Raw genomic sequence first — 143,417 nt, 5'->3', positions numbered from 1 at the left:
AGCGTTTTGTTAAGGATGTTTGTATCTAAATTTATGAAGGATATTTGGTCTGTAATTTTTTTGTTTCTTTTCTTAATTGTCCTTTCTTTATCTTGTTTTGATATCAGTATAACACTAACTTCATAAAAGTGAATTTGGGAAGTGTTCCTCCTATTTTCTGGAAGAGACTGTATAAAATTAATGTTAGTTCTTCTTTAAACATTTGGTAGTATTTTTCAGTAAAACCATCTGGGCCTGGAGATTTCTTTTTTTTTTTTTTTTTTAGGAATTTTAAAATAATGAATTCGATTTTCTTAACAGTTGTAGGGCTATTCAAATGATCTCTTTCATATTGAGTGATTTGTGATTAGTATGTGTTTTCAGAGAAGATGGCCCATTTCATCTAATGTGCCAAATTTATGTGTGTACAGTTGCTCATAGATTTCCCTTATTAACCCTTAAAAGCAGGATCTGGAGTGATAGTCTCTATTATATTCCAGATGTTGGCAATTTGTATATTCTTTCTGTAATTTGTCAGTCTTGCTGGGGTTGTCGGTTTTATCTTCTCAAAGAACCAGCTCTTTGTTTTGTAGATTTTCTCCACTTCTATTTTTTTTTCTTCTTTCTTCTGTCTTCTGATTTCTGCTTTTTATTATTTTCTTACTTCTGTTTTCTTTGGGTTTATTTTTAACTTCCTCTTATAGAATCTTGAGGTGGAATCCTAAATTATTGATTGGAGGATTTTCCTCTTTGCTAACGTATGCATTTAGTGCTATAAATTTCCCTCTCAGCACTGCTTTAGCTGTGTCCCACACATTTTGATATGTTGTATTTTTATTTTAATTCAGCTCAATGTATTTTTTTTACTCTCCTTGAGACATCCTCTTTGACCCATGGAATATTTAGAAGCATGTTGTTTCCTTTCCAAGTGTCAGGAGATTTTCCTGTTAGCTTTTTGTCATTGATTTCTAGTTGGCTTCCATTGTGATTAGAGAACACACCGTATGGTTTTGGTTCTTTTCATTTTTTTGAGATCTGTGTTATGACCCAGAATATGGTCTGTCTTAGTGTATGTTTCCTGGCAGTTAAAAGAATATGTGTCCTGCTATTTGTTGGGTAGGGTGTTCTATAAATGTTATTTAGATCCCGATGGTCAATGGTGTTGTTGAGTTCTGTATCTTTGTTCATATTCTTTTTTTTTTTTAAGATTTTATTTATTTATTTGACAGAGAGAGACAGCTAGAGAGGGAACACAAGCAGGGGGAGGGGGAGAGGGAGAAGCAGGCTTCCTGCTGAGCAGAGAGCCCAATGCGGGGGATCCCAGCCTGATCCTGGGATCATGACCTGAGCCAAAGGCAGACGCCTAATGACTGAGCCGCTGAGGTGCCCCGTCTTTGTTGATATTCTGTCTGGATGTTCTATCAATCATCAAGAGAGGCAGGTTGAAGTCCCCAAGTATAAATGTAGATTTATCTATTTCTTCTCTCAATCCTACCCATTTTTCTTTCACATATTTTACAGCTCTGTTATTTGATGCACATTCAGAACTGCTGTGCCTTGTTGGTGAATCTATCCTTTTATCATCATATAATCTCTCTCTATCTCCAGTAATTTGCTTTGCTCTGAAATCGACTTCATCTGATACAGCCACCTGCTCTCCTTTGATCAATATTTATATGATCTTTCTTTACCCTTTTGATTCTAACCTGCCTATGTCAGTGTAAGTGAGTTTCTTGTGGATAGTATATAGTTGGGTCATTTAAAAAATCCACTCTACTGGGGCACCTGGATGGCTCACTCGGTTGGGCTTCTGACTCTTGGTTTCAGCTGGGGTCGTGGTCTTGGGGTGGTGAGATTGAGCCCTGCATCCAGCCCCGCTTTGGGCTCTATGCTTAGCATGGAGTCTGCTTGGGATTCTTTCCCCCTCCGTGTCCTTCCCCCTCTGTTCCTCCCCCCACTTTCTCTCTCTTTCTTTTCCTCAAATAAATAAATAAAATCTTTTTAAAAATCCACTATGCTAACTCCTGTCTTTTAATTACTAATTTCTGTCTGTTAATTGTCTTCACATGGGAAATGACCATTTACATTTAATTTAATGATTTACATGTTAGGGCTTAAGTCTCCCTTTTGTTTTTTGTTTTTTATTTGTTTTATTTATTTTTTTTATTTCTCTGTGTTTTCCCCCTGTCATCCTGTGAGTTACTTGAATATTTTTTTAGAGTTACATTTTCATTTGTCTATCATGTTTTTAAATATATTGTTTTGTATAACTGTTTTAGTAGTTGTTTTAAGTATTGCATTATATATACAAAGCTTACGACAGCCTATTGGTGTCATTTCACCAATCAGAGTGAAGTGTAGAAATCGTACCTCCCTTCAGATTCCTTTACTCTCCCCCATTTATAGTTGCCCAAAATATTTCCTCTACATATATTTGGAACCACAACAACCAGTTTTTGTGTTAATGTCAAACATAATTTAGAAAACTCGAGAGAAGAAAAACTCATTGTATTTTCCCATCCTATCGCTTGCATTTCTGATGTACCAAGGTTTCCTCATTTTTTTTGTTTCCTTTCTGTTTAGAAAGCTTCCTTTAGCAATTATTTTAGGACAGGCCGACTGACAAAAATTCCTTAATTTTCCTTCATCTGATAATGTCTTGGTTTCCTTTTCATTTCAAGGATTACTTTCCCTGTGTATAGAATTCTGAATTTTTCCTTTTGGCCCTTGTTAAATATGGTACCACATTCTTCTGGCCTTTGTGATTTCTGACGAGGAGTCTGCTGTGATTGGAATGGTTTCCCCTACAGGTAGAGTGTCCTTTTCCTCCTGCTGCTTTCAATAATTTTTTCTTTGTCTTTGGTTTCCAGAATTTTGACTATGATGTGTCTTGGTGTGCATTTCTTTAAATTTATCATGTCTGGAATTTGCTCACCTTCTTGAATCCATAGTTTATGTTTCTTGCCAAATTTGGGAAGTTTTCAGTTATTATTTCAGGCCCACCCCCTTTCTCTCCCCATTCTAGGACTCTGATGTAACAATATTTGATCCTTCGCTATAATCCCATGGGTCACTGGGGCTCTGTTCACTCCCCCCCAACAAAAGTCTCTTCTCCCTCAGTTGTTCAAATCAGATGATTTCTATTCTGTCTTCCAGTTCACAGATTCTTTCCTTTGTCTAACTCCTATTTCTTTGCTGAGACTTTCTATTTTTTCTTTTGCTTTGAGCATATTCATAATTGTTTGCTGAAGTATTTTTATCATGGGTGCTTTGCAGTCTTCACCATCTTTGCCATCACCTTTGCCATCTCGGGGTTGGTATCTATTCATTGTCTTTTTTCACTCTCTTTGGGACCTTTCTAGCTCTTGGTATGATGAGTGATTTTCAACTGAAACCTGGACATTCTCATATTACATGTGCAATTCTGAATCTTATTTAAACCTTCTGTCTCAGGTGGCTTTCTCACACCATTCTGGCAGGGGAAGTGGGGGCCCTGCCTCATTATTGCCAGGTGGAGACAGAAGTCCTGGTTTTCCACTCAGCCTTCACTGACACCCAAGGTGGATGCTTTCCATTCCCTCTGGGGGGGGGGGGAGTAGGTAGGAGGTCCGGCTCCCCACTGAGCCTCCACTGCAATCTCCCTGACGGGGAGGGATAGAGATGTTTTGTTCCCTTTTTCCACCCGGAGCCCCGGGTTGGAGGGGGGAGGAGGGTTGCCACTGGGCCATGGTGAAGGTCCTGACTCTACTTGGCCTCCTGTGACAGAACCCCCGTGGGGAAGAGGGGAAATGCCTTTGCCACTGCCGAGTTGGGGGCAAGTCAGGACTCCCCATGTGTGTCCATGCTGACACCCCAGGAGAGGGGCCTCATTACCAGCTGGCAAGGATGAAAGTCCTGGCCCCCCACTCAGGCATCTCTGACACCAGCCTAGCTGGGGTGTTTACATTACAGCCTGGTGTGGGCGTGTGAGCAAGGCCATGTTTTCTTCTGTGTGTTTAGCTAAAGTAGGGCAGTTTTTGTCTAAAAGTTTTCTGTCTTGCTGGGCTGCCCTTTCTTGGTCCTTTGGCTAGAGAGAACAGGCTTTTGTTGGGCTTCTGGTTGTCTGTGCCTGCTGGCTTTTCCGGAGGGCAGCTGTGTCGGCTCCAAGTCCAGGATATGTATGGCAAAAGAGAACCCCGGGAACTCACCACCGTGTTGTTTCTTGGGTCTTGAGGGCCCTTGTTGGCCTTCCTGCTTCTCTCCATCTTTCAGAATCTTCTTGTACTTATAGAAATTGTTCAGTTTTTAGTGGTACTTAGTGGGGGGAATGAGGAAAAGTGCATCTACACCATCCTCCCAGAAGCAGAAAAGTCTCCATGCTCTTTTTGCGATTTCTTGTGAATTTATGATTATTTCAAAACAAAAGGTTAAAAAGAAATTTTAACATAGGCGTCTCACCAATTTTTTCAAGTATCAGAATCTAAGAAAGCTTTTTTATTCTAAAAGAAGAAAACTATCCATCGATTGAAGTCAGTGTGTGATAAATTCCAAAGGACAGCAGCTCAGAGGCAGGAGCAAACGTGGGGCTGACTTTGGCAGGAGTGGTTTTACCAAGGCAACGGGACCGTGGGCACTCCCAGCAGTGCCCAGGGAGATGGGACTGGGCAGGCAGCTCAGGACAGACCTGTGGGGTGGTGTCTCTGAAGATTATGAAACACTTTTCAGGGCGCCTGGGTGGCTCAGTCGGTTGGGCATCTGCCTTCGGCTCAGGTCACGATCCCAGGCTCCTGGGATTAAGCCCCGCATCAGGTTCCCTGCTCAGCGAGGAGTCTGCTTCTCCCTCCCCCTGCTCTTGTGCTCTCATTCTCTCTCTCTCCCTCTCAAATAAATAATAAAACAAAAATCTTTAAAAAAAAAACCAAAGATTATGAAGCACTTTTCAAATAAAAGGCATCTCTACTGCTAACCCTGTGGGTGTCCTTGAATGCCTGACTTTGGTTCTGTGGTAGGCACCAGCCCAGGAGGCACACAACTGTAGAATGAGAGCTGGAAGGGCCCATGGGTGCCACCTGCCTGACCTTCCTTTATAGCGGGAAGTGAGGTCACAGCCACTGGAAGCTGGGCCCAGGGGAGGAGGTCTGGCTGCCCAGGAGAGGGGACCAAAGGAGAGGCCCACAGCGGGGGCCCATCTGGCCAGCCCGACTCCAGGCTGGAGGAGATGGGAGCATCTGGAAAACATCATTCGCTTTGACCAATCAGTGTTTAAAAAGCCAAACAAAGCCACAGCGAGCACAGCCGGGGTTTTTTTCCCCCTTCCAAGGAGAACAGCACATCTGGGTGTTTCATTTGACTTCACAGTTGTTTGCTGGCACGGATTCCCTGGGGACAGCATGAGCCTCTTGCCATCAAAGGACATATTTACACATCTTTAACTCCCAGAAAGTGGCCCGATTTCCCGAAAACAAATTCACACCTGCTTAAGGAAAACCGGAAATGGTATATTTCCATGTTTCCATCGTTATCCCATTCCTGCAGCAATCCCCGGGGTGAGTGCTGGGAACGTGGATAAAAGCAAAACCGAGCCCCGGCCCCAAGCTGTCCGCCATCTTGTGTAAGACATGGAAGGGCATGAGTGCGCGTAGGACAAAAAGCACGCACCTCCACACCGAGGCCCTTTGGCCCTTCCGCGTGGCGACCACGCCCTCTTCCTAGAGGCAGCTCCTTCCTGGGGGTCCCTTCTGTGGCTCCACCCTCCCCTGGGTCTTCTCCTGTCCCACCGGCCACAGCTCCCACCTGCTCTTTCCATGTCGGGTCCTGGATCTCCTCTCTTCTCTCCCCACTCTCTCTCTCCTGAGCCCATTCTTCCTCTCTTGCAGATCCTGTTACCATCTCTTTATCACTCACTCACAAATTCACAGCTCCCGCCAAGCCTTCCCTCTGAAGCTAAACACACACATCCAACACCACTTCTGGGATGCCTCCGGGATCTCAGGACCCGCCACTGACTGCAGGGGGTGGACGGTGAACATGGAGAAGCTGCCAAATGTCCCCTGACAGCTGTGTGTGGCTGGAGCAGCAGGGCCCAGAGGAAGCAAGGAGGGAGCTCTTCTTGGAAAGAGATCAAAACCACTGCTGCTCACAGAGGTATTGAAAGATGAAGAAGAGTGAGGAAGGGGTATTTGCCAGGCAGAGCAGGTGGGGAGGGGCAGTCTGGGGCACAGACAGCCTGTGCAAAGGTCCAGAAGTATGACGGGGTTTCCTGAGTGCCACTGGAGCAGAGTGGGTGTGGGGGCCCTGGGAGCCTTGGCTGGGCTGATGCCCAGAAGGGTGGAGCAGAGCGATGGGATCAGATTTGCGTTTTTATTTTTTTTTTTTTTGAGTGTTTTCATTTTCTTTTTTTTTTTATTAATTTTTTTATTGTTATGTTAATCACCATATATTACATCATTAGTTTTTGGTGCAGTGTTCCATGATTCATTGTTTGTTCATAACACCCAGTGCTCCATGCAGAACGTGCCCTCCTCAATACCCATCACCAGGCTAACCCATCCCCCTACCAGATTTGCGTTTTTAATAGAAGCTTGGCTCCATGGTCCCTGTACTCTCAAACGACAGCCTCAGTGTCCCCATCTGTTAAATGGGGAAAATAATAGACCCTACCTCATAGGGTGATGGTACAGATTAAACAAGATAATGTGCCTGGCACATTTTAAGTGCAGAACAATACGGCCTATTTCCTTGTGTCTCTGCTGTTGTCACTTGTCAAGCCCTGAAGCTAAAGGGCGGGTTCTGGAAAATGTGGTTGAGCTCTTGTGATTGATAGCCTCCTTGCTGAGGGAAGTCAGTGCTGCACAGTGCCAAGCTTCTTACTCCACACAGATGCCAGGCCAAGGGGTGCATGTGGCCCAGATGCCACCCACTGCAAGCTGGCAAGAGACTCCGCCCGTCCAGGAAGGAGGAGCTTTTCCCCAACTTACCAAGCTCTGCGCTGGGAGAGGGACCTGGGGGCTTCTTCTAATTCAGACCTGCGGTCCCAGGGCCCCTGGGAACAGTGAAGGGGACTTCATTGTTCCTTCCATTTGGGGTGAGGGCTGGAAGCCAGGCAGACTTCTCACTGTGGTGTTGGTGGGGTGCAGGAGCTTTGGGAGAGAGGTCCGCCCCCTTGAGCCCCAGGTCAGGGCCCCTTCCCTGGAGGACACTTCCAGGAGTGGTTGGATGGCCCATGGAATTCCACGTTAAAATAAAGTCCACAGAATTTAGGAAGTGTCTACCTCTTGTAGCTCTACGTGAGCGTGTGTTCAACACAGAACCTAGAGTCAAATCAACCTGGATTCAGATCTCAGTGTCTCCACACCCCTGTAGCTGTGGCTTGACCCCCTGGGGATGACAGCTCCCACAACACACAGCAGAGGAGAGCCCCAGGCGACCAAAAGTGCAGATGAGAACTAGCACAGTGCCTGGCACACAGCAGACGCCCCAGAAACTCGAGCGACACCTCTCCACCCCAGGTGGGGAAAACATGCACCAATTCTTTCCACTGACACCATTAGAAGGATGTGATTTGGCCAGAGGTTTATTTTAATTAGCGAACAGCAGGAAAAGTTGATGCAGGAATGTGAGCCCTTGATGATTTCCCCAGGTGGTAGGAGAAAATATCAAATGACAAAAACAAACTGACAAACATTCTTGAGGGGAAAAAAGAGAGAGTCCTGTTAATGGCATTGCCTAAATATAGCAAAGTGTATTTTTGTAGAAGGCAAAAATGGTGCCCAAGCCGTGGAAGAAAGTACTGCTCCTTCCCAAATTTTCCAACCAGCTTCTTTCTTGAATGGAGGTGGCAGCCACTTCTGGAAGCATCCAGCTGAGCAGCGTCAGCCCCACGAACCTGGGTGCTAGGTGCCAGCCGGCAGAGGGACAGGGCTCGGCGAGTTGCCGTCCCTTCTCGTAAAATCCAGCATAGCAGCCCGACTGCAAGATCCGTGCCTTCTCACCTCCACGGAGCTTTTCTCAGTCTGCATTTTAAAAAAAGGAACCAGTGAACCCAGCTCCACCAAGGGCCTCAGAGGCAGAATTTGGTCAAAGAGCTGCACAAACAACCGGGAGGCCCTGATCCCCCCGCCCCATCCCTGCCCCACTGCCCCCCCCAGCCCCTAATTGGGAACAGGTGAGTGGAGGCGTCCACAGGGAGTCAGCCATGCCGTCTCTGACAGCAGCATTCCCACCGAATTCCTTCGTTCTGATTTCGACATACGCCCTAACAACCCCATGCAGAACCAATTACGCCGGGCTCCGCAGAGGAGGCCACGGCTCCAGTCGAGGTGGCTGGAAGTGGGCGCCTTAGGAGGCCACCCCCCTGTCAGCTCTGTGATCCGCCTGTGGCCAGAACCCACACCCGCCTTGCCGAAGGAAAACCACACATCGTTGATCATGAGTTTGCTGAAACGGGGGAACGTTTCCGTGGATGTTCAACAAATTGCTGACCACAGAGCTGACCGCTCCTGGGAGCTGCCGTGGTGTCAGCCCTTGGGAAAGGGTGGGTGGGTCTGTGAGAGTCAATGAACGGAGAGTGAAGATTTCCCCTCTCAGATAGCGGTTTACAGCCGTCCCAGGGCCTTTAGGACCAAATTCAAAAAAAGGTGCTAGGTGGAGAGGGCAGGCTTTGGGGCAGTGGGAGCAGTAGATGGAGGAGGCTGTTTGGTGTGGGATCAAAGGATGCGTCCATACGCTCTTTTCGGCAAACCCCCCTTGAGTGTCAACACTGACTCGACTTTGTTCCAGGCTCTGCACACACGGCCCCCTCAGTGCCTGAGCTATGCATGCTCATAGGCGCAGTGGGGGCGGCCAGCCCAGGACTTTGCCAAGGCAGGGAGAGGGGAAAGAGAGAGGGAGAGAAGTTTCCATGCACTGTGCTATGCTAGACCATCCTTGCGTTCTTCATGGCGCTCTGCGGGGTGACACCACCTGGCTGCAGGTCCTGACTCCACCGCTGAGAGCTAAGAGTGCACCTTGGGCCAGTGACTTAGCCCACCGGAGCCTCAGTTTCTCCTCCGCAAATGGGCACGGTCATAGTATATAGCGCCCAGGTTGTCAGGATTACATGGAATGATCCAGGCCTAGGATGAAGTAGGGACTCCACAAGCATTAACTATTACTACGATCCTGCCGGAGATACTGCCAACTTGACAAACTCCGCACTGAATTCTTATCGGTTTTGCCTTTTGGGTATCTCGGGGCAGATTGGTAGGGGAGCTATTTTAGGGAAATGGGGGTCTATGCATTCACCCAGCAAATATCTGTTCCCTGGCTGCCTTCTAGGAACAAAGCAAAACAAAGCAAATTATACAAATCTGTTAATTCATCAGAGCTCCTTGATGGTGCAACAAGCAGGCGTCGCGGCACCGTGGACATGCTGGCCCAGGCCCAAGCAGCCAATCCCAGGTGAGAGGTAATGGGGCCCAGGGTGGTCTCTGTACCCCCTTGTGATCTGCAAACACAAGTCCAAGGGAAAGGTCACTGATGTTTGGAAAGGGGGCGTGGGGGAGCTTGTGGTTTGCCTTATCTGTCTACCGCCCAGCTCTGTCCATCCACTGTCTGGCTAATGTTCTGCCAGCTTCCCCAGGTCACAGGCATTGGTCCAATCTTTTGACCTTCTCAAGGCTCAAGGTTCTTCTCAAGCTGGCTCTGCCTGTCTCTGGCCTCTCCTTCTAGAAACTTCCCTTTCAGTCATTCCTAACTACGCATCCTTCAAGCCCCACCCAGCAGAGACTGCGTCTGAGTCACCTCCATGTCCTGGGTCCTGCTCGGCGCAGGTGCCAGAATCCCGCCACCAGACCATCAGTTCCATTATGTAGGACATAGTGAACAGGAAGAAGGGCATAGTCTCACCCGGGGTGTCCTGGTCTCAGGACTGTTCCTGGAAGCTCCCTCCTTATACTAAATCCTACGTAAGAGTTTATGTTGTTATTTACATTTTTCTCAGAAGGTGGAATTCAAGTGGAGACACCAAAGGATTCAGATTCCAATTCAGTCTCAAAAAGAGCCACAGCCAAGTGGGATCTGGATTTTTCAAAAGCTTACTTTGGCTGGAGGGGTGGGGAGCAGGCTGCCAGTTAGAGGTGGGCAAGAGGAGGCTGCTGCAAAGGTCCAGACTCTGGAGGAGGACCCCAAACCAGGGCAGGAACCAGGGGGATGGGGAAGAGGGCACCCGCACTTGATTGACATGGGTGTGGCATGGGTGGTGGAGCGGCGGTCCCAGATTTCCTGCCAGGGACCAGGACCAGTGGTGCTTTTTGTTCCTGTGGGATTTGCCGATAGAAGAGCAGCTCTGGGGGAAAGGATGAATCCAGTTTGGACACGTTGGGTCGGAGATGCCCATGGGACAGGCAGGTGGAGATTTCTAGTAGCAGAAAAGGAAGCTCAGAGAAGAGGTGGGGGCTAGAGGTTTCACTTGCCCTCTGGGACATTTCCTACCAGCTGGGGGACACCTTCACCCAAGACACTTCACCCCAGCCTTCCTGATGGCCGGAGACAGGAGGAGGCAGGAGACCCGGGTGTTGCAACATCCCGAGGTGATTTATAGGGGAAACGTCTTGTGTGTTTGTTTCTCAGCACTGCCTTCCAAGAGGGAATCTAAAACCCCACATTCTGATCCTCAGTGTAATTTCCAGTCATTCCCACCGACAACATTTGGTTCTTATTACCAAAAGACACTCGCACAAATGTAGCATTAGAATCTTGGCTCTGATGGGTAAAGAAAACAAGATAATCGAGAGTATTGCAGCAACCCTCAGACATTTACGATTCCAAGAAATGGCTGTTGGATCACGCCTCCAGAATGGCCATTTTCCGTGAGGTTCTCTGTGGAAGACAGCCAACCACTCGGTAAATTTCAGCCAGTCCGTCTGAACTTGCACCCGGGGGCCCCTAGATAGTGAGCCCCTTAGGGACAAAGGCCCGGGCATTGTCTCTTGGTGTCCCCAGCCCGGCACATGGACAGTGCTCCTTAAGGGTTTGTTGACCGAAAAATGGAACAGCTGAATACCACAAGTCTGGACAAGCTAGTTTTTCTCACTTGACATTTCCTTCCAAAGGTTTCAAGGGCTTATTACAGGGAGAGGTGGCTTCTCTGAGACGGTAACTGAAAAGGATTTATAAAGAACTAATGTTTTGAAATTGGATGGAGAACTTTATTGTCGCCTCTGTCAAAGTCTATAGTCATGGTTTGGGTCTTTTCAGTGACTTTACTGGTATAGTGCTCACTTACGAACCGTGGGTATCCCCAAGCGTCTGTATAAAGACTTATTTATTTTTCTTTGAGAGAGAGAGCAAGAGAGAGCGCCCGAGCTGGGGGAGGGGCAGCAGGAGAGAATCTTCAGGCAGACTCCCTCCTAAGCGCAGAGCCCGATGCGGGGCTGGATCTCAAGACCCTGAGATCATAACCTGAGCCAGAACCAAGAGTCTGATGCTTAACCGACTGAGCCACCCAGGCGCCACCCCCACTTCTTTTAAAGATTTATTTATTTTTATTTGAGAGAGAGATCACGCCTGCTTGAGTCAAGTGTATTTTTACATAATAATAGCTAATAACATTTGTGACATTTATTCTATACGCCAAGCACTTTAGTGAGCCATTTCCTTTAATCCCCATAATTCTGGGATGATGAGATGCTTATTACCTCTATTTTGTAGATGTGGGAACGGGCCTTGGAAGGTCTTTTCTCCAAGGGCACACGACCTGTGAGAGGCAAAGCTGTTATTTTAGCCTAGGGAATGTGACTCCACGGCCCACCTACCCACCGTTTCCGACTGCTTCTGAGCGCCAACGGGAGGCCATGGTGGCAGGATGCCTTTATGTACTTTCATCTACTTACTCTTCTGGGTAACGCTGAGAGATACATCAGTGCTATGATCCCATTTTACAGCTGGGGAAACTGAACCTCACAGAGGGAAAGCTCCTTTGTCTTCTCACAGGCTCCAGGACTCCACTCTTCCCTCTGAGCCACTGGACCCCATCACTGCATGGGAACTACTTGGGTCCCATCAGACAACAGGTCTCCATCCGGCTCCCCCAGGGCATGCAGGCTGAAAGGGGAGGGCCTCAGCCCTGGGAACCCTCAGGACCCTCTGGGGTCTCAGTGCAATTGTGGATGAGCCAGGCATGGCTCGGGGAACCCTGGGGAGGAAGCAAAAGAAAACAGACTATGTGCAGCTAATTCTGCACAGAGAAAGCCCATATCCAAACACCGACACCTTCCTGCAGAGACCTCCCCACCCCCCATCTTGTGCACACCGCCATATGGAAGGAATCAGGAGACGGGTGGAATTCTGTCCCTCTTCTGGGGCTTGCTTGCCTGGCGGGTTTGAGTCAAGGTCAGGAAAGCCTCTCTCTTCCTCCCTGCGTGGTGTTTTGGTGACCAGACAGCACCCCGCCCCACCCGCCAGGACCTACTATTCAGCTTTGCCACCTTGCAGCCCAGGAGAGAGAACTGGGCCCCCCCCAACAGCCTTGAGTCATCCAGGATGCTTCTTCCAGCTGTGAGGCGAGCCCCCAGGGTCCATTCTTGTCTGGTGCTCCGTGGATCCAGGAGTGGCACGTTATGGAGACCTGGACCAGGCCTCTGCACATATTGTGTGCTGTCTTCCCGTCGGCCCAGCCAAGCAAGCAGGCTTAGCTCCAATTCAGGATGGAGAACAGACCCAAAGTGGGCTTTGGGGCCACACGGCACGGGTCCCCACCGGGCTCGGGGCTGTGTGGTTTTGAGCAAACCCCTTTACCTCTCTGAGCTTCAGCTTATGCATCCCAATAGCAAAATGGGCACTATACGGGGCTTCTTCACCTGGGCCTGTTGAATCCTGAGAGATCCATGGAGAAGATTGAGGGAGTCATGAAATAGGTTGGGGAAAAATTGCCTCCTTATTTCAAACAACATAACTGAAATGCAGCATTTCCTTCATTCTGAAGGTACAGAGCATTCCAGGGGAGTATCAGTTAATGGCCCTCACTACCTCAAAGTTACAATAGTTATTATAGCTGTTGCCCGGCCTCGCCACTCAGTGTATTAATTTCTCAGTGCCCTTCCTACAGGTTTCCCAGAAGAGGAGAGGAGACTCAGCTGGATGGTGGGGTCTGTCTGAACTCCTCAACTGTGTGAGGCCCTCTGTGTGTACAGCTCCCTCACCGCACTGGTTAAACCACCTGTCGCTCGGCATCTCCCACTCGGAGGAGGGGAACCAACCGGAGGGTTTGGAGAAAGGCTGACTCTCTCTCTCTCTCTCTCTTTCTGTCTTTTTTTTTTTTTTAAGAGAGGGAGAGGTGGGGGGGCAGAGAGAGAGAGAGAGAGTCTTAAGCAGGCGCCACACCCAACGCTGAGCCTGACGCAGGGCTCGATCTCACGACCCTGAGATCATGACCTGAACTGAAATCAAGAGTCAGACGCTTAACCGACTGAGCCACCCAGGCGCCCCCTGGAGAAAGGCTGACTCTTGAATGCCCAGGGCAGGCCCCATGTGGCAGGCTCAGCCCAATACATCATTCTGGGAGAAGGCATCGATTTTTGTAACAAAAATTCCTTTCAAACGGTTGCTCGATCTCCAGACCTTCACATGGCACACCCCTCTTGTCAGCATGCCTGTTTGCTCCGTCTTAATATTTATCTGCTTCCGCAGCTTCATCTGGCTCTGAGCCACCATCCCCCCTACCTGGATAACTCCTGTGGGCTCCCCTCCGGTCCCCTGCTTCATCTCTGTTTCCTTCCCACACACCAGTCTTACCACAGCAGCCAAAGTAGGTATCTCCGCATGCAAGTCAAATTGCCCCTTGCTCAAAACCCTCCAAAGGCACCAAGGGAACATTAAAATCCTTGCAGAGGCCAGTATGGTCCTCTCTGCTCCCCTTCCTCCACGCCCACCCTCAGCTCCAGCCACACCGGCCTCCTTGAACACCCACGCATTGTCCCTTCCCAGGGCCTTTGCCCTTGCTGTTCCCTCTGTCTGGAAAGGCTTTTGCCCTGAAGCCTTCAGGTTCTTATTTCCACATCTCCTCCTTGCTGACGCTTTCCCTGGTGTGGTGGACACTGGGACACGTGGCCCAGATTCCTCTTTGGGAATGGAAGACCTGCTCCCCAGCTGCTCTTGCCTTCTTTGAGAATTGCCCCAGCTGAGGAAGGTCGCACCTCCTTCCAGGGGCAGGCTCATCCAACGGCCGATCGACACAACGTGTAGAGGCCTTAGATGTTTCTGAAGGCTCATCCACCTCCAGAGCTCCACGTGGGGCTGGCTGATGTCTTTGTCGGGCCTTGTCACAGCTCAGCTTCTCCCTCTGCCCGGTCCTGCCTTTTCTCCCTCCCCACACATGCTGATCCCAGCTGCCCTCCCTAATAAACGCCCTGTGCACTAATCTCCTAACCAGTCGGCTTCCCAGGGAACTCAGTGACATCAGGAACCCTACTTAAAAGTGCGGAACGTCTGCTCAAATGCATGCTCACTAACCCCTTTTTTGCTCATTAGCGCCCCCCCATCTTCACTCACACATTTACTTGCTTATCTTGTTCATTGTCCTCCTGCCGGAATGTGAGCCCCGTACGGACAGGAGTATGTTTTGTTTTGTCTTAACTTCATTGTCCGGAACAATATCTAGCACTCTCATCACCCAAAGTTTGTTGAATGAACGAGTGACAGAACGGGCATGCTGTCCTTGACTTGTGGTCCAAATCCTTTTTAGATGCTCTGTGCACTCTGACATCGTGAGTTAGTGTAATTGGTTTGGGGAACCTGATTCCAGATCTTGACGACTTGCCACCAATAAATCCCATTTTGCTGTGCTCCAGGTTGTGTGGGTCCTAATTCTGGCCCTACTCACCTGACCACCTGAGGAATTTTTTTAGAACTTCATCCACATCACCATTAAAAATGTTGGATAGAACAAAGTGGCTCTCATAGTCATTTTCTTGGTGGTGGTCAAGTTCACTTGAGTTGATCTTGTCCATGTATCTGTTTCCCTGTGTACTTCTGCCACTCTTAGCCTGCGTGTCTTGTTAATTGCTGCAGCCCAGGGTCTACCACTGTGCCTGGCACATTGTGGGCCTCTCATGGTTGATCTCATCACCCCTAGCAGGTGGGTGTCATGTGTCCCCCACCAAGGCTAGCTGGTCGTGCTGACGCCTTGCAACACTTCTCCGGTACCACTCAGGGTCATGCTGCCTGGTGTTCCCCACGCCCACAGGAACACTGGTCCTTGGACTCCTGGCACCCTCCCCTGTATCTCTCACAGGACTCCCATGGAGCTGAGCCATAACTCTCTGTTGTTAGCCAAGCCCTTATAATTAGGACACACTGTGTGCCAGGATTGTGCTCTCCCCCTGGGTGAGTGTTCCCCTGGAAGCTCCTCGATCATCAGACATGTGGGTCCCCAGGGGATTCATCCCACTTGCTCTCGGAGCACGCCCTGAGCATGCCTGAATGCTGAGTGGACCAGCTCAGGCTGTGAAACTCACACCGCATAGTTCATTAATCCATGCAACAAATAAAGTCACGTAGTTTCAAGGCTCTGGGCGTAGCAGTGATGAAAGCAGAGTCTCATGGAACTTACCTTCTAGGGGCAGGTGAGGGCCAATGATAAGCATACCTAACAGGTGATGGATGCCACGGAGAAAAATAGAGCAGGGTGGAAAGAGTGCTCTGGAGGAGGGGTGTTGTCATTGTACGCAGAAGCCGGGAAAGAGCCTCACCGAGAAGGTAACTTTTGAGCTGAGTCTGTAAGGAGAGGATAGAGGTGGCCACACGGATATCCAGCGAAAGAGCATTTTAAGCTGGGAAAACAGCCAGCGCCAAGCACCTGCGGCAGGAATGAGGTTGGCATGCTCGGTGACTAGCAAGGGAGCAAGTATGGTTGGAGCAGAGTGAGCAAGGAGGAGGCAGTGGGAGAGGAGGTCAGAGAGACGCACAGCCGGAAATGAGGTCACGCGGCCTTGAAGGCAGCCGGCTCTGCTCTGAGTTGGGAGCCATTGCAGGGTTTGAGCAAAAAGACCGCCTGACTTGCATTTTAACTTCGTCTCTGTGGCTTCTTTGTTGAGAAAGAATGTGTGTGGACAAAGGGAGAAGCAGGGACAGCAGTGAGGAGACTAATGCGGTCCGCCAGCCAGGAGAGAATAGGTTGGACGAAGAGCCGAGAAGGCAGTAAGAAGGGGTCAGATTTTTTAAATATTTTGCAGTCTAGTCAACAGAATTTGCTGATGGAGTGGATGTGGGATGTGAGAGAGAGAGAAGACCCAGGAATGAATCCAAACTTTTTGGGATTGCCATTGACGGAGATGGTGAAGGCTTGGAGAAACGGGTTTGGGGCAGAGTTCTGTTTGGAAGCATTGACGCTGACTGGTAGACGTCCAAGTGGCTATCAAGTGGGCGTTTGATGCTGAGCCTGGAATCCAGGGCAAAGGTCAAGCTAGAGACACACACACACTGGAGGGCTGTCACCCAACCTCATGACCTGGGGCTCTGCCAACCATTCCTTCTGGGCTCTCTGGGAGTCGGAGTCCGACTCCATCTTGGAAAAGTTAATTCTATTCTTTAAATCTCTGTTCCTCATCTGGGAAATAAAACTGGCCATAACGCAGTACAGATTCATGAAGGCTCGAGTCACATCATGTGTCTGTGCTATGTCAGTGTTGTGCCAGGGCAATGAGCGTCAGCTACAGATATGATTCGGTTTTGCTGGGAGCCTTAATGTTGTTGCAAGCCCACCACCACCCCTTTGGCCTCTGCTTACGCTCTGAGGCACATCATCCCCCTGGCCACAGAGATGGGAGCGGGGATGGAACCTTAACCTCTGGACCGCCCGTTTTAGAGGATGGCCAGGTCTCATCAGGCTCCCCAGTCATGAGTTTGAGTTGGGAACGAGGGGACTGGCCCATCTGTGGTGGCCCTGGAGCTGAAAGGCCAATCTGGGCTTTCACTTACCACATGAGCGAGCCAAGGACAGAGTGACCCTGAGGAGAGGCTTAATGGAGGCCGGCTGGCTCCAGTGCTCATCCCGGGGAGGTGTCGGTCCTGTCCTCAGGCTGTCTGAGCTCCCACTGGACATCCAGTCAACAAAGGCACACTTGCTGAGCCCAAGAGCCCCAATGGGGACCTTATGGGGTGATGAGTTCACAGCTCAGCCTGGTGTGGGGGAAATGGCCTGAGCCTCGTCTTTCTCCCATGGATTTTGGAATGCTCCATCCCCACCAATTGTAGACAATAGGGTTGAAATCTCTTCTGGCACTGTCAAAACAAGCGTGTTTGGAAAGCTTTCTAGAACATCTGGTAAGAAGAAAAGACCCACTAAATCACAGGCACCCCAGCTGCCCACATTCCCACCCATGTCCACACTGGGGCCGTAACCAGCACTAGCTAGGGATTGGCCCTTGGGGCTCTGGATCCATCACTCATTTGGCAAAAGAAAAGAAGGAAGGCGGACTTACCAGATACGGTGTGGGCAAAACCGACTTTGCCAGGGCTTGGCAGATGGGTGGCTGGGTTCCTAGATGGGGCAGCATGAACTTGGGGGTGTTTGGGCAAGGATGTAGGGTGACACCTGGGCCTTCGCTGATTAGGAGGAAAGCACAGAGGAAGGCCATGTAGGTCCACCTTCCTCATGGTCTTGCCCTCACTTGGCTTCCTCCAACTTCTCTTCATCATTGTTTTAGCATCATGTGGACACATCATAGGCCAAGAAGATGTCTCTTTTGGAAAATGTACTCAGAAGGCCCTCTCACCAGACTCCACCTGCCATGCTCTGGCCTGTGACCAGGCAAGAGGCGTGGGGACCAGTCGCCCCGGCAGCCCCACTCCAAGGTGGCTGTCACAGTGGGTTATACCCACAGCCTCCCCACCAGCCTCGTCTATCTGCCTAGAGAGTCCAGAGGCATGCATGGAAACAAGATGGCCCTGCAAAGGGCGGATGCATGCAAGACACAATGCCACCTGCTGGTGGACATAGGCATGACAGTCAGCTACCAAGCTCATTCCACAGGAATCTGGTAACAGGTGTGTTAAGGCCCCCGCTTTGCTTACTTGATGGGGGTGGGGGACAGAGTCTTGTTTCCTTCTTTTTTTTCCCCCCCGTACATTTCCTTCACTCCAAAAAAGCTGCCTCGTGTGCTTTTACGGTCATCTCCATCGCCCTGTCCCAGGCGAACACCGATAGAATAATTTTGCTGATTCTAGAACTTCACATATATAGAATTGGATTTATGTGCTCTTTTGGGTCTGGTACAATGTTCCTGGTTATGGTTTCTGATTCAACTATTTTTGGGGTATGCTAGTAGTTTGTTCTTTTAATTGGTGAGTGGTACAGGTAGAATATTTGTTTACCAGATCACTTTTTGATAGGCATCCCGGTGGTTGATTCTGGTTTGGGACTACTATGAATAAAGATGTTATGAACACTTCTGTAAAAGTCTTTTTGTGGATATATGCTTTCTTTTCTCTAGGAATAACTAGGTTACAGGGTAAATGCGTGGTCAATTTTGTTTAATGTTAAGTGCATGGTTAAATGTATAGCAAGTATACGGTTAGCTTCATAAAAAAAAAAAAAATGCTTGTTTCCCACCAATGATGGATGAAGGTTCCAGTTGCTCTGCATCTCGGTTATTACTGGGTATGGTCGGTCTTTTTAATATGAGCCATTCTAGTGGCCATGTTGTGTGGTATCTTGTGGGCTTTTGAAAAATTGAGATATAATTCATATACTATAATATTCACTCTTAAAGCATATAGTGGTTTTTATTATATTCACAGAGCTGTGCAACCATCACTACTATATAATTTCAGAAAATTTCCATCACCCCAGAAAGAAACCCTGAATCTTTTAGTCCCTGGAAAAAAACTAATCTACTTTTTGTTTCTGTGGATTTGCCTATTCTGGACATTTCATATAAATGGAATCATGATATGTGACCTTTTATATCTGGCTTTTTTCACTTAGCATAATTCTTTCAAGGTTCATCCGTGTTGTAGCATTTATCAGTACTTCATTCCTTTTTATGGACAAATACTAGTCCATTGTGGGTATATACATACACATTTTGGTTATCTGTTTATCCATTGATGGACATTTGTGTAATTTGCACCTTTTGCCCCTTGTGAATAGTGCTGCTCTGAACATTCATGTACAAAGTTTTGTGTGGACATACGTTTTTAATTCTCTCGGGCATATAACCAGGAATTGAATTGCCGGGTCACATGGGAAGTCTGCTCCAGAGATTCCTGCTACCTCAGCTTCTCTGACTCTGAGCTCTTCCTCAGCTCAGTGAGATTAGTGGACTCTGCTTGGGGGTCCCCCTTCCTGCAATATAGTGATGTCTTCAGGAAGAAGTGCTGGGCTATTGTACAGCTCACCTCGTTCCCCTTCTCTCAGAGATCACAGTCCTGCACCATCTGTCGTCCAATGTCTGAAACCAGTCATTTTATTTTGTCCAGTTTTCTGTTGTTTATAGCAGGATAGCCCAGTACTAGTTACTCCATCAAGGCTAGATGCAGAAGACCAACACACTTTTTTAAAAAACCTATATTCCATAGCTTCGTTATCTAAAGTTCTAGGGAGATCCAAATCTGAATGGTGGTTTCTACTGATGGTTACTCATGGTACCTTGTTTGCTTGCATGTTTTGTATGTTTGTGTGAGCTTGTCTTTGGTCGAATTTAATCTGGGAGGATCCTGAGGAGTCTAAATTGGGACTGCTTTTGTCCAGAGATTATTTATGTTAGGCTCTAGTAGGTTCTGTGGAGCCAAAATTAATCTGAGAACACTGAGATTTAATTTTCCTGCTGGGGATTTCTCTGCCCTCTTTGAAAAACATGGAAACTCTGGGGCTATATAAAAGTGAGCATCTCCGTGTGAATTGTCAACGACCACCATCATCAGCACCACCACCATCAGCAGCAGCAGCATCACCATCATCAGCATCCCCACCATCATCAGCATCACCACCATCCATCTCCACCACCATCACCATCATCATCACCACCAACATCACCATCACCACCACCACCATGATCATCACCAACATCACCATCATCACCATGATAATCACCAACATCACCATCATCAGCATCACCACCATCACCACCATCATCATCATCATCACCATCATCATCACCACCATCATCATCACCACCATCATCACCACCAAAATCACCATCATCATCACCATCATCATCACCACCATCATCACCATCCCCATCATCATCATCATCACCATCATCATCACTATCATCATCACCACCATCATCATCATCACCACCATCACCACCATCATCATCACCATCAGCATTATCACCATCATCATCATCACCATCATCACCATCATCATCACCACTGTCCCCACCATCACCACCATCACCATCATCATCACCACCACCATCATCATCACCACCAAAATCACCATCATCACCATCACCACCATCATCATCACCACCACCATCATCATCACCACCAAAATCACCATCATCACCATCACCACCATCATCACCACCATCATCATCATCACCACCATCACCACCATCATCATCACCATCAGCATTATCACCATCATCATCACCATCATCACCATCATCATCACCACTGTCCCCACCATCACCACCATCACCATCATCATCACCACCACCATCATCATCACCACCAAAATCACCATCATCACCAACACCACCATCATCATCACCACCACCATCATCATCACCACCAAAATCACCATCATCACCACCATCAACATCATCATCATCACCATCATCACCACCACCAACACCACCATCACCATCATCACTATTCCACAGCCACAGTGAAGACTCATTGCTTTCCAGCAGTCTCTGCCCATCCCTCCCTTTCTCTAAGGGTATAGTCACCTTCCAAGGTCCCAGATATATGCAGAGGTCTCAATTTTTGATACCGTCCCTTTATGAGGGCCTCTTATTTTTCTCCTAATTATTAATCCCCCAAATTCTGGATTCCTATTATCAACCTTGGCCACCAGGACAGCCCCAGTCTCTTTCTCATTAATGTTCACTGTTTTAGTTTCAGTTCACTGTTCTCTTTATGTGTGTGTAACTTCCATGATTTCATTTACTCCCTTGTGAGCTCAGCAATGCATATAAATTGCTTGTTGTAATTAATCTGGGATCTGGTCGAGTGGTAGTGGACAAACATTTTAGGATATTCATTCTGCCCTATAGATCATTCCCTTGGAAATAGAAATCCTCCACCTCAGTGACTTCATCTGTGGAAAATGGGGACAATAATCCTGGTTTATGAGGATTCTTGCAAAGAGCTGAGATGTGTGGAAAGAATGCACTTAGCATAGTGCTTGGCACAGGTAGAGCATGCGTGCAGCCTCCTTAATGACAAAGGAGGTGAGGCAAAAGCACTAACTGGAACACAATGCACTGTTTACTCTGACAAACATATATTGCTCATTTAGGCCTTTATTGCCCATTGTATGGGTTTGGACAAATATATGACGACCCGTATCCAGCATTAGAATATGATACCAAGTAGTTTCACTGCCCTAAAAATCCTCTGTGTTCCCCTTGTTCATTCCTCTCTCCCCCCAACACCCTGGCAACCACTAATCGTTTTATTGTCTCCATAGTTTTGTCTTTTCCAGGAAGTCATAGAGTTAGAATCACTCATTATGTAGGCTTTTTCGATTGGCTTCTTTCATCTAGTAATATGCACTTAAGGTTCCCTCATGTTTTTTTGAGGCTGATAATTCATTTCTGTTTATGACTGATAATATCCCATTGTGCGGATTCCATTGTCTGGACATCTTGGCTATGTGCAAGATTTTGCAAGTATGAAGCAAGCTGCTATAAACATTGGTGGACAGGTTTTTGTGTGAACATCACTTTTCACTTATTTGGGTAAGTTCAAATAACTTTGGAATCCTATGATTTTTAACTTTTCTAGCCTATTTTGTGTTAATGTGTCTTTTTTCCTTAAAGATTTATTTATTTATTTATTTTAGAGAGAGAGCAGGGGGAGGGGCGGAGGGAGAAGGAGAGAGAATCCTCAAGCAGACTCCCCACTCAGGGGGCTCGATCTCACAACCCTGAGATCATCATCCAAGTCGAAACCAAGAGTCGGACGCTCAACCAACTGAGCCACCCAGGCGCCCCTTAATGTGTCTTTTGTAAGCAGCATATAAGTGGCATTTTTAAAGTCGGTCTGTGGAGAGAGAGGTAAGGAAGCAAATACAGCAAAATATTAATTGGAAAATCTAGGTAGTAGCGTATGCATCTATACTGTACAATTCTGTCTCTTTTTCTGTGTTTGGAAATTTTTATAGTAAAATGTTGAGACAAAAAGAAACAAAACAAACCCAGGCCCTCGGGGGAGAGAGAGAGAGAGAGAGAGAGAGAGAGAGAGAGAGAGAGAGAGAGTGTGTGTGTGTGTGTGTGTGTGTGTGTGTGTGTGTGTGTGTGACTGTAAGGGGCCATGACTTGACTCAGAGGAGAGTCATAGAGAGGCCCCACACTTGGACCCTGGCTCTGCCTTCCAGCCAGCGCTAAGGCGTAAGCTCTCTTCTCCTGTTTTCTCTTGGCAGGAGGGTGATCGTGGCGTCCAGCGGGGTCAGGGCTGTGGAAGTAACCTGCCCAGTGCCTGGCCTGGGCGGGTCCTTCAATGGCTGGTTTCACTTTCCCCGCCTGAGAACCACGGGGAATGTGTTGTGCTTCTGGCCACCAGCAGAGGGCGCACGGAAAGCAAGCGCGTGCCCGAAATTTCCAAGCCTAACCTTCCTCTTGGAACATTTGTTATGATGCAAAATTCAGAGAGTTAAAGCATGCCTCTCCACACTGGGCCCGTGATTCCGGGCCTATAATGTGTTATTAGCGGCTGCAGCGGCCTCTGAGCGCTATCTGCCCGTGGCTACCAGCCCACGTGTGACTCTATCCTGGGCTCCTTTGCAAGATCTACTTCTTTATCTGTATGTCTCCCACTTTATCTCCCTGTTCAAGCTTAGGAGGAGTGACAATATGGATGCGCGATCTCTCCTCCATCACCAGTACCCTCCTCAAAGTGTGGCTTGTTCAGCCTGGCCACCAATGTTCCTAATGGGATTGTCCTAGGAGGTAATGGGACCAGGTGCCCTCTGCATTCTGCCCGTTATGGGTTGAATTGTGTTCCCCCAGAAAGATATGTTGGAGTCCTAAACTCCAGTAACTCAGATGTGACCTTATTTGGAAATAAGGTCATTGTAGATAGAATTAGTTAAGATAAGGTCACCGGGGTGGGCCCTAGTCCAATATGACTGGCTTCCTTATAAAAAGAGGGAATTTGGATACGGATGGGCACATCTGGAGAATGCCATGTAGAGACAAAGGCATAGGTCAGGGTGAGGCATCGATAAGCCAAGGAACCCTAAAAGTCGCCAGCAAACCGTTAGAAGCTGCGGAGCCCTCGGAAGGAACCAGCCCTGCCAACACCTTGATCTCTGGCGTCCAGACTGTGAAGTAGTAGAAATGTCTGTGGCTTAAGCCCCCCAGTCTGTGGTACTTTGTTATGGCAGCCCCAGGAAACGATGGGGTGTACCATCACCGTCAATCACTCAGGAGTGCGTGCTCCATTCGGGATGGCCAGCAGCCGTGGCGAGGGGGTGAATCACAGGGGGTGCACTTGATTTGGATGGATCTGGAGGCCTCCTCCCCCGGCAGGAGGAGCATAGTCAACGTGGGTCTGTTGGAATTGCCCCACTGCCTAACGGGGACATCCTAGGGGCAATCTGAGCCAGTAGACCGCTCATTCCTCCGCCTGCCAAGGAGAACACCTCGGGCCCCATAGACTTGTAGTGAAGAAGCTCATCCACAAGAGGCACTAGTGAGATCCCGCATCAATGGACTTGCATGTCCCCCACTCCCCGGCGTAAGATCACAATTCCTATTTCAGCCCCGGCACCTGCAGGAGCCCCCCGCCCCCGCCCTGCCCCGCCTCGCCCTGGGGGTGGCAGCATTACTAGGCGAACTCTGGGTGCTAACTATGAACATTGGCTCAAATGCTTTGCCATTCTGGGAGCCCGCGTGAGCCTGGATTGGCCAGGAGACGGGGACGCGTGTCTTCAAAGTCAGCCTCTCTTCTGGCAGCCCCACCGCTGCTGGGCCCCTCTTTGGAAGCATGCACCCCGGATCCTGCTACTCCGTGGCCCACAGCTCCTCAGGAGCTCTCCCGGTTGAAGTCCACAGGATCCTCTCCTTCCACCCCAGCCCGTGCGGTGCCCCAGGCCGTCTGCATGCTGCGCTCCACAGATAACGTGCCTTTGTGTGTGCCCGGCTCGAGAGTCCCAAGAGCAGGAGGTAAACGGCTTTGCTGAAGCCGCTCTTGCTTTGGGGGGCTGCTAGCGGAGCCAGGGGAGCGAGGCGTTTGAGAGCCAGGCTCCCGGGGCTCAACCCCAGGCCCATCACTGCCCGTCAGTGTGACCGTGGGCAAGTCCCTTATCGTGTCTATACCTCGGGCTCCTCTCCTGAACAGGTGAGTCATAAAGATACCCACCACTGGCTGCGTGAGGGTCAGACACGTAGTGAGCGCTCGTGTTAGCCTTCACAGCAGGCTCACTGGGGGCTCAGTGAGATGCAGGCCCCCTCAAACGCCACTCTCTCTGGGATGGTCCTTCGCAGGGCTGCTTCTGCTCCATCCCTGCCCCCACGGCCCCCACGGCCACTCCGGGGACTCTCTCGGAGCGGAGCTGGACAGAGACTAATGCTCCTCATACACGTGCAAGGGAGAGAGAGGTTCCATGCCTGTTAGTCCGCAGGAGAAAATGAGATGGGGACTTCTGAAACATGGAGTGGATTTCTTTTAATACATGTGACTCTTCACAGCTACTGCATCTTACGCATAAACGGTTTCTCTTTCTTTAGCGACTTTGTGTATTAAATTGTGTGAAATAATCTTCAGTGGGTTGATTTGTACAGACTTCCTCCATATATTTTTTCCTGATAATAAAACAAGGAGAAAAAAACAATCAGCAAAGGCCTGGTTTCCTAAATATTTTTTTTAAATCTATATCTATCTATCTATACATATATATATACATACATGTATACATTTATACACTATACACGCATATATATACACGTATACGCTACACACACACATATATACATACGCTACACACACACATTCACGTATACACTACACACACATATTCATATACACACTACACACACATACATGCACGTGTACACTGCACACACACATACACGTACACACTATACACACACATATATGATTTGTACACTACACACACATCCATGCATGTGTACACTACACACACATTTATATACTACGTATATAGCGTGGCTATGAAGACATCTGTTCACCCCATCTGGCTCCCCTCAGATCGTCTCTACTGATCCTCTGGGGCCCCCAACAGAAGTGACTGGCCCAGAGTGGACCCACCGGCAAACAGACACCTGATTGCAGAACATACCGGTGGGTCTCTGCCAAGTTCAAGCCAAGAGCTTGATGAACAGACAGGTAAATATGTAAATAATGTGTTTTTTAACAACAAGTTCACCGACGGATCTGCATTTGATGTTTTCTGTAGGCGGAACTGCGAACAGCTCCTGGAGCCTGTCAGTACGGCCAAGAGACTCCAGCTGGCCCTGGGCAGCCCGGAAGGCCCCTCGCTGCCCTGGGTAGCTGCCGTCGTCCTCCCACCGCGTCCGGGCCACAGAGCCTCCTAGGAAGAGCCCTCCGACTCCCCCAGGTTCACCCAGTGCCCTCTCCTGGGGCTCCCGTCCCCTCTGTGTACTCCATCACCAGCCCCATGGCCGAGCCACTGGGGGTCACTAGTGTCCCCACGAGCACCTCCCAGAGTGGGTCATCTGGCCAGTGCCGGGACCAGTGGTTTCCAAGCACTTAATTTCTGGCCTGTGGCTCTCGGCCCTTCTCCCCCTCCTGTTTGAATTCTATACCAGGGGGCTGTGCCGCCCAAGCCACGGCTGCTAGGGGGCCCCCAGGGAGATCCACGGCACGGGCGCTGGGCCTCTGGGTGGGAAAGACTCGGGGAGGGCGGGCTCACACTGCCTGCTCTGACCCTCCCCACGACTCAGCTGGATCTCCGCTCCTACGTGCTGCCTGCTCCCCGCCCGAGCCCTCCCGCCTCCCCCGGGCCCCTTCACCCAGGCCCTCACTGCGCACGCTGCTCCTTGGCCAGGCCGAGGTTGCTGCAGTCCAGAGCCCTGCGCAGGTCTCGCTGCTGGCGTTGCTGCCACCGCTCCCTGAGCAGAGCGGCGCGTGCCGTCTGTATACTCCGACGGTCCCAGTCCATGTCTCCCTGCCGCTCTTCCTCCTGAAGCCTCTGGAGGGAGGAGAGGTGACTCACCACCACCTGTCCCCAGACCCAGAAGAGATCCAGGGGATCATCTAGGAGAATCGGCCTCTCCTCTTACAGCTAGGGAAACTGAGGCTTGGGGGGGGGGCAGGTAGGTGAGCAACATCGTGCGGGAAATCAGAGGAGACCACCCCCACCTGCCATCATTCCGGGTGGCCCAGGTGCTTCCCACACTTTGAAGGTGTCAGCTGGCCCTCTGAGGCCTGCAGGGACAGCAGCAGCCAGCCCAGGGCTCTGGAGGCAGGGCCTCCCACCCCGGATGCCACCAGTGGGGCGTGCTGCCGAGCACTGGGATCACCCGGTCGCTTCTAGAACATACGGAAGCGACAGCCCCACCCGACAACGGGCTCATGATCTTGGGGGTGAATTTCTGCATCTCAGCTCATTCCCCATTGCCTTCCAGACCCTCTATAAAAACCACTGAGCCTTCGAAGAGGCAACTGGATTAATGCAGAGGGAAGGGGCCACTCCCTGAAACCTGAGTAGTTTTATCAGCCAACCTGAGTATAAATTAACCTTGTCAGCTCACCCTTCTACAGGCAAAAGGAAGCAAAAGCAGGTGGGGCTGGGTCTGAGGACGAGTACGCCTCCTTCCATTCCATGGGTTCCAGGGCAGGGTTCCCGGCCACCCGATGAGCAGGGCTAGAGTGTCCAGTGGCCCCGCAGTCCGGGGTCAGCAGGCCACCAGGCACAGACGGGCTGGCAGAGGCCCTGGCCCCCTACCCAGGGACTAAGCCGAGGCTAGCATCTGGTTTTGTCACCTACAGGGTGAGTCATTTTGCCTGTCTAAACCTCAGTTTCCTTTCCTGTAAAATGAGGCTGCTCACAGCTGCCCTGAGCCATGACACAAGATGCTTTCATGAAGAACAGAGAAGGCCATGGGGACATACTTGCCCCGGACTCAGAGACAGGCAATCTAACTATTCTTTGCATGATCTCCATTTTCCAAACTGTCTCCCTACCTGAAAGAGGCGCAGGAGGGAAGGGCACCAGGGGGCATACAAGGGTGCGGGGCAGGGGAGTATTTATGAGTGGTGAGACCTATCGTAGGCGTTTTTCCCCTTTGTGTTTTTCTGTCTTAATTTTCTACAAAGATGCTGCAGCTTTCCGGACAGATGGTCAACCTTCCCTGCCAGACAGTTGAGCTGAAACGCAGGAGGGAAGGACAGAGCAGGGCCTTGCAAGGGGGACCAACGTTCCCTGCATCTGATGCCAACTTCGGGGCTCTTCCCACATTGGGCTACTTCCCCGCCTCAGCCCCAGCTACCCCCCATTCCCGATGCCACACACTTGACCTTCTGGGCCTGGAGGAGAGCAGGCAGGGGAGACGTCCCACCTGCTCCTCATTCCCTGAGCCAGGCTGCTGCCCCTCCCCCTGTACTCGCCTGACCGCGGCACCTTCCACCCCACCTGAGGTGGTCAATGCAGGCCTGGGGCAGCCCCGCCCACCTTGCAGGCCTGAGAACTTTCCTTTCGCTGGCTTCTCAGCCAGTCCCTCTCCTCTCCAAAGACCTAGAGCCAACCCATCAGCTGTCACCCCCTGGGCACAACCTACCAGTGACCCTCGAACTCCAACGGACATCAGAACCCCTGGGGAACTTTCCTAGCCACAGACTCTGCGCCCCGCTCCAGGGTTTCTGGTTCCGGAGGTCTGGGGTGGGGCCTGAGAATCTGCATTTCTCCCAAGTTCCTAGGCAATGCGGCTGCTGCTGGTCCAGAGACCGCACTTTGAGGGCTTCTGCCCCCACCTTGTCATCACCAAGAATGCCAGCCTCCCTAGGGTCACCACCTTCAAGGGTCCTAATTCCCACCATTCTGACCCGCCTCTTCCACCCGCTCTCCGGTCCCCTGATTTCAACAGTTATTCCATCCCTCACCCCACGCCGGGCCCTCCTACCCACTGACCGCACACTTCCTAGTCCCGGCACCCGTTGCGACCTCATGTCCCTCCTTGCTCGGCCCAGCCTCCCTGGCTGACACCCCCTGGCAGACGCCCTCGGTGCCCTTGAAACTCTCACTTGGTCAGACTTGCGGGCAGGCCCTGAGCATGGACCCCTTACAGCTGAGCGTGGCCAGGGCACATGACCATGCTCACTGGGGATACTTCAAGTTCATGACCTTCAGCCTCCAGGGGGCCCCCGGCTCTGCCTGGCCATCCCGCCCTCTTCCCCTAGGCCGTTCCTTTCCGCCTCTCCTAGATGACCATTAGCACCCCGTTCTCCGTCCCCAGACCCCCAACTGGACCCCCTCCCCCTCAGCTGCTGGCCTCCCTTCCTGTTTCCCCAGGAAATAGGGGCTCCACACGCTGCCCCACCAACACGCCCCACGCCCATGGCCAGGGATGATCAGCCTGGGCTCCTACCCACTGTAAGCCTCAGCTAGTGCAGCCAGGGCCTCATGCGTCTGCCACCCGGGCCACGGGCTCCAGCAAGTCCCTGCTGGTGTCAGTGTCCCCTCTACTGTGTTGTCCTCGTGGAGTGACAAGTGTGCTGTTATTTCTATAATCAGAAAGCCAAACACCTTTCTGACGGGGACCCCGTGTCCCCACAGCTACCACCCCCTTCCCCTGCGCCCTTTAGAGCAAAACACTTTGGAAGGGTTGTCTGCACCTCTGGTCTCCACTTCCTTCCTGCCTGTGACCTTCTGTGTCCCCCGCCCCTCCTCCAGGGATGCTCCAGAGAGAGGTGCCAGGGACCGCCACCTGGATTCAGCATTCAGCCAGCAGCCCAGTGGCACTGTCTGATCCAGGGGCTCCCCTGCTGGGCCCCTCCTCCTTCCCTGGCTTCCCCTTCTCCAGCCCCTTCATTCTTCCTAAACGATGGTGGGGGTGTGGGCTGTCCCATGACTCAGTCCTCAGACCCCTTCTGTCTTCACTCACTTCCTGCGTGACCTTAGCCAGGTTCACTGCCTTAAACGCTGTCTGTGTGGCCCTATCTCTCTGCCTATATCTCCAGCCCGGACCTCGTTCTGAACTCCAGCTGCTGGCTTTACTGGGACGTCATGGCAGAAAATATTACTTGTCTACCGGTAGCCATTTTTTCTTTCTTCCTTAATAAAACAACTGCCAGCACCTTACAGCCTGGAATAAACACTACATTTCCCGATCTTCTTTACAATTTGGGGCAACCCTGTGACTAAGTGTTATCCAAGGGAATTTAAGTGGAAGTGTCCCATGAAACTTTTGGGAAGTGTCCTTAGAGTGTTCTTCCTCATTCCTTCTTCCTGCTAGATGGTATATGTGCTGCCGAAGCGAGCACTCTTCCTGCTAGATGGAATATGCATGCGATGGCTGGAGCTCAAGCAGCCAGCTTGCACTAGGAAGTGGGAGCCAGATGCCAAGGATGGCAAAACATTAGTCAATGACCATGGAGTTGCCATACCAGCCCTGGACTATCTTCCTAAGGATTTGGTCTCCATGCAAGAGACAAGTTCTATTTTATTTAAGATGCTGTTAGTCAGGGTTGTCTGCCATGATCAGGCACAGAATCCTAACAGATATAGATGTCTAATAGGCACTGCACATATAACATATCCAAAGTTGCACTTGTGACTTCTACTCCAGTTACCAACCTGCTCCTCCCACCATCATCCTATCTCAGTAAACGCCAGCTCCATCCTTCTCACTGCTCAGGCCGGAAGGCCTGGAGTAATCCTTACCTCCTCTGGGTCTCATATGCCACATCCAACCCTTCAACCAATCGTGTTTTCTCTACTTTCAGAATAGATCCAGAATCCGATCATGTCTCAGCACCCTCGCTGCCAGTGCCCTGGACCCAGCCAGCACCATCTCTCACCTCGACCACTGCAACAGCCTCCCCAGTGACCCCTCTCCCCCCACACCCCAGTGCAGTTCTTCCTCAACACAGCTGCGAGAGGGATCCTGCTAAACGTAAGTCAGAGCATGTCACTCCTCTGCTCAAAACCCTCCAGAGCTTCCCATCAGTCACAGAAAAAGCCAAGTCTTCCCCATGGACTGCCAGGACCTTGACCTTCCACCACCCAGACCTCCTCTGTCCCTGTCCTCACTCCACCCCCAGCCACCTGGCTCCTCACTTCTCCCGGAACAGGTTGAGCTGGTCCTGCCTCAAGGCCTTTGCCCTGGAATCTCACCCTGCCTGGTGGTCATTCCCCAGATATTTGCATGGCTCGATCCCTCCCCTTCTTCAAGTCTTTGTTCCAGCATCACTTCCTAGTCTCCTGGTGACCCCCCTCAAGCCCCAAATCCTCCATCCCCTTGGCCCAGCCTTACGTCCACCCAAGCACATCACCCATGTGTGGGGTTATTTGACTCTCGTCTTCCCCTGCCCCCCCACCCAGAACAGAAACCCCTTGAGGGCCTCTTCTAGGGACAAGCGCGGCAGCAGCTATAACCCGATGCTGGAGGAAGGCAGCAGGAGGGTGGCCCAGGGCTACGTGTGCGAGCTCTGGGGGGGGGGGGGGGGCACCAGCTTCTCCTGGACTTGCTGCTTCTGAACCAGGCGGATCTGCTCCAGCTGCTCCTGTGTCATGCCCTTCCAGCGATCAGGGACCACGCGGTGGGGCCCAAAGGAGCTGGCTGCCTGGTGCGGGTTCTCCGAGAGCAGGTCCCCACGCAGCAGGTTGGAGATCTCAGCCAGGTTGTCTTCTTGTTCCTGTTTTTTCTCTCGAATTTTCCTTTCCAGCGACTCGGTGGCCTGCACAGGGGAAGACATTAAGGAAGATGCCCTGAGTGACCCCATGGGGATTGAGGCACAGGTGGGCACATCTCCCTGGGAGCCCTTGACTTGGAAGGGTTTGCTGAAGTGCACGGGGGGCAGGTGGGGTGGGGGCAGAAGACTCATCAGGCATGGAGGTGGGGGGGCCCTTGGACCCAGACTGCCTTGATGATGATGGGCATGTGGGCTGGGCTGAGGGAATCCCCACCTGTTGGTTGTGTGGGTAAAAACTGCAGGTGTTTGCGCTAATTTGCGAAAGCAGGGAGCCATCTCCCCAGGTTAGGCCACCGTCTCCCATTGGCTTGGCCTCACTCACCTCAGGGCAAGGCTCTGTGCCCCTCCCAGTGGCCCCGGTCACCCTTGGATTGCTATAGGCCACAAAGAACCCCCAACAGAGTGGTTCACCACAGTGGTGACTTCTTTTTTTTTTTTTTAAGATTTATTTATTTTAGAGAGAGAGCATGCATGCACAAGCAGGAGGCAGAGGGAGAGAGAGAATTTCATGCAGACTCACCACTGAGTATGGAGCCCGATGTGGAGCTTGATCCCAGGACCCTGAGATCATGACCCGAGCCGAAATCAAGAGTTGGACACTCAACCGACTAAGCTGCCCAGGCACCCCAAGACTGAGATTTGGGAAGTGTTTCCCACCCATGCCAACATGAGTTAGCCCACTCCTGACTGGCATAGGTGGGTGTCATCATTATCCCCACTCTGCAGATGACAAAACTGAGGCACTTGGCTGGCTTTTCCAAGGCGGCAGACAAGAGCCTGGTCTTGTGCCTGCACAGCTGGGCTCCGGGGCCTGCCTCTAACCCTGACACCACAACACACGTCTAACAAAAGGAGCAGGCCTCACGTCCCCAAGGGAGACTCTCCAATGTGTGCATCCTCTGCTGAATTGGACTGACCTGCTTCAAATTGCTCTTGAGGACAATTATGTAGACCTTTGTATTAATATTCCAGGCTAACGGACAAAGCCTATTTCTAGTCAGGAACTGAGCTGCAGAAGCCACAGGTGGCTTTCCCCCGAACAGGGGGCGTTTTCCATGGTGTCGCCTCACAGTGTGCACATGAGGAGTTGGGGGACCCAAGAGTGCCAGCACGTTGCAGGTGCTCACTAAAAATGTCACTGAACGAATAAATACATCAACTAGTGCAGCAACATGGTTTCCAGAAAACAAAACAAAAACAGTCCCCAGCAAGAGGGCTAATAAGTAACCTGTTGAGAGAACTGAGAGAGTAAAGAATGGATGAGCAGTCACAGTACACTGAGAATCAAGAGCCCCATCCGCCAGGAATTCTCTGCAGGGCTGGGAGCAAATGACCTCTGCTCTTAGGCATTGTCTGCAAAATGAAGGGCAAGGACCAGGTGATGTCTAGGATCTCCTGCAGGCTGCTGTTGTGACCTGGGCTCCAGGGGCCTTAGTCTGTCCTTGGGCTGCGCCCCCCCAAGCCTGGCAGTGCGCCCTCCTCAGGCCTCCACAACCCCTCCTTCCTGCCCCACTGAAAACCAACATTCTCTCTGGTCTCGGATCCGGCCTCTCCAGGATTTTTGGATGACATAAATGTCCCACCCGCAGGACATTTTTGAGCTTGTGTCTCCAATATCTTTAGTTCACAGTGTGATACTATTAGACCATACAAATAGCATGTACTTCATAATACACACACACACACACACACACACACACACACACACACACACTAACATAGGGATTAAAAATGATGTGGTTAAAAATAAATACTGGAGGCAGGATTCTCCGATTCCCTTCCCACTCTCTGGTGCATCATCTGCTCATCTTCACAGACCATAGTTCTGGTCAACCAGCTCGTGGGCTAAATGAATCCGGGGTGGCCTCTATCCCATCCAGGAAGTATAATCGCTTTTGAAAAGAAAATCTGGGGGAGGGGCATCTAATTAACAAAAGGAATAGGGAACAGGGAATGGCCAGGCGAGGAGGAGTGTTTGGAAGGAGGCCCTACAGAGTTTAGAGAGGAGGGAGGTGTCAGGAGCCGCCAGGAGTTTGTGTCAATCATCGCCATAGTAATTGCTCCTGTTAATGAGCACCTGTGGACCTGTTCTTGGTAAGGACCAGAGCTCTGAGAGGTGATAGAGAGGAAGTGAAACCACAACAAGGTGTCAGAGCAGTGCTAGGTGGCACCTGTTTAGGTAGATGTCATAGTCCTCGGTATTGGAGAAGACTCTGAGGTTTAGAGGGTCAACTGAGACCTCACCCCCCCACCCCAGGCTCACATGACTAGTTTTGTTGAATTTCACACCCTGATTCAGCGCTCAGGAGCAGGGACTGGGTCCATTCATCTCTGTAATTGGGCAGCCCTGGCAGGGCTCTGTTGGGGTGTGGTGTGAGCCGGTGAAGGGCTGAGCCTGGGCACAGGAGCCTGGAGCACCCCGGGGGAAGTGGCTCTGTGCGTGTCCTCACCCCCGAGACAGAGCCTGGGGTGTACCTGGCTCTTGTTGAATTCTTTCACAGCTGTGCACACTGCCTTTCTGGTGGCGCTTTCCAGATTCTGTAAATGCTTAGCTCTTTCATCAAACTGCAGCCTTGTCTTCAAGTAGAGGTCCTCTGAAAAGGAGGCAAAACGCAGTCAAACCTTGTGTGCCCATCCCGAGCTCCTTCCCAGGCACACGGAGCATCTCTTCTTACCCTGCCCTCATCCACAGAGCAGGGGATTCAGGTAAAGCTCTTGGGTGCAGGCACGGGGTGTTAGCATTACCACTGGGGATTGCTGATGTTGGCTGCGGTCCTGGGCCAGGGCACTGATCGGTCATCCTCACAATGGGCAAGGGAGCTCCGCCAGGGGGAGCTGAGGATTTTATTCCCTCGCCAGTGGGAAGCCACTGGAGGGTTTTAAGCTGGAATGGAGGGAGTGGGGGTGACACTGTCCAGCTTGACACTGTTTTAAAAAGTAGCGCTCTGACTGCTATGTTGAGACTAGACTGGAGGGGACAAGAAAGAAAATGAAGGGCAATTAGAAAGCCCTCGGCGTGGTCCCTCCAGGTGAAAAAAAGGTGGTGGCTTGGATAACCATGGTGACAGCAGGGTTGGGAGGAATGGACAGTTCCAAATACACACAGGAGGTAGAAGGATGGAAGTTAAGGGTGGCCTGGAGACAAGAGTGGCTCAAGGAGGACTCCCAGGTTTGTGGCTTGACTAGGGACGGAAGTGTCATTCACCGGAGGGAGGAGGGTGGAGGGAGGAGCAGAGCCAGAGAGAAATTCAGGGTTACTTTCCAGAATGTTCTGAGGTGCCTGGGGAGATGTCCAGGGGGCAGTTCAAGGAGCAAGACCAATGCTGAGATAAAAGCTCTCAGCCGGACGTGGAAACCTGGGAAGTGGGTGAGATTTTTTAAAGGCCTATGAATGCATTTTTCAACAGGTATCTATGTGCCAAGAATTAAAGATAGAGCAGTGAAAAAAACAGACAAAATCTCCTGCTTCCATTGAGCTTGGGATAGGTTACTGGGGAGAGGGATGACAAATACATCACAGTACAGTATGTCAGTAATCAGTGCTATGGAGAAGTGGATAAGGGAGCGTGGGGATGGGGAAGGGTACAGGGTTGCCACTTAAAATAGTGGTCGGGGGAGACCTCTCTGAGAAGATGGCATTTCAGCAAAGAACTGTAGAAGGATACAGGGCAGGCTACGCAGATATACAGGGAAATGTTTCCAGGCAGCGGAAACAGTTGGTGCAAAGGCCCTGAGGCAGAAGGGAGTCTGACACACTTAACATTCTAAGTGAGGAAGCCAGGGTGGCAAGGGTGGGACGAATGAAAGGCAGTGTGGTAGGAGATCAGTCCAGACAGTGAAAACCTTATTGGTCCTTGAAATGAATCTGTTTTTTATTCTGAGCGAAATGAGAAGCTATTGGAAGGTTTTGAGCCAAAGACCTAGCTTAATTTTTTGCAGGTTCATTCTGGTCGCTGGATTGAGAAGAGATTACAGAGGGACAAGGGCAGAAGCAGGGAGACCACTTAGAGGCTATTGCAATAATCCCACTGAGTGATGTTGATAGCTTGGTCCAGGATGGTCATGGTGGAGCTGGAGGGAGGCAGTTGCAGTTTGAGATGGTTTGCTGCTGGACTGGATGTGGCATTTGGGAGAAAGGAAGGAACCAAGGTGCCTTGGGGTTGGGGCCTGAGCAACTCAAACAGTGGAGTTCCCACTGACAGAGGTGGAAGGTCAACTTGGGGGGGAAGGTCAGTGTGTCTTGTATTGACTTTGATGATTTATTAGACACCTAAGAGCAGACAGACGTCGGGAGGTGACTGGATGTATGCATCTGAATTCAGGGAAGAGTCCAGGCTGGAGACGTAAATATGGGGAACGATGGCCTGTGGGTGGTATTTAAACCCACGAGACAAGCTAAGGTCACCGAGAGAACAAGCGTGGTTGAGAGAGGAGGGGTGCAGAGGGCCCCGGTGAGCAACGGCGTCTGGAGGTTTGGAAAGAGAGGAGAAAATAGCAAAGGGCCTGGGGAGGAGCATGGGGCTGAGGGTGTGTCCTGGAAGCCAGTGGAAGAGAGTGTTCCCAGGAGGAGGGGGTAATCCACGCCGGCAGAGGCTGCAGATGAAGGAGAGGTCTGAAAACCAAGCTTGGGTGGGGCAGCGTGGAGGTCCTGGTGACGGCGGCCAGGCAGGTTCGGGGCAGGGCGAGGGCAGAAGGCTGGGCGGGGGGGAGGGGGGGGGCATCTGGGGAGACATCACTCCTGGAGAGCAGAATGTGAGAAGAGAGGAGAAGGGAAGAGGGGAGGGGAGGGGAGGGGTGCTGGGAGGAGGGCGAGCTGCCCAGGGAGGCTGCAGGGAAACCACCAGAGAGGCAAGGCTGGGGTTGGGGGAGTTGGGAGGGTGTGAGGGGGCCTCACTCCCTGTCACAGCTCGTTTGGTCTTCACCAAAGCCCTTCTGTGTCCTGTCACCCCCCCCCCCCCGGCACGTGCACGAGAGCCGTGACACCGTCCTCTCCATTACAGCGTCTTCCTGGCACGAGAAGTCGCCAGAGATCAGAAGCTGCTGGAAGTCCACACGCAGGGGCACTGGTAAAGCAGAAATGTTGGCCACAGGAGTGCCAGCAGGATGGGCTGGCCTTGCAGCGCCCTCCAGGAGAGAGGCTGTTTCCTGCCTTGGAGGCTCTGTCAGAGAGGATCCCTGGGCCCAGAGGGTCCTGGTGAGGACATGTGACCAGGGTGCCCTTGGCCACACCCCTCAGACCCTATAGGGACATCTAGCACAGCCCTGAGACGACCCGGCTGCACCCGTGTATTCCCTAATGTCTCCCCAGCAGACTGTGAGCACTCCGAGGGCAGGGTGCATTCCGAGGTACTGTGCGCCCCAGCATCCCGCGGGAGCCCAGGCTCAGAGTGCAAGCTCAGAGTCGGTCTCCTGCACAACTGACATGTGACTGAAGACATTCAAATCCTAGAACGCAGGCTGACTTTGGCCAACACAGCACATTAGTAGGACTTAAGAGACAAAAATGTAGCGGGGGAAAAGACCAGGGGGCCGATGTGTTGAAGAAAGTACTGAGACCAGTTTGTCCTTCTTGCTGCATTACCTGCACATCTCTGGTGGGCGCGGGCTTTCTCCCACTCCCTCTGCTGTTGCAAGGACCATTCTCTGTTTTGTTCCTCCTGGAATTTCTTCCTCTCGCAGAAGTTTAAATCCTCTCCCATGAATCTCTGCATTCCTGATACTGTATTCCGAATATCATTATCTGACTGCCTAGCTGGAAGATCTTTCCTAAGGGCTAGGGGGTCTGATAGGTCAAATTCACGGCGTGTTTCTGGCCTCTGGAAGTGCTGCTGGAAGTCATTGATGGCTTTACAGAGGCTTCTCTTATCTCGCCTTTCCCGGCCTTCCAATATGCATGTGATTTTGTCATTTTGCCTCATTTCAGCAGCTGGAAGGAATAGAGCATATCCGTAAGATTAAGGTTAGGAGAAAAAATAAATTTGAATCCGCTTTAAAAAATTAGAATTAGTATTCTGAATATATAAAGAGTCCCTACAAATCAGTTTTAAAAAACCAAACAGGGACGCCTGGGTGGCGCAGTTGGTTAAGCAACCGACTCTAGATTTCAGCTCGGGTCGTGACTGATCACGATGCAAGTCAGGCTCTGTGCTCCATGTGAAGCCTGTTTAAGGTTCTCCCTCTCCCTCTGCCCCTGCCCCTCCTCATGCATGCACTCTCTCAAAACAAAACAAAACAACGCACCAAACAACCAAAGCAAAAATAGGCCAAGAATAGGATCAGGCAAATCACTATAAAGAAACCTGAATGATCAAAAGGCTTCTGAAAAGATGACTGGCCTTACAAGATGGGAACCATCTGATAAATTGGCAAAATATTTAAAATGTTAATAATAGCATATATTAGTAAGGACATTAGTAAGGATAGTAAGGAAACAAGACTTCTCATTCACTGCCTGGGAGAATGCAGCTTGGTACACTTATAACTTTGGAAAGCAATTTGCCAATAAATATCCCATAAAATTGAAAACATGCACACCCAATGACCTACCATTTCTACTTCTAGGTATCTCTCGCCTATGTACACTAGGGACATGATACATGGATAGTCATTGCAGCATTGTTTGGAAAAAATCTAAATCAGCCATTGGTAGGGGAATGAATAAAGAAATTGTGGTTAATTCATATAACAAAATATCATAAGATAATTAAAATGAACATTCTACATGTAGATCACTGATTAATTTTTTAAAGATTTTATTTATTTATTTGTCAGAGAGAGAGAGAGCACAAGCAGGGGAAGCTGCAGGCAGAGGGAGAAGCAGACTCCCTGCCAAGCAAGGAGCCCAACTCGGGACTCCATCCCAGGACCTGGAGATCATGATCTGAGCCAAAGGCAGATGCTTAACTGACTGAGCCACCCAGGCATCCCTAATTTTATTTTATTTTTTTTAAGATTTTATTTATTTGAGAGAGAGAGAGAGAGAGAGACACTGTGCAAGTGGGGCGGGGGGGCAGAGGGAGAGGAAGAGAAGCAGACTCCCTGTTTAGCGAGGAGCCAAAATCAAGAGTCGGTCACTGAACTGACTGAGCCACCCGGGCGCCCCATGACTGATTAATTTTAAAAAATATGTTGAATAAAAAAAGTTGCAAAAGGATCCATTCAATGTATTTATGTAAGATGTAGGTGAAATTTTAAAACACCCACACAAAATTGTATCTTAAAACACACACAAAAGTTTTTATATCATCATGAATATGTATATAAATAGTACAATATTACAAGAAACCTGCATGGAAATGATGTGCCTGTCTGAGCAGGGAGGGAGAGGGAAGATGAGGTGGGGCAGAGCTCTATCTGTCTCTAAGTATACACACACATATGTGGGGTTTATATGTATTTATGTATATATTTAAACATTTATACATTTTTATATATACATTATAGCATTGATGTATCTATAACTATAGATACACATACATACATACATATACAGAATTTAATTCTCAAAAAGAATTCTTAAAATCAGGTATCTAAAGCCAGTTTGGCAAAATATTAACATCTAATCAGGTAGTAGGTACGTATGTACCTGTCATATTGTTCTTGTAAGTTTGAATAATTTTTAAACATAACATAGAAAAAAGGTGGACTGTTCAGAAACTAGAGAAGAAAATAAACTTCACTCGTATTCTATCATTCCAACATCACCACCGCTTACATTTTGGTATATTTTCTTTCTGTCTTTTTCTAAGCTTATTTTTTTAAAATATATTATGGTAGCCCATGGTATATACAATTTTGCATCCTGCTTTTTTCTATTTAAAAAAAAAATCCTTATAGGGGCGCCTGGGTGGCTCAGTCAGTTGAGCATCTGACTCTTGATATGGGCTCAGGTCATGATCTCGGGGTCATTCGATTGAACCCCCAGTTGGGCTCCACACTGGGCGTGGAGTCTGCTTGAGATTCTCTCCCTCTGCCCCTCCGCCTGTTCTCTCTCTCAAATAAATGAATATGTCTTTTAAAATTTTAAAAATCCTTATGGTGCTTTGAAAAAGATAAGCTGGAATTGTTGCACCTGATGTGGGAAAATGAATTCTATTTGAAATTTTTATCTCAGAGCTACCACGCTATCATATCTAGCTCCGAGTCAGCGCAGGGGTGTGAGTTGGGATTGTGTGTGTGTCATTTAGTGCAAGCAGTGGTCCCCAGGAGAGGGTCTGGAACTTTTGGGCAGAGAATGGTGTGTGTGTAGGGTTTTTCATATCCAGTTTTTAAAGAAAACCAATAAAACGTACATTTACCCTCAAAATATATTTCCTACAACCCACATAGAATTCAATATCTGTTTTCCCTTTAAGAGAGAAAGAATCAGCACATTAAGTTACTTAAACACAAGACACTGTGACATTTTAAGAGGAGGAGGAGTGGGAAAATGACAAGTTTTATGTATTTGAAGACATGAGGACTGGGTCGAGAGGTACACGGCCCTAAACTGCTAGGGAGGCTTCAGGAAATGCTCACCAAAAGTTTCATGTCTAGCTTTTTCAGTTGCTTCTTTTATCTTCTGGTCATGAACCTGAACATCCCAGGCTTCTGCGTCTCCCTAGGAATGGAAAACAAGGGGAGACAAGTTACAGCCAGATAATTTTAGTCCATCGATGACAATCCTACTTACCTTTTTTAAGCCTTGTTCCACTGTTGTCTTAGGTACACTTCAGGTCTTTTCATACCTGGATGCCTTTGCTTATAGTTGGTTCTTCAGCCTGTCCCCAGAGCTTCCTTCTCCCTTTCTCTTAGTCAACAGATACCTTCAGAACACAGCTTAGGCAACACCTCCTCTGGGAAGCCCTCTCTGATTTCCTTTCCTGGCCCCAGTCTGTGCTCCCCTGACACCCTGTGCTCCCCTCCCTCACGGCACTGATTCCACTGCATGTTAATGTGGCCATTTTAATGCTTGCCTCTCCTCTCCTCCATGGGCCACGAACTCTGCAAGGTCGGGCAGGGATTGCCATATTCCCCACTTCCTGGGACCAGCCCAGGCTTGCCACAAAAGAGGAACGCCACCGGCATTTGCCAAGTGGATAGACTGGAAGGAGTCCCTGGCAGCGTAGAAAATCTGGCTCAGAGAAAAGAGACCCACGCTCGGGTCTCTGTTGAGCCACTCAGGGCAGGCAAGCCCCCTCCCTGCCTGCTGCAGGGCTCCATTTGCCTGCCCCGCAGGTGAGAGGGTGCAGTATCGGGTTTGCGAAGGTCCTTCCTGTCCTCAGCAGTCAATACAACGAACCGGTCTTCCCCAGCACAGCTGGTGCTGTTTGCAGCTGTGCCCGCATCAGCTGTTTCACTGCAGGGGTTCGCCTCCGCTGTCCCGCCGCCCGCCTGCCTCGCCACCCCCCTGCACACGCCCTCCCGGTCCGGGGACCTCACCCCGATGATCCTGTTCCTGGCGTTGAAGATCCGTTTCTGCCTGCACAACTCGTTATGCCTCCTCTTGCCCAGAGCCAAGTACTGCTCCAGGTCCCTGGGCTGAGCTAGCGCCATGACTGGAAGTTGCGAAGAAATCCTAGGGGGGTTTTAAGGCATGCGAGATGAAAAAGGAAAAAGACAAAAATAAAACTAGCCGTAGCCTAAGCGAGGCTGGTTCCGCTGCGATACGCGCGGGCTTCGCAAGCTTTTCGTCCGGCTTTCTGCGGCCTCGGCGAGGGCGCGGAGACCGGTTTCCTCGGAGACGTAAACAAACCGGTTGCCTAGGAACAGCGCGGCGCCCGCTGGGCTCCTGCTCTCCTCTCGCGAGACGCCGCGAAGCCCTTCCCGCGCTTTTCCTGCGGGCGTGTGAGGAAGCCGCTTGAGGCGCGGAGGGCGCAGCCATGGGCCACCTGGAGCTGCTGCTCGTGGAGAACTTTAAGTCGTGGCGGGGCCGCCAGGTCATCGGCCCTTTCAGGAGGTTCACCTGCATCATTGGCCCCAATGGCTCCGGTAACTGGGACCCGAACGCCTCTGCCCGCCCCGCTCGTCCAGGCCGCATTTTGCCAAAGGGGACGTGAGGGAGGCCTCGCGTGCGGGACGAGGCCGGTGCTGCCCGCGGGTCTCCGCCAGCCTCACTGCAACCCCGACGCCCCCCGACCCGCCCTAGACCCTCACCCTCTCCTCGGGAGCCTGACCCTCACCCTCTGCCCTCGCCGCCGGGTGCCCAGTCTCGTCCTCCGGCCCCCGGCCCTCTCTCCGCCGCCTGGAGCCCAGCCCCCTGCCCCCGGCCCGCGCCCCAGACCCTGACCGCCCCCCTCTCCCCTCCCCCCGACCCTCCGCCGCCTGGACCCCAGCCCCCGGCCCCCTGCCCCCGGCCCCCGCCCTCCGCGGCCCGCGCCCCAGACCCTAGCCCCCCTCCCCCCTCCCCCCGACCCTCCGCCGCCTGGACCCCAGCCCCCTGCCCCCGGCCCGCGCCCCAGACCCTGACCGCCCCCCTCCCCCCCGACCCTCCGCCGCCTGGACCCCAGCCCCCGGCCCCCGGCCCGCGCCCCAGACCCTGACCGCCCCCCTCCCCCCTCCCCCCGACCCTCCGCCGCCTGGACCCCAGCCCCCGGCCCCCGGCCCCCGGCCCCCGCCCTCCGCGGCCCGCGCCCCAGACCCTAGCCCCCCTCCCCCCTCCCCCCGACCCTCCGCCGCCTGGAGCCCGACTCTCCACCCTCTGCCTGCGCCGCCGGCTGCCCCCCCCCCGCCCCCGTCACCCTCGGCCGCCCGGCCCTCATCCTCACCGCCAGCTGCCCACCCTCGCCCTCTGCCGCCGGCCCCACCCTTTGCTGCCCAGCCCTCCGCCGCCGGGTGCCCACCCACGTCCTCTGCCCAGCCCCCAGCCCTCTGGCACCTGGACGCTGACCTTCGCCCTCCGCCCCCCTGTACTCGGCCCTCCACCGCCAGGTGCCCACCTTGCCCGGCGCTGCTGGGCCACGACCCCCACCCCCACCCCCACCCCCAGGTTTGACTAGGACCCTCCTCTCCTCTGCTCTCTGGCTCCCGGTGCTTTGGGAGTTTCTTCTGCAGCCCTGAGCCCTCGTCACCTCTTGTCATGAGCATGGCTGACATAATTACAAAGCCGGTTCCGGAGTCCAAACTCGGTGGCACTTCAGCACGTGTTTAACTTGGCTCCTTACACAAACGAAGCCCAAGACAGGTCACAAGAAAACAAGACAGAACGGGAGGTGGGAGGTTCACGTGCCCGTCCTGAAGTGAGTCTGCGAGTTCCCGGTTGAGATACGGCCTCGGTCAGGGTCGGTGCTGGGCACTCACCGCCTGTTGCGTTCTAGCAGTGAGGGGTCTCTGCTCCTTTGGAAGATCAGTGGGGCGGAGCCTTCCGCCTCTGCCTTTTTGAAGTGGTCAGACACAGAGGGGCCAGTGTCTGAGAAGTCTGACACTGCTGCAGAAAGCCCCTTTTTGAAGGGATTTAATCAGCCTTAGGCCTTTGCAGGCCGCCCGTGTTTCGGCTGGTCATCAGTTCTGAGTGAGTCATGAGCTGGTGCTGCTCTAGGTAACATCTGGTCTTAGCTGCCATGCTCTTACCGCTACCTCATTGCTTGACACAGGCCCCTGCTTGACAGGGGTGACTCGGTCCTGCTACACCTTTCCTCTCCACCCCCTTCCTTTTCTCATCCAAAGATTAAGGGACAGAGAGAGCTGAAGGAAATAATTGGTCTTAAGGAGCCTAAACAACTGTTTGGATTCAAGGAACCTTCTACACAGGAATTTTGTAATAATAACGGCATTCGTGGAGCTTTTACCAAGTTTCTGGCACCCCTATTTCAGTGCTCACAAGTGGGTGTTATCCCACTTTGTAGTATAGGCGACTGAGGTTCAGAGGGGTCAGATGACTCTTCAAGGTCACCCAGGAAGTGGCAGAGCCTGGACTTGAGTTCAGGCCTGGCCAGGCTCCCTACCGCACTGTGGTAAGATCCATAGATGTAATGACCCCAGCAGGCGGAAGGCCTAAAACGATAGTTACTTTGAGATTTTTCCTAACTCAAATCTTCTTTGTGGCTCTCTCAGGCCAGATTGATTCTGTTATCAAAAAGACATTGGAAAAAGTAAGGGTAAGAATACAATGAGTATATCCACTCGTTTATCAGGTTGGTAGTCCCACCATTGGTTGATTTTCACTTTTTAACTGGTGATTGTGTGAAGAGTTGCTCAATTATATTTTGTACTTCCAACAGTGTAATATTTTGAATGAGTTTTTGGGTAAAGTCTTATACTGCAGTCAGCCTAAATTATCTGCTCACTGCCGTTCAAGATCCGGATAAAGTGGTGTTTTGAACTTTTTTTAAACTAGTGCCAAACGTAAGTTTCAAAATAATCTTATTTCTTTTCTTAATTTAACAATACGTATCGTCATTAACAATATATCTTTTTTTTAAAAGATTTTATTTATTTATTTGACAGAGAGAGAGACAGCGAGAGAGGGAACACAAGCAGGGGGAGTGGGAGAGGGAGAAGCAGGCTCCCCGCAGAGCAGGGAGCCCCGATGCGGGGCTCGATCCCAGGACCCTGGGATCATGACCTGAGCCGAAGGCAGATGCTTAACAGACTGAGCCACCCAGGCACCCCTCGTGATTAACAATATATCTTAAGGTTATTGTGAAAATGCCTTTACAACTTCCTCTTGTCCCACATGCCCTGGAAGTTCCATTCCCCTCCTGAGAATCACTGGTAACCCAGAGACTTGACTTAGAATCGTACAAAGCCAGTTCATGGATTATTTCAGCATTACCTTTAATATCGTCTCTCCACAACAACAATTTCTGGTTTACTTACTGCTGAATTTTGCATGGGCTATTCACATTCTCCTATACAATGGCCAAAACTCAGTATAATACTGATCCATGACTAATTTAATGGGTGATACTCATTTATATTCATTTGAACGCTTGTTCATAAATCATCTTTTTAAAAATCTTACAGAATTACCCATTTAGGTAGATTTTATTAAACCAATTGATAATTTTCTGTTATACTCACTTTCTCTTAAACTTCAATTTAGCTAGTTGTCATTCTTTTTGTGATAATTTCTTATTGCTACCACCTGTCAAAATTTGACATGTTCTCATTTGTTTTTAGTAAATCTAATGTTGGTTTTTTTGTAGGTAGTGGGAAAATTTCATCTTTAATCTTAACCTTGATGTTTTCCACTCAAATTTAGCAAATAGTTTTTGTGTATATACAGTATTAGAGGCAGAAGAAGATACGTAGAATAAGACAGGTTCTGCTCCCGAGGCATTGGGAGTATAAGAAAATGACACACTTATTGAAATCGAAGTCCCGATAACACTGTTTATGGAACTTTAAGCAAGGAAAAATTCTAGATCTGATTTAGGGAGGTATGGACAGGAAGAGGTAAAGATAAGGAAAGGTTTTCTAGAGGACTTACCATTTGAGCTGGCCCAAAGAGTAAAGAATATTTTTCTAGCGATTTGTGAGTCTGTTTGTGGGACAGTTAATAGCCCAAATTGTCAAGAATGTAGTGCATGTGTAGGGGAGCAGCCGTGTATAATGTTGGAATCCTATTGGGTAAGTACTTGCCAGGGTGATATATTTAACTTTATGGAAAAAATAGACTTTGAAGCCGGGACTGTTTAGCAGGGAAGTTCCATAAGTGTGCCTGAGTCTAAGGCTATCCTCTCCACTTGTGATTTACATCCTGCTCCCTCCTCAGTTCTTTGCTTCTGTGATTATCATTCTCGTTTGGATTGTATCTTCCTCCCTTACTGGATAATTTTCATTAGCAATAATACATGCCTTATTAACACTCTTATGACATAGGGTGGATAGTTATATGAAAAGAAAGTATAGTACAATGTTAACTGTAGAATTTAGTGGTAAATATATGGGTGTTTACTATGAAATTCTTTCAACTTTCTTGTGTGTTTAAAAATTTTATAATGAAATGCTTGGGGAAAAGCCCTTGAACTTCCCTGTCTCCGTAGGCTGTTGCCCCATTTTATCAGTACAGTAAAACTCTGAACCATCCTCAGTGCTCTTGACTCAGTTTTCAGTCCCAAGCTCCAATGAAATGACACTTATCTAGGTCACCTTTGACCTACATCTTGTAAGAGTCCGTGGCCAATTTCCTTCCTCATCCTGTTTGACTTATCAGTGCTATTTCATTCGTTTAAAAATAATGAAATGCCTAGTATGTGCCATGCACTGTTCTCATCAGTAAACAGATAAAAATCCCTTCCCATATAGAACTTATGTTCAAGTGCACAGAGACAGCAAAATATGAGAAGTATATAGAATATTAAAATGTTAAGTATTAAGAAGAAAAATAGAAACAGGAGGGGAATCAGAAATGCTGGGGTTGTTTTTAAAGAAGTTGGTCAAGGGAAGGTCTTGCTATCTAGGTTGCATGGCAGGTCACATTTCTTCTCTCCCTTGAGCCTCTTTGCTCTTCTGACTCTGTATCCAACTAGGTTTTCCCCTGTTTCACTGGCAAGCCTTCAGTGATTGGCTGCTTCTCCCCTGGGTCTCTTAAGCACTGGAATCCTCCCACCCCCTGGAAATATATCCTCTGTCTGTGTCTACCCTCTGTTCTTTTCCCAGGTGATCTTATTCAGTCCCATAGCTTCAAATGCCATCCTTATGCTGCTGACTTTCAAATTATATATCTAGGGCTATAATATTCAGCAATTGTTTTTTTTTTTTTTTGCTATTTATAGGAGACATATGAAATAATCAGGGGTGCCTGGCTGGCTCCGTTGAGTTCAAGCCCCACATTGGGCATAGAGATTACTTAAAAATAAAATCTTAAAAAAAAATACTATAATCAGAAAGAATAGTAAATTTCCTCTCCCCTACTTCGCCCAAACTTGTTTCTTCCAAGGTCTTACCTGCTCAGTAAGGGGCACCATTTGCACATTCATTCAGACCAGATACCCAGAGTAATTCTTTATTCCTCCTTCTATACCCCACATCACTCATCTAATCTTCTGTAAATCCTAATAACTCTACCTCTGAAATACATCCTGAATCCAGTTGTTTCTTGCCACTTTTCGCTGCTATCACCCGGTCAAAGCTGCTAGAGCTCTCATTTGGACTATTGCTATAACTTCCTAACATGTCCCTCGGCTTTCTTTCTTGTCTCTTTGCAATTCATTCTCACAGTGTCAGATTGAGCAGTTAAAAGAACAAACTAAAAAAGTAAATCTATAAATCTGAGCACTGCCCAGCTTAAAACTCTCCAGTGGCTTTCCCCTACACTTGGAATAAAATCCAGTATTTCTTACTATGATCCACAAAACCCTTTATAATCTGGCCCCTGTGTATTTCTCTTCTCTAATATTCTCTTCCCCCATATTTACTATGCTCTAGTCAGAAATGCTTTTTTTTTTTTTTTTTTTGCTTTCCTTACATAGACCAATCTTATTTCTGTTTCAGGGTCTTAGCATTTGCTGTTCCTTGGACTTTAGATTGCTTTTCTCCCAGAGTTCCAAGTTCCATATGGCTGCCAACTAAATGAATTCTCCTTCATCCTTATAAATTCTCCCTGTCACACCCAGAACATTACCAGTCTGAGCCAGTTCTACCACCTTAATAATCTTGTCCTCTTCCCTCTGTTCGCACGACTATCACTGTTTTCAGGCTCTCATCATTTCTTCCTTGGATTAATGGAGTAATCTTTTAGTTGAGTTCCCAACCTTTGGTCTTACCCTACTTTAATCCACGTGCCACACTGTTATCTCAGTAATCTTCATCTGTTCCCACAAGAAAAATCAATTCTATTTCTTTTTTTTAAGATTTTATTTATTTTTTTATTTGAGAGAGAGAGAGAGAGCACATGAGAGGGGGGAGGGTCACAGGGAGACGCAGACTCCCCGCTGAGCCGGGAGCCCGATGCAGGACTCGATCCCGGGACTCCAGGATCCTGACCTGAGCCGAAGGCTGTCATCCAACCAACTGAGCCACCCAGGCGCCCCCATTTTATTTCTTGATAGATGAGGAAAGGCATTTGAAAAAACTCAATACCTAAAAGGTTGATGGGTTCAAATTAAACATTTTTGATTAGACTCCCCTCATAGGTGATGTTGTATACCTCACATTGTATTACATCACATAATATCTATTTGTTTTACCACTAGTGGTGCTAAGATTGACCCCTGGATTAGGGTGGTGACAGTGATAACTCCGCTGTACAATTAGTTTTTCCCTTCTAACTAGTCTAGTGTTCTAGTATTACTAGTGTTACTTTGACATTAGGCAAATGTTCCTTATCCACCACTTACCCAAATGTTTTTTTAAATTTTATTAAGTTTTTAATTTTAATTCCAATATAGTTAACATACAGTGTTATATTAGTTTCAGGCCTACAGTATAGTGATTCAACAATTCTATACATTACTCAGTGCTCAGCATGATAAGTGTACTCTTTAATCCCCATCGCCTATTTCACCCTTCCCCCGACCATCTTCCATCTGGTGACCATCAGTTTGTTCTCTATACTTAAGTATCTGTTTCTGTTTCTTTTTCTTTTTTTGATCTGTTTCTTGGTTTGCCTCTTTTTCCCTTTTGTTTTATTTCTTAAATTCCACATGAGTGAAATCATGGTATTTGTCTTTCTCTGACTGAATGACTTCGCTTAGCATTATATTCTCTAGCTCCATCCATGATGTTGCAAATGGCAAGATTTCATTCTTTTTTTAATGACTAATACTGCACTGTAAATACATACCCCATCTTCTTTATCCATTCGTCAGTTGATGGACACTTAGGCTGCTTCCATATCTTTGCTATTGTAAATAATGCTGCTATAAACTTCGGGGTACCTGTATCCTTTTGAATTAGTGTTTTTGTTTTCTTTGGGTGAATACGCAGTAGTGTCATTACTGGATCACAGGCTAGTTCTATTTTTAACTTTTTGAGGAACCGCCATACTGTTGTCCACAGTGGCTGCACCAGTTTGCATTCCCACCAGCAGTGCACGAGGGTTCCTTTTTCTCCACATCCTCACCAACACTTGTTATTTCTTGTGTTGTGGCAGGTGTGAGGTGATAGCTCATTATAGTTTTGATTTGCATTTCCCTGATGATGAGTGATGTGCAGCATCTTTTCATGTGTCTGTTGGCCATCTGTGTCTTCTTTGGAGAAATATCTTCATGTTGTCTGCCCATTTTTTAATTGGATTATTTGCTTTTTGGGTGTTGAGTTGTATAACTTCTTTATTTTAGATACTAATCCTTTATTGCGTATGTCATTTGCAAATATCTTCTATTCAGTAGGTTGTCTTTTAGTTTTGTTGATTATTTTCTTTGCCATGCAGAAGCTTTTTATTTTGATGTGTCCCAATGGTTTATTTTTGCTTTTATTTCCCTTGCTTCAGGGAACCTATCTAGAAAAATATTGTTACAGCCAGTGTCGAAGAAATTACTGCATTTGCTATCCAAATGGTTTTTTTTTAAGATTTTATTTATTTGACAGAGAGAGACACGGCAAGAGAGGGAACACAAGCAGGGGGAGCAGGAGAGGGAGAAGCAGGCTTCCCGCTGAGCGGAGAGCCCAATGCGGGGCTCGATCCCAGGACCCTGGAATCATGACCTGAGCTGAAGGCAGACACTTAATCACTGAGCCACCCGGGCGCCCCTAAATGACCATTGCTTAATTATCTTTCAGTATCCCTTTTTGCAAATGCAAGCAAATATATATGTATTGTTATTTCTAGCCCCTCAGTTCTTTATGCCAAAGTTTATATTTAGCTTTTTACAATATATGCTGTTATAAACTCTTTTTTTCTCTTACTACATCCCTTCTGTCATCTTTCTGCTGTGTAATTCTCCATTGGCTGCTATACAGTTATTACAAGTATTCCTTTGGTTTCTAGACACTTGAGTTGTTTCTGATCTGTTAGAAAAACCTATAATGAATTGCATAACTGTATTTTCCATTGTATAGTTGTACACATATTTCAGGGACGTAGATTTCTGGAAGTGGAATTGCTGGCTCAAAAGATGAATGGATTTAGATAAAGGGTTAGTATCCAAAATATATAAGGAAGTTATACAACTCAACACCCAAAAAGCAAATAATCCAATTAAAAAATGGGCAGACAACATGAACAGACATTTCTCCAAAGAAGACACACAGATGGCCAACAGACACATGAAAAGATGCTGCACATCACTCATCATCAGGGAAATGCAAATCAAAACTATAATGAGCTATCACCCCACACCTGCCACAACACAAGAAATAACAAGTGTTGGTGAGGATGTGGAGAAAAAGGAACCCTCGTGCACTGCTGGTGGGAATGCAAACTGGTGCAGCCACTGTGGACAACGGTATGGCGGTTCCTCAAAAAGTTAAAAATAGAACTAGCCTGTGATCCAGTAATGACACTACTGGGTATTCACCCAAAGAAAACAAAAACACTAATTCAAAAGGATACAGGCACTCCCTCTGCCTTTCCCGCCCCTCTTGCCCCTCCCCCACTCCTGCATGTTCTCTCTCTCAAATAAATAAATAAAAATCTTAAAAAAAAAAAGGCTCAGGCCTGCTGTTTAACTTTTCTGTACCACCAACTCCTACCAATCATAAATATTCTAGCAACCTTATTGTCTGTGAGAATATCTTGGATGTAGTTAGCCATTTTTAAAAGTATGTGATAGTTAATATTCATAAAATGAGAATAACTGAAATTCAGAGATGATTTACCATAGTATAATATTTAATAATGGAAGAGAGTTGGGGTTTATCCCCTTATTTAGATCCTTAAATTTAGGCCACTCAATACTCTACCCTAGCTGCATAGAAGAAACCAGTGATCTACATAAAATTGTTCAGTCACATGCATCTTAAATATAGACGAGGCAGTACTATTGAAACATGTATTGGCTATATTTCACTTCCATTGGTGGCCTGGTTTATTTGACTCTGGGCAAGGTTTTTTATTATTAAGAAGGAATAACTTTTTCCTCTCTCTTTTCTTTCCCAGGAAAATCTAATGTAATGGATGCACTTAGTTTTGTAATGGGAGAGAAAACAGCTAATTTAAGAGTGAAAAATATTCAAGAACTCATTCATGGAGCACATATCGGAAGACCTGTCTCTTCTTTTGCAAGTGTGAAAATTGTGTATGTGGAGGAAAGTGGAGAAGAGAAAACATTTACAAGGATTATCCGAGGTATTTTTTTGGTAGATAATTGCTTATGAGTCATTTGATTTTTCAAAAGTTAAATCAGATCATCTGTTTTTCTTCTTTTTTTGAAGGGTGTGATTTGTTAGTCCACTGGCATAGCAAACTAGAGATTTGGGTTTTTTCCCCCCTCTTAGATGGCAAATCTCAGAAGCAAGTAATAGAACCTGTTTGATTCTCCACTAAGAGTCTTCTTTAAGCAGATGGATTTGTTCATATTTCCCTGCTGTCAAATAGCATTTTTTTCTACCTGGTTATTAGGTTAAAATGAAGGAGGTTCTCTTGGTATGTGTATCTAGTTTTCTTAGTGATGAACTGATTATATGTATATTTTTGGTTTGTATTGAAAGTTTTTCTACCACCAAATAGCAACTTGAGTGAAATATTTGAATTTGTATTTTGTAATTATTCAGGAAACAGGGATTTCATGAATAAACCCGTTTCCTGAATAAGCAAGATTGAGAGTTGTTTACGTGTATCTTTTCTCTATGCTCAGAGTTTATAGAGCCTCCATAAAATAGGTATGTCTTGGTTTTGTTTTTTTGTTTTTGGTATTTCATTCTGGTGCACTAGAACATGGTCTTAATGTTCTAATGTATAAATACTGTCTTATTAACTTTCCCCAGATTCAGTCACTGGTAATTCTGGAAATACTTATACCTTAGTGTCTAACTTAAGTATTTCACCATATTACCACATAGATGCCTTTATTGGTGAGTTTTCTCACTTCCTTTGGGTTTTTATTTAAAAGGCTCTGTTACAGTAAAGATTCCCTAGCACACTCTATTTAATAAATCATCATAATTTATGTTTTCCCATCTTTATTGAGGTATAATTGACAGGTAAAAATTGCATGTATCTAGGGGCTCCTGACTGGCCTAGTCAGAAGAGCATGTGAGTCTTGATCTTGGGGTCATGGGTTTGAGCCCCACCTTGGGCCTAGAACTTACTTTAAAAAAAGGAAAGAAAGAAAGAAATGCTAATTAAAAAATTGCATGTATTTAAGGTAGACATCTATGTTTTAATATACATTGTGAAGTAACCACCACAATCAAGCTAATTAAATGTGTATCGCCTTAACATGGTTACTGTTTTCTTTGCATGTGCATGTGTGTGTATGTTTGTGGTGAGAATAGCTAAGATCTACCCTCATCGCAAATTTGAAGCATATAATACAGTATTGTTAACAGTAGTCACATTGCTATACATTAGATCTCCAGAACATACCATCTTGCATAACAGAAACTTAGTAACCCTTGACCAACATCTCCCCATTTTTTTCTCCCCCTGGTCTCTGGCATCCACCATTCTTTTCTCTACTTCTCTGAGTTTAACTATTTTAGATTCCGCATATATGTGAGATCATGCAGTATTTCTGGACTCTCTGTTCTGTTCCACTGGTCTCTATGTTTTTATGCCAGTGCCATACTGTTTTGAGTACTGTGGCTTTGTAACATATGTTGAAATAGAAGTGTGGTGCCTCAGTTTTGTTCTTGTTCCCTGCCCATCTGTCTTTGTGCTGCTATAACAAATAGCTTATAAACAATAAAAATTTATTTCTCACTGTCCTGGAGGCGGGGAAGTCCAAGATCAGGTTGCCAGTATGGTCTGATGAGAGGCTGTCTTCTGGGTTGCAGACATCTCTTTATGTTCTCACATTGGTGGAAGGAACTAGGGAGCTCTGTGGGGTCTCTTTTGTAAACCCATTAATCCCATCCCTGAGGGCACCACAGTCACAACTTAATCACCTCCCAAAGGCCCCACCTCCTAATACCATCACTTTTGGGGGTTCAGATTTCTACATATGAATTTAGAAGGGACACAAACATTCAGACCATAACATCATCCTATTTAAAATTGTAATGCCTGTTCCCCATACACAGAGACTTCCAAATCCCCTTCCCAGTTCTCTTTTTTCTCCTTAGCATTTAACATTTCTCATGTGATATTTATTGTAGTTACATATCTCATTTTTGTCTGTCTGGATCATGGGGTATAAACTTGAGATCCAGACTTTCGTCCATTTTGTTCACTGCCGTAGAATACTCCTTGGCATATTTGTTGACTAATTATATGCATTTATTAATAACATCTATGTTATTGCATAACTAACCATTTCAATAAGAAAAATAATTTTACTAAACTTTGAAAGGTTGTTGTTACAGGTCTGGTATTTATACTTCCAGTAATCATTTTTATTCTTTTATTTAAGGGGGATGCTCAGAATTTCATTTTGATGATAATCCAGTGAGTCGTTCTGTGTATATAGCTGAGCTGGAAAAAATAGGCATAATAATTAAAGCACGGAACTGTCTAGTGTTTCAGGTAAGGAGCTGTACTAGTTTATTTTGTTCATGATTTTGAAAATACATCCATATATTTTATATATTGATGTGCTTTACTGTTTTTAAAAGGGAACTATAGAGTCGATTTCAATGAAAAAACCCAAAGAAAGAACCCAGTTTTTTGAGGAAATCAGCACTTCAGGAGAGCTTATAGGAGAATATGAGGAAAAGAAAAGAAAGTTACAGAAAGCTGAAGAGGATGCACAGTTTAATTTTAATAAGAAAAAAAATGTAGCCGCAGAACGCAAACACGCAAAATTAGAGAAAGAAGAGGTAAGGTTGTGATGGTGGAACCAGTAAGTGTTGGATAAAAAGACTTTCTGTCTGTTAGCATTGCTAGGTATTGGCTTGGGGTTACTAACAAGTTTTAAAAATAAGGTAAGACAAAGAAAGCCCACTATTCATTTAAAATAAACTTTTTGATGTAGTTTCTACTGGTTTGTTTTGTTTTGTTTTGTTTTTTCCTTAATAGGCAGTACAACCTCAACCACAAAAATGTCTGATTTTACCAACTAAAAATAAGCTTGAGGGGTTTATATCTTATATGACAGAGGCTTTCAACTTTTGGATCTTGTCCCCTTACATTCTTAAAAATTTATAAGGTCCCTGAAGAGTTTGTGTTAATGTGGGTCATATCTACCAATATTTATTATATTTGAAATTAAAACTGAGAAATTTTAAGAATGTATTTTAACAGTCAACATTAAATTATGACAGTAAACATTATACATTGACATAAATGACATTTTTATGAAAAATAACTGCATTTTCTAAAATTAATTAGAAAGGTGACATTGTTTTACATATTTATAATATCCTTAATATATGGCTTAACAGAAGAATCTCCTATCTACTTCTGTATCAAACCTTATTTATGTTAAAGCCTAGCAGCTTTACCCGCCATTGGTGCAGGTATCAACACAATGAAAAAAGCAAATGAGGTCTTACTGTTATTATGAAAAGAGTTTTGACCTCAGGAGCTCCCTAAAAGGGTACTGGGAACCTCTAAGAGGCCATAGACGCACTTCACAAATACTGTTCTGTGGTATTTCTTGGTGCCCTTCACAATGCCTAGTATAGTGCCTTATTTATGGTTGATAATTGTTTGTACTTAGAGTGATGTTTGTCAAATGCACATCAGAATCTGTCTTTCTCTTGCATAAAACCTCTATCAGTGCAGTGCTTCTGTCTAGTCTGCCTCCCCAGCCTACTTACATGGCCCCTTACCCACCACTCAAGTTTTAGTTTCCTCTACTCTCCCACCCACTGACCTTTACTGTTTATTGAACATAATGTGCTCACTTCTAGCTCAGAGCTTTTGCTCTTTCCCCTGCCTAGATAGCTGTGTGCCTGACATTTGCATGGCCAATACTCTCTCATTCAAGTTGTCATTAAAAAGATATTGTCTCAGGCAGGCATTTGTTATCCACACCCCAATCTAAGTTGGTACCCCCTCCCTGGTACTATTGCATTACCCTGTTTCTTTTGTAACATATATTGCTGTATGAAATTGTCTTGTTTATCATGTTTGTTTGTTTACTCTCTGATTTCCCCCTCCCCCACCATTAGAACAACTAGCTTAAGTGCCGATGTGAGCAGGGAGCGTTTCCATCTTCTTCTCTACTACATTCCCATCAACAAGGGTCAGGCACATAGTAGGCAATCATTAATATTTGAAGAATTAAATGAAAGGTGGATGTGTTTCTCATTGTGATGTTTCTGTTTCTTCATATTTTTACATGTGTGCGTATGTCCTTGGTTTTGTTAGTGGAGAGGGGCGATGTCAGTGAAAGACTATGATATTCATAATATACTGAAACAGTGTATAGAAATGTAGAGTTGCAGAACTTTAAACTTTATGAGGACAGTTAGAATCATTGAATTTCCTTTTTTACAGTGTCATGGCAAATGGCTGTTTACCTATTACTTGGAATACATCATTGATTAGGAGCTTTCCCTTCAAAGCAGCCCTTTATTCCTTTATTAATAGTACAAATGCTAAGGAAATTCTTCCATTTTACATATATTTTAGAATTTTGTATTCCTGTTAACAGAAAAACTACATCTTATAGCAGGAATTTTACCTGGAATCCTTGAGTTTATCATGATCTCAGGGTCAAGAGATTGAGCCCCTCTGCAGACTTGCATTCAGCAGGGAATCTGCTTCTCTCCCTCTCCCTCTGCCCCTTCCCCTGCTTGCACGCATGTGGGTGCACATGTGCATGTGCTCTCTCTCTCTCTCTCAAATAAATATCTTTAAAAAAATAAAAATGAAGTTGCTAGGGACCTTACAAGTCATATAACTTCCTTCAGTTTACATATTAAGAAGCTGATGTCAGAAATATTAATGGACTTGCCATACTCTGAGGTCAAGACAGAAATGAGACAAAGACCAGGTTAGCAGATGCCACTTCATTGTTCTTACCACTGAGTATATGAAAATAAAATCATATACTGGCTTACTGGTTTATTATAAAACTGTATCCAGAAACCTCCAAATAATGCTACTTTTGGCAAGAATACTATTTCTTAATTACATAAGTAATTTATTTCATAAATTTAATAACTTGTGAATAAGAAATAATAGATAATAAATAATTTAATTCCTTAGAGATCATTTGTTGGTACTATTGTTGAGTTTATGAAAAGTCACCTTAAGTATACTCCCTCTTAACTGTCTTTGAATTGTACTGTTTTATAGGCAGAATGTTACCAGAGTCTCCTTGAAGAACTGAAAATGAACAAGATACAATTACAGCTTTTCCGACTATATCATAATGAGAAGAAAATTCATTTCCTGAACACTGAGTTAGAGCGTGTGAGTAGGGACTTGAGTGTCACAAAAGAGTCTCTTTCTCATCACGAAAACATAGTGAAAACCAAGAAGAAGGAACACGGAATGCTAACCAGACAACTACAACAAACAGAAAAAGAATTAAAGTGAGTTTTTAAAAATAGTTATTAACAGCTGGATTTTATGTATATTGGTAGAAAAAATAAAAATATAAGTGACACTTTGAAAGTTGATTTTTTTAAAAAAACTTTTTACTTTGAAATACTTTTAGATACATGGAAAAATTACAAAGATAGCAAGTTCCCCTATTCCCTACACTCAATTTCTCCTCCTTTTCACAATAATATGATACATTTGTCAGAATTCATCAACCATGAACTACTATTAACTAAAGTCCATACTTTACTCATGTTTCCTAATTTTCCCCCAGTGTCCCGTTTCTGATCAAGCATACCACATTACATTTAGCCATCGTGTCTCCTTAAGCTCCTCTTGGCTATGACAGTTTCCCAGCCTTTCCTTGTTTTTGGTGACCTTGATAATTTTGACATGTATTGGTCAGGTTTTTTGGTAGAATATCTCTCAATTTGGATTTGTCTGATAGTTTTCTCATAAGAAGGTAATGTTTATGGATTTTGAGGAGGAAGGCCATGGGGTAAAATGTCATTCTCATCACATCAGGAATGTCAACAGATAATCTGTTATATGATATACTGTCTGTATAATACATGATAATATGAAACTGATACCACTGTTGATGTTCACCTTCTCTTGCCTATTTATAACCTCCATTCCACCAGCGAGAAACCTGGCTTCCATTTTGGAAGTCTGCTGTTCATTTTATTTTTTATTTTATTTTTAAATTTTATTTTATTTAAATTCAATTAATTAACATATAGTGTATCATTAGTTTCAGATGTAAAGTTCAGTTATTCACCAATTACATATAACAGTCAGTGTTCATTATATCACATGCCCTCCTTAATGCCCATCACCCAGTTACTCCTCCCCCCCACCCACCTCCCCTAGAGCAACCCTCAGTTTGTTTCCTATGATTGAGTCTCTTACGGTTTTTCTCCCTCTCTGGTTTTGTCTTATTTTATTTTTCCCTCCCTTCCCCTATGATATTCTGTTTTGGTTCTTAAATTCCACATATGAGTCAAACCATATGATAATTGTCTTTGTCTGACCGACTTACTTCGTTTAGCGTAATACCATCCAGTTTCATCTAGTTAAAAAGAGAGCTACCCTACGACCCAGCGTTTGCACTACTAGGTATTTACCCAAAGGATACAAATGTAGTGATCCGAAGGGGCACCTGCACCCCAATGTTTATAGCAGCAATGTCCATAATAGCCAAACTATGGAAAGAAGCCCAGATGGTGATCAACAGATGAATGGATAAAGAAGATGTATATATACACAATGGAATATTATTCAGCTGTCAAAAAAGATGAAATCTTACCCTTTGCTGTTCATTTTGAATTCCAGTAATCATACATAGCAGTACCAGAATTGTTAACCCATATCCTCATGGGAAGCAACTTCAGCAACTAGAGAATAATGCTTATGTACAATTCCTTTTGTTTTAGTTTTATAGACGTGATTCATTTTCAAAGTTATTTAGGTTAGCACTTTTCTCCCCACCCCCTTCAGTAAGGTGGTTTCATACATTGGTGATGTAGTGGATGTTTTGGTTATATTCTATATAGGATCCCTTGACCTCCTAAGTGAGCTTTTCTAATTTACACACATTACATTAAGCTTCACTCTTGGTGCTATAAAGTTCTATAGGTTTTGACAAATGCATGATGTCATATGTCCACCATTATAGTATCATACAGAGTAGCTTACCACTCAGAAAATTCCCCTGTGCTCCACCTATTCAGTCCCCCCACCTCCCCACCCCCACCACCAGCCTCTCCTCTGGAAACCACTGATCTGCTTACAGTCTCTGAAAGTTAATTTTTAGAATTTATTTTTAAATGTATGATTTGATCAAAAGAACTTCCTTCCTTTATATAGTATAGTTTTAATTTACTTTAAAGCAAACTTTATTTTCTTTTTAGATCTCTTGAAGCGCTTTTAAATCAGAAAAGGCCTCAATACATTAAAGCCAAAGAAAACACTTCTCACCACCTCAAGAAATTAGACGTGGCTAAGAAATCAATAAAGGACAGTGAGAAACAGTGTTCTAAACAGGAAGATGACATAAAAGCCCTGGAGACAGAGCTGGTTGATTTAGATGGTGCATGGAGAAGTTTTGAAAAGCAGGTTGAGGAAGAAATCTTATACAAGGGGCGAGACATTGAACTAGAAGCCAGTCAGGTGAACAAGTCAACAAATGAGAAAATTTTCATTTCTATAATTTCAGCTTCTTAGAAACAATTTAAAGAATGTTCTCTGATACATTGAGAGATTATCCTCAGACAATCCTTGTCTAAATTATGGGGGTTGAAAATTTCAGTCTATATTCGGAGTCTAAACTTAATCTTTATAGACTAGGCTATTTTTACTTTATAAGATTAGATGGCATTATAACATTTGTGAGTTAATTAAAGTCATAGCAAATACTTCAACAAGATTACCTGGTATCATTTTGTAAAAAAATTAGGTAATTAAATTATGTTCTTATGTTTTTAAGGTGATAATTTTTTCCTTATGAATATAAAAACTTAAAAATCAGATATACATGGCTTTGAAGAAACATGACTGCTTAATTGGCAGGAGGGAAGTTGATTATTTGAGGTGGTTTAAATGTGGTGGTGAATTCATATCCAATTTGGTATGTAAGATTTAATTATAATAAATTAGTAGTAGATACCCAAGAATTTGTAATTCAGAGTTTTTGAAAGTCTCTCAACTGAATTTTTTATCATTTATCTTTCATTAATTTTATGATAATCTTACATCACAATATATATACTAAAATAACTGTGACTACATAAATAAAAGTTGTAATTTTATCTGAACTCCTCTTGCTTTTAGACTATTAGTTTTAATCTCCTTTCTCTTCTAAGAATTTCATACAGAGACGTTATAAAGTTGGTTTTGAATACCTTCTTCATCTTTCTAAGCAGTTTTAAAGAAGAAGAGGTTCATTTTGGGTTCACATTATCTTACCTGCAGAAGATGGCAAACTATCATCTAATTTATATAAGACTTTCGATAAGATTATCTGCTAGTAAATAGTATCTTAAAAACTTCCTCTCATGCTTCTTATGTGAGTTAGTAATATTTAAATGCTCCTTCTACAGCTGGATCATTACAAAGAACTTAAGGAACAAGTGAGAAAGAAAGTGGCTATAATGACCCAACCGCTGAAGAAGTTGCAGTGGGAACAGAAGGCTGACAAAGAAAGACTGGCGTTTGAAAAGAGGAGGCATGGAGAAGTTCAGGTACCTTGGTTTGTGCAGACATGATTGGAAACTGTTTCAGTGAACTTTTATTCTCTTTCCATATCAGCTTTTCAGTATATAAATTGATTTACACTAGACATAAGCAATTAATTTAAAAAAATTCTGGATTCCCTGTTTTGCTGCTTAGTACCATTCAGGTGCTCTTTTATCATGGTCTAAGGTAGAAGTAGACAGTGCCTTCTTTCATGTAATTGGTAAGCATTTTCCACACATCTGTGCAGTGACGGGCAAGGGCAGACCATACAGCTTTTGTTCTTACATGTACTTCAGTCCCGTAAGGTGAGGGGGAGGGTAGATAAAGGGAAAAAACAAACAAGTATCATAATAGAGGTGAATGCAGAGTCCTATGGAAACATTAAGGACACAGCCCAAGAGGAGCCTGATGCTCTACACAGGAAGTGACCAGCAAGACAGCATGATCCTGTTCCCCACCCTGAGTAAGGCAGACCTGTCTTGTTCTGTCACTGACCTGTGTAATCTTGGGAAATAACTAAAGTATTTAACTTCTCTGAGCTTTGATGTCTTCATGTGTATGATGAGGACAGATGTGTCTACCTCACAGAGAGGGGCAGGTTGAACAAGATGAAAGGGAGTGTGATGATATGTGAAGTAGTTGGTCTTTCCCTCTATGCCTCCTGACCTCCTTTTCCAAAGACTGAGAATTGGCCTGTAAAATTATTACTGAGGCATTCAACAGTAATAACAACTTGTGATACTTCATGGAGTTGGTGGGCCATCCTGAAAACAGGACCATTTCTGATAAGAATTGTAAAGGGAAACGGTTCTGAATTATATATACATTTGATTTATATGTGGATATTTGGAATTTAGAGGGAAAATGTTTATTGATTACTTTGCTAGGCACTTTGCATTCATTAGTTCCTATATGTCTCATAATACTATAGAGTCGGTATTTGCTTTAGGGTAGAGATGAAGAAGCTGAGGACTGGGATGTCAAAATGAAATATGTCTCTGGAAACAGGTCTGACATTTTCCAGAGATAACAGCAATAATATTATAATATAGTGTTTATTTGTACAGATCATGTATATACCATGTTTACAGCCCTGCTATGAACCCAATTTATTTAATCCTCAAATAATTTTATGAAGTAGATATTAGTATTATTATGTTCTCATCCTGGTTTTTTTCCTCTTTTCTACATTCTCTGCCTTGGTGATTTATATTCTCATAGCTTTAAATGTCATCTGCTGGTGACTCCCAGATTTGTATTTCTTGCTCACAACCTCATATATCCAGCTGCTTTGTCAGCATCTGGATGTTGAACAGATACCTCAAACTTAAATCCCAAGCTGACCTTCTGATCTTCACACTCAAATGCTTGCCACACATGATCTTCCTCATTTTATGTGATGACAGTTCAATCTGACTGGTTGCTCAGACCAGAAAACTTGGAGTCCATTTTTGCCTCTTTTAGGAAATTCTGCTGGCTCCACCCTCAAAGTATACCAAAAATCATATCACTTCTCTCCACTGCTGCTGTTCCAAGTCACCATCTTTTTGTTTGTTTAGACCACTGTGGTAGCCTGCTGGGTTTCCCTGTTTCCATTCTTATCTCCTCCACAACGAGTCTCAGCACTGTACCAAAGAAATGGTTTTAATATCTAAGTCAGATTATGAAACTTGCTCTTTTTAAGTCCTCCAGTGGCTCACCATCATACATAAAGTTTAAGTCAAGGTTCTTGAGTGCCCTACGTAGACCTACCTGATTTGTTCACCTCTCCCGCCCCAATTAACCTTTCAAATCTCTCTTTTTCTATTTTCCCTCTTACTCCCTGCGGTCTAGCTGTACTGGCCTCTGGAACACATCAGACATATTTCTGCCTTTGGGCCTTTGCATGGGTTATTCCTCTGCTTCAAACATGCTTTCACTATATTTCTTCATTTTTAACTCCCTCACTTCTTGCAAGTCTCTGCTCAGATGATGCCTTCTCAATGAGGCCTACCCTGACTGCCCTGTTTAAAATTACAGTCCCCGCTGCACTTCAGCTCCCCTTGCCCCGGCTCTGTTTCTCCCATAGCATTTATCCTAGCACACGATTTAATTTACATATTATATTTGTCTGCCTCCCCCCTCTAGAATATAAACTCCACAAAGCAGGGATATTTGTCTGTTTTGTTCACTGATACATCCCAAGTGTCTAGAATACTTCCTTATTTAGAACAGAGAATCAGTAAGTATTTGTCGACCTAATGAATTTCACAGATGAAGGAAATCAAGGCACAAGATAGTTAACTTGACTGAACTAGTAAGTGGAGGAGCTGGGATTTGGTTCCAAACACTCTGTCTCCAGAGTAAGTCTTCTCAACCCCTACACTGCACTGCATCTCATTTTAGTCTTGTTGTGAGTTGGCAGATGAAAATGGGAACAAGTAGGAAAGGTAAACTATTTGATAATCACAAGTGGAAGAGAGGACATTTTGTGGAGGGACAAAAACGGGTGTAGTACCAGAGCAGTAACTACTTTTAAAACACTTGTATAGTTAGTGTCACATTATAAAATTATACACGGATTTCAGCAAATACTCATTGTACATTTTTTGCCTTTGTCCATGCTAGTTTTGGAAAAACCTACTCATCTTTACCTGTTAAATTCTGTAGTCACCACACCACACCACACCACACCACAAAGCCTTCTCTGGCCTGCTTTTTCTCCCCACCAAAAACCTGAATGTAATTTCTTCCTCACCTAATCACCTATTGTGCTTATTCTATAATCTATATCTAAGAGCTCGTATCAGATTGAAGAAAAAGCAGTTAATTGGTACCATTCTACTAGACTGGAAGCTTCTTAAAGGCAGGATTTATAACTGTCCATTGTGAACCTTGTATTTAGATGTCAGTAAGTGGTGGTTGAGTTGCAGTTGTCTTTTGAGTACAAAAACAGTAGTAGAAGAAGAATAATATGTCAGGTTGGAGAGAGATGGAGAAATCTGTACCCATACTCAGTTTCCCACAGGACTGGTGACTCCCTTCTGGGACAGGAGGAGCTTAACTTTCCACAGAACCTGAGGTCACTAGGTGCTGGGCAGTGTTTGGTTTTTCCCAGACAACTGGCATCTCAAATCCAGCATGCCTGGTACCAAGACAGTCTGATTATCCCCTATTATGTATTGAGCAGAATACCTAGGCCTTGACACACTTCTTTGTATGATGATGACCCTGGCCTTTTACATTTTCTTCAGCAAAGACCATTTATTTATTTTATTTTTTGAGAGAGAGAAAACACCCTTATGAGTGTTTTCATAAGGTTATATTTGATATGCTTCAAATTTAGAACACCTTACAATTCTATAGTAATTTCTAGGAATATAGTGAAAAATAATTTTGTTTGGAGTTGCTGATACTGGTTTTATGGCTTTTTTTCCTATTTTAGGAAAATCTAAAACAAATAAAAGAACAGATAGAAGATCATAAAAAACGAATAGAGAAGTTGGAGGAGTATACAAAAACATGCATGTGGGTACAGTTCTTATGGCTTTCTCATGTTTCAAGGGTCTGTTATGTTTGTGGGATATTCATGAAATGAAAGCTTCCACTGACTGTATCCTAATGTTTTCGCTCCTCCGTTTTTGATTTGTTTTTCTTTTTCATTTCATTGTAAATAATTAAAAATTACACTTAACCACATAAATAAATACAATATGTAAGTTTTGAAAATATAAACTTTCAAGTGGTGAAATTTTGGTATTAATATTTTATAGTAAAAGTTAAGACACGAAAGCTGATATGACCTAAGTATCCTACCACCAGAACTTTTATTTTTCATTGGCGTTTACTTACTACTAAGCCCACAATGACTGCTCTGGTTATAGCGATCTATCCTGACTTTCTCAGTATTCAGAAAAATGTATCTTCTGGATCAACCAAGAATGATCAAAATCTCTTTGGCCATGTCTGGTGCTAGGCTTATTTCATTGTATTTTTCATCATTTAAATTTGATAAGCACTATTCTGTTCCCCTGTGATGCCAGACCACAAGGGAATGTATCTTGTAATTAAATTTGTTTTGTTTTGTTTTGTTTTGCTATGCAATTTGTTGTTATTGTGTAGGGATTGCTTGAAAGAGAAAAAACAGCAAGAGGAAACCCTAGTGCGTGAAATTGAAAACACAAAATCACGAATGTCTGAAGTTAATGAGGAATTGAATCTTATTAAAAGTGAATTGCAGAATGCTGGAATTGATAACCATGAGGGGAACCGTCAGCAAAAGAGAGCAGAGGTTCTGGAGCACCTTAAAAGACTTTACCCAGATTCTGTGGTAATTAGAAATGAATAGTTAATTGAAACAAAAAGGCTAAGCTTTCTTATTTGGGATTAAAAATGTTACTCTTATTAAGAAGCAGAATTATTTCAGAAATCTTTTAGTTTTGTGTTTGATTATTTATATTTAAAACATAATAGTAAATAATTGCAACATAATTTAAATAACTTCCAGTAGTGTCTATAGATAAGTAATTATTGGAGAGAAACATTGATGTGAACATATTACCCAGAAAGTCCAAGTTACGACCAGTATCCCCAAAGGACATGGGTGCCATAAAATAGTCTGCCCCTCCACCCCAAGCAGATAGCCTCAAACTGCATATTCTTCATGGTTTCAATTTTTTTTTAATTTATTTTCAGTAGACATCATTGGCATACTTTTGAAACAATGAATTTTTATTCTGTAAAGCTGATTGTATATCCACTTTTGCTAATGTATTTTATTAGCTCAAATACAGCAATATCTAACCTATTGCTTGGGGTGTCAACTTCACAGAATTATTTCCTCTGGTATTAGGGTTGTGGCATCTGACTCTCGTGTCATTAACTCCAGTTGCCGTCCTTAGTTTATGAGGGCCTGCTTTAACTTTTGATACTGTTAGCCACTTGAACTGTTTTGAAACTGGTCTTGACTTCTAGATCGTGATGAAGGAGTAAGCCTTGGTCACAGAATCCTTCCCCCCAATACCAAAGAAAATGGCAAAACTAGTTTTAAAAATGAGTTTAACGACCAAAGAAGGAAATGGCTATTACATCTAATGCCAGAACTTCAGAAAATGGTGATAGTCCATGATTTAAAAAAAAAAAAAAAAGATTAAACAATAACATTTCTTGTTCTTAACTCTGCAGAAGGAAAACTAACAAACTGATTACTTCCTGAGAATTCTCTCCTAGATTAAGTATTCCTTAATCTAGCAGGAAGCAAACACATATGTATTTGTTTCCTTTCGGTTAAAAAACTGGTGAATCAAGGAACATGCACCTCTGATGTTCTTAAGTGGAAGTGAAGGCCAATTCAAAGCCCTTTCCCAAAAATGGGATTTTCCCTCCTCTCCCATAGTAGAGGAAACTTGGTAAGGAAAAACTCAGAAGAAAGAGTGAAACAGGTATTCAAACAAAAGATACAGCCTCAACTCAGCTCTCACTTGCTCCTGTCCTCCAAGCCCTGAGATGCTAAGAAATAGATCAGAAAATACTTATTCCATCACCTATTGCTCAGAGGAAATTACCATCTCAGTTCTAGGTGAGGCAATCAAAACAGTTATCCACCACAGCAACTTCAAGGTCTGAACAGAGCTGCCCACCTTAAACATAAGCAAGGTGAAAAGAATCAATATGTTAGCTATAGGTCCATATGACAATAAAGCAAAAGAGTAATTTAAAAAGCACTTAGAAGTCTAAGAGCCTAGTCTGGGAGAAGGTTACAGAACAAAATCCCCCATAAGTAATTTGTGCTATGGACAATTTAATAAGAGCTTGAATTCATAAAACCAGATTCACATATGAGCTAAAACAAAGTAAAATGTAGAGCTATGAAAACAAATCAAGAACAAACAATATTACTGAACTAATAAATTGCAAGTAGCAAGGAGAATGGGTTACACAGATGAAAATCAAATTACTGACCTAGAAGAAAGATTTGAGTTAATCGCAGGTGAATGGAGAAGGAAAAAACAAAGAGCAGGGTAGTAAATATTAAAGACAAAGATGGTCTATCATAAAGAAATTCGTATTCCTGAAGTAGAACCTATCAAATGAAGAAAGAGTAGAAAGATGTAAAATTGAATCTTCAGGTATTCTGGGGAGCATTGATACAGGATGGTTGACGTTCTGACACTTTCTAGTAAAGGTGTTGATGTTCAGTCTAATTTTTGACCAGTCTTCAGACCTCAGATAACATTTCTTCATAGGAAGATTCCCCTGACTTTTCAAGTCAGCCTGGTCCCTGTTACAAACTCTCAGAGCATTCTGTGCTTTATCATAGTGTGTATTATTGCTCTATTTTGTACGTGCTCGAAATTATTATTTATATCTTTCTTCCCTACTAGACTGAAAGCTTGGTGAGGTCAGAGTGTCTATTATGTTCAGTAATGTTCACACACTGTCTAGCTGAGTATCTGCATGTAGTAGGTGCCTCATTAATTCTTATTTAATAACTAAGAGAGTGGATGAATACTATTATCATAGCCTTGTAAAATATTTTAACACTTTGGTAAGGGTAGTCCCTCCGCACTACTCTTTTCTTAGTTTAAGTGCTAACACCTAAATGGATACTTCATGATGAAACCTATGTCCATTTGAATAAGACTCTGTTCAAATAGGTTTATAATTTTATAAAATTAGTTTTTGGTCTTGTTACATAAGAAACAATGAATTATATGTTCCTCAATAATGTGTTTGTTTTTCTCTTTTTTTGAAACCTGTTAAGTTTGGAAGACTACTTGACCTCTGTCATCCTATTCATAAGAAATACCAGCTGGCTGTTACTAAACTTTTTGGCCGGTACATGGTTGCCATTGTCGTAGCCTCTGAAAAGGTAGCAAAAGATTGTATTCGATTTCTGAAGGAAGAAAGAGCTGAACCAGAGACATTCCTTGCTCTAGATTACCTTGATGTAAGAAATTTGTAATGCTTATTAAATAAGCACTTCGTATTGGTAAAATCTTGTCTTTTAAAGTATGTCTTTATTGCCTAAAACTATAGTAGTGATTGAAAAAAATCATAGCCTGGATGCCAGTGAGTCATTCAAATGGCTGGTGTTAATGTATTGGTAGGCAATGAATAGTAATTATTTTTTTCTTAAAAGATTTTTATTTAGGGCGCCTGGGTGGCTCAGTCGTTAGGCGTCTGCCTTCGGCTCAGGTCGTGGTCCCGGGATCCTGGGATTGAGCCCCGCATCAGGCTCCCTGCTCAGAGGGAAACCTGCTTCTCCCTCTCCCACTCCCCCTGCTTGTGTTCCTGCTCTCTCTGTGTCTCTCTCTGTCAAATAAATAAGTGAAGTCTTTAAAAAAAAAAAAAAGATTTTTATTTATTTGAGGGAGAGAGAGCAAGAGAACATGAGCAAGGGGGACAGGGGCAGAGGAGAGGGAGAAGCAGGCTCCCCGCTGAGCAGGGAGCCCAATGTGGGACTCGATCCCAGGACCCCCGGGATCATGACCTGAGCCGAAGGTAGATGCTTAACCAACTGAGCCACCCAGGCGCCCCAAGAATAGTAATTTTTGATTTAATATCATTTCATCCTAATTTAGTTTGCTGTAATTCTACCTTGGTGATTTTGAGGACATTACTCTAGCAGTATACCACCCTGACTACTAGCCAGCAATTTATTTTGTTCTATAGCAAACTGTAGGAACAGTTAAGACATATGGTCTGTCCATGAAATGCCAACCCTGGGTCTCAACTGTTAAATACACAATCACAGATTTACATACATTGCAGTAAACACATATCAGCCCGTGGTGGAACAGACTAAATTTTGGGCCTTAAGGTATGTATTGAGAGGCCTTAGCGTATCCAGAATAAATTACTGCAGCAGGAACTTTGCCTTTATCATAGCTGGTGTCCTTTACTGGTTTTTTTATTGCCTACTAAAGAAAATGCTCCACTTGGTCCAGCTTTCAAGACCTGAGCTGCAGGGGATGCACACAGTGGTTAGAGCTTGTGCCCTAGACTGGACTGCCCTGCATTTAACTCTCAGTCCTGCTTGTCATTAGTTCTCACTGGTTTCTTCTCATGAAAATGAGGTCATTCTTGCTGTTCTTCAGTAATCATTGCAGACACCTTTTTTTTTCTATTTCTGAAACCCAGGTTAGAAGTCATGTCAAAGAAAGTCTGAAGGCTTTCCTGGTCATTTAAGCCTAAAATGATTTTCTGAGTTCCATGAAGTGCCACTCTTTTGACACATATGTAAATGGGTATTATCTCCCGCTAGACTTTCTAATTTTGAGAGTATTGCTCGTGCATTGCTTTGTCCTAACTGGTCGGTGGCAGAGTTGAATCTGGAAATTATGTCTTCTGGCTTTTGCTGAAGTGTGTTTTCTTTAAATGTTACATGAGCCACTGTTGGGATATATAGTTCATCAGGTTCTTGTCAAAATGTTATTATATATAAGTATGTACTATTAAATTTTTTTTGCTGTTATGCTTATTTATGCTTTTTGAGGATGTACTATTTGGTTTTTATTTTAGTGTATCTAATATATCAAGTATTTTTTAACCTTTTAGATCAAGCCAATCAATGAAAGATTAAGGGAGATTAAAGGCTGTAAAATGGTGATTGATGTCATAAAGACTCAGTTTCCTCAGCTGAAGAAAGTAATTCAGTTTGTGTGTGGAAATGGCCTTGTCTGTGAGACTGTGGAAGAAGCAAGGCATATTGCATTCGGTGGACCTGAGAGACGGAAAGTAAGAGGCTTACATCATACTTTGGGATAACTTGAAGCAGTATCTATAAGACTAACATACTACACACACACAAATATCTACATACGCTTTCATATGCTCTTTTTTAGAAGGAAAACCAACGTAGAACCTAAGACAGTTATGGCTTTAGTGGTTGTTATATCAGTTGAGTTTTCAAAGAATTAATTTCTGTAGTATTCCCCATTATCATAAATTATATTTTGGAAATTAGATTTGTTGTAATCATAGCCTAAAGCAGTTAATTTTTTTTACTTGATATGCAATAAATGTTCTTGGCGAATCTCTGATTTTTCCTGGCATTCACAATATAATGCATGTGTTTCTGAATACCAGGGGAAAGATTTAGGTATTTATTTTAGTTCTTCCCTAGCTTAATGCAGACACTATCCTTTTACATGTTCAAGGTTTTAACACATTTAAAGTTATAGAAATAGCACAGTTGAAATGAGGTTACTGAATCCTAACCTCAAGGGAATGATTTTGATTTTAAAAATAACTGTTTTACTTAGTCGAATAGTTGTATTTAGTTAAGCAATGTTAAATTCCTCAAATTTCTTGACGTGTTTTTTTTTTTTTTAACTACATTTGTGAAGTATAACCTAGTATCCAAGAGCATAAGGTATGAGGTAAGACTGGTGATGCTACTTAGTAATTAATTACATGACTTAAGGCTAATCTCTACATTTCTAATTTTCTCATCTAAAATTGGGGAAATAGGGGCGCCTAGGTGGCTCAGTTGTTAGGTGTCTGCCTTTGGCCCAGGTCATGATCCCAGCGTCCTGGGATCGAGCCCTGAGTCCGGCTCCCTGTTCAGTGGAGAGCCTGCTTCTCCCTCTCCCTCTGACTGCCACTCTGCCTACTTGTGCTCTCCCTCGGTCAAATAAATAAATAAAATCTTTAAAAATAATAATAAAATAAAATTAGGGAAATAATAGCACCTATTTTGTAGGGTTAGAGGGTTAAATTCAGTAATAATGTGCACAGTGCCATTTGAGTGCCCAGCAAATAGCTCTCACAAAGTGCTGGTCATTTTTTTTTTACTTGGTCATTTTTCTTTTTTACTTACATCCAGAATGTCCACAGTTGCAAATTAATGCAAAACAGACTGTTCTTATTAAAAGTAGGAATTTTCAGTATTAAACTTATTAACTTATCTAACATGATTAATTTTTCAGACATTTTAGTACTTCTATTGGTAATCTTTTTTTAATTTGTTATGTTAATCACCATACATTACATCTTGAGTTTTTGATGTAGTGTTCCATGATTCATTGTTTGCGTATAACACCCAGTGCTCCATTCAATACATGCCCTCTTTAATACCCATGACCAGGCTAACCCATCCCCCCACCACCCTCCCCTCTAGAACCCTCAGGTTGTTTCTCAGAGTCCATAGTCTCTCATGGTTTGTCTCCCCCTCCGATGTCCCCCCTTCATTTTTCCCTTCCTACTATCTTCTTCTTTTTTTTAAATATATAATGTATTATTTGTTTCAGAGGTACAGGTCTGTGATTCAACAGTCTTACACAATTCACAGCGCTCACCGTAGCACATACCCTCCCCAATGTCTATCACCCAGCCACCCCATCCCTCCCACCCCCCACCACTCCAGCAAGCCTCAGTTTGTTTCCTGAGATTAAGAATTCCTCATATCAGTGAGAGCATATGACACATGTCTTTCTCTGATTGACTTATTAGTAATCTTAATGAGAACTCAATCACTGTTTTAGTAATCACTGTCATTGATTTCTACATATTTAAGGAGGTATAATAAGTGAGCTACTAAGGTTATTTTGCTACCTAATTATGCTATAAATGATTTTTGTATCTTTGTAAAATATGTTTTTAAACTGACTTTTGAAGATTTGTGTGGTTAAGTTAAAGAAGTCATATGAAGATAAGACTTTATTCTTTCCTTCATTCAGCAAACAGCTTGCATCTTGTTCACAGTAACTAATGCCTTTCTCCTCTAGACTGTATCTTGTTTTCTTTTCATTATTTCAAAATTTTAATCTGTTTCATTTGTCTTAACTTTTATCTTAAATATATTCCAGGAACTTTTATAGTCTTCCTATTGTTATTATTCCACTTACAGAATTTTCTGTTTTAGGATGTGTAAAACATTTGGATAGATGTCACATTTTCACAGAAATTATCTGATGTCTTCATTTGTGCTTTTGGTTTTCCATGGACTTATCTTTCTATAGACTTGATACCATGTTTTAGAATTTTTTTAATTCAAATACTGCAGGTGAAATCACAAAATGATATTTTATATACAAACTACATACAGGATATATACATAATAATAAGTTACAGCAGTTCTGCTAGCTATAGTTTGGTCATCAAGATTTTTATGATAACTCAATTTTTAAATATTTTTTAAATTAACATAACAAAATTTTAAAATCTGGAATCTGTTTGAATACATGTGATTATTCCATCCCTTCCCCTTAACCAGAGAAACAATTATTTGCTTCCTTTCCATAGACTGGATGATTGTTACTCAAAAAAGTATGTGGAAATGTCTATTTATGCTTTGCCCTTTTATAATATGGTGTGGCAAAAAACAGACCCAGAAAAGGTCATTAACTAGCTAATAATTCATGAAAAGATCATTTTTCCAAAAATTACACACATTGAGCAAGAGAATAAAATGCAGGGTACAGAAGGTTGGAAAAAATGGTACCATCTGGAACAGAATATGGCTGAATCTAAACTTCATACTTTATATCAGAATACATTTCAGATGGATTTGAAGTATAAATGTAAGAAATGAAATTGTAATTATACTGAGAGAAAGCATGGGGGAATTTTTCCTTAATGTCAGAAATAGCAAGACCTTTTCAGTATGACAAAAAACCCAAAAACTGTAAAATGTGGGTACATTTAAATAAACCTAAAAAAATTTTGCATGGCCAAAATCACCATAAACAAAATCAAAAGACTTGGCAAACCAAGGAAAACATTTACAGCTCATGGTAAAGAGCAAATTTTCCTATAAATCAACAAGGAAAAGAACACAAAGTAGAAAAATGGACAAAGGATATGAATAAACTTATTTTATTAAAGGAAATATAATTGTTCTTAAATATGAAAACTCATCCTCACTTAAAATATGGGAAATGCCCATTAAAATTACACTGAAATACTATTTTCACCTGTCAGATTGATCAGTGTTAAAAAAGTTTGATAACACTTTATGAGGAAGGAGGCCCTCCCACTTACTGCTGTGGGAGTATAAGTTTGTATCAGCTCCATGTTGTGGTTTTTGGGAACTTCACATAACAGATAAACTCACATGTATATGAAATGATACATATACAAGATTTATTTATTGAACCATTTTGTGTAACAGGAAAAATTGGAAACAATCCAGATAAGACTAGTTCAATAAAATTATAGTGCTTTCATAGAAAGGAATACTATGCAACCTTAAATAAGAATAAGGTTTTTTGTATACAAGTATGAGACAATCTCCAAGATCTATTCAGTTTTTTTAAAAAGTAATATGTAGACTAGTATATAGTATGTGACCATCTGTGTAAGACAATGGGGAAATAGATGTATACATGTATATGTTTATGAAAAACATTTCTGGAAGAATCCATAAGAAATTCACAGCATTGATTACTTCTTGGGAGAGCACATGGGTATCAAGGGCCAGGGGAGTTTTTCACTCTACAGTCTTGTATCTTTTGGACTTTGAAATATCCGACTATCTTATCCGTTCAGAAATAAAATGTTAAAGTATATTTTTCATACCAATGAAAGACAACTTTAAAAATATATATAATCCACATAACATAAAAATTATAGAAGCTACCTTAGCAGTTTATAACACTGAAACTCTCTTTCTTAAAACAGTTGAAGTTGATTCAGTGAAATGGTTGGTAATCTTGCAGAATACGTTTTTAATGCCAAAGAATTTTTTTTCTACCCCATACCATAGTCTCTTGAATTTTTATTTAATGTTATTTAAAAATTCCTCTAACTCCTTATTTTAAATGAAATCCCAGTTGTGTCAGCCAAGTTATTTTTCAGTAATGTAACCCCCAACATAGGCATAGGACTACTGCCCAGGCCAACTAATGTAAGCTGTAAGTCAAGAAAATTACAGGCTGGAGATAAAAATTATAGTCCTTCTGGAATAGGCATTTGAATTCCTATTGTAAATTCCTATTGTAAATCAAATAAAAATAGGTTATCTGAGACTACATTAACCTTTAGAAGAAATAAATTGTTTTAATAAACCCAGGAACTATTAAAACCCCTAAGACCCGCAAATTCTATGAATTGTTGCTCACTACGTTTTTGGAATTGAAGGAGGTATATAACATGATGGTTGAGAACATGAGCATAGATGTTTGACCAACTTGGACTTTAGTCCCTGTGTATGGCCTTAGGCAAGTTACCTAATATCTTTTAGCCCCTATCTATAAAATGGAAACAATATCTACCTCAGCGGCTTGTGAACATGGAATCAAATAGCATAAATGCACTACATGGAGCACAGTACATGCAATATAAATGGTTGCAATAACAACAGCAACAGTCAACTAAGCAATAAAGTAAAAAGAACCTCAGAAAATCATTTTTTGTACCCCTGCTCAAACAGGAAAAGTTGACTTGCCTGAGTTTGGCAGCTGGGAAGAGGGTGCTGGCACTGTAATCCCACACACAGTGTGGCAGGTTCTTAGTAGCACAGAGTTCTTGATACACTTCTTTCCAAGCCAGCCCCCATAGAGGTTCTTTGTCAGTATTATGTTTGGTTTTTATATATCAGAAATAGAAGTTAATAAATGTGCAGTTTAGAAATTTTGGAAAATAGAGCTCAAAAAGGAAACTGAAAACCATCCCTAACTTGTCTCCCAGAATAGAGTTGCCAAAGAAGATATTCGGACATACTTATATTCAAAAACTATTCATTGTTTATCTGAAATTCACATTTAACTGAGCATGCTTATTTCTGTTTGCTAAATCTGACATCCAGACTCTAGAAGGATCTAGTATGTACTATGGTGTCTATGCTATATATTTAGAAATCAGTTTTATCCCTTAACTTTTGTAAGTTTTGTTTTTACGTGTAAATTGGGTTTTTAGTTTTATGAGATCAAATATATATATTTTTTAATTTAATTATGTTAGTTACCATATAATACATCATTAGTTTTTGATGTAGTCATCCACAATTCATTGTTTTTGTATAACACCCAGTGCTCCATGCAGTACGTGCCCTCTTAAATACCCATCACCAGGCTAACCCATCACCCCACCACCATCCCCTCTAAAACCCTCAGTTTGTTTCTCAGAGTCCATAGTCTCTCATGGTTTGTCTCCCCCTCCGATTGTCCCCCCCTTCATTTTCCCTTCCTTCTCCTAACATCCTCCATGCTATTCTTATGTTCCACAAATAAGTGAAACCATATGATAATTAACTTTCTCTTCTTGACTTATTTCACTTAGCATTATCTCCTCCAATCCCATCCATGTTGATGTAAAAGTTGGGTATTCATCCTTTCTGATGGCTGAGTAATATTCCATTGTGTATATGGACCACATCTTCTTTATCCATTGATCTGTTGAAGGGCAACTCGGCTCTTTTCACAGTTTGGCTATTGCGGACATTGCTGCTCTGAACATTGGGGTGCTTATGGCCCTTCTTTTCACTACATCTGTGTCTTTGGGGTAAATATCCAGTAGTGCAATTGCTGGGTCATAGGGTAGCTCTATTTTTAATTTTTTGAGGAAACTCCACACTGTTTTCCAAAGTGGCTATACAAACTTGCATTCCTACCAACAGTGTGAGAGGGTTCCACATTCCCACCAACGGTTTAAGAGGGTTCCCCTTTCTCCACAACCTCTCCAACATTTGTTGTTTCTTGCCTTGTCAATTTTTGCCATTCTAACTGGTGTAAGGTGGTATCTCAATGTGTTTTTGATTTGAATGGCTAATGATGAATATTTTTTCATGTGTCTATTAGCCATTTGTATGTCTTCTTTGGAGAAGTGTCTGTTCATGTCTTCTGCCCAATTTTTATTTTATTTTTTTAAGATTTTTTTATATATTTATCTGAGAGAGAGAGCATGAGCGGGGGGAGGAGGGGCAGGGCAGAGGGAAAGGGAGAAGCAGACTCCCTGCTTAGCACAGAGCCTGACGCAGGGCTCAATCCCACGACCCTGAGATCGTGACCTGAGCTGAAGGCAGATGCTTGACTGACTGAGCCACCCAGCTGCCCCTGCCCATTTTTAATTGGATTATTTTATTTTGGGGTGTTGAGTTGTATAAGTTCTTTATGTATTTTAGATCCTACTCTTTATTGGATATGTTATTTACAAATATCTTCTCCCATCTAGTAGGTTGTCTTTTAGTTTTGTTGACTTGTTTCCTTTGCTGTGCAGAAAGTTTTTATCTTGATGAAGTCCCAAAAGTTCATTTTTGCTTTTGTTTCACTAGCCTTTGGAGATGTATCTTGAAAGAAGTTGCTGTGGCCGATGTCAAAGAGGTTACTGCCTATGTTCTCCTCTAGGATTTTGATGGATTCCCGTCTCACATTGAGATCTTTCATCCATTTTGAGTTTATCTTTGTGTGTGGTGTTAGAGAATGGTCGAGGTTCATTCTTCCATGCTTAGCTGTCCAATTTCCCAGCACCATTTATTGAAGAGACTGTCTTTTTTCCATCGCGTATTTTTTCCTGCTTTGTCGAAGATGAGTTGACCACAGAGTTGAGGGTCCATATCTGGGCTCTCTGTTCTGTTCCATTGGTCTCTATGCCTGTTTTTGTGCCAGTACCATGCTGTCTTGGGGATCACGGCTTTGTAATAGAGCTTGAAATCCGGCAACGTGCCCCAGCTTTGTTTTTCTTTTTCAACATTTCCTTGGCAATTCGGGGTCTTTTCTGATTCCATACAAATTTTAGGATTGTTTGTTCCAGCACTTTGAAAAGTGTCGTTGAATTTTGATCGGGTTGGCAAGATCAAATATATAGTTACTTAACTTTTCTTCACTTTTTTTGGTGGTATCACTTCTGTATTTTAATTTTAATCTGGGATTTATTTTGATGTATACTGTTAGACGTAGGTATTAGATTCCCCCTAAATGGTTAATTGCCTGCCCCAACATCATATACTGAATAATCTTTCTTTTTCTACCTGCCTAATTGAATTCAGTGATTTCTCATTATAATAATCTGGGTTATTATACTTGGCTCTCTTTTCACCTACTATAATTTATCTCTAGTATTTGCAGCTATCTTATTGCATATTTATATTTATTATAATCCTTATTATAATTTATAGAATCTAATTTCTTTCAGAAAATAATCAAAATATACCTTGTAAATAAATAAGTAAAATATTAGCCCACAATTACTGTAAAATCAGCATGTCTAAATTTATGTTCTTTCTAAATCTTGATCTCCTGTATTTAATTTTTGGTACTACTCTTCTAGCCAAATGAAGTTCTGGTTTTTCCTCAAGGATTTCCATGTAACCTCTCTAATCCCCAGGCTTTTCTGATTATACTTCCTAAACATTTTTCAAATCTTTTTCCTTTTTTTCATCCTAGCTATTATTGGCTGATTTCTTACCATCACCTCTAACTCACTTGGACCAATCCATTTTCCAAATAGTTGCCAGAGTGGTCTATTTAAAGCTCCTGTCTGACCATTTCTCTCTCCTGGGTGCTGTCACCCCATTCAGTGCTAATCCAACTCCGTGCCCTCGAAAAACCCCATCAGTCCTCAGTTGTTCTCAATCCCCATTCTTCCTGTGACGGCACACAAAGAGCCCCAATATCTGCCCTGCCTACTGGCCTCACCTCTAAGCTGTTCCTTAACTCTCATTTTACCTTCTAGGAATTCTAAACTCTTTATGTTCCCTCTTTCCTTACCCCACCCCTGTGGCGCATGCACATACTATGTTTAGGTGTCTGTGCGCCACTGCCAGCGTTCTGCCACTGTTCTTTTCCTGGCTGCATCCTACCTGTCCGTGTCAGAGACTGCAGAGATCTCTGTCAGAGACAGAGATTACATAATACAAATACAAATGGAGCTAATATATAATTTATTTTTTTGAGATTCTTTTTTTTAAGACTTTATTCATTCATGAGAAACAGAGAGAGAGGCAGAGGGAGAAGCAGGCTCCCCACAGAGCACGGAGCCAAACTGGACCCCCCAGTTTTATGCTTCCAGATTACTCTGAGTGTGATTCTAGCTTCTCCTTACTTTCTGTTGTAATGTTATGTTTCTTTCCCTACTAGCATGATTCCCTGGGGGTCAGTACCATATGTCCCTCCCTTCAGTCGCTCGGGTGTCAGTATAGAATGTCTCTGCCTGCTTAATAGCCCTCTCCCTTTTCTCCATGCTAACAGAAACCTGATCTTACTGTGTAACATCTCAGAGGGGCCACTGGAAGTAAATGGCAGTCATCAGTAGGCCTGCCAGGAAAGTTTCTTAATAGAACCCTTTGACTTTCTTTCTTGAAATATAGACATGATAGCTGGTGCTGTAGGATTCTCCTGGACTACAAAATGACTTTGAAAATTGTCATATGAGAGATCCTGACACACACATCACTAGTGACACATAGTCACATAGTAAAGTAAGTTTTATGGAGAACTTAAAAGCGGAGGAGCCTATGTGGATCTTCATCTTTCATTCAAGAGAAGTATGGTTTGGCCAGGCAAAACTAACAGCTAAAAGTGTTCCAGGAGAGGGATGCTGCCTCCATACCACTTGACATTTTTATGGAGAAGTTGGAGGAGTCAGTGGAATGTGTAACAGTGGGCTTCCTGGTCAGGGAAACTAACTGCCTTCCTGACCAGAGAGAACTTCCCATTAGGAGCTCACTTTCCATGCCTCTGCTGTTGTCATCCAGTAAAGATCTAGTGTTTTCCAAAGAGCCATTTCAGACCCAATGAGCAAACTCATTGCCAGGCTAACAGCTGGGAAGGAAGGGAGCCCCTAAGGCCTTCCAGAAAATAAAAAGGCTATCTCCCTTGAAGAGTTATCCAAATACTAAGGATGACAGAGCAATAATATATCAGGAGTCTGGGTTTTGTTAACTGTGGCGCCATCATACAAACCCTGGAATGCGTACTTCTGTAATTGTGAGAGAGAAAGAAACTGAGTTTTCTGCTAAATATAACTAACTTCTAACTAGTTCCTCTGATACAATGAAAATCTTCCCCTCTTCAGGAAGCTTTCTGTGGAGGATCTGGGTTGGGACCCCCCAGTTTTATGCTTCCAGATTACTCTGAGTGTGATTCTAGCTTCTCCTTACTTTCTGTTGTAATGTTATGTTTCTTTCCCTACTAGCATGATTCCCTGGGGGTCAGTACCATATGTCCCTCCCTTCAGTCGCTCGGGTGTCAGTATAGAATGTCTCAAACACAGCAGCACTCAGGGACAGTCTGTCTGGATGAAGGAATGAATGAGACTCCTGTTTGTTGGCTTTTTTTCCCTAAGCTCACTTTGCTGGTTTTAGTCTTCCACAGGTGGTCCCCTCCTGTTTTTGTTACATAATTAGAAACATTTGTAAGACATTGAGAATCATTTATTCCATAAAGCATATACTTAATCACAAGACTATAAACTTGAAGCTATTTTATACCTTTGACTCCATTTAAATTTTTTTCTTGGTCCCGGTTTCATATGTACCTTGGAGAATGCACTATGTTTGGTATCCTAAAGTTGCTAAGGCTATTTTCATAATATACCATTGACGTGATAACAGATTCTTCAAAATATAGGATTACATAATACAAACTATTTGATATTAAATACAAATATCCTTGGTGTTTGCTTCTCAATATTGAATATGTTTGGAGCTAATATATAATTTATTTTTTTGAGATTCTTTTTTTTAAGACTTTATTCATTCATGAGAAACAGAGAGAGAGGCAGAGGGAGAAGCAGGCTCCCCACAGAGCACGGAGCCCAAAGCAGAACTCGATCCCAGGACCCTGGGATCACGACCTGAGCTGAAGGCAGACGCTTAATCGACTGAGCCACCCAGGCGCCCCAATATACAATTTATTTTGAACCTTTTTAACTGCTGCTAATTTGTTGTCTAGAATTGCTTTGGGCTTTAGCAAAACAGGATGTTTTATTTGTGGTTTGTTTATTGGCTAGTGTCCCTTCATAAACTAGGTATTTTATTAGTAAATTTCAGTAAGTAGTTTTCTCATCTATTAATTCTCAGCTGTAAAAATTGCCATTTTATATCCTATTTTTATCTTCCTTATGTACATTTCTCCAGGATAAAATATTTTTAATTTTACAGACAGTAGCTCTTGATGGAACATTATTTTTAAAATCTGGGGTGATCTCTGGAGGGTCAAGTGACTTAAAATACAAAGCTAGAAGCTGGGATGAGAAGGAGATAAAGAATTTAAGAGACAGAAGAGCCCAGCTGATCCAGGAGTTAAAGGTAAGCCCATGCTGTAAAAGTTGTGGAATACTAAGCTGTAGAATAATTGTGTTTTAAAATTAATTTTTGTGGTCATAAAAGTACCATGCCTATAGTTTAAAAAATTCAATAAAGCAAAATAGAATAAAGTCAAAGACAATATTTCTCTTACCTATCCTCATATCTCAGTGATACTTGCTAAACACAGTTTGATATATAGCTTCTGGAAATTTCCTCTGTATATGCAAGTATATGTATTATTTTTCCTGTTTGTTTTATGATGGGCTTTTGCTACAAATATTGTTTGCAACAAGCTTTTACATTTACCATCATAACAAGGACACGTTTTTATCTTAGCATACAGAGAACCACTTATTTTTACTGAATCCTGCCTGGTATTTCATTGTATAGGTTGTGTTTACTTAACCAGTCTCCAATAATGGACATTTTAGGTTTTGCTATTACAAGCGAGGCATCATTAAACATTCTTCAGAGAAGGAGAATAACCAGTACCTAGGAGTATAAATTCTGTAGCCACGCTGCCTGAGTTTCAGTCCTGGTTCTGCCACTTACTAGGCACTTAGTAGGACCTTGGACAAGTTACTTAACCTCTCTGTACCCTAAGTTTCCCACCTGCAAAATGGGTATAATAAAAGTATCATCCTTTTAAGTTTAAGGATTAAATCACATAATCCAGTTAAAATACTTAAAACAGTGCCTGGCATGTGTGAGTACTATATAAATGTTATTATTTTAAAATAATTTTATTTGTATAAATATATCTCTAAGATGAATTCCTATATGTGGAATTTCTGGGTGTAAGCAAATGTGTTTTTATACTATTAGATGTTGCCAAGTTCCCATCAAAAGAACACTTGTAGTAGTGTATGTCCCTGGATTGCAACACGAAATATTAGCAGATATTTCCATCTTTGCCAATCTGATTGGTAAAAAAATATATATATGACCCAATTGTTTGAGTATGCATTTCTTAAATTATACCTGAGATTGAGCATTTCTGCTTGTTTTATTGGTTCTTTGTAATTTTTTCTTCAAACTGCTTATTTATCTCCTATGCACATTTTTCTATTAGGTTGCTTATTATTTTATTACCTATTCTAAGAATTATTTGTATAATGAGTAAATTAGTTCTTAGTCATATATGTTGTAAATATATTGTTTGACTTTTGTTGGGTTGAGGTATAATTTATATACAATAACCGCCACCCATTTTAAGCTGGTGATTCAGTAAGTTTGGACAAATGTATGTAGTCATGTAATTGCCCCCACAATCACAGAATATTTCCATCATACCCTGGTTTCTTTGTAGTCAGCCTCCTTCCAGGACCCCGGACTGAGAGTGGGGATAACAATAGCGCATCTTTCACAGCACTGTTGAAAGGGTTAAGTAGGTTAAAAAATGTAAACTTGATAGAACACTGGTAAGTGCTCAGTAAATCTGAGATATTACTTAGAATATCCACGAAACACTTTAAAAAACTAATTATATGCTTGTCCATAATGGAAACCTCAGTAGCTTTTTAAAAGGTCATCTTGCTTATAATTTAATGAAGTTAGAAGTAGTAACTAAAAAATTTTTGTTTGCATAGAAATTAAGAAAAGCCCTTTTAGGTAGTTTGGGGATCAAAGAAGTAATCAAAAGGCAAATTACAAAATGTCTCGAAAGTGGTAAATGGGAAGTCTTTGAGACACATACAAGCTACATCAAGAGGAAATACCTCCATTTTTAAAGAAGAAAGATGAGATATCGGGACATTTATTACTTTAAGAAACTAGAACAACCACCACAAAATAAACAAGAACTTATAATGGAATTTTTTTTAAAGATTTTATTTATTTGACAGAGAGCGCACAAGCAGGGGGAACAGCAGGCAGAAGGAGAAGCAGGCTCCCCGCCGAGCAGGTGGAGCCTGATGTGGGACTTGATCCCAGGACCCAGTCGCTTAACCAACTGAGCCACCCAGGCGCCCTAATGGAATTTTTCAAGCTGAATTTAGAGAACAAACCAAAAGAGAAAAGGGACCAGTGAATCTAAAAGCTGTTCTTTTGAAAGACTAATAATAATAAACTCTTTGCAACGCTAATAAAGGGAGGAAAAGTTAGAAGCAAAAATAGACTGGGAACGAAAAGATTAAAATAATTTAAGGAATCCTATGAGCAAATAACTATATAATAAAAAAATTGAAAACCTGAAAGAAATGGAAGATTTTCAAAAATATATAATTAAAAATAAATATATAAATAAAGATTGACCAAAAAGAAGTGGGATATTTGAAAAGTTAGGCAATGGCAGGCGGTGGTGTAGTCTGCTGGCCCAGTCCCTATCTACAACGTCTTCCTTTCTTCCTGGGCTCTATTAAAGAATCATAAAAAACAAAACAAAACAGCTAGATTTCCCAACTTTCATTGTAGCTACCGGTGGCCATGTGACAGTTTTAGAGCTATAAGTGAAAGTGTTGGTTTCATCTCCTGCATTTTATTCTTCCTTACCGGAATGCAGTCGGGAGGCCTGGAGATGCAGCAGCCATCTTGTAAAGAGACAGCAAGCATGAGGATTAGACCATTGTTCTAAGAAGCTAAAAGTTATATGCCATTGTTGAGGAACTGCACTACCCTAGACAGCTGTTGTGTGAGAATCATAAACCCACATTTGTTTGAAAGCTTCTGTTAGTTGAGTGACCCACCACTGAAAAAACACATCAGGAACATAAAACAGCAGCTCTGGGAAACAGTATAGGTAACTGTGCACACGTGTACTCGTGTAAAAACCAGGAGTACAAATACAGAACACACCTGCACTGGGGAGTTAAGCTGGTTGAGTAATGGGGTGGGTGAAGGAGAAAGAGAATGTACTAGAAGCAAGGCTGATCCCATTTATGTCACTTGGGTGCCTTGGGTGGAACGCACACTTCGCGTTCCTCATTTTTCACTCCTGTTTCTGCCTAGGAAGTGTGTTAGTCTCTGAGGGTGCTGTAGGGCATTGTGGTCCCTCCAGATGGCTTGTGCACTTAACTGCCAGTCTCTTATCAGAAGGGGGAAGACCGGGTGTGGGTGACTTATGACACATGAAAGCACTTTAAAAAAGTGAAAGTGCCTTTCTGTTGTAAAATGTTCTGTTTCTCTCCCTTTTTAGGATTTAATGAAGATACTTCGCAAGGAAGCAGATTTGAAACAAATACAGACTCTAGTACAAGGAACTCATACACGACTCAAATATTCGCAAAGTGAACTAGAGATGATTAAAAAGAAGCACCTTGCTGCTTTTTACCGGGTAATATGGGCTTACAGAAAACTTGGTGGAGATGAGAACCAGGACAGAGAATTTCAGGAATTACATTTATGTAGCATCATGTAATTTTTACACTTTACCCCATGATTGAGATTATATTTTAGTTTATTTTTATGGTTGTTAATCTTGACATACAGCTGTGCCTCCATTTACCTTATCTCAGGGATCCTCCCTTTAAAAAAAAAAAGATTTTATTTATTCGTTTGAAAGCACAAGTGGAGGGGAGCTGCAGAGGGAGAGGGAGAAGCAGACTCCCCGCTGAACAGGGAGCCCCATGTGGGGCTCAGTCCCAGGACCCTGGGATCATGACCTGAGCCAAAGGCAGACGCTTAACCATCTGAACCACCCAGGTGCCCGTGGGATTCCCTTTTTATTCTAAAAGGTACCTTCACATATGTTTGTTTCACTGTATAAAGGTAAAATAGCTATGTTAAAAAGAAATCTTTCTCTTTTGTAATTAGGAACAATCTCAGCTACAAAGTGAACTGCTAAATATTGAGTCTCAGTGTACTATGTTGAGTGAAGCAATCAAAGAACGGCAACAAAGAATTGAAGAATTTCAAGAAAAGATAGATAAGGTCATGAATGGTGTATTTATTACTGATTGACATGTAAAATATAGTTCTAGACCAGATACCCGATGTAGGGCTTCTTGAATATATGCTAAAGCAGTTTGATAAGTGCTTAGTTTTATTGGTCTGCCAAATGAGTTTCATTGTGTCTTTGGAGAACTACTGTTGGCCCTCTCAAGAGATAATGACCAGTGCGTAGTTACTCTCTCCTGCTCTCCAGCATCTCCTTGCCCATTGTAAAAATTACAGCTTCTTTCTTCTCCCACTGACCTTAACACCAGAAAGAAAGAACCTTTCTTTCAGATTATCTTTTTAAAAAGTTACTCATTCCCTTAGCAATTATTTCTTGAACAGGCACAGTGCTTGGCTCTGAGGCAACAAAGATTTGGTCATCTAGCCTCTGCTTATAAAATGACAAGAACTTTCTGGCTTAATTCATTCTGCTGTTGATCTTCTCTAATCCTTGGAAAGTTGTCTGTCCCACCATCACTTAATAACTTCCACCCATTGCTTTAGTTCTGCCTTGTATCACAGGATTTGAAACCACACTTCCGTTGCTCCTTAATTAACTCTTTTCCAGGTTAAGTACCCCTAATGCTTTAATCATGGACTTAAGACCAGCTCTGGCAACCATCCTCTGGGTGCTCTGTTGTTTGTCAACGCCCAGAACCAAGTTTAATGTCAAAATACTGTCTGACCTGTAGAGTACCGTGGGCCTCAACACACAGAACTATAACTTGCCATAGTTTTTATTATCTAGTTATGTAAATTGTAACTTATCACTGCACTAGTCATATCCCATTCATATTTAATTTATATTCAACTAAAATCTGAAAGTTTTTAACATGTCCTGCTGTTTAAAACAGGTCTCCCTTTTCCTAAAATTGTATATAAATGCGGGGCCTTAAAACTATTGAGGTTAAATGTTGTTTTGTTGGATTTGGCTCATTCTAGTTCTTCCAAGTCTTTCTGAGTCTTAATTCTATGCTCCAGTCCTTTTGGCTTCTACTGCCTGAGACTCTATATAGTATCACTCATATCTAAAGAATATTTTATTTATTTATGTAGAATGTTGTATTATGGTGTGGCTAATGTAAAGGCAATAGTTCTAACTTTGTTTCCAACACTTCATAAAACCAAAAGTATTAATAGGCCAATTATGAGCTTTCTTATTTAGTTTTCAGCGTAAGAAATTTGAAAATAGAGGATGTAGTTTGAGGAGTTAAAGAAGAAAAAAACAACAACACTGGTTCCTCAGAGTATGATAATGCTTTTCAGATTAGTTTTTGGCCTAATATAGGAAATTCTTGGTGGGAAAAATTTAGGTTTAAGTATTGTCTGTATACTTTCTTAAAATTAATTATTAAACCAGTTGTTTTGAAATAATTTAAAAGGTAGAAGATGAGATTTTCCAACACTTCTGTGAAGAAATTGGTGTGGAAAATATTCGTGAATTTGAGAAGAAACATGTTAAACAGCAACAAGAAATTGATCAGAAAAGGTATTTTTAATAGAAGATGTTAGTAAGCAACTTACACATATATAAATGTAACTGTTATTTCATTTTTTTAGAGATTTATTTATCCATTTTAGAGAGAGAGTGGGGAGGGAGGGGCAGAGGGAGACAGTCTTCAAGGAGACTCCCTGCTGAGTGCAGAACCCAATATGGCCCTTGATCTCATGATACGAGATCATGACCCGAGGCAAAACCAAGAGTTGGATGGTTAACCAACTGAGCCATCCAGGCTCCCCTGTAACTATTATTTCTTAATTTAAGGGAATTGTGCCTGAGTGAGTATTTCATTTCATCAAGAAATAGCTAGTAAACATTCATTATACATTATAAAGAGATACAATTCTTTTATTCTGCAATTTTTTAAAGAGAAAAAGCATAAATATACAAAATAAGAGAATGGGGACATAACTACACACATAGCATTTATTTAAAAAATAGTAAGACAATAATTTAATTATTTCTCTGTAAATATCCATGCATGTGGATAAAATTGATAATCTTCAAGAAATAACATGTTCCCAAGATAGAAAAATGTAAGGAGGCCAGCTGCCATAGGAAAAAAACGTAAAAAAGCCTCCTACCCAGCACTCTCTTCCCCAGATTCACCAGGCACATACGGTTTCACAAATGAATCATCCCAGTAAACTTTAAAGGCACAAGTAACTTCAACATTTAACATTTAAACAAATGTTCAATATTTAAACTGCTTCATAGTATAGAAGAGGAAGAAACATCTTTTTGTGAAATGAACATTATTTAATAATATTGATGCAAAAATTTTAAAAAAAGGTATGTTACAGATACCATAAGAAACTCATTCTTACCTATAAATAACCAAATAAGGTTACCTAGAAACAAGCAGTAAAACAACACAGCAAAAGAATACACCATTATCTAGTGTAGACTTCATTCGAGAAATAAAAGGTTGGTTCAGTATCAGGAATTGTTGCCGTAATTTGCCATATTAATGATCAAAGAAGAAAAATAAGAAGATGAAGGCACTTGACAGAATTCAGCATCCATTCTTGATTTAAAAATCCTAAAATGTAACTATTTGTTACATGAGAAAATACACCCTATTCTTTTTTTTAATTTTTAATTTAAATTCATTTAGCCAACATATAGTACATCATTAGTTTCAGATGAAATACACCTTGTTCTAAGCATCATGTTTTCATGGAGTAGCACTAGAAGTGTTCCTAGTAAAGTTAGAAATGAGAATATTTGATATCACCGCCATTACCTAACGCTCTTCTGGAAATCCTAGTCCATTGAGTTAAACAATAAATATAAATAAGGTATAAACATTTGCAAAGGAGGGAATAAAATTTCCACTATTTGTGGGTTATATGGTATATATCTAGAAATTCCTAGAAAACAAATTAGAAACTGAAATTCTTAGAAAACTGTTAGAAACAAAAGACTTCAGTAATGTGGCTGGATATAAACATTAATATGAAAACTTTAAATTAAAAATTAATATAAAAATTAATTTAAAAATTTTTAGACTTTCTATATAAAAACTACCAGGAAGATAATTTGTAGGGAGAAAAATATCTCAATTATTAAGAGATGGAGAAGGAAAAGTACTTAGTGCTTAGGAGTAAACTTACTAAATGTGAAAGTATATAAAGAAACTTTCAGGGGCACCCGGCTGGCTCAGTTGGTGAAGCATGCGATGCTTGATCTTGGGGTTGTGAGTTCGAGCTCCACACTGGGGACAGAGTTTACGTAATAAGAGTTTTTTTTATATAATATTTTAAACAAGACAGAGAGATAATAATCTTGAATAAAAAGAAAAGGCATACTAGTTTTTTCATAGGAAGATTCAACATTATAAAGAAGTTGGTTCTCCCTAATTTAATCTCTAATTTACATATCATCTCAATACATGTATGGACAAGGATTTTTTTAACTAGATAAGCTGATTCTAAAGTTCACATTCAGAACTAGCTAAGAAAAATCTGGAAAAGGTAATGAGAAAGGACTAGAAGTCCCAGATTTTAAAACATGTATAAAGTTGGATTAATTAAAATCTTGAAGTGCTTGCTCACAAGTGGAGTCCAGAAATATACTCAGATCTATAAGGGAAATTTGATTTAATATAAAGCTGGCATTTCATATCAGTGGAAAAAAAATATACTCTTCAGTAAATCATGTTGGGAATACATGTGTTTGCAACCTGGAAAAAAACTTACTTGGATCCCTGTCTCATTCCTTAGATTAATGCCAGCTGAATCAAAGATTTCAATAAATAAAATGAAGGCATAAGAATACTAGAATAAGTCATAAGAGAATTTTTAAAACTAATCTCAGATCAGAGAAGGTCTTTCAGTATGACATAAATGCTGGAAGCCACAAAAGAAAAAATGCAAATGTATGAAATAACATGTTTTGCATGGCAACGGCACCATGAAGAAAATCAAGACAAATGACATTCTGGGGAAGAATATATGTACATGTATGTGTTTAGAGATCATAAAGAGTGGTTGCCTCTGAGGAGACTGAGAGGAAGGGATAGAGATATTTTACTTTTTGTGTATTCTTACATCTTTTTAACTTTGTACCATATCCATGTATTATTTATTTGAATATAACTGCATTGGAATTATGACTATAAATTCTGAATTGAAGGGTACAATAGTGATGACAATGTTGTATTGTAGGTCAAAGGACAGTCCCTTTGCCCAAGGTATAGTCATTTTATATTTAAAAGGAGTCAAAGTCATGCAGAAATAAGAAAGCATTTATGACTGCAGATTATTTAAGATCTAGACTTTACTGTACTTATCTAGATGATTGGTTTATTTTGTATTAGGCACTTCTCTTTTTTTCAGTTTTATTGAGATATAATTGACATACATCACTGTGAAGGTGTACAGCATAATGATTTGAATTAGGTGTATTGTAAAATGATTACTGCATAAGTTTAGTTAACATCTTTCATTTAGATACAAAAGTCAAATATAATTTTTATTCTTAACTTATGTTTTTACTTTTTATTTCCAATATAGTTAACATACAGTGTTATATTAATTTCAGGTGTACAATATAGTGATTCAGTAGTTCCATATGTTACACAGTGCTCGTCGAGATAACTATGCTCTTAATCCCCTTTACCTATTTCACGCATCCCCTCACCCACCTCCCCTCTCGGAACTTTTGTTCTCTATCGTTAAGAGTCTGTTTTTTGGTTTGTCTCTCTTTTTTTTTTTCCTTTGTTCATTTGTTTTGTTTCTTAAGTTCCACAGAGGAGTGAAATCATATGGTATTTGTCTTTCTCTGATTTACTGCACTTAGCATAATACTCTCTAGCTCTATCCATGCAAATGGCAAGATTTCATTCTTTTTTGTTGCTGAATAATATTCCATTGTATATATATACCACATCTTCTTTATCCATTCATCAATTGATGGACATGTGGGCTGCTTCCATAATTTGGCTATTGTTGATAATGCTGCTGTAAACATAGGGGTGCATGTATCCCTTTGAATTAATGTTTTCATATTCTTTGTGTAAATACCCAGTAGTGTGATTACTGGATTGTAGGGTAGTTCTATTTTTAACTTTTTGAGGAACCTCCATACTGTTTTCCACAGTGGCTGCACCAGTTTGCATTCCCACCAAAAGTGCATGAGGGCTCCCCCTCCTCCATGTCCTCGCCAACACCTCTTGTTTCTTGTGTTTTGATTTTAGCCATTCTGACAGGTGTGAGGTAATATCTCACTGTGATTTGTATTTTCCTGATGATGAGTGATGCTGAGCATTTTTTCATGTGTCTGTTAGCCATTTGTATGTCTTCTTTGGAGAAATGTCTGTTCATGTCTTCTGCCCAATTTTTATTTTATTTTTTTAAGATTTTTTATATATTTATCTGAGAGAGAGAGCATGAGCGGGGGGAGGAGGGGCAGGGCAGAGGGAAAGGGAGAAGCAGACTCCCTGCTGAGCACAGAGCCTGACGCAGGGCTCAATCCCACGACCCTGAGATCGTGACCTGAGCTGAAGGCAGATGCTTGACTGACTGAGCCACCCAGCTGCCCCTGCCCATTTTTAATTGGATTATTTTATTTTGGGGTGTTGAGTTGTGTAAGTTCTTTATATATTTTAGATCCTACTCTTTATTGGATATGTTATTTACAAATATCTTCTCCCATCTAGTAGGTTGTCTTTTAGTTTTGTTGACTTGTTTCCTTTGCTGTGCAGAAGGTTTTTATCTTGATGCCGTCCTAATACTTTATTTTTGCTCTTGTTTCCCTTGCCTCAGGGGACCTATCTAGAAAAAAGTTGATATGACCAATGTCAGAGACATTACTGCCTGTGCTCTATTCTAGGATTTTTATGGTTTCAGGTCTCACATTTAGGTCCTTAATTCATTTTGAGTTTCTTCTTCGTATAGAGTATAAAAGAAGTGGTCCAGTTTTCCCAATACCGTTGCATATTCTTTGTTGAAGATTAATTGACCATATAATTGTGGGTTTATTTCTGGGCTTTCTGTCCCGTTCTTTTGATCTGTGTGTCTGTTTTGTGCCAGCACCGTACTCTGCTTTAAGTACTACAGCTCTGTAGTATAACTTGAAACCTGGAATTGTGATACCTCCAGTTTTCTTTTGCTTTTTCAAGGTTGCTTTGCCTTTTAGGGGTCTTTTGTGGTTCCATACAAATGTTAGGATTATTTGTTCTAGTTCTGTGGAAGATGCTATTGGTATTTGGATAGGATTGCATTAAATCTGTAGATTGCTTTGGGTAGTATAGACATTTAGACGGTATTTGTTCTTCCAATCCATGAGCATGGAATGTCTTTCCATTTCTTTGTGTTGTCTTCAATTTCTTTCATCAGTGTTTTATACTTTCCAGAGTACAGGTCTTTCACCTTTTTGGTTAAGCTTATTCCTAGGTATTTTGTATTTTTGGTGTAATTATAAATGGGATTGTTTTCTTAATTTCTCTTTCTGCTGCTTCATTATTAGTGTATAGAAATGCAATGGATTTCTGTAGATTGATTTTGTATCCTGCGACCTTTACTGAATTCATTTATCAGTTTTAGTAGTTTTTTGGTGGAGTCTTCAGGGTTTTTGACATATAGTATCATGTCATCTGCAAATAGTGAAAGTTTTACTTCTTCATTACCAATTTAGATGCATTTTATGTCTTTTTCTTTTTTTTTAATGTCTTTTTCTTGTCTGATTGCTGCAGCTAGGACTTCTAGTACCACGTTGAATAAAAGTGGTGAGAGTAGACGTCCTTATTTATTCCTGACCTTAGAGGAAAAGCTCTCAGTTTTCCTCCATTGAATATAATCTTAGCTGTGGGTTTTTCTTTTTATTTATTTAGAGAAGGGGGTGGGCGGGCAGGAGCAGAGGGAGAGGGAGACAGAGAATCTCAAGCAGGCTTCATGCCCAGCATGGACCCTGATGTGGGCCTTGATTTCACGATCCTGAGATCACGACCTGAGCTAAAATCAAGAGTTGGATGCTTATCTGACTGAGCCACCTAGGAGCCCCAGCTGTGGGTTTATAATCAAGTATAATTTTTAAATACAAAATGTAGTATGTGCCTCTTGGAGAACATAGAGAAAACTTTTTAAAAAATCAGTCACTATCCCATTGCCCAGAAATAAAAACTATCAATATTTTGGCCCATTTCCTTTAATTTTATTCTAATTCTCTCATGGTCCATTCATTCATTCAACAGCTATTTACTGTAAGCCTCCTATGAGCCGGGCACTGAGACTACAACAGTGGACAAGGAAGGTCAAGCCCCTGTCTATTCTTTTTTTTTTTTTAAGATTTTATTTATTTTACAGAGAGAAACACAGCGAGAGAGGGAACACAAGCAGGGGGAGTGGGAGAGGGAGAAGCAGGCTTCCCACGGAGTGGGGAGCCCGATGCGGGACTCAATCCCAGGGCCCTGGGATCGTGACCTGAGCCAAAGGCAGACACTTAACGACTGAGCCACCCAGGCGGCCCTGCCCCTGCCTATTCTATGTCCTTTGGCATTTCCATGGACATTTTAGGATCAGCTCTTCAATTGCTTTTAAAAGTCTGCTGGGATTTTGATTGGGATTGTGAATATATAAATCAATTTGGGAAGAAATGACATTTTAACAATACTAATGCATGAACATGGTGTCTGTCTGTCTTATGTAGACCTTCCTTATGTAGATCTTCCTTCTCTCATTAGTATTTCTTAGTGTCCAGTGTACAGGTATTATATTTTGTTCAGTTTATTCTAAGTACCTTATATCTTTATGCTATTATACATAGAATTGTTTTTAATTATCAATTTCAAATAGATTGTTGGTAGTATATTGAAATAACATTGGTCTGGTTTTTTTAAAGATTGATTGATTGATTGATTGATTTAGAGAGAATGGGGTGAGAGGCAGAGGGACAGAATCTCAAGCAGACTCCGTACTGAGTGTAGAGCATGACACAGGGCTCAATCTCACAACCCTGAGATTATGATCTGAACTGAAATCAAGTGTTGGATGCTCCACCAACTCAGCCACCCAGGAGCCCCTAAATAAGATTGGTTTTTATTTTTATTTTTTTTAAGATTTTATTTATTTATTTGGTAGAGAGAGAGAGAGCACAAGCAGGGGGAGCAGCAGGCAGAAGGAGAGGGAGAAGCAGGCTCCCGCTGAGCAGGGAGCCTGATGCGGGGCTCGATCCCAGGACCCTGAGATCATGACCTGAGCGAAGGCAGATGCTTAACCAACTGAGCCACCAAGGCACCCAAGATTGGTTTTTATAAATTGACCTTGTATCCTGCAATTATGCTGCACTTATTAGTTCTAGGAGCTCTTTTTTTTAGATTCCTTAGGATTTTTTACACAGGTGATTGTATTTCAGTGAAAAGTTTATTTCTTCTTTTCCAATTAGTGCACCTTTTATCTCTTGTCTTATTGCACAACTAGGACCTCCAGTACAATGTTGAATAAATAAACGTGGTTAAGAGCAGACATCCTGCCTTATTCCCAGTCTTAGGGGCACAGCAGTCAAGTCTTTCACAGTTAAGTATGGTTTTAACTTTAGGGTGCTCTTTAGCAGGTTAAGATAGTTCCTTTTTATTTCTAGTTTGCTGAAATTTTTTATAAATGAATATTGAATTCTGTCAAATATTTTTTCTGCCATTTTTTTTGAGTGACTGCATGGTTGGGGTTTTTTGTTGTTTATTAATATGGTAAATTATATTGATTGATGTTAAACCAACTTTATATACCCAGGATAAACCCCACTCAGTCATATTGTATTATCCTTTTCAAATATTTTTGGATTTCGTTTGCTAAAATTTCATTAAGAATTTTTGCATCTATGTTCATGAGTGTACTAATATATAGTGTTCTTTTCTTGCAATACCTTTATCACATTTTCGTATCAGGGTAATGCCAGAACCACAAAATGATTCAAGAATTGTTGTCTCCTTTTATGTTTTCTGGAAAGGTTTTTGTAGAATTATATTACTTCTCTCAAAAAAGTTTGGTAAAATTTGCCAGTGAAGCCACTGGGGCCACCCACCTTTCTTTGTGAGGAGGTTTTTAGTTACAAATTCAGTTCTCTTAATAAATATAGGACTACCCAGGATATCTTTGTTCTTGAGTTAGTTTTGGTAGTTTGTGTCTTCCAAGGAATTTATGTATTTCATCCAAGTTGTCAAATTTATTAACAAAGTTATTAATAATATTTGCTTTTTATCCTTTTTAACGTCTGTAGGATCTATACTGATGTCCTTTCTTTCGTTTCTGATATTAGTGATTTATCTTCTTTCTTTTCTTATTGATGCCTACCTAGAGATGTATTCATTTTATTAATTTATTATTGATCCTTTCTAAGAGCAGCTCTTGGCTTCATTGATTTTCTCTCTGGTTTGTCTGTTTCTGTGTTATTGATCTCTGCTCTTACTTTTATTATTTTCTTCTTATTTTGGGTTAATTATTTTCTAATATAGGCCTTTTAAACTATATATTTCCTTGTAATTACCACTTAAGCTGCATCCCACTACTTCTGGTATGTTGTATTTTCATTTTCATTCCATTCAAAATATTTTCAAATATTTTGTGATTTCTTTCAATGACCCATGGGGCGTTTAGAAGTGTGTTGTTTACTAGGTACCTGCTGTTGGATGGAGTGTTCTTTGGGTGTCAGTTAAATCCAGTTGGTTAGTATCACTCAAGTCCTCTCTTACTTACTGGTCCTTTGCCTAGTTGTTCAGCAGACACTGAGAGGAGTGTTGAAATTTCCAAGTATACTTTTGGATCTGTCAGTTTCTTCTTCCGGTTCTGTCAGTTTTTACTTCATTTATTTTACAGCCTTGTGATTAGGTCCATACATAATTTGGGAACATTATGTCTTTTTGGTGAATTTATCCCTTTATCACTGTGAAATGCTCCTTTTATCCTCCTGTCATATTCTTTTTTCTGAAGTCTACTTGAACTTTGATAGATTTTCTTTGTAAAGAATTATGCCTGTTACTGTTTATTGAGTTTCTCATAAATATCCAACTGGAATTCTGATTGAGATTGCATCAGATTTATAGATTTATTTGGGGAGAACATCTTCAAAATATCGAGTCCTCTAACCTAAGAACATGGTATGTCTCTTCATTTATTCTAATCATCTATATCCTTTATTAGAATTTTAAAGTTTTTTTCCCATAGAGATCTTATGTGATCTTAAGTTATTTCCTAGATATTTTATAGGTTTTTTTCTCTTATGAGTAGTATTTATTTTTATATTTTTCTAATTGGCTTCTACTGGGGTAGAAAAACGCTATCAAATTTTAGATTGGTGTAACATAAGTTTGCTAAAACCTCTTACTGCTTCTAGTAGCTTATCCATTATGTGTCCTGGGATGCCTTTGACATCCAATTGGAGATGTGGAGTAGGTAGTTAAATGTGTAAGTTAGGAGTTCCTGGGAGAGGTCCTGGCTGGAGGTATAAATTCTGGGATTGTTTGTATGCAGATGGTACTTAAAGCCATGTGCCTGGGTAAGATCACCAGGAACCATCAAAGGAGCAGCCAGTGAGGGGACAGGAAAGCCAGAGTGGTATGGTGTTCCAGAGCCAAGTGAAGAAGTGTTTCCCTTGTACATAGTCTGCATGTCTGCCTCCTGCAGCAGGAATAAATCCTTCAAGGGTTTGTTCTTAACCCCTCCTGCAGGCACTTACCCAAAGTTGTTAAGAGCAGGGACTCTGTGTCACGCCCGCTCCATCCCTTCCTCATGGGGTAGGCTTGGGCAAGAAACTTGACTCTGTGCTTTGTCTGCTCAGCTTCCTCATAAGTAGGGATAGTGGTATTAGCCACTCAGAGAGTCCTACAACTGAAGTGAGTTAATGCTTGCATGTGTGACAGTCTGGCACACAGTGACATCTCACCGAATATCACTCTGTGTCTTTAATCATCACTGCTGTGGTGGTCTTTGTATCAGCAGGTATCTAGCACAGTTAGTCTCTGGTAACAGTTAGTGCTTGAAAATCTGTCTGGATTGAATGGTCCTTTAGCAGGGTATGTGAGGGAGAGAGGATGGGAAGGAGGAGCTACAGTTGGTCTTGGAGTTCTTTATGAGGAGTCTGTGAGGCTGGCAAAGGAGGAAGGAGCTTCAGGAAAGATACGCTCTTCAATTCCCGAGTTGGGAGTTTGTGGATGACTAGCCATTTGGAAAGACAGACTAAATAAATGAGAATAAGTACATCACTTGTAACTTAAAGAGGAGGGGAGGGAGCCCAGCGATAACAAAAGACTGAAGAAACATATATTCATTTGCAATGTATGGATTCTGATTCAAACAAACCAGTTTTGTTTTGTTTTTAATGAGACTCAGGAAATCTGGCAATGAGAGCAATCTAATATTAAGGAATTGTCATCATTTGTATCTATAGTAGCTTATGGTTTTGTGTTAACGGTCACTTCACTTGCAGAGACACAGACTTAAATATTTACAGATGAAGTTATATGATGTCTGAAATGTGCTTCAGACACCCTGGCGGTGGAGCAGTCACGGGCACAGCTGTAGATGAACAGGACTGACCGGGGACTGAACTCCTTATAGTATTCCTTCTACTTCTGTGTTTTCTTGACATTTTCCATAATAACAACTAAAAAGTAAAGAATTAAAAGACTCTTTACCACTTATAACGCTTGACTCTATTACACTAGATTAGAATTTGAGAAACAAAAAACTCGTCTTAATGTTCAACTCGAATATAGTCGCAATCAGCTGAAGAAGAGACTGAGTAAGATCAACACGTTGAAAGAAACCATCCAGAGAGGCAGAGAGGACATTGATGACCTAAAGCAGGTAAGAACAGGGGGCTGAGGTGCCCCATCACTGAGATGATGACTTCCTCCATTGAATAAACACGGGTCGAGCTCCTGAAGTGTCCTCCTGGTGACCAAAAGGGTGGTGGGCAGATTTGGGAAATACCAGAAGTCAAATCAGCAGTTTCATGAATTACTAGATGTTGAAGTGGGTGTGGGAGGCTAGGGGGGATGCCACTGATGACTCCTGAGTTCTAGTTTGGGTGATTGGTGGATAAGAGGAGCAAGTTAAAGGGAGAACATTCTGGACCCATGGAGCTTGAATTGCCTGTGTGACACCTAGGCAGTGATACCTGGCAGGTGAAGAGCACATAGGTGGTGGGAGGAGCCCGGGCTGGTTTATGGGAGTGAATTGAAACCGTGTATGAGCGGCTGAGGCTCCCAGGCAGAGCAAAGGACCACGAAGAGCAGTGAGGCAAGGGTGGAATTCTGGAAGGAGTGGTCACATGGGTTACGAAGATAGAGCCAGAAACCCCACCGCTCTGGGGGGGTCAGATTACCAATTAAGAGGTCATAGTAGCAAGAACATTTTCACTGGAGAATGGGAACAGAAGTCAGACGGCAGCAAGCTGAGGGACAAATCCAAAGTGAAGGACAAAGGCAGTAATTTCCAAGAAGTGTAGAACCAGAGTGGGTCATATGCTGGGATAGGGGTTCAAGCAGCACACAGAATAAGGGTTTATCCCAGAATCACTGGGTTGGTGTCTTGACAATAAGATGATCTGTTGACCTTATTAATGTAAAAGATGGTGAGTCTACAATGCAAATCATCTTCATTCAGGCTGAAGAAAATTGTCTGCAAATTGTGGATGAACTCATGGCAAAGTGGCAGCAACTTAAGGACGTATTTGTCACTCAGAATGCCAACGCTGAGAAGGTCCAAGCTCAGCTGGAAGAAGAACGGAAGAAATTTTTGGCTATTGATAGGTAATTCGGTATATCAGTTTGAAGGACCATAACCAGAATTTTAAAGATGTTTATTACCAATTTGAAATTTATTGTAGGAAGTTTTGTTATTTGAATATGTACCCTTGGTGTTTTTAGTCCCACATCACACCTTTCAAGTGTTCTTTTGGGGGAAAACCAGAAGAGACGATTAGTTCTTTAGAGTGAATAGTTCTCTTTGGCAGAAGAAAACATGGACGTGTATGAAGAGTCCCTTACCCTAAATCCCTCGGACACTGTTGTACCGGGCCCCTCTCTAGTCCGCTTGTGGGACAAAGCCGGGCGGGGCGGGCTGGGGGTGAGATCTGGAGCCAGTCTGTGTGGTTGCATACCCCAGTTCTGCTACTTACATACTATGCTGTCATTTCCTCATCTAGTAAATAGTAACATGGGGTTACTCCTAGCGCCTTCCTCCCAGGAGAGGTGTAAGGATTAAATGAGGGACTGTTCATATGACACTTAGAATGGTACCTGGCACATAATAAGCATGTGTGTCTGTCATGATGGGGACAAAGACACTTGGAATCAGGCAGCCCTGCTGTACCACAGTGACCTCTGCTTTCCTGTATGATTGGACATGACCGTAAGCGATCAGATGAAATGTGCTCTGGTTTGGTCAACTCTTGGCATTTCATGGTTTTCCTCACTGGTTAAAGACTTTCAGCATTTCAAGATAGAGCCAGAAAGTTCTTTGTCTAAGATTTTTGAGTGGAATTAAAGTTCATTTATTCCTGAGTTTTTTTTCACTCTTGTATTTAGTATAAACAGAACTACATTTCTGTTCATCATTGTATTTTTGAAAACCATATACTTCTTAATTTATTTTTGGTCCTATTTCTAGGTCCTCTTTAAAATCCCATATTGTTTTAACTGGTAAAACCCCCAAGCCCTCGTTCATTTAAGATAGAGGGCATTATATTAATAGTGGTTGTAGTAAAAAGAAATGTTCAGACCATTAGATATGTAATTAATTGGTAAGACATTTCTCTTATTACAAGGTTGTTTCTCTTGTTTTGAGGTTCTAAAGCGTAGAGTTTACATTGAGGGAGAAATGCCGCTTGAAAAATTACATAGATTTTAAAACAAAGTAGGAAACAAAGCCAGCCTGATTAAAGTAATTGTTTATTATTTAAAAAATCCTCCCTAGGATTAACTAATTGCATTCATGGCCTTTCTCAAGAGTGTTAAAGTTTATATTATAAGCATCAGTGAGGTAACTCTAGAACTTACAGCATGCATAGGAAAAAATCTTTTTTCCATGTGAGTTTATTTATAACACATTCATTTTTCTTCTTTGGTGCAACTTTACGTAAGGAGTAATATCTCACTTTTCATATCTGTGTATTTACAGGGAAGTGGGAAAATGGCAAAAAGAAATTGTAATCATTCAAACTTCTTTGGAACAGAAACGGCTAGAGAAGCATAATCTGCTGCTTGATTGCAAAGTTCAAGACATTGAAATAGCCCTTTTGTTGGGATCACTGGATGACATCATTGAAGTGGAGGTATTCTACCTCAGGATTTCAAAATAAGTGTGGTCGTGGGGAACTTTATGTGATGCCCTTTGGCTGCTTAGTGAAGTCCCAGGTCTGCAGACGCTTCCCCTGGGCCTAAAGCTCCACTAGGAGTGGAGAAGGCATCTCCTCCTACCACGATCATCATTGCAGAGGACTGGGCATTTCGTGCAGTTCTGTCTCTTGCTGATCCATGCCTTTTAGCCCCACAGACTCACCGGAGTTTCTTTCCTACACATTAGATCCCAAGAGGAATCAGAGAATTTGAGCTGTTGGCGTCAGTGACCTTTGGGGCTGGTGTTAGGGAAGCAGCTGCTGTGCACTTTGGAAAGAGCATCTTCCCATTAGCCCATCCACAGCCAGTGACAGAAGGGTTTGTCCTGCCTCTCAGGTCATCTCTGAGCTCTTCCCCGGGGTCTCCCTTCCACATCCCCCCTCCCCTCTCTGCTCTGCCCCAGCAGACAGACAGCTACTCCGTTCCATCCATCCCCCACCCCAGAAGTGCCCTGAGTCCTTTGGATTCTTCAGAGTGAAGCATCTATAAAACACTTCTTCTCTTGCCAACGTTGACCAGGTCTCATAACCTTACACTCAAAAAGTCTTTGTCTTTTTTCTCAATTGTAGCAGAGGTCACATTGCAGACAGAGGTAAGGAAGGGAGAAAACCCTTTCCTGGCCACAAGAGACATAAACCCAACTCAGATGGCTTTAAAGGGGGTAAAGGGATAGGGCTGGGTAGGGGGGTGGGATCGGGAGAGGGGGCGGTCTCATGCTTGACTCAGTCTAGGAATTTAAACACCGTCAAGAACTCTTTCTGGCTCAATATATATTGGCTTTATTCTCCCAAATCGGCTTTCCCACAGGCCGCAGCTGTAACCACTAGCTTTGACCAGAGAAGAAAGAGAACTCTCCCCTGCGCTCTCTGTTAGGAAAATCTGGGGAAGAACTCTGGGTCAGAGAGAGAAGGGAGGGGTCTGTGAACAGCAGAAATAGATGGGAGCAGAAAAACAATAGTTTTATACTCTAGAAATAGAACGTCTGTTTATAAAAGGCAATGTAATTTTAGAAGAGGTTACAGAGAGGAGGAAGCAATTTTAATGGCTGACATTGAAGTGAGTGTTACTCGTCACGTATTCATGCCGCTGCTTTCTTCCTATTGCTTTCAGTTAGTGAACCTTCAGAATTGTTCTCCAGCAAGCCCATATGAATGTGAAATGACTTCATTGGCTTGAAAGAATTTCATACTCATGGTGTGGTATTTCAGAGCAGGTATTAAAGGCTTTAAGCTGGACTAATACTGAATCATTATCTAAAAAGAAAAAATGATAGTTCTCCTCTACTTTGTGCTGGTCAGGCCAAATGGAATATTACATTCACTTTTTAAAGCCTGATGCTTCCTAAGAGTAAAGCATTCAACAGAGCAAAAAGGCCCAGACCATGTTGTGCTGGGAAGAGAAGACTTGGGGAATACAATCATTCTCCTCCATTAGAAGAGAGTCTATCACAGAAGGAGGATCACATTTGTTCTTTCTCGTCTCAAGGGGGATACAGGGTTAGGGAGTAGAGGCCACAGAGACAGATTTCTGCTCCTAGGGAACACTTTCTACCAGAAAGATGGAGGGCCTTTAGTGGTGAGTTCCCTGATTGGAATTTTGTAAGCACATCTGGAAGTGGCTATGTAATGGGGATGCTATACAAGATGTTCTCCATAAAGCCTGAAACAGAAAAGGCATGAGGTCTAAATTGTCTCTCTCCAGAGGGCTGAACAAGGATCACTGGGTAGAAATAATTACAATAATCATTATAGGAGTACTTGTCTTACCATAATTGGTAGGTGGGACCTGAGATTTTCCTTCCACTGGAAGGAAAGTGTGCGCTCTCTCAAAATCTTTTTTTTTTTTTAAGATTTTATTTATTCATTTGAGAGAGAGAGCACAAGCAGGGGGAGAGGGAGAAGCAGACTCCCCGGCAAGCCAGGAGCCCGACATGGGGCTCGATCTCAGGACCTAGAGATCCTGACCTGAGCCGAAGGCAGATGCTTAACCATCTGAGCCACCCAGGTGCCCCTCAAATAAATAAAATCTTAAAAAAAAAAAAAAAGTATGTTACCTAGACCTGCCAGGGTTCTTATAGAAGATTCTTCTGTTGTGGGAGAGACTTTACTAGATTACTAGTTCTGAACTCATACCGTGCACATGGAAGTACCTGGGGATCTTGTTGCCAGATCATCATGGCCTTGGAGGCCCCATTAAGGAGTGAGGTGGGAATCAGCTGGAGGGCTTGGGCAGATGGATAAGATCACCATTTCATATAACAAAGAAAGGGCTTCGTCTGTGTTTCAGTTGGGAACTGAAGCAGAAAGTACCCAGGCGACAGTTGACATCTATGAGAAAGAAGCAGCCATCAAGGTAGACTACAGCTCTCTAAGAGATGATTTGAAGGTAATCGAAAGATTTCTGTTAGGACTAACTCACTGTGATGGTGAATATTTAAATATACTACACAATACTTTTTAGACCATAGAGCCTACATTTAGGGAAAAAAGTAGATTTCCTAATGGTTTTTGAAGAAATGGTTTAAGTAGGTGGCTTTTTAAAAATGTTTAGATCAGCATTTCTCACTGTGTGTTCAGCAGAACATGAGTATCGTGAAATTTCTTCCCAAAGAAGAAAAGCTTCTATGGTCAGCCAGTTTTTTTTTTTTAAGATTTTATTTATTTGAGAGAGAGAGAGAATGAGAGCACGAGAGGGAAGAGGGTCAGAGGGAGAAGCAGACTCCCTGCTGAGCAGGGAGCCCGATGTGGGACTCGATCCCAGGACTCCAGGATCATGACCTGAGCCGAAGGCAGTCGCTTAACCAACTGAGCCACCCAGGCGCCCTTTGTTTTCTTTTTTTTTTAAAGATTTATTTATTTGAGAGAGAGAGAATGAGAGATAGAGAGCACGAGAGGGAAGAGGGTCAGAGGGAGAAGCAGACTCCCCACCGAGCAGGGAGCCCGATGTGGGACTCGATCCTGGGACTCCAGGATCATGACCTGAGCCAAAGGCAGTCGCTCAACCAACTGAGCCACCCAGGCGCCCTGTGGTCAGCCAGTTTTTTGAAGGGCTGTCTCCTTGAAGATTCACAATGATTATTAGTCTCTGAGAAATCCTGCAAGTGACAGAAGTAGCCACCATACTCCAGCGTCCTGGCTATTGCCCGTCACAGGGTTCCGCTGTGGCCCCTGCATTCGGGGACACAGCCTGCAGGGCACACACCTGGGATGCGGTTTCAAGGGCTCTTTAATTGAGCAGCTCTAGCTCTGTGTCATAGGCACCCCTGTAAGCCATACTACAATGCTATGTTTCTTTCTGTTTTGACTCCATCCTGACTAGCCCTCCATCAAGCAGGGACCCCCACCCCACCCCACCCCCAGCTACAGGGGACGCTTGAGGGAGAAATGGTTAAACACGGGCTCTGTGAGAAAGGAGGGAGTAGAGGGGCGCCTGGGTGGCTCGGTCGTTAAGCGTCTGCCTTCGGCTCAGGTCACGATCCCAGGGTCTTGGGATGGGGCCCCACATCCGGCTCCCTGCTCGGCGGGAAGCCTGCTTCTCCCTCTCCCTCTGCCACTCCCCCTGCTTGTGTTCCCTCTCTCGCTGTCTGTCAAATAAATAAATAAAATCTTTAAAAAAAAAAAAAAGGGAGTAGAAGAGCGGATGCCAAGTAGCAATACCCACATCTTTTAATTTCACATGTCCTTAATATATGTTGTGAGATTCACTGGGCTCTTGGATTGTATTTATGCTCTTTTGAGGCAATCAGAAAATAGCTTTTGACTTTTTTATAGTCTATTTAATGCTTTCATTTTAGAAAATCCTTCCCCACCTTATTACTGAGTATAAATATTCTTCCTGTTCATGGTTTTGCTTTCATTACCTATTTAATTCATCTGAAATTTATTTTGGCATATGGTATAAGGGAAGAATCGGTTTTTAAAAAGTGACCTGAGTTAGCCCATTTATGCAACATGTTTCAAGTAATTCTCTTCCCAGGGACTTAAAACGTCACCTTTATCATATATAAATTAAAGATCCTGGGAGGGCAAGAATGCTTTCCTGCAAGGTTAGGCCTACACACTTTTTCCCTCCCCTCCTCATTCAAGCTGTACCCACTGTTCTGGTTTCAGCTTCAGTGCCGCCCCCGCCTCCCAGGGTGGGTCCCTTCTCTCTGCCTCGCAGCACCTTTGCTCGCCGGTCACAGCGTATTCGCGCTGTTGTCAATGCCAGTGTGACTTCCCTGTGAGCTCTTCACGGGCAAGGCCAGAACAGTTTTCATCACTGAATGCCTAATACATAGTAAACAATCAGTATTTTGTAATGAATAAGTGAAGGTAATATGTGAATTGTTGCTTTTTAGCCAGATGAGGACGTACGGAAGGGAAGCAGGTTCCAGGAGAGCAGGGTCTTTAACACTAGAGCCGTGGACGAGCACAGCCGGCTCCGGAAGCGAGGGATAGCGCAGCCTGCTGGCACTTCAGACTCAGAGGGCTTCGAGGGAGGGAAGGCATGGATGTGGAGGGAGGGAGGGAGGCAGGGGCCCGATCCTGAAGGGCCCGATCCTGAAGGTCCCTGTGCCTAATTACTCAACAGTTTGGAAAGGCAAGCTAATCATTGCTGTTCTTTACCCAATAATAGGCTCTACAAACTGATAAGGAAGTGGAGGCCCACCTGAGGCTCCTGCTGCAACAGGTGGCATCCCAGGAAGACAACCTCTTGAAGACTGCGGCCCCAAACCTGAGAGCCCTGGAGAAACTAAAGACGGTCAGAGACAAGTTTCAGGAGTCCACAGATGGTGAGCCTGAGCTATAGTTGTCAGCAAGGCCATATTCTTGGGTGTGGCGGGTTTGGATTTCTGTAACACTTATCAGCAATCCCCCCTGGATTGTAGCTTTATTTTTATTTAGCTTTTTATTTGTATCATATATTTTCTCTGTTGTTTTATAATAATGTGCATTTTTAATACTAATTGCTTCCTTTTTTTAAAGTGTTCTGCTTTAACTCAAAAACAGGTTTATTATTTTTTAAAAAATTTATTTGGGGGAGAGAGAGAGAGAGAGAGCACCCCCCCACCCCACACGGGGCTCAATCTCATGACCCTGAAATCACAACCTGAGCAGAAACCAAGAGTCAGACGCTCAACCGAGCCACCCAGGTGCCCCAGGTGTATTGGTTATTTTAGAACAGATATTTTTTTATACCAGCAGGATGGTCATATTAGATACTCTTTCAGAATTTGTCATTATCTTAAAATTAGCCCTACTAGAAAAATGGCTCATCAATTTTAAGAGCCATGTTCTTGGAATTAGTAACAATTGATGTATTTTAAAGGTAGACTGTACCCAAGACAACCAAATTCAAAATCCAGTTTTTAAAATATTCTATGCTTTCGGAATGCCTAGGTGGCTCAGTCCATTAAGCACCTGCCTTTGGCTCAGGTCATGATCCCAAGGGTCCTGGGATCGAGTCCCGCATGGGGCTCCCTCTGCCTGCCGCTCCCCCTGCTTGTGCTCGCTCTCCCTCAAACAAAATCAATAATAAAATATTCTGTGCTTTAAAGTTGAAATAAGAGGAGCCAGCCCCTCAGTGGTCTGCAAAATAAAGAACATTGATTTTCTCTTAGCTTTTGAGGCCAGCAGAAAGGAAGCCAGAATGTGTAGGCAAGAGTTTGAACAGGTGAAAAAAAGGAGATATGACCTTTTCAGCCGGTGTTTTGAGCACGTCTCGATCTCAATTGATCAAATCTACAAGAAGCTCTGCAGAAACGTCAGTGCCCAAGTATGTATTTTTCACCCCCAAATGTTACTGGGAACTTTGTGTTGGTGGTGGTTGTTTTCTGGTGGGAAATAAATGTGTCACATTATCTGAGTGACCCACTTCTGGAGCAAAGTCAGTTCCAGAAGATTGGTTCCCATCGTAACTGGGTGTGTTCTAGATCCCACTCACTCTACCACTGGCCAGCCTGGATAAGGCAGAACCTCTCTGGGCCTGTCTCTTCATCTGAAAAATGAAGGGGTTGGTCACTTAGTTTCCAGATTCTCTTCAGTTCTGGAGTTCTGCTCTCTGGTGCTAATTTGATTTTATGGAACAGTCAATGGTCTCTGTAGTGAAGGTACCTGTAATGTAGAGGGTCTTGGGAAATGGCTGACCTGGGGTCAGGAGAAGGAAAGAACCAAAGGCAGGATTGTGTCGATAGTCTCTTTGCTAGAACCCTTGCCCGACCCACAGTCAGTCCCCATGGCAGATCCTGTGGCGCTGAATGTGGACTCAAGATGTCGATCAGGTCTTCCACATCTGCTTTTACCTTTCTCGTGGTGGTCCTTTATGACTGAAAGTTGATCCTGGATCAGATATTGAGAATTTTAGCCAAAAATTGTTATTTTCAGTAAAGTAAGACTGAAATAAGCCCAGTAACTCCTTAAAGGCAGGATTCATCTCTGTAGCCACAGTACCTGGCCCACAGCAGGTATTCAGTAAGTGGCTGGTGAATGGGCCACCGAGTGGGCTAACTGAAGACTGTTTTTGTCAGACGGTGGTGCGTGCTGCTGAGGTCTGCCTGGCAGGCCTGTGGGGAGGCCTGATCCTTTGTGTGCGTTAGAGTGTTTTCACTCTACTCCCCACCCAGACAGCCCTGTTTCCTGTGACTACACTGTAGAGCCAGCTGCAGGCATTCGTATTTTGCCATCACAATGGAGGAAAACCGAACCAATAGACTATTTTGCAGTTAAGCTCTATTGCAGTTTCCAAAGTTGAAATTTACTAATTGCTTTCCTGATTTTGTTAAGTAAATAACCTGTGTTTCAGGCATTTCTTAGCCCAGAGAACCCAGAAGAGCCTTACCTAGAGGGAATTAGCTATAACTGCGTGGCTCCAGGCAAACGGTTCATGCCGATGGACAATCTGTCAGGGGGAGAAAAGTGTGTGGCCGCGTTAGCCCTCCTGTTCGCCGTGCACAGGTAAAGGCCACAGCAAGCTATCTGATTTTGCATCGGGGCTGAAACCAAACGGACCCTCCTACAGAAGACCTGTTTTAGCATATGTGATACAAAACTGTTTTCTTTAGCCAGACAACATTCAGGTTCTATTTTAGGCCTATAATAATTTAGACTGCAAATCTAACACACAATTCCATCTTTGACAGATTTTCATTAATTTTCTGTAATCATCAGTAGCTACTAATATTCCAGCTTTACCGAAAAGAAAGAAGAAAAAGAAATACTGGAATGGCCACATAGGACATCAGGATTGCCAACAGTTAACAACAAACCCAAACAGAACAAAAACTCCTGACCTGTGTATTATTTTCCTAGTGCCTGTTCACAGACCTGTGTTTATGTAAAGAATGTTAAGTATTTCTTCTGAAAAAAATGTTTAACTTCATTTCCACTAGTAGCGGTGGCAGTTGAAGTAAATCAAGAAAACATTAGCTAAAATTAGGGCAACTGACTTTCAACATGCAAATCCTTAGATGAAGATCTAGGTGCACATGATGCTGCCTCTCTGCTTTCCTGACCAGGAAGATCAGCCTAAGTTCTCCAGCTGCTTTTTACTGCTCCCAAGGATAAAGAAGAGGCCATTACAGGAGAGGAACAGGAAGTAGCATTAATGCCAGGAGACTCTGGGGAGAGCAGGCCGCAGGAATCGAAGCACGAGCCTGTGCTGAGCAAGTTTCAGCAGAACAGGACTAGTACCAGGTGTCACTGCCATCCATTTATTCAGCAGATATTTCATATCTACTGTGTGTCGGGTGCTGGTGTAGGCTTTGGAGATACAGCAGTGAACAAAACAAAATCTTTGCCTCAGAGACTTCATTTTTGTTGGGGAAGACAAATGAGAAGGTATATTGGTAAACTAATTCTCTAACATAGAGACTATCAGGAAATGACAGATGCTACAGAGAAAAAAAGTAGGGAATGGAGATCATAAGTCGCAGTAGCAGAGTAGGGTTTGCAATATTAAAATAGACTCACCTGGGAAGGCCTACTTGAGAAGGCAGCATCTGAGCAAAGATTTGAAGGAATGGAGTAAGTCTTGCAGATAGCTAAGAGAAGAATGTTCTAGACATGGAGAACAGCAAGTGCAAAGGTCCTGAGGCCAGAGAGAGCCTGGCATCTGTAGCGAATAGACTGTATACAACAGTGGCAGGCACAGGGCTGGGAAACTATTGTAGCAATCAAGGTGGAAGATGAGGGTGGGCTGGACCAGGGTGAGAGCAGAGGCTGAGCAGACAAGGTGTGGGGTGTGAAGGAGGCAGCAGGATGACCCCGAATCAACTAGAGTGGGAAGACCCCTGGAGGGAGTAGTTCTGGGGGGCAAGGTGAGGAGCAGGACCTTGGATGACCTTGAGCTGTTTACCAGACACCCACATGGAGCTGTCGAGTCAGCTGCTGGACAAGGGAGGCAAGTGTGGGAGCCGTGAAGACACGGATGGTATTGAAACCCTGAGAGGAGATGAAATCACCAGGGGAGCTAATTAGTGTGTAAGCACTGCACCCCAAGGGCACTGCACTGAGAGGAGTTGGTGGAAGAGATGGAAGGAGCGGTGGGTCAGGTGAGGGGAGCAGACGGTCACCCTTGATGTCAGAGCCACAGGCCGGGGGCAGCCCCAGATGCCACCTGCAGTGGTCACGGGGGACACGGATTGAGCATTGCACATTGGATTTAGCATCATAGGGGTCATTGGTGACTGAGGCTAAAGCATTCAAAATGATGTATCTTATTTACTCCGAATACTGTTAATCCTCTTAACAGAAAGCTGTAACTCACTGGAGTGTAACTTTTTTTCTAGTTTTCGGCCCGCTCCGTTCTTTGTGTTAGATGAAGTGGATGCAGCTCTGGACAACACGAACATTGGCAAGGTCAGTTTCTTTCTGCTTTTAATTTCCAGTAGATGGCTTACAACTCGAGGATCACGTTCTGGTCAGAAAGACAGTTTACCCTGAACACACACAGTTTGTTGGATAATTGCTGATTAAAAGTCAAATCTAGGTTAAATATCTGAAAATTTGGGGCAGTTTTCATTTGAGGTTTAGGGGACCCTCAATGAATTCCTAGGGAGTCAGAATAGGAGTCAGGTGAGGATTGTTTTACTGAATCCACAGCATTGCTAGTGGGTAACTTGTCCCCAGATCTAGATTTTGGGACCTAGAGGGTCACCAAGAGGCCTGGTGGCAAATGGGACCAAATCAGTTGTTTAATAAAGTCCAAAAATAACACTTCTAAATAAAATTCCAAAGGAATTAAAGTTCAAACTTCTGCCCTCCCCCTTGCATTTATTAAAATTTACCCGATTGTTGCACTTCATGATCGTATTTCTCAGTATTTGAGACGAGGGAACTAAGGAAACAGTTTAACTCTTGGGAGTTCAAGTTAAGGTCAGCCTTCAAGATGAGAGCATAGATCTAAAAAGCCTCCTGAAAGAGAAGGACACTGAAGCCACATACCGCCACTGTGACTTTCTGACATGAGAACGGAGTCGGCCATGGAAGCCTGACCAAAGGCCGCGGAGTCCCATCGCTGGCAGTACCTGGCCCACGGCTGCCGAGGGATGGGACAGCTCCGGCCCACGGACTCTGGTGTCATGGTCCTACTGCCAGAGCCGTCGTTTTGGAGATGGGTGAATCAGGCTCCTAGTTCCGATTCCAGGCACAGTGAAAGCTGGCATCCTGCTATACACTTAAGTCTTGTGAGCTTGGCTAAGGAGTCCTTCTCGGAGCGGTGTCTTCAGTTCTCAGTGCCACTCTGGCAGGCTGAGGCTCCGAAGCTGGTCCGCCTGCTTTCTCAGTCTGCTGAGTCTGCCGGGAGGGGCCGGAGCTGCGGCTGAGGGGCCTATCTTCTGCCAGCGCTCCCCGAGCTGTCCTCCCCTGACCCTTCCTGCATGGGGCACCGAGTGCCTAAGGACAGCCTGTCAGCTCCACAGTCACAAAATGTAGAAAGCTGATCCTCAGTCCCTTGAACCTTGTGGAGGACAGCAAGAGCCCCCTTCTGGGACCTCCCAGGTTTCAGAGTAACCAGGGAAGGAAGACATGGGAGCAACAGAAAATCTGTTCGTCTCTTGAATGCCAGCTGGTGTGCACTGGCTAAGGGGACTCAATGGCCTGACTCATTTGGGAGAAATCTCCCCTGAAGAGGTGACTTTAGGTACTCTGTACCCACGTTTTGTATGTTGGGGTTGGGGCTCTATTTTTGTGGACTGCCTTTTTTAAGTTATCTGTGTCTTCTAGCAAAATTTAGATGTTTGTATTACCACCATCTCCAGGGACTCTTAAGACTCTTCTGTTGGCACCCCTCCTATGTATGAACACCCTTTTAACTTCCAGTCTTCCCTTGAGATTTACCCTCCTGGCCGCTCCACTGCCCTACTGAGCATGAGCGAATGGAGGAGGACCAAACCCAAAGTAGCTCCCACTCCGTCCCGTGCTCAGGGTGCCCCGTTTACCACAGGTAACGCTCCAAGCCCAATGCGTCCCTTCTGCCTCACCTTCCGCTCATGTCAGCATCCCAGGACTTCACAGTCCCGCATCCTCGTGGCCACCATGGCCTCGAGCGCCAGATGGAGTTCCTCCTGCCTGTGGATCCAACCCTCTTGGCCAAGGGCACTTTCCCCTCTTCATCACTCACCTGAGCTAGTGACTCGCTCCCCACCCAGGGCTGCCGTACCTGCTTCCAGAGCTGCGTCCTTACCGCCCTGGTGCAGTCGGGACCGAAGCAGATGGAGAAGAGCCCTTCTGGCCCCTCACCCCAGCTGGGAGTTGGCAGACGGTTTGTGAAACTGTGGCCGAGTTCTTCCCTATCTTTCTCCGGGTTCCGAGCAGAGTTTGTTCAACAAGACTCGTTTCTCTCCAGAGTCCATTTTGTTCTTATATTCTCATGCCTGGGATTTGAGCTTCCTGAAGGAGCCACTGAGTTCAACTCCAACCAAATAATTAGATTATGGTTATGAATACATATATAATTGTCATTTTTCCCACTTCTGGCTTTGCGTTAGCAAAACAGGAAATTGGAAGTTTAAATACCAGTCTGTCCTTTCCCACATAGTGTCTGAGTGGCAGTTTTTATCTCGTTATGAAAGCTGATTGCATTTTCACCTGACGGTATCTTAAGTTAGACCTCTGTTCTTAAAAATAGTCTTAAAAGTTTTAGATGCTAGATTTAATAAGATTTACAACTTTTTTACTAACCTCTTATTTTAGAATCTGAGTTATTTCCATTTCTGCAGTTATAGTGGATTTGCTGAGTTACCAGAAAGGAAGGTAAGTGCCTTTGTCACCTCCCACGGGCAAAGCTGGAGACAGGCCCAGTCACCGTCCAGGGGCCCAGCAACGAGGCCTTTCCCTGCTGGTGAAATGTGGGCTTTTCGTTCCCCCCAGGTCTCAAGTTACATCAAACAGCAGACGCAGGAGCAGTTTCAGATGATAATCATTTCCCTAAAAGAGGAGTTATATTCCAAAGCCGATGCGCTGATAGGCGTCTATCCAGAGGTAAAGATCAGCAACAGGGAGAGGAGAAGTGTCCCTGAGTTCTTTCCTGACACCTCATCACAAGTACCGGTGGAGTCTGGAGATACGCTTTGATTTCTGGAGTTGATAAATATAGGCCTAAATGATTTTTTAAACCAAATGAGATTTTAAAAACTCGTATTTTTCTATGGCAGTACACAGAAATTTTAAAGATAGGCTTTAAGTGAAAAAAGCAAATCAAAACTTGCAGAACAGTTAAAGGTACAAGCTAACGTACACAGCAAACTAGTACTATCCTATTGCCTATTTTTCTAATGTTTGAATGTTTTAGGCAAAATAAATGCATTGTGGGTAGCACTAAAGGACCAGAGGAAAAAACAAGTTGATCAGACATTCCAGGTTGTATAAATTCACACCCACCTTTCTTAAGCTGTTCAAAATGCTGACCTGAGCTAATGGAGTAGAGCAGCTAATTCAGATCATTCAGTTTGGGGACAGTTAGGCTTTACTTCCTGAGTTTTCATTTAAACGAAGATAAAAATTAACTTCCCTTCCTGTGCCCCCAAGATGTGAGGGGACCCCTGGAAATTCTCATTCCAGCGTAGGGGAGCCAAAAAGATCTTCCTCCTCTACCCATCTTAGGTTCTCTGTAAATCAGACTGGCAAAGGCAGCTCAACGAGAAAAACCGCTTGTACCGCGCGCACCGCACATGCGCACGGCGGACGCACCTGGTGAAGCGTAATCCCAGGGCTGGCTGGCTGGGACTTGGGTTTCTACCCCGTTCCAGGATAAACCAAGGGGAAGGGGCTTGGGGCTTCCAGGTCAGGGAGGCAGGTGAGGGGAAGGTGAGGAGTGGGGCGAGCGCGGAGCGAGCGTCCTCCTGCAGCAGCGCGTGACCTTTGCCCGTGGGACGCTCGTGCCCACTGTCAGCAGCCCCTCGGCGCGGGCATCTGGGCTGGCGTGCGCGCGCACCTTCACCAGAGAACGCACCAGCAGGAAGCGGACCTAACCGGAGACCCGTGACTATAAGGAGGCCCCTTTTTAAGTGCGAATCCAGGTTCCCTAGTGGCCCTTCCTTGACGTTTGATGGCACTTCGTCCCTAAGCAGAGAGCTGACTCTCTGCTGTCCTCTCTCATTTCAGCACGATGACTGCATGTTCAGCAGAGTTCTGACCCTGGATCTTTCTCAGTATCCAGACACCGAAGACCAAGAAGGCAGCAAAAGAAACCGAGAGTTGCCTTAGGACCGCGAGTGACCCCGAGCCAACAGGACAGTCGGGCAGGTCAGGGTCACCAATGCTTAGTCCTTGCTCCTCAACAACAAAGCGCGGGAGCAGTCGAGCGGCCTGTGCCACCGTGACCTACCAGACGCTGGAGCTCGCTTCCGTCCAAGTTCAGGCCCCTTAGCGTTGCATGGGTTAAAAAAAAAAGGTGCAATTTTGTACCATAGTTTCAACTGCCATTTTGAAAGCCAGTCAGAAGAATGTTGAATTCTGCATTATTTTCACTCAGGTCTTGCCTTGTACGTTTAAGTAATCTTTAAGAGAAACTCTTGGTTCTCAAATGTACTAGTTATAGGGCATACAGCCTGGATTTTATAGTTATTTCAGAGAATGTTATCAATATTGAAAATATCAATAAAGAATATCCTAATTTCAAATGTCTCCAAACTACAATTATAGAAACAACAAAAAAGTATTTTAAGGTGAAACTGAATTATGTCCACCTCAGTGAAATCCAAATTTCTCTAAGTATAATTTCTGTTAACAAAATACTGAAGAACACAGGCTTTCCCAAGTAACTGACTTCCCTACTTACACACATTGTTATGGGGAGGAAAGGAAGTTGCCACATTTGCAATAATACTTCATTTCCATTTCAAGATGGACTAAAATTTCGTACCTAGCAGAGTAGCTCCCTCACTGTGATCTACTGAAAGTCACCCCTTGTGTGGACAAGGGTTTGTAAACACATAAACATAAAATGAAAGAATTCTGAGGTGCTGGTGGTCTTCACTGAAGACTGGGCCCACCCGCGGACGGGGTGTGTGTGTGGGGGGGGGCCTGAAGAAAGAACCGTCACTTGTGAGCGCCGCTCACCACTCACCGCTTCACGCAGACTCAGGGCACCCCGTGCCCAGCAAGTAGACCACAGCCACGCAGACGCTTCCTGCCCTCACCCCGCCAAGCTCTGGCAGCTGCACATGGCAGGCAGAAGCCCCCCGATCTGTCCTCTGCTCCTTTTTTTAAGAAACCATCGGCAATACCCTCTAAATCACAGACTTCCTCTGCCTTGGAAAACATCAACTTCACGTTGAAATGTCCCGTAGGGCCCCATGAGCTCAGGGCAGTCCCTTCTCACTGCCTGGGCTGCTCTCACTCCCAGTGATCCCACAAAGTACGCTCTGTTTTGTGAGAGCACCACGCACCCCCATTCCTGCCAACCGCGGGACGACGGGGGGTACGGATGGGGCGCTGCTACCAAAGGGCCTTCTTGTCATCACCACCCCCCCCCCCGCCCCGAGCCAGTGTTCCTCACCGACAAAATCACACCCAAGCAAATGAGGGCTGCTCAAATTGTCTGACAGATCAATCCTGTTGAAAGACATTTGCATTTTAATACGAGCATTAGCAGAACTGACCGCAGATGCCCCCGTTCATGACAGCAAGGAGGCACTCGATGCTCATCCTGAGCTGGTTCCACTTCTCCAGTCTCATATCCTCTCTTCCACATCATTTTCCATGCTTGTCTACCCTGTGTCTAACCAACTTTCAGATTCATTCATCCCTGATTGCACTCGGTAAACGTGTCTTTAAAAAACCAACAACTTAAACATTTGCTTTTTTTAAAAAATTTAAACACATTCAAGTAGTCATTTGACTTCCCAACTGATAACTCAGGATAAACGTTCTCATTAACTACATCACATCAAGCCCTGTCATAACTAAAGTTGAGCACACAAAGTTGAAGTTAAAATTTTATTTATGACCAGAGTAACATAAGATTTTTCATGCTTCAAAAAGAAAAAAAGTCTTAAGCGGATCTCTGGCTTCTCTCTCATTCACAACACATCCCAACCTTGTGTTTTCTGTTCTTAACTTTCTACCTGGGGGAGCTCCAGCGCCTTTGATGGGGAGTGTCATGGGATTTGGCAAGAAACCACATCAAAAATAGCAGCCTCTGAAAGGGAAAGTGAGCAGGGTCCCCGCCAGGGTCACAGTCGGAGCAGCTCCCCGCGTGCGGCCTTCTGCCGCCCTGGCTGACCCTGAGCGCTCCCAGGCCGCAGGCCCTCTAGAGGCTCTGCCTGCCTCACTGCGTGCGAACCCCAAGGAGGCCGGAGCAAGAGACTTTTAAGACACGAACGGAAAGGTTGGACCTTACCCCACAGAATAAAAACTCGGAAAACGGAATTTACACTCTAACTAAAAGCTGCAATCTTGGGCTTGTGCTCCACTTGCCGTTTCTCAGCTGTTCGCCAGTGTGCGGACTCGGCCGGCACCGAGCTGCCGTCCGGGGCCCCTCCGCCGAGGTCAGGCCTGCCGTTCCGGGAGCTAAAGTCACTAAAATTAGGTAATTCCAAAGAAGGCCGCTGAGCTGGTCTTTTTCAAAACATCCCATTCTCGGCAGCAGATGCAGTGCCTCCAACGAGCACCGGCTCACGCTTTACTATTATTCAACAATGCAACAGACGCTTCTAAGTTTTTCTCCACGGTAACAGACGTTTCCACATAAAAATTATAAAATTTAAGTGTCTAGTTTTTTTTGTTTTTTTTTTCTTCCCTCTTTGGCAACTACTGTTGCTTGGACAGTCCTCACCCTCCCCTTCTTATTAGAAAAACCACCCTGACAAAGGGGGCGTGTGGCGCGGGAGCCCGGAGCCCGGGACCCCTTCCCGCCGCCGTGGTCCCTGAGGTAGCTGGCCGCCGGCCGCACAGCGGCCCCCCGACGGCTGCGCCTCACCTCCCGAGCAGCCACGCCCCGCGGTGGGACTTGCACGCAGCCCCCGAGGCCGCACAGCCCCACGGCTCTTCAGGGTGCGGGAGGGGTCAGCGGGAGAGTTCCCCCGCAGAGTTCTCCGAACATTCCTCATCGTTTGGGTTATGGCACTGTGGTTACAGAAGGCTGGTTTTCAAGTTGCAGATTTTATTGGTTTTAAAGATTTCAAGACCCTCCAGCATCATCTGTTTCAACAACAAAAAGAAGGAATACGAAAATGTTAAAATTCAGCTTAAAGGAGGGTTTGCAGAGGATCTCTAGTTCAGGAACTGTCTAGGGCTCTTCTCCCACGCTAAACACTTTCAAAGTGCCCCCCTCCGGAAGCAGCCACCGCCGCCCAGAGACATGGCTCTGGGACTCGTACAACCGTCAGGAAATCTCGACGCACAGATGTGGCCCTTTCCCTTCCCGGAGGACCGGGGGCGGGCGGTGGCCACCCGACGGGGGGGGGGGGGGGCACGTCACCACGTGGATGGCAGGAGCCCGCCGCAGGGCAGGGAGGACGGCAGCCGGCCACACTCCTCTGCGCTCTCCAGCCCCCGGGGACCCCGAGGGCTTCCCTGAGGACACATGCCTGCCCGGGCTGCTGGCATCCGGGGATCCCCTGGGGCCCCACTGCCCGGGGGCGGCCCTGAAGGGGGAGCCGCGCATACGCAGCCACAGCAACACCACGGGCCCTGCCTTCTTCACCATCACAAGTGACCAAGCGGCCCCAGACAGGGCGACAACAAGCGGTGGGAAAGGGACCGGTGGGAAAAACCACCTGTCCTGGAGCAAAACGATCAAAGCGCTCATTTCATTTTTTTCATTTTCATTTGCTTACAGATATCCCCACTAGCTGAATTCACACTCCAAATATTTGCCAAAGACCGGAAAGAACTGTATTCGAAACGCCAGGGAAACAGCATCCCCCCCTACAGGGCTGTGCGTGCCAAAGGAGCTGCTGCAGAGGCGGCCCGGAGCCCTCCGGAAGGCCCCCTCCCGCCTCCCCCTGCCGCCAGGCCCACTCAGCGGCGACACTCTGCCCACGGCACGCGGCGTTGTCCTTGCTTCTCCAGCCGGGCGGTGGGCGGTGAGGGCGGTCTCCTCAACTGTTCCTTCCGACTCTGTTCCCTGCTCCTCGATTTCGTCCTGGTTGGACCTCCTGGATCGATTTCCGCCGTTTTTCTCATGCGTTCATGTTCATTTTCAGTCTTTATCTTTTCAAAAACTTCCTGGGACGTTCTCAGAATTATGTTGTAGCCTTTCGGTTAAATTTTTATTTTGAGAGCGTTACCGTTAATTTCTGGGAGCTCTTCTTTTCTGACTTACTCTCTTTCAGAGCATCTCCCCTCCCCCACCCCCCTGGCCATGACTGTGATCTCTCTTCAAATTTCTAGAGACACCAGGGGCTTCCCTGGGTATCTGACTCTACTCCACTCCTGAAAACAGTGGGATTGAGGATGTTCAGATAACAGAGTTAACTTTTTATTACTTTAAATAAGAAAACATAAGCAAAATGCCCTTAAACACCTCTCTGATAACCCACTAAGAATATCTAGGGCTATGAAGCATGTCACATGTCAGGTCCCTGTTATTCAACATTTAAATGACGCCCTGGGGTGGGGGGTAATGTTTGAGCAGTGCTGGGACACTGCATTTTCCTTCTACATCATGAGGAACATGTGCTGTTGAAACAGTCTGTTGAGGGGCGCCTGGGTGGCTCAGTCGTTAAGTGTCTGCCTTCGGCTCAGGTCATGATCCCGGGGTCCTGGGATCGAGCCCCGCATCGGGCTCCCTGCTCGGCGGGAAGCCTGCTTCTCCCTCTCCCACTCCCCCTGCTTGTGTTCCCTCTCTCGCTGTGTCTCTCTCTGTCAAATAGATAAAGTCTTAAAAAAAAAAAAAAAGAAACAGTCTGTTGAAGACACAGAGATCGCTGATGAAGACAGAGAACACTGAAAACTGAGCCAGGTATATAAAAAAGATTTCCACCTAAATATACCTTCATCAAATTTGAATGTGAGAAAAGAAAAAGAAGATCCTAAAAGCTTCCAGAAAGGAAAGCAACGGGTCACCTACAGGTCACAGAGACCTGAGCTGGCAACAGACCCTCTCCCAACAGGAAACCAGGACACGTAAGACAGCGGAGTCCCTCGGGGAAGTAGGAAGCACAACCCCACACTCCGACCGTGCGTGGAGAGTAAGGACCACGAGAAGACACCTACAGACACCCCGGGCCTTGGGGAGCCAGCCCGCCGCACACAGGGCTGTCACAGTCCCTCAGGGGCCTGGGCAGGAGAAAGAAGAGGCAGCAGCGGCCCAGGAGGGAGGGCAGCTTGGGCCTGGAGCGGAGCAGAAGGTCAGGGTCTCGGGAAAGGGGGGCAGGCGGTATGACTGAGAGAGTGCTACAGTAAAACACCGTGAAACGTTGATTTTTTTGGACAAGGCAAACAGAAATCTAGAAATGCCTCAAAAAATAAAAGGCAATACCAGCAACTCCAACATGCAACAAGCAAAAAACGCATTTGCCTTTGATACTGAGAACATCCTGCAAACGACTCCGGGCCCGTTAACTCGGCACACGAGTCGGTGAACCAGGAAAAAAACATCTGCGCTGTTTTAATAAAGTAAGTGCTCTTGTTTCCAATTTTGAGACAACCGACAGGCAGACCGGGGGGCTCGCTGCGGCCCGGTCCGTGACCACGCATCCAGCACTGCCCGCAGAGAAGCGGCTCGGAGGGGGGAGTTGGCTGAGGGGGCGCGGCAGGCAGGGGCCGGTGCAGACTCAGGAGTCCCACCCGCGACCTGGGCAGCTAGAGATGAGGCGCCCTGGGCCCCGGAGGGAGGCCGGGCTGGGTGAGCGGCACCAGATCCCCTCCCGGAGGCCACAGGCCTGACCCACTTAGATCATCGGTTTCCGAACATCTCAGTCTGTGACGGAGGGAACAAGAAACAGGATTTGAAGTGTTTTTTTCTGGAGACTGAGAGGACGTAAGTCGGGACAGCGGGCAGCCCTGAGTGCCCACCGGCACTGCTCGGGGAACTGGCCGTGATTGAGTGGCAGGTGCGCTCCATGAAACCGGGTGACCCGGCGGGCGTGCTGCTGGCCTGGTGCGCGACCCCCAGCACCGAGACACACTCCCAGCCGAGGCCGCGCCCGCCACCCCGCCAGCCCCCTGACCACGCGGGGGGCCCCGCTGCGCAGAAAGCACCGTACCCGCGTCCGACCGGCGGGACCGTTTGGAGACTTCCATTCCATTCTCCTCCAGCTTCCTCTTGGCGCAGTCCTGACACGCATTCCCTGAAAGAGGAAAACCTTTACTTACAAGCTGATCTCTTCCAGAATCCACCCTTCAAGGACCCGTTTATAAATCTGACTGTACTGAGGCGCCGGCCCGCGACCCATGCCAGACGCCACAGGGGACGCTTTGTCCCAAAGAGAAGGTGGATGTGGGAGGCACGTGTAAGTGACAGCGTGACTCTAATAAAGGTGTCCCTCCGCAGGGCAAGGAGGCAGAGATGGAAAGCGGAGCGCAACACTTGCGGGGTCCCTACACTGAAGGCCGAGCACCGGGTGGTGCCCAGAGGCCCCTCTCCCCCTGCCCCGCACCCTGCCTGACCGAAGCAGACGGCCTGGCGCCGAGGTCCCGAGGCCACCGACAGGAGGACACCGCCGTGACCGAGCGCAGTCCTAGCTCGTGATTCGTTGACAGCCAGAGCTGAGCCTAGCGACAAGAACCTTCACCTTGCCAACCAGCAGCACGCAGAAAAATTTTATACAAAAGCTCAGAACCTTTGCAATGAACATTTTGGAAGGGGATGGGACGAAGCTACTACACCACAGACCCCATGGTAAAATACGAATCGAATCTCGTTCGGATTGCCCTGCAACTCTTGCTTGTGGGACGGGAAATCATTTTCAGGTGCCAGCACACAAGCCATGTTCACGCTGCGCCTCCCCGCCGGAGGGACACATTTTTAATCCCTCCACTGTCGCAGGGACCATCCCGAGGCCCCGCTGGTCCCCATGTCTGGTGGGGCCGGGTTACAACAGGCTAGGTATTTACTGCGAGAAACACTTTCACGATTCTACAGTGGCAGGAAGATAATGGAACGTGTAGGCAAAAACCAGGCTGGTAAAAATCAAGATCTGCTTTACCCAACAGTGTGGTGCTGTCCACTCGGTCAGCATCTGGAGAAGAAAGGAAAACAGTCAGCAAAACCGAGACTTCGCAGGCTCTTCGTCCTCAAGCCGGAGGAGGGGATGGCGCCCAGGTCTGCTCAGAGAGGCAGGGCGACAGTGACCAAGAACCTGGATGCCAGCTCGGGCATGCCGGGGCGGGCCACAGGCCAGCGAGCGCCCCCCCTCCAACCAGTGTCAGCGTGAGGACCGGGAGGTCAGCGCGTGGCGCAGCTGGGCCAGCCTGGCACACAGGGAGAAAGGGCACCCGCTGTCACAGTCATGGCTGTCAGTGCTGCGACAGCACCTCTCCAGTCAGGAGAGGTCCTTCACGAACGTGAGGACAATGTCCTTAAGGACCCAGTCACGGATTATAAGTCCAGAAGATCTTTCGGCCCCGACAGCTTGTCAGATCCACTCAGCTGCCAGGGTCTGGGAACGCGGCCTCCGCGGGGCCAGGAAGGCACCCAGGGGCCCGCGCTCATGCGGGTGTCCATGAGGTCCTGGTCCTCCAGGGAGCCGTGCGTGCAGTGGCAGGAGAGGCCGTGGGTAGGGGCAGGATGGGGAGCGCCTCTGCCCCACTCCAGAGCCAGGCCCGGGGGCCTGTCTGGGACACACCGGATTCCAGTCCCAGCTCCAAAATCTCTGGGAACTACCTGGGCAAGTGATTGACATCTCTGAGCTCGTCTCACCACCTGTCAACTCACCTGTTAGTGGCCATGGATACTGAGACTGACAATGAAGGTCTCAAGGAGGGGAAACTCAGAGCGGAGTGTGGCCCAGCGAGCGTCCGGCCCGGCTCCTTCTCTGCCTCAGAAACGGACTAGTGCCCTGACTCTACTCTCCTCCGTGGAGATGCAACTTGAGCCGGTCCACAGGCTAACCCCTGGCAATTCTGACTAGGACTAGTGGGGACAGACGACGCTACTGGACCATGTGCATCCAGTTACCCGTGATCTTGGCACCCTCTAGTCTTCGAGGTCACAGCGGGCACATGCAGTGGCTATGTGGCCGACCCAGTTCCCCTGCCCGGTGCAGCAGGGCTCGGTTCTTGTTGTAATTAAATCCAGCCAGTCCAGGGGTGCCTGGGTGGCTCAGTCGTTAAGCATCTGCCTTCGGCTCAGGTCATGATCCCAGGGTCCTGGGATCGAGCCCCGCATCGGGCTCCCTGCTCAGCGGGAGGCCTGCTTCTCCCTCTCCCACTCCCCCTGCTTGTGTTCCCTCTCTCACTGTCTCTCTGTCAAAAAATAAATAAAATCTTAAAAATAAATAATAAATCAATCAATCAATCAATCAATCAATCCAGCCAGTCCAGACCTTTCCAAGTCTGCCGTCATCCATGTTTTATGACCCCAAACTTAAAGCCATTAACTGCCCTATGTCAGGATGACCAATTTAAAACCTGCTCCATTATCTTGGTCATTCCTGGCAGTTCCCCAAAAGCTGGGCCCAGGAGAATTACTTTAATTACTTAAAAAAAAAAAAAAACAGAGTAAAGATGTTATGTGCAAAAAGATGTAAGTCTTCGTGAGACCATCTGTGCCTCTGCAGTTTTAACTTGTAAAACGCAGTGAGGGCATGAGGGCGCATGAGGACTCTGCACTTTCCCAGCTTCGGTGTCTCCCCTGCAGACACTGGCAGGGCGCTGGATCCTGGCTAAGGTAATCGGATGCAAGGCGAGTCATCTGAAATGGGAATAAACTCGGACTGCCGTCGGCACAGCTTTAAGCACTCACGTCCTGTGAACAGAGGTCACCATCACACCAACTACCCCGGCTTTCTATTTGGCACACACACCTTTTTAAGATCACCAGAGGGCTCGGGAACTTAGTGGTACGGAAGTTACATCTCCGTTTTATTTTACAGCATGTAAATTGTATCTCAAAACAAAAAGGAAAAACCGGAAAGAACTCAATCATTCTCGTACCTGGAAAGGTCGAGAAAGAAAACCCCTACCTGGACTGCGCTGCCTGCAGATCTGAATGGCAAGGTCCTGCACGTAGCCAGGAAAGTGGTCAAAACAGTCCCCATAGGACACGACTTTAATCCCATGCAAAAGCATGTCTGCTTGGTGCTTAAAGAAATGGTCTTCATTCTCCTTGAGCACGACCATGTAGTGCTCCAGCTCCACCTTGTTGGGCACCGAGTACAGGAAGAGGGCCTGGAAGATCTGGTCACGAAGGGTCTCTCCACAGCCCACAAACAGGAAGGACTTGGTGCGGTACAAGTTCTGGAGGACTTCCTATGGAAAAACCAATGAAGAGCCTGGAACACTCATCCTAAAGACAGCGAGATCCTTGGCCCGACCGCCAGCTATAGGTTACACCTTTAGAAGGTGGCTCAGTGACAGGCCCTTCCCACTAGCCACGCCGGGGACAGAGTGAGAGAGGCAGCGCGCCCTCCAGACGTGCTGTTCACGTCAGCCCAGCGCCGCAGGCGAGCAAACAGAGGCCCACGCTGCACGGACATCCCTGCTCGGTGCTCATGGGAGCCCCTTCCTCTCCCAGGTGGGAAAACGGGTGCAGATCCCAGTCAGGTCCGGTGTAGATGTGCCTCCAAGTGAGGAGAGCCTAATGCCCACCCCACCCAGCCAGCCGGCCACCCATCCTGTGGTGCAGCCCCTCAACTCAGATCTTCTGGGGCTATGTATAATTTTAAATTCTTAAAACACGAAATAAGGACCTTCCATTTGTTTCTGTTCAGAATCGTGCACATGGAACACTCGGGAACTGGTGTGTCTCCACGGATCACAGGCGGGAGCCGGGGGGCTGCTGTCAGGAGAACAGGGTTTTCGGGAGTGAGGGCAGAAGAGCTCAGTGACCCAAGGGAGCCGGGCAAAGGGGGTGGCAAAGATTCAGGGGGCCACTCAGGCACGCAGCAGAGAGTCACCGCTTCAGACATCCAACACCTTAGCGAGAGGGCCCGTGTCCACCCAGGCCTCTCTCAGCCCCCAACGGCGTCCAGTCACCCGCCGGGCCACAGGTGCGCCCCAGGCCGGGATCAGCACAAGGACCAGAGCGCCGGACCCAAGATGACCAGGGACTCAGTGAAGATACCGGGGTTTCTAAATGCGCTAATAAAAGACTTTACAAAAAGCTGAAAAGCAGCTTTTCCACTCTTCGTCTTCTCCAGGATATCAAAAAAGCTTCCCAGAGAATGAAGTTGTAAAATGAGGTTTTGAAAGCGAGAGAGATTGCCATGCAGAGAAAGGAGGTGCCTGAAGCCGTGCGCACACGCAGGCGGCGGCAGGAGCTCCCCGAGCGAGTGCGCACGGTCGGTGCAGGGCCCCGCAGGCCGCCCGGGGCAGTCGGACTCAGCGCGTGAGCACGGGGCATCCGGCCGAGGCGCCAGCGCCTGGAGAGCCAGCTGCGAACAGGGCCAGCTGTGTGCACCGCAGGGCGGGTGGGCCTAGAGGCCAGGAGACCGCCCGGACGGCCACCAAGTACCTAGTGGCCACCACGTCCCAAGGGACACAACCAATGCCTAATGAAGGCAGGCCGTACCATTACTTCTGGGTCCTGTGTGACATCTTTATACCCCGACGGGTCCAGGACCAGCCCGCAGGGGTCTGTGTACAAGCCGTGAATATGAAGAACGCCGTACTTGATGTGCCCTCTCGCCCACTGAAGGACCTGTCAAAATCAAGCCAAGACAAAGGGGAAAACCGCGTGTTACTTAAAACAGAAGAGGAAACTGGGTGCGTGGTCTTTCCAACCGACCTCGGAGAGAACAGGGAGCTGCCTCGCTTCACAATGCTACCTGCAGAGCCCAAGCGCCAGCGGGCTACTGGTGCTGGTGCTCCGGTGGGGCCGGAGAGCACGGCGGCACGGACAGACGGCCGTGCGGACACCACCTCTGGCCCCCGACACCCAACACACCGTCGGGACTGGTGACTTTAGGGGGCTGAGACGACCCCTTCTGAGGGGCACACTGTGCTTTAACGCCTGCTGTGTGTGTGTTGTGCTTACACCCAGAAAAAAGAGATACGGAAAAAAAAAAATAACCTATCAAATAGCTCTACGCCGATTTCAAGCTCTAGAACAAAAGTCCTTAAAAAGAGGCATATCCCGCATGCTGCAGTTTGTCCTCGTGGTACGACCCAGACAGATGAGCCGGCCGGCACCTCCGCCACGAGCCCCTGACAGCCTATTTCCAGAGATGCTCTTCCCAACAGCAAGCAGGCCTCAAAGAAGGGACCGGTCTCAGGGGTGGAGAGCAGGTGTCCCCTCACGTGTCACTAACAGCTCAGGAGAGGGTGTGACTTGCGGGCTGTCCCACAAGCACGTGGCCATCCGCCAGACTTCTGCCCAGCTCTGCAGCGGGGAAGAGCCGCGGAAGAGAAGCTCGGGGTCTGCGCCCGCCGCAGCCGCACTCTTACTCGGGGCCTCGAGGGGGCGCCATCTCTAGGCCTTGGGGTCCTGCGAGGAGGGTGGGAGACCACCCTCAGGGCAGAGCCGAGAAGTGGGGGAGGGAAGGGGTGCCCGGTATTAGTAAGGACATAAAATCTTGAAGCAAATAGCAAAGGACACAGGTCACAAAAGAAATACAGTCAATACCATGAAATCATGATCAACCTTAACAAGGAGAGAAACAAAAATGTAAAAATGTTCACCAATTTTCACCTCAACGGGGGAAATGTGTTTTGTTTTCTGGTGACACCATGCGTTCGCAAGCCATGGGAAGGGGATACTCTCCCATGTGGCTCATGAAGTTTTAAACTGGCTACTATCTTTCTGGAAAGCAATCTGGTAACATATCATCTGTCTAAAACACTCGGGCCCTTGGACCCCAGAACTCTTCTAGGAATTTACCCTAAAGAAGTAAACAGAAAGACAGGGAAGCATAAGGATTTTCACCATAGTGTTACTTATTATCAAGGAAATATGCTAACGATAACAGAGGAAGGCTGACAATTATACTTTGGTTTGATGATGACACTGCCATTTACAAACATGCTTTTTTTTTTTTTAAAGATTTTATTTATTTATCCGACAGAGAGAGACACAGCGAGAGAGGGAACACAAGCAGGGGGAGTGGGAGAGGGAGAAGCAGGCTTCCCGCGGAGCAGGGAGCCCGATGCGGGGCTCGATCCCAGGACCCTGGGATCATGACCTGAGCCGAAGGCAGACGCTTAACGACTGAGCCACCCAGGCGCTCCTACAAACATGCTTTTAAACACAGCTTAATGACAGCAAAATGCTCAAAGTATAATATTAAGGAAGAAAATCAAGATAAAAACGCTACACATGGCATATGGCACAATCCCGACTTGCGAACGAGGGGACGGGCCCACCCAAGCTTCGCAGCACTAGGACCAGGGGCGATTTTGCTATCGGGACTCTTCTTGCCCCTAGCCGTCCCCCACCCCGCACACACACACCTCGGGCCTGTGAGGAGTCCACGCACACGAGCAGCCCGCGGGACAGAATGCACAACGAAGACAAGGGTGGGCGGTGAGCAAAGTCCGGAGTCGGGAAGGGCTCAGGGTCACTAACTTGCTAGAAAATGAAAGCTCAGTCCGCCTCCCAAGCAGCGCAGACACCGCCCACCCCCCCACCCCCGCCAGCCCCCCGCCAGCCCCCCCGCCAGCCCCCCCGCCAGCCCTTTGCCTTCTCCCTCCCGGCTGCCTCCTCCCCCCCTCCCGCCCGCAGCCCGCACCTTCGTCTTATCCTTCAGGTCCAGAGACTCCATGGGCTTGCTCTGCTGCTGCCCGAAGAGCTCCAGCAGGTTGTCGTAGTTGGTGGTCAGCACCATGGTGCCCCTCTCCATCAGGCTGAGGATGGACTGCAGCACCAGCGGGTTCTGGATGTGCTGCTCCAGGTTGTCGAAAATCTCCATCAGGCAGTCCTGGAAGAAGTTGGGCTTGGTGTCACCCGTACGCTACAAAGAAGTGGAACAGAAGTTACTAAAAACACCCTCTTCTCTGCAAGTACCGAGCACCTAAGCAGCAATGTTCTGGTGCTGGTTTAGAAGAAAGGAAACCCTGACTCGTCGAGTTAATGAAACCCTGGGGGAGGGAGACAGACCGTGGACAAATCGTAAGTGATATGTCGGTAGCGGCCAACGCTACGGGAAACAAAGCCGGGTGCTGCTGGGGGCGCAGGCTGGGTGGGCCGAAGGGCACCAGGGAGGGCCTCTGGTAGGGGGCGTCTGAGCAGAGAAATGAGGAAATGAGGGGCCTCTGAGAGCGCGTCCCAAGCAGAGGAAAGAGCAAGTGCAAAGGCACCGAGGGAGCAACAGCACGGGTGGGTCCAAGGGTGAGCAAGGGGCCCCGGTCGCAGGAGAGGAGTGTGGGTAAGGTCAGCAGGTGAGGCGATCCGCAACCAGATCGTGTGAGGCTCTGAAGACCACAGGGAAGGCTTCAGATCCCCCCCCCGCCGCCCCCCCCGCGCTGCAGAGGTCCGGGTGTAGAGGACATCTCCAGTTAGGGGAAAACCAGCATGGTCTCTACTGCTGAGAGATTCGGCCTCTGGACGGAGCAGCTGAGCTGCTTCAGGCGAGTGGCGGGGACCAAAGCCTGGCTGGGCCGGGCTCCCGAGGACAGGTAAGCATCGGGCAGCAGCAAATGCTCACACCTGTCGGGGGGGCCCTGCTGTAAGGGGGGGAGTGGGCTGGAGGCTGGCTCGCGGGGTCAGGCGGTTTCCCGCGCCCCAGGAAGCCCGAGCCTCCCCAGCCACCCCGCCAGCGCCAGCTGAGAGGTGGACGGAGCCAGGACTGTGCACTGACACCAAGTACCTCGGCCCGCCCTCAGGACTGTCCGTCAGAGGTCACTCCGTCCCCGTGGAGGTCGCAGGCCACAAGAGCCTCGTGTGAGCACTCCGGGCTCTCCGCCCTCCCTGACACTCTCGAGTCCCTCCCCAGTCCTGGAAACCCTTCCCTCGTTCCCAGTGGGCCCATCAGCAGGAAAGCCCCACACCTTCCTCTTCTTATATGAGGCGCCGGAAACCGGCCCTCACCATCCCCGAGGCCCTCACGCCCGCCGGGCCTGGGAGGGCAGGGGCGGATGGGGCCCGCCGCCGAGTCTCCCCAGCGGTACTCCTGGCACAGCCCCTACCGGCCTCCCCATCCCCTGAGACGGCTGCTGTGCATCGTGGCCTCCCCCACAGACCTTGTCCCACCTTGGCCACCCAGCCTCCGGTCACATCCCACGCCTATCACTCCCAAGAGCGGGGCCCTTCCAGAACTTCTGGCCCAGGCTCCCACCATCTGACCCTGCAGCACCCCGGCTCCCAGGGCTGCCCCAACCCCGTCAAGGCCAGCACACCACCAGCTCGGCGGCCCCGAACCCCGGGGGTCTCCCCGCCAGCCCCACTTCTCCCACTCAGCAGCCGACACCCCACAATCTGTCACCGCGACCACCTCGCCGCCCTTCCCGCACTTTGCTGGATTTCCTGGCAACTCGGATACAGCGCCGCCCAGCCCGCCCCGTGCTCCGCCTGCTCAGCGTGGTGCGGGGGGACCCCAGAGTCCTGACTGGCCTTGCTTTAACTCCCGCTTAGCAAGTCCTATGTGAATGGGAGCTCTAACTGGGTTAAACAAGCGCCAGCCTCGCTGGCCTCTCTCTGAATGAAGCACCTCACCTGAATGTGCCCCCCCACCTGCCCCTGGCGCTGCCCAGCACCCCCACCCTTCTGTCCACGGACCCGGCCCCTCCTCCCAAGACAGGGCTCAGCAACCCTGTCCATAAAGGATCAGAGAGCCACTGTTTGAGGCTCTGTGGGCCTCAGGCTCTGTCACAACTACTCGACCCTGCACCCCAGCACGAAAGCAGCCACAGACAACATGCAAATGACCCGTGCGGCTGTGTACCAGTAACTGGATTTACAAAACGGGCGGCGGGCCAGGCTTGGCGGGGCTGTAACCGGCCAGCCCTGCCCTAGATCCCAGTTGCCCCGTATTAATAGAACACCCCCACGTGGGAAAGCTGCCGGGCTGAAAACCCTTCCCAGGCTCTGGGAAGCTGGGTACAGCCACGTGGTCGATGTGGCTCCCTCATCAGGCCCTGGAGGGGAGGAGGCAGGAGCTCCGCTCCGTGTCCCCCTCGCTGGATAGGCACACCATCATGGCAGGAGCCAGGGGGGAGGCTACCTCACAACACGAGGCGGAGGCCATGCCATGAAGACAGCAGAGCAGCAAGACAGGGCCCAGGCCTCCAACACTGGCCACCCACCTGCTCTCCCGCGGCTGCCAGCCAGATGCTTACGTGGGAAACAGAAACGTGATCACGTGGAAGCCAATAGTGGGGGTGTCTTTACGGCCGCTAAACTCTCCCAGGCTCCCTGATGACTGTGCAGACTCCTTTCCATGCTTTCTGTGAAGCGTCTCCAACACCTTCCCCCACCACCCACCCCCCCGAACTCTCAGAGGATTGCTGTGCTTTAACAAATCTAGAAGTAGCGAGCAGAAACCCGCCACGAGCCTCTACCACGTCATGTGGCTTCCCGGCGGCTGACCTGGCCAAGCAGCTGCCCGAGGCGAACCCCCACTCCTGCACCAGCGCCCGACTTGAGGGCATCCCTTGGTGACGGTCTCCTGTACATCCTCTCTACTAGATCACTTCCACCTGCAGACAAGCAGCTCTAACTTCTCCCATCCTCAACAGTTTGCAGGAACCACCTGTCATCTGAAGATCCGTGGATGGCCTGCTTACACCCAAAACACACTTCGAGGACACCCCTCCACTAACGGAGTATGAAATCCTGCAGCACGGCGACATCGCAGATGCCCCCGCACGGGTTCAGGCCCCGGCTAGGCTAGCAGGGGCCGCTTCAGGAACCGCCCCCCCACCCCCGACACCCCAGTGCGCCTGGCATCACCGCTGCTGAGACAGGTGCTATTCTAACGGACTTGAAACTTCCGGCTCATCAGCCTCCCTCTGCCGAGAGCTGCGCACAACAGAGGCTCGTAGAAGCGTGTGTGTTAGAGCCACAGGTTCACCGACTCAGTCGAGAACCATGTTACCCCAGGGAACCTGGAAGCGACTGTCTGGAAAAGACTTACAGGGGACATCTTCCGGATCAGATCGTGCGCGACCACCAGCAGGTCCCGGTCCTTCGTCACCTTCCGGCGGAACTCCGCCACGTCCCCCGGGTGAAGGACCTCCAGCTGCTCAGCAGCCTCGATGACCGCCTCGATGCAGCCCCTCCACGAGCAGAGAGCGGGGATCCCCGGGGCCACGGCGGCGCTGACGCCCGTCCCGATGACCAGCAGCAGCTCCTGCGGCTGCTTCCGGATGAGGCTTTTCAGAAACTTTCTACTTAACACAACGGAAGGAGAGAACAGAAGTCAACACGTAAAGTATCGCAGCCACAAGGAAAAACAGTGCCTAGGAATATCTGTGAAGTGTGAGGTCAGACATGGCCACACGCCCTTCCCCTACCGCACACCACCGGACGATAAAGCCTGTGCACTATTCTCTTCTGTGTATTATTTTACACGTTCTATCCTCGTTCCATTAAGGACCTGGGGACAGTTGTGTCTTACTCATCTTGAGGCCCCCATGGTGTTAAGCACCCATTTAAGTGATATATATGGGAACAAAAAGCTATCAATTTTAATTCCTTTGAAGCTGCCAAGAGCCTGTAAATACCAAGCATGATGACAAAATGATCCCTGCTTGCAGTGACAAGAAAATTCCTGGCCAAAGCTGGTTTTCTGCCTCTTACACACCCGAGCCCCTCCCAAGCTAACAACTCCTGTGATCTAGCAACACTTTTAACAAGAACCAACCGTGGTCCACGGAGGGTCAGAGAGTGCTCGCCAGTGACTCCTGGCATGCCTCGTCTCAGACCTGACTCTGGGACCACATGTTGCTTGGAGACCAGGTTACTGTCACCTCTTTGGGCAAAGAGAAAACTGCCTTCTGGAACATTTCTCACGCTGAAGCAAAGGGTGGCTGCACGACCCCCGAGCTTCCCTCCTGACACAAGGTTCTCATTCCATGCTCACCTCTACAGGTGCTAAAGAAATACAAGTAACACCGAAGGAGACGTATGACAGAGGCCATCTACCTGTGTGACGGTGTAGCTGACTTTATTTACCTGGATTTTTGTTCACTTCTGTTTGTTGTCTTTTCCACTGGATCCATCTGTAAATCCTAAAGAGAAAAATTAGTCAGAAGTGACTTCCATTTCCCAGATAAAAGTTCTTTTATTATATATATTATATATATGAAGAGAGTTCAAGCTGCAATTAAAATCAAAGGTCCTGGATCTTTATTTAAATTAGAATACCTAAAAAATGTCATAGACAAAACACAGACTTCGTAAGCCACTGGTCCCTCCAACCAGGCCAGGCCAAGCCTCAGAGGCAGATTCTCCACAGCTCTGCACTGGACAGAAAAGGAACAAAAGGGAACTCGCATCCCACCTGGACGGTGCAGGGCGTGCAGTGGTGGGTGTCCCTTGCCACCCCCTTTATGACCCTACTGCTCCAGAAGGGTTTCCAGTGGGCACGAACACAAATGACTCATCACAGAAGGAGGAAGGGAAGGTGGGCGAACAGAGTGAAGCCAGGAAGCGGTTCCTCAGGAGTGTCTATGTGCCCCGTGGGGTGCGGTATCCTAGCGCAGACGGAGCCCGGCCCCACCCAGCAAGTCTTCCGGGGCACAAGCCCCTTGGCCATGCTCAAATCCAGTCCAAAGAAAGAGTATAAGTAAAAGGTCAATTCTTAGTTTATGTAAAACAAGAATCTTAAACCAGCTAGGTCTCTATTGCCAAACTATCTCCATATTCTATAAGTTTTGCAGAATCACTTTCCTCCAATTCCAGAATATTTACTGTAGACAAGGAAATATACAGAAAAATCAAGCTGAAAAAGCCCATAACCCTACTACCAAATGAGCAAGAACTGCTAGGAACATTTGCACATGGCCTCTAGATGGTTTACATTTTTCCCAACATTTGAGTCCAAAGGTCCAGCCCACTTTTTTCCATGCGTTATAATAAAAGCATTTTCCTGACAACCATCTTTGTGCACAAAGATTTTTCTCTATTTTGGAATTTTTTTTTTAGGAGAGATTTCTGAGAATTGCTGAGTTAAAGAATATAGTACAATATTTCAGCACATACTGGCAAACTACCTTTCAGAAAAATGGTCAGCAGAATATGGGGGTGCCCTGCCTGAAAACCACCTTTCTACATGTGCAGTCTTGTTTTTTTTAATCTCAGTTAGAATCAGGTCACCAAAAATAATTTCCTAGGGTAGGCAAACAAGGCTTAATCACCTTATGGCTTCATTAGATTTTAGAGCTAAATGGGTTCCTAAGAGGGTCCCCTGACAATGTACACACAACTGTGTGGACGCCTGGATGCCTCTTCCCACCCTGCCCTCCCCGCCCCATCCGGTCCCATCCGGTCCAGTCCCGCCCCACCCCTGCCCGGGGGTGGTGGTGGGGGGGGTTGTTCAGAGCTTCCATCAAACTCCCAATGGTGTCTGTGACCTTTCCCCAAATGTTAAGAAATCTCAGTCCACAGGCAAGAAAAATGCTGCTTCCAGATGCCTGTCATCTGTCCAAAGGGAAAGCCTGGCAAAGTTAGGGCTGGTCCTCCGCCTTCACTCCATCCTCCTTCCCGATACAAAGTTACTACAAGAGCCATCAGGGTCAAATCTTTTTTTAACATACTAGATATCTTCTACGGAAAATAACAAATATTGGGGCTTTCCACTACATTAAGAAACCCTGGATGCCAGCCCTGAGATTTCAATGGCTGACCTAACTATTCACCAATCCTCGGTTTTAACAAGCATAAAATACAAATTCTCGCTAACCAAGTTCTGAAAGCTCGAGAATCTCTCCTATGAAAGGTGTTCTGGAAGCTCAGTTCGCTGAGTCAAACAGCTCAGGCTCTGACATGCCAATGGGGCAGCTTTCTTAACCTCCCACTTCAGGACAGAACTTGAAACTCATTCCTACTCAATCCTATTGGACAAGTGAGTATGAGATGCTTATCAGCTGACTAATCCAACTGCCTCCCACCCCTGCCCCCCAAAATCATGCACATCCCTTTGAATAGTTACTCCTGGGAAGGGGCCTTTTATCTCAGCCTCCTCTGCACAGCATTGTATTTTTTAAACAGTCACTGGTCAACCAAAGACTTAAGAAATGGCCCAAACAGCTTCTGTGGTAAAGACCTTTAAAAACCTACCTGTAGTTCTTTCAATTCTTGTGCAACTTTGTGCTCGTGGAGTCCTATGCAGGACTATCGTACAAACTGGAAACGTAAATACTGCATTTGCACATCTGCAAAAGGGTATGAACAATTCAAACTTCTGTGGGCTAGACTTAACTCCAAAATTATGTGATCCCACAGTTTTCCAAAAGAACTTATCCCCATAAGCACTGAACACTTACAGAACAGATCCCAGCTCGCCCTCCCGTGCCGTCTGCTGCTGGCTTAAATGCTCAAACCTCTTTGTCTGCCTGAGCTTGATGAAGGTCAGGAGCTGGCTCCTCAGACGGCACTTAAAAAACAGAATCCCAGGCTCCTACCTCAACAGGCAGATGCACCTCTAGACTTCCACACCACTGTGCACCTTTAAGAATCAAAGTCAACAACAGGGAAGTCCCCAGTGATAGGAAGTCTCCGCACACACAGTGGGATGAGCCGCACGGCTGCCCATATTTAGACATCCACAGCTCATTCTTAAGACTGCATGCTAGAGACACGACCTCACTTCCTGTTCTTCCGGCAGAGTTCACATCAGAGCCAAATCTCACCAGAATCTAGAAAGTACCCCCAAATCGCTCCTTCTTCTGAAACCAAGGGCCAAGGAGATTTCCAAAGCAACTAGTACCAGATGCAGGACGGGCGGCAAGCCTCTGCCAGTCGGCTCCCATACTCAACACTGCTTTGCTAAGCCAATCAGCTTCGCTACGAACGAAGGCAACAACAAAAGCCTTCAGAGACCTTTTAGAAGCTGCATCTTTTGGTTTCCTTGGTGACCGTGCCGTCACCACAGTTCGCAGGCCCAAAGCCAAGTCTTCATAGCAACCCTTTTTTTTTTCCCAAGGACTTATCAGCATTTTCTGAAAGCAAACTCAGCCCCACACAGATCTGTAGAAGCAGTTTCTGTCCTTTTCATCTAAAGCCATGAATAAAAGTCCTCACAGGATGTTTCTGCTTCAAACCTGAGATCATGAGCATATTATGAACTAGCTTCAGAGTAGCCAGAGACTGCCTTATTCTTTGAACCCCCAACATCCAGCATGAAACAAACGTTCATCACCCTGAGTCCAATGCAAAAGAGAATCAACTATGAACACGGCCCTTGTTATTTACAGCCAGTAACACAAAGCCCCCCCCCAACTCCCTAACCCCACTGTATCAGACCGCTCCTGACCTTCCCCTACCATCCTGCCTCCTGCTCATCACGCCTGTGCACAGTCCTGTGCTTTGACTCTGGGGCCAGCAGTCTTGGAACTCGGGCCTGGGAAAGCATGGTCCCGCCTCCCGGGAGGGTGAATGGCCTCCAGGGGAGGGCTGAGGCACACCGTCAAGACACCCCAGCACCCGTCCACCCAACACGTCAGGAGCTGCCTGGGGCTATTCGGTGCCAGTCCAGCAGCCAGATCACAACTCCAGGAGATCCCAGGGAGGCCTGCCGAAGACCCGCGGAACCAGGCCCAGATGCTGATCCACAGAAGTGACCTCCGAAGCGCTCACTACCCTGTTGTCCGCTGCCAACAAGAGCCCAGGGATGGGAAAGGATGATGACAAAAGTGTCAAGAGAAGAGAAAAGGAATGAACAGCTCGACGAGGGCTCCAAACCACAGTTTTGAGGGGGGCGGAGAAAACGTTTGTCCAGAATAGTCTTTATTATTAAATTAGCGTAACAAAAAAGTTAAATTGAAACGAACTGCTTTCTATTACAAACTACACTTTCACTTTTACAAGCACAAACCACAATTTCGAATCTGTGGGGTCCTCAAAAGTATCCTTAGAAAAACCTCTTCATTTTTTTCTCTAAATGGGTTTTATGCAGCGAGATGGGAGCTCTTGAGTTGTGTAACACCTGGTTACTGGGGAAGAGGGCTGAACTTAGATGTATACGCAAAATACACTCCTCTCACACAGCCGGAGAGGGGATGCTGCAAATATCTGCTGAAGTTTCCAGATGTTAGCTTTTACTTCACCTGTAGTCGATCCCCAGAGTGATGGAATGAGATGCTCCCAGAACATGTGGGAAAAGTCTGACACTGGTCACTGTGTGCGACTGTAAGTAACCATGCTTTCCCAGGCACGCCCTTGTAGAACATACTAGCAAGACTACCACCTGCTACTGTTACACAGTAACCCACGCTGAGAAATGATGTAACGATGTGCTGCTCACAAAAGTCAGGAGACTGGGGGAGCGGCGGGGGGACGGGTTAGAAGCACAGTGCATGCTTGAAAATCTGCGTCTCACTTTTGACTCCCCAAAAACTGAACTACTAATAGCAAGAGCCACAAGGGATCACTTCTTACTGAGACACAAAATTTACGGAGAGATGAACCGTTCGCGGCGAGATTAGCACACAAGCCATTTCAGGCAGATCGGGCAGTCCTCGAACTCCCCACATGCGCAACAGGCGTTAGCCACAAAATACGGACAGCCGGACAGGGTTATTCCAGTCAATTTTATGCAGTTACGTTTTGATACTTCATCTCTACGTTTGTTTACATTTTCTCTCCACTGAGAATGAAGTCATGTACCGTCTATAAATTTTGATGAGTTTTAACTTTTTTATAACAGATTTGTGTAGACTTCATGGTAGTAAATGATAAAACAGACTAGTACCTACAAATATCTTACACATTCATGACATACCTAACTTTTTCTGAATGTTTTAGTTCAAAGTTATGCAGCTTGTCTGGTTTTTTTTTTTTTCCAAACTGTCGCAAATCTCAAAATAAACGTCCAACAGATTTACTGAAAACTGTGTGTAAGTGGACCCACACAGTTCAAACCCGTGTTGTTCAAGGGTCGACTGTTACTAGTATTAAGTGTAATCCATGGAACCAGTGTGGTTCCTAAGGACTGGGATGTCCTACAAGGAGGCCAAAATCCAGCCGTTGTACCCTCGCTCCACCAAGGCGGGCCTGGAGCCCTGGGAAGCATAAAGCAGCCTTTCCCGGTGCGGCTCCCCCCTGCAGCACCCTCCGGCGGCTCCCAAAGCTCCTGACACCGACACTGCTGGTCAACTCCGTCCCCTCCTTTTACTCCGATGGGGTTCCCACAAATGGCCTTTTTCTTTTTTTTTTAAGATTTTATTTCTTTATTTGACAGAGAGAGACACAGCGGGAGAGGGAACACAAGCAGGGGGAGTGGCAGAGGGAGAGGCAGGCTCCCCACCGAGTGGGGAGCCCGATGCGGGGCTCGATCCCAGGACCCCGGGACCACGACCCGAGCCGAAGGCAGACGCCCAACGACCGAGCCACCCAGGCGCCCCAAACTGCCTTTTTCATAGCAACCTGGCCCCCCATGTGGACTCAGGGGTGGGGGGGGCACAGAAGCAGAAATCACTGGGTAACCAGAGTAGGCTTCCAAGGACATCCGACAGCCGTACTTCCAAGCCCATATGAATCATCTGGGAGTGATAAAGGTACTTCTGGCGAGTTTGATTAGCATGACTAGGTCCACCTGATCTGGAAACAAGGTGCAAATGGACAACAATCAAGCTTCCAGAACTGCAAAAGAGAGGTTTAGCCCAGAGACCACAACGGAGGCAGCACTGGGGCCACCAAGGGGGAAACACCACCCCTTCCCCAGCAGGGACACCTTTCTGAACCTGTTTCCAAATGTGTCAGCTGTCTGTGAAAACTTCAGGCGAGTCCACCAACCCAAAGATTCTTAATCAGCTGTAAAATGTTTACCGCTATAAACTACTGGCGCAGCGGCGGACCACCCTCAACATCTGGGGGCTTCCAGCTCGACCACATACTCATTTAGCCACAGTTCTGCTTAGACTTCCTCCCAGCCGTTACTAACAAGGCATCTTTGGGACGATCGGTTTTTCTTCAATTTACAGAAAACACAAAACCTTAATTTGAACACATGACAACTGACCAATCACTTTTTAAATGCAGTCAAAATAAGCTACCACAGGGGGAAAAAAATGCTTATTTTTAACAGTTATAACGTATTCATTTGTTTCTTGAAACCAGTGCCTCCAGAGTTGCTTGGGCATATATCCCAAAGGAAGAAAACAACAAAACCTACCACTCATAGGAAATGTCCAAGTCACAGTTTGGTTACAATGGCAACATGAGTTACTGGCATTTCCTGTACCCTTACTCGATTCAGGGGAAAGTACTTGGCTCTTGACATGCATTATCTCACGTAATCCTGTTAAGAACCCTGCGAAGCAGTCCTTACCATTGCCCCTCATCTGTCGAGGCCAACAGCAAACCCAGAGGCCAGTCACCAATGGTAAATACAGTCCTGTGCGCTTTCTCCTGACCTGAGTGCAGCTCAGAACGGCAAACAAATATACCTGACATTTTACCAGCAACCGCGCCAACCACCAGTGTTCTCTGTTTCACAGCGTGTCCATCAGATGAGACACGTCGAATTAACTCAAATAGACACGTTACTTAGTGAGAAGCCAATAATGGTGAGACACACCACCACAAAGGCCAAAGGCAGGCTGACCCACCAGCGTTTAGCCATCCCAAGAAAAATAAGAGGTGTTCTAGAAAGTAAACCTCTAATGAGATGTTAACATTACAGAATCCTAGAGCTGGAGGGATCCAAATGGTTATGGGATGCCAGATGCCCTAATTTTAGAGCAGTGAAAAACGGAGACTCTGGGAGGTAGTGACTTAGTCCCGGCCCCCCGAGGAGTTAGGGACAAGCTAGAAACTCGCTCCGGGCTCAGGGCCCCTAACCTTGCACCAACCTGGGTACTACCTGCTCCCCTGTGAGTCCAAAACTTCCTCTAAAGCACTCATTGCAACTAAGGCACCTCTTTTTACCACCAAATCTTCACAAATAACCATGGCGTTTAGCAGTTTCACCGGCTCCCTTACACGGCTCATTTTCCAGAAATGCTAAGAACAGCAGCTGCCGTGAGGAAGTCTAAGAGGCTGCAGGCAAAACCACCAGCTCCCAACAGTTTTCTGTTTGGTCTAGGCCGGCTCAACACCGCACGGTCCATGCTGACTTCAGCGGGGACAGACCAGACGCGCAGGGCTGGGCAGGAACCAATGCCACCTCTCAAAAGGATTTCACCCTCCCAGCAAGGAGAGGCTCTAGGCTCTAGCAGCGTCTCTAGGAAAGAGCCCAGACTTCGTAGTTCAAACAACCAGGCGCTGGTTGTACTACTTAACACAGGGGTAGGTAACTTACTCTGGGTCTCTCTTTACCTGTAAAAAAAGGAATCCTATCTCAAGTCTCCTAGGGTTGCTGGAAACATTAAAAGGGTAACATTTAAAAGAACACAGCCTAAAACAGGATGCTTCCCACTACACCCTGTATGTGACTGGCTGTCCTTCCTGGATTTAATTAAAATTAAATAAATCTACAAATTCAGTTCTTCAGTCCCACCAGCCTTATTTTAAGTGCCTGATAGCCTCATGAGACCAGTGCCTCGGAGAACACAGATCCAGAATGTTTTCACCACCACACAAAATCCCATGCCCTCGGCCACTGCCTACATCCTCACGACTTGTGGGGACGACGGAGAACCACCCTGCTGCCAGCCCCACACGGTCTCCGGAGGGACATTTCTGACAGGCCGCATCTGAACTTGCCTCCCCTTCAGGGCCCCTAAGTCCAACCTCCAACCTCTATCCTGTTTCTTCTCTTCCTGCCCCCTTCACGCTGCCCCCCGTGCCACGTGCGCATCTCCTGCGTGGCTGTGGGGCTCACGGTGACACACAGACAAGCAGTTACCCTGATGAAGCCCTCGGGACCACCCACCCTTTGGGCAAAAGGACACAACCTCTCCCACAGGGACTAGTAAGTTCCAAAGTCAATTTCCAGGCGGCAGAGTGTAGGCTCCGACAGGAAAGGGCTGAACAGCAGTCTCCGGGGTCTAGACTCGAGAAGCACAGCCATGCTTGAGGAAGCCACAGTCACCCCTGCCACCACCCCGGTCCGGGACCCTCTATCTCTCAGCCAGCTTCCAGACAAGAGCCGCCCCCCTCCGCTGCCACAACCAGCGACTGTTCATAAACACAAAACCCATTTCCCTCCCCTCCGTAGGCCCCGACTCCGTGCCTGCATCCTGACCCCCCTCACCCACCCCCTTCTTTGCCACTCCGCGTCCCAAACCCTGCACTCTGCCAAACTTCCGGATTTCCCCATTCTGGCCTCCCTGGAATCTCCCTCAGTCCTCCCCACAGACCAACTCCTACCTTGCTTCAGCCCTGAGCTGCATCACCATTTCCTCAGGAGGCAGGAGAAGCAGCAATTCAAGAAAGGACCAAGGGCATGAGCCTCAGGGAACAACGGATTCACCCCACTTAGGATTCCCTCTAATACTACCCTGAGGACCTTTTCAATTAACGAAGCAATACATCTCCAGCTGTCCCCCAGGATGGTTTTCTGCTCCAGCCACACGTTTCCAAAATCTGCAATGCTTTGTGGCAATACCTCTACACACACACACACACACACACACACACACACACACACACACACACACACACACCCCGCCCCCCTCCCTGGAATGACTGTGGCAAACGTTTCAACCTCAACCTTCAAGATCGCTTTCCCCCCGCTTCCAAATCCCTCCAGAACACCGCTTCCCGGGAACTGGGCTCCCACCCCAGCTGGGCTCCAGGCCACTACTCGGTTATTCTCACCTTGTGACAATCACCTACTTGCTTAACCATCCCCAGTCCATCCCACCCTCATGGGGCCCCAAGAGCAAGGACTCTGTCATCTCCAGCTCCAGTGCCAATTCCTGGAAACCACCGGGCGTTCAAAAAAAAAAAAAAAAAGCTCCACGAATGAAAAAATTAAGCCAAGGAGACAAGCTCAAAGCCTGATTTGCCCTAACTCCCTCCAGGAGCTCAGATCGGTTCTCTAGACTCCTGCGAGGCCACTGGAGTCTCACCAAAAAGCATTAAAAGTTAAACACTGTCCCTGCTCCAGCCTCAATGCAACAGTAAACACAAATGAAAATGTGGGGGCCGAGATCACACCACCTGCTCGGTTACAAAGGGTCATCAGGTGACCTATTAGATGCCCCTACTTCTTTTATAGGAATTTTCACACCCCAGGGAAGACTGTCACAGACGCCCCTCGGGGGTCCTGGAACTCAGGTTTGAGAAACCCAGCCTGGAGATGAGCCGAACGGGGACTGGACGCTCAGAGCAGGTGGTAGAGAGAGGCAGGGGGGAGCCCCGGGGTGGGGACGGCGGCCCCGGGCTCTGGGAGGTGGCCGGGGGGCGAGGGCACCGGGGGCCTGCGCACCCGGACGGCTGACCCGGGGCGGGCTCGGGGGGGGGGGGTCCCCGGGCAATCTCAGGAGGCCCTCAGGGGGTCCGGGCGTCTAGGGGAAATCCTGAAGGGTTTCGGGGTTCCGGAGTCCTGGAAGTGGCAGGGGCAGAGGTGGCCAGGGACTGCGACAGGGTCTCGGGGGCTGGGGGCACCCCGGGGAAGGCGGGGAGGGGTCACCGGGACCGAAAGGGCTCTGGGCCCGGCCCCCCGGGCCTCCCCGCCCGGCCCCCCTCACCTACGGGGCCAGCTCCCGCCGCCGCCGCCCTCCCGCTCAGCGGTCCACCTCGCCTCCGGGTCTCGGGGCGGCCGCGCGCTCCCCGCGCTGGGCGGGGCGGGCGGAGGGCTGCCAGCGGGCGGAGGGCTGCGCGCGCAGCCGGGGCGGGACCCGGGGCCGGAACCGGAGCGGGAGCGGACGCCGCGTCGCCCTCAGCCGGCGCGCTCCCGGTGGCCGGCCGCGGCGCCGCCGCAAAGTCTTCCCCCGCACGCCCGCCGTCGCCGCGCGGAGGTTCCGCCCCGAAACCAACGGCCCCGCGGAGGCCAAGGCCCCGCCCCCCCCCGGCCGCCGGCCTCGCCCCCGGGAGTCCCGCCCCCTCGGGCTCTCCGGCGCAGACGCGGTGGAGGGCGCGCGGAGAACTCGCGCCTTTGAACCCGCCGGGCTGCGCGTCCTCGCTTCTCGCGTCTGCAAAATGGGCGCAGGCGCACTTTGCAGGCACGCGGCGAGCGTTTCCGTGAGGCCGGAAGCGCCGCTCGGCTGCCGCGCGTTGCGCGGCGTTTGTGCGCGGCTTCAGCTCACCCGCCCCGGGCTGCGCTCCGCGCCCCAAACACGCGTTGCTGGCCAGAGTCCTGTCCACCCGGAGTGGCCGGTCCTCTGCCCAGCCCCGCGCTCTGCTTTTTCAGAGCCCTTCGAACTCAGAAGCTACGCACGCTTGTTATGTTCTCTCTCCCTGCCCTCCACGGGCGTCCCTGGGTCCCCAGAAGCTCGCACGGAGCCGGCGCTTGGGGCCCAGGTGTTGGTGAAGGCCTGAGGGCCCTCCCCGTGCGCTCCCCTCATCCAGAAATGCGCTTCCCCAGAGGCTGAGGGTGGCACCGGCTGGGGTTCGGTCCCCGAGGCCCATGTGGCCTGTCCCCTCTGTGCCCCAGGGTCTGCGTCCGTGAGACGTGGGTGCTGGGGCGAACTCAAGGTCATGCGTGCATGGACTTGGCACAGGAGCACGCAGTCCTATTACTCGGGCGGCCACCTCCTCCTTTTGTCTGCCCCTGGAAGTCAGCTTCCCTGAATAAGACCCGATTGGATCAAAAAACACTTCCTCTGCGCAGCCTTCCCAGATCCGCCCTCCCTGCCCTGCCCGGGCCAGCCGGGAGTTAGTGATTATTTCTTCTCTCCTCAGCATTATTTTTAAAGTTCTAAAGTTGATTGTTAACATCCCCCAGCCCACCCGGGAAGCGTCTGCCGTTCAGCCTGTGAACGTCCGGGGGCCCAAGACACTGCGGGGGACCCTGGCTTGGGAGTAAACAAGGCAGAGGTGGGCTCCCTGTGTGGTGCGGGGCACTCACATGAGCACTTGGTCCGTGCGCCTTCAGTCAGCCCTCGGAGCCTCGCTGTGTGGAAAGCGCCATCATGATTATTGCAAGAGACACGCAGCTTCTCTCAAGTTGTGGGAAATTACTGAGAGGTGGTGCCACCTGGCTGCCTTGAGCGTTCTCGGGGTAGATAAGGGGCTGGCACGGTGCTGGCGTCCTGGCGTGCGTGTCACATGGTGTAGTCGTCTGTCCTAGCCTCCTCCCAGTTGCCATGCGCATGCCCTAGTGTGTGTTGAACAAAGGAGTAAAATGTGTGTGCGTGAAACAACGAGGCTCAGCATCCCGAGCCCAGGGACCAACTGGAAGTTGGCAGGGGCAGAGGTGGCCCTGTATTTCTGTACCGATGGTGCTCTCGTGGGCACACGACAGGGGCTGCCCGGTGAAACGCTGGAGTGCTAGGAACGGACCTGCTTTTGTGTGCCTGTATTCCTTACTGTTTACTGAGCACTTACTACGTGCCACGTTCTAAACCCTTCCTACACATCTTCATACAGTCACCATACGCAGTAGGTATTATTCCCCTTTAACAGACCGAAAAACAGAGGACTGAGAGTACCCAGGGCCAAGCTGCAAAGTGGGTATCTGCTTGGTACGGCTGCCAGGGGCTACCTGGCTACAGACGGAGCTTGGCACTGTCAGGAGAGAAGGCACAGGTCACCGACAGGGTCCCCAGGAGGGGGGACAGAAAAGACAGCAGAAACCAGCCAAAGTCCTTCCATCCTGGAAACGAAGTTGTTGCTTTATTGTGTGGGAAGACCCACATCATAACACGGATGCGCTGCACTGGTGCAAGAAGCCAGACATCCATACATCATATACCCTGGACCACACCTGCTATGGATAACATACGCTGCACACGCACAACCTCACCCTGTGCATTTATGTCCCCGCATTACACATGCATGCTATAGACACTCCAATGGAGAAGGAGCTAATTGTGCCTTTTGGACACCCCCTCCACTATCAGTTTCCTGTAGAAACTTGTGTTGTCGGCAGGCCAGCAGGTAGGGCTGCGATGTCAGCGCTGGGCAGAGGTGGGGTGTGTGTGGCAGGTGGGATGGCTCGGCTGTCAGGAGAAGGGAGGAAGGGAGCTTCACAAATGCACCTTGGAAAGTCTCTCTGGCCCTTTTTCTGCCCCATCCCCACTCATGCACATGCCCCAGCTCGGGCCTCCCTGATGCTGACCTGGAAATTTCCAACAGCCTGCTCTAGGGTCTCCACTCACCAATCCATGTCCCCCAGCCCCTGGCAGCTGTGATATGACCAGGGGGACCGGCATGGCCACTGAACAAATCTGTACTGAGTGCACACTCTGCTAGGAGCTGAGGACACAGCCCGAGAACCATCCCCTGAACTCACGGGGCTGACACCGTAGGAGGGGAAGCAGGCAGTAAACACACCTGTCAGAGTGTGACGAGGCTATAAAGAAAAAGGAAGTTTGGGTGAGGGACAGACCCCACAATGAAAATAAAAGGGCGATACACAGACCAGGGAGAAATTTGCAAGATGTGTATCAGACTAAGGACCCAACTAGAACATTGAAAGAACTCTTCTAACACACAATAAGAGACAAACAACCCAATTTTCTAGACCTTGAACACATGCTTCATCGATGTAGCTCTATGGATGGCAAATAAAAACCTGAAAAGATGCTCAGCCTTTTTAATCATTGGGGAAATGCAAATCAAAACCATAATGAGACAGCACTGCACACCACTCAAATGGCCAAAATGGAAAAGACTGACCATACCAAGTGTTGTTGCGGGTGTGGAGAAACCGGAACTCTCACATGCTGCCGTTGGGAGCGTGAAGTGTTACACCCAGTGCACACCTATAGAAAGGCTAAAATAAAAAATAGTGGTGGGGTGCCTGGGTGGCTCAGTCGGTTAAGCATCTGCCTTCAGCTCAGGTCATGATCCCGGAGTCCCAGGGTTGAGCCCCGCATTGGGCTCCCAGCTCAGCGGGGAGTCTGTTTCTCCCTCTGATCCTCCCCCCTCTAGTGCTCTCTCTCTCTCTCAAATAAATAAATAAGATCTTAAAAAAAATAGTGATAACACCAAATGCTGGGAAGGATGCAGAAAAACTGGATCATCCACCCACTGCTACAGAAACGTAAATGGTTTCCAGCCACCCTGAAAAGTAGTTTGGCAGTTTCTTTTAAAAGTGACCAGGCACTTGCCCTGCAACCCAACAATTGCCCCCTTGGGTATTCATCCTGGAAGAAAATGAAAACTGTTCACGTCAAAGCTGACACGCATGTTCACAGCAGCTGTACCCCTAGTAGCCCCCGGCTGGAAACACCTGAGTGTCTCTCAGTGTGGGACTGCCACGGCCGGGGGAAGTGACAGTAGCCAGCAGCATGCAGGGTAGGACCTCTCTCACAGTCTACACTTGGTGAAACCTGGAACAGAGCGGCTGCGAGAGCACATGACATTTTAGCAGCATCCCTGACTGCCGACCAGAGAACCGAATGAAGAGGGAGGGAGGGAGCAGGGAGACAAATTGGTAGACAGGGACAGATGTATCTGTGTCCAGATAGTTTTCCACCCCTGGGCTATTCTCTGTGTTATGACAGCATGTCTGACTCGAGCCAAGCCTCCTCCACCGCCCCTTTGTGTTCCGAGCACTGGGATTGTCTTATAGGAGCTCACCGGGTGTGGGAGGAGAGGGCGAGCTTCGGAGGACGAGGTGGGGGCTCCCTGGGTAGGTGAGGAGCCACAGGGAACTGTTGCCCGGGGGCCCCAGTGGGTGTTCCTGAGCTCCCAGGGGCAGCCATGTCCCCAGGTATGCCCCATAGCTGGCATAAGGGATGAACTAGATAAGCAAGGCACCCACGCTGCCCAAAACAGCAGCACTTGCCTCTGGGCAATTTCCGTGTCCATCCTTAGGTGGGCACATGAGCCACAAAGGAGGGGCAAGAGTGATGGTAGCCACCTCTGCAGCCAAGTAGAGCCAAGGCTCTGAGGAGGGGGCTAGAAGGAGACAAAATGAATCGGAAAAGTCGGTACCCCAGAGGAAAGCACGGGACACGAGACTGAGGCCTTGCTCAAGGGCACCCTGGGCTCCTCTTCTCTTTTCTCAAGCAGCCTGTATGCTGCGTTGCTTGTAAAATTTAGAATTATTAATTAAAATTGGAGGAACAAGAAAAACGACATCCCAGGAACTTGTCACTGTTTACTCAGCATCTATCCACCAGTGACAGGGCCATGGACTATGACCTGGGGCCTCAGGAGCTCTGGGTCTAGAAATGGTGGGAGCTGAGAAAAGTACCACCTCCTCCAGGAAGCCTTCCTGACTACTCCAGCCCTGATTCCTTCTGTGCTTCTAGTCTGACCTGTGTGTTGAAGGCCAGGTCGTGCTCTGTCCAAGGCTCTGCTCTGACAATTCCTCTGTGCATTTCTGTTCTTCTGCCCAGATAGGTGGCTCCAAGCTTTCCTAAGCCCGGGGTTCAGGGTTCTATTGGGTTGAATTGAATGGCATCACTTTGTGATTGATCAGATCTCAGGAAAAAAAATCACCTACTTTAGAGCAGCCTTCCCTACCATTCTGACCCTCTTTGCACACATGAGGTCAAGGGCGCTCAGAGAGGTTACTTCCTTGCTCCAGGTCACACAGCATGTCTATGTCTTTAGCTAATTGATGAGGTGTGACTGGGGTGGAAAGGAAGGTGAAGCAGTATCTATGCAGAGGCAGAAAGCTCAGCTCTAAAGGCCCTGCCCTCTCAGCCATGGGGCAGGCGGGACAGGGGCCACCTCAGAATCCGAAAAGTGAGCTAGGAAAATTGTTCCTGTGGGTATGTATAATTAGAAGTTTCTATGAGGCTTCAGTCCAGACTAGAACTCATGAGCCATACTCAGCATGGTCCACCCACCTCTGCCCACCTACTTGGGTTATTCTGCTCCGATTGGGTAGAGCTGGCTGGAAGTTAGCAAAGCCTTGGCCGCCGCCTTAAACTCACCCTCTGCATGATGCTGGTTTACCTCCCCCACCCCACCCCCCCGGTGCTGCACGGGAGGCGAGTGGGAGCCATATTCCACGGGGACCAATCGAAGGACTCCAGACAGGCTGTTTTGTCCAGAGAAGTGTGTGCTGGGGGGGCACGGTGAGCAACAGTGTCACTGTCTCCGTGACCGGCAGGTTCTGGGGCTGAGCAGAATAGAGGCCAGAGACAAAGTGGGGTCACAGAGGGTAGGTAAGTTTCAGCTTTCCAGTGAGTTCTCTTCCTGCCCCTTGGGCATCCCTCCTTCCCGGTCCCCATGCTGAACGGGCTCTGTCTTTTGCCTTCTCTGTATCCACCTTTAGTGATCCCAGCCAGTCCCAGGGCTCCACACACCATGCTTGCTCAGCGTGTCAGAAAGCCTGCTGTGCCTTGTGCTGTAATGACTGTCAAGGCCAGGCGGCTGGATTCGGCTGCTAACAAACACATGGAATTCCTTGTTAGATGCCGATAGCGAAGGAGAGCCGAGCCAGACCCCAGGTCCCTGCATTCCACATCCCGCAGGCTGACCCTGAAACAGAAGGGGTAGGCGACTGTCGACTGTCGCAGGAGTAGTGAGACACCCTGGGCCGAGCTTTCCTGCTATAGCTGCACCCCCGGGAGGGGAGGAAGGTAATGCAGGAAGCCTCAAACCTCATCAGAACCCGGGGATGGGAGCCACGCAGCCTCGTGGCGGCAACTCCCACACCTCCTATGCTCGCCTCTCCTGGGCGGACCACAGGGCGTTCGGCCAAGACCCAGAGCAGCCGTGGGGAAGCCTTGCCTCCGAGGCCTATGTAACTATGTGCAGGGGCTTCTGGGCACAGGCTGAGAGCTGTTCCCATCCAGGGACAGCCAACCCTGAAGTCTCAGGGGTCTGCAACACAAGGTCTCGTTCCTGGGTGCGGCACCCACAGCACTGAGGCTGTGCTCCACGCTCGGGCCTTCCTCCCCCCTGCCCCCGGTGGGCAGGGCAGCCACTGGGCGGTAGGCTCCCTCGCTAGAGGGGAACTACCCGATGGCTCTTGAGCCGCCGCTCAGAAGTGGTCGCAGCAGGCCCGCAGTGGGGCCTGAGCCGGTGGAGAAGGCAAGTACAACCTTTTCAAAGTGTGGGGGGCGGGCAGTGGGTAATTGAGCCAACAATGTAATCTGACTCCTCTGATACCTCCAGTCCTGATGTGGGACTGATGCTGAGCTCCCCCCAGAAGTTCCAGACCTGAGCAAACCACTGTCTCTGGCTCAGCTCCACCTGCTACATCAGAGGTAACTTACAAGTGACCCCAAAATCCTGATTCCCTCCAACCCAACCTGCTTGTCCCCCATTTTGGTTGAGGGCACCACCAGGTACTCAGCGGTCCCGGTCCCAGACCCAGAAGTCACACCGACTCCCTTTGGCCCTTCCTGCCTTTGCCAGGTGCTGAGCTGGGGGACAGGGGGTCACGGACATGAACCCTGCCCTCCAGCTCAGTCTAGACACCACTATAGACGATGACAACCGCGAGCAGGGGGGTCGTGGTGGAGGGAGGCACAGCAATGACAGTTCCATTTCATCCTCACGAACACACGGTGGGTGTATTCTGCATCCCACTCACGGCACCTTGTTTACAAATGAGGACACAGAGCCTGCATGAGGCGCAATGGGTCACCTAAGGCCTCCTGGCTGACAGGTGAGTCAGATCTATCTGATTCCAGAGAGGCCGTGCTTTACTCACGAGACCAGCAGCCTCTCCCAATGGAGTCTCCTCGGGTCCAGAAGCAGGGCCTCGTTAATGGTCCCTGGGGAGAGGAGACTCATCACCAAGGGAGCTGGGTCCTGCCTGAGCAATGGACGAGCGACCATTCATTTGCTCACTTACTCATGGCCCCAGCACGTGTCTGCCCGTCTGCATTCCAGCGGCTTGGTCCCTTCAGCTTTTGTGTCATGAGCTGGTGCTAACGTGTCTCCATAGCTGGAAGTTCATATTCCCCAGAGCCTCAATCAGCCAGGCCGGTGGAAAGAGGACTTGGCATCAAGAGACAGCCACTGACCAGCTGGTCCAGGGAGGGGGTAGTTGCTGCTAACAGAGAGGGGCTCAGGTTACTTGGAGGTCTTGATTTTCAAATGGGGGAGCGGAGGGAATGGATCCAGTCCCAAATCCATAGAATAATTCTGGGGCCCTCTCCACAGCGACCAATGCACTCCAGCTATTTTGATACTAAAATAGATACAGATGGGGTGCCCGGGTGGTTCAGTCATTAAGCGTCTGCCTTCGGCTCAGGTCATGATCCCAGGGTCCTGGGATCAAGCCCCGCGTCGGGCTCCCTGTTCAGTGGGAAGTCTGCTTCTCCCTCTCCCTCTGCCTCTGCTTGTGTTCCCTCTCTCGCTGTGTCTCTCTGTCAAATAAATAGATAAAAATCTTTTAATAAATAAATACATACATACATACATACAGGTGACATTGCTGGTGGGAATGCATAACGGTACGGCCACTTGGAAAACAATTTGGTGGTTCCCAGAATGTTAAACATAGAATGGCCATGTAACACAGCAATTCCACTCCTAGGTACATACCCAAGACATCTGAAAACAGGTGTTCACACAAGTACATGAAGACGCATGCTCAGAGCAGCACTGTTCTAAATAGCCAAACAGTAGCGCGATAACCAAGTGGTGGAAATAATCCAAATGTCCACCAATGGACGAACGAGAGATCCATACAATGGACTACTTACTACTCAGCCATAAAAAGGAACAAAGCTCTGACACCTGCTACAATGTGGGT

At 46.2% G+C, this 143,417-nt stretch overlaps 3 protein-coding genes across 10 annotated transcripts; 1 reads left to right on the top strand and 2 right to left on the bottom strand.

Annotated features, from left to right (window-relative positions):
- Nucleotides 1–24,827: 24,827 nt before the first annotated feature.
- On the bottom strand, nucleotides 24,828–40,539 carry RIBC2 (RIB43A domain with coiled-coils 2). Its single transcript, XM_028115724.1, has 7 exons — nucleotides 40,426–40,539; nucleotides 39,523–39,604; nucleotides 36,587–36,931; nucleotides 33,481–33,599; nucleotides 30,763–30,990; nucleotides 26,118–26,284; nucleotides 24,828–24,914 (listed from the first exon to the last, which is right to left on the bottom strand). The coding sequence occupies exons 1-7, from the start codon at nucleotides 40,537–40,539 to the stop codon at nucleotides 24,836–24,838; spliced, it is 1,134 nt and encodes a 377-aa protein (XP_027971525.1). The 3' UTR covers nucleotides 24,828–24,835.
- A 326-nt stretch (nucleotides 40,540–40,865) lies between these two features.
- On the top strand, nucleotides 40,866–108,759 carry SMC1B (structural maintenance of chromosomes 1B). Its single transcript, XM_028115292.2, has 25 exons — nucleotides 40,866–40,974; nucleotides 49,967–50,155; nucleotides 52,380–52,492; nucleotides 52,582–52,785; nucleotides 55,214–55,452; nucleotides 57,376–57,634; nucleotides 58,564–58,704; nucleotides 62,124–62,206; nucleotides 62,801–63,008; nucleotides 65,442–65,627; nucleotides 67,238–67,417; nucleotides 77,721–77,867; nucleotides 81,001–81,138; nucleotides 81,618–81,734; nucleotides 83,123–83,229; nucleotides 93,401–93,542; nucleotides 94,344–94,489; nucleotides 95,859–96,012; nucleotides 98,363–98,461; nucleotides 100,694–100,850; nucleotides 101,679–101,833; nucleotides 102,860–103,011; nucleotides 104,844–104,913; nucleotides 107,425–107,535; nucleotides 108,658–108,759. Exons 1-25 carry the CDS (start codon nucleotides 40,866–40,868, stop codon nucleotides 108,757–108,759), a joined length of 3,708 nt encoding a protein of 1,235 aa, XP_027971093.1.
- Nucleotides 108,760–110,479: 1,720 nt separating this feature from the next.
- SIRAL2 (SIR2 antiphage like 2) lies at nucleotides 110,480–136,814 on the bottom strand. Of its 8 annotated transcripts, none has more exons than XM_028115405.2 (10): nucleotides 136,653–136,814; nucleotides 127,817–127,911; nucleotides 125,711–125,766; nucleotides 124,671–124,926; nucleotides 121,329–121,550; nucleotides 119,174–119,302; nucleotides 117,627–117,912; nucleotides 115,650–115,682; nucleotides 114,708–114,791; nucleotides 110,480–111,696 (listed from the first exon to the last, which is right to left on the bottom strand). In XM_028115405.2, the coding sequence occupies exons 3-10, from the start codon at nucleotides 125,755–125,757 to the stop codon at nucleotides 111,677–111,679; spliced, it is 1,077 nt and encodes a 358-aa protein (XP_027971206.1). In that variant the 5' UTR covers nucleotides 125,758–125,766; nucleotides 127,817–127,911; nucleotides 136,653–136,814; the 3' UTR covers nucleotides 110,480–111,676. The 8 variants fall into 8 exon arrangements, with proteins under 8 accessions (XP_027971206.1, XP_027971210.1, XP_027971207.1 ...); XM_028115409.2 differs by having other exon boundaries at nucleotides 124,671–124,923; XM_028115406.2 differs by lacking the exon at nucleotides 136,653–136,814 and adding an exon at nucleotides 128,023–128,711.
- Between the last annotated feature and the right edge of the window lie 6,603 nt (nucleotides 136,815–143,417).

This window comes from Eumetopias jubatus, unplaced genomic scaffold, assembly GCF_037043125.1.
Source record: "Eumetopias jubatus isolate StellerSeaLion01/CBP00866 unplaced genomic scaffold, mEumJub1_p1.0 scaffold_8, whole genome shotgun sequence".
Lineage (NCBI taxonomy): Eukaryota > Metazoa > Chordata > Mammalia > Carnivora > Otariidae > Eumetopias > Eumetopias jubatus.
This window is presented reverse-complemented; position numbering and strand designations above follow the sequence as displayed.

Bases quoted from the DNA above. Each gene is read 5' to 3' on its own strand.
- RIBC2 (XM_028115724.1), bottom strand. From the start codon at position 40,539: ATGGCGCTAGCTCAGCCCAGGGACCTGGAGCAGTACTTGGCTCTGGGC. The intron at 36,932-39,522 runs GTGAGCATTTCC...TATTCCTTCCAG, and splicing joins AGCTAGACATGAAACTTTTG to CTGCTGAAATGAGGCAAAAT. The intron at 26,285-30,762 runs GTGCCCCCCCCC...TCCTCCCTCCAG, and splicing joins AGCAAGTCCAGGAGAAGCTG to AGGCTTCAGGAGGAAGAGCG.
- SMC1B (XM_028115292.2), top strand. From the start codon at position 40,866: ATGGGCCACCTGGAGCTGCTGCTCGTGGAGAACTTTAAGTCGTGGCGG. The intron at 63,009-65,441 runs GTAATTAGAAAT...AAACCTGTTAAG, and splicing joins GACTTTACCCAGATTCTGTG to TTTGGAAGACTACTTGACCT. The intron at 96,013-98,362 runs GTATTCTACCTC...TCTGTGTTTCAG, and splicing joins ATGACATCATTGAAGTGGAG to TTGGGAACTGAAGCAGAAAG.
- SIRAL2 (XM_028115405.2), bottom strand. From the start codon at position 125,757: ATGGATCCAGTGGAAAAGACAACAAACAGAAGTGAACAAAAATCCAG. The intron at 124,927-125,710 runs GTAAATAAAGTC...CGTTGTGTTAAG, and splicing joins AGAAGTGAACAAAAATCCAG to TAGAAAGTTTCTGAAAAGCC. The intron at 114,792-115,649 runs GTAAAGCAGATC...TTCCTCTTTCAG, and splicing joins GGACAGCACCACACTGTTGG to GGAATGCGTGTCAGGACTGC.